This window comes from Microplitis mediator, chromosome 5, assembly GCF_029852145.1.
Source record: "Microplitis mediator isolate UGA2020A chromosome 5, iyMicMedi2.1, whole genome shotgun sequence".
In the NCBI taxonomy this organism is placed as follows: Eukaryota; Metazoa; Arthropoda; class Insecta; order Hymenoptera; family Braconidae; genus Microplitis; species Microplitis mediator.
The window spans coordinates 9,672,792-9,786,983 of NC_079973.1; the positions used below are offsets into that span (position 1 = coordinate 9,672,792).

At 29.2% G+C, this 114,192-nt stretch overlaps 11 protein-coding genes and 1 long non-coding RNA gene across 31 annotated transcripts; 5 read left to right on the forward strand and 7 right to left on the reverse strand.

Moving 5' to 3' along the window:
- Nucleotides 1-10,012: 10,012 nt before the first annotated feature.
- LOC130668415 (anamorsin homolog) lies at nt 10,013-12,857 on the reverse strand. The gene is made up of 5 exons (XM_057470706.1): nt 12,593-12,857; nt 12,142-12,458; nt 10,579-10,720; nt 10,373-10,485; nt 10,013-10,237 (listed from the first exon to the last, which is right to left on the reverse strand). Exons 1-5 carry the CDS (start codon nt 12,738-12,740, stop codon nt 10,130-10,132), a joined length of 828 nt encoding a protein of 275 aa, XP_057326689.1. The 5' UTR covers nt 12,741-12,857; the 3' UTR covers nt 10,013-10,129.
- Nucleotides 12,858-14,061: 1,204 nt separating this feature from the next.
- On the forward strand, nt 14,062-19,884 carry LOC130667421 (protein cueball). The gene is made up of 6 exons (XM_057468970.1): nt 14,062-14,249; nt 15,372-15,587; nt 15,698-16,499; nt 17,521-17,838; nt 17,951-18,233; nt 18,557-19,884. Exons 1-6 carry the CDS (start codon nt 14,168-14,170, stop codon nt 18,626-18,628), a joined length of 1,773 nt encoding a protein of 590 aa, XP_057324953.1. The 5' UTR covers nt 14,062-14,167; the 3' UTR covers nt 18,629-19,884.
- Nucleotides 19,885-19,969: 85 nt separating this feature from the next.
- Nucleotides 19,970-21,950, reverse strand: LOC130667423 (cytochrome b-c1 complex subunit Rieske, mitochondrial). The gene is made up of 4 exons (XM_057468972.1): nt 21,602-21,950; nt 21,274-21,426; nt 21,001-21,178; nt 19,970-20,470 (listed from the first exon to the last, which is right to left on the reverse strand). Exons 1-4 carry the CDS (start codon nt 21,807-21,809, stop codon nt 20,185-20,187), a joined length of 825 nt encoding a protein of 274 aa, XP_057324955.1. The 5' UTR covers nt 21,810-21,950; the 3' UTR covers nt 19,970-20,184.
- A 446-nt stretch (nt 21,951-22,396) lies between these two features.
- On the reverse strand, nt 22,397-25,506 carry LOC130667422 (tRNA pseudouridine synthase Pus10). Its single transcript, XM_057468971.1, has 7 exons — nt 25,134-25,506; nt 24,413-24,526; nt 24,025-24,338; nt 23,576-23,781; nt 23,393-23,518; nt 23,127-23,319; nt 22,397-22,925 (listed from the first exon to the last, which is right to left on the reverse strand). Exons 1-7 carry the CDS (start codon nt 25,275-25,277, stop codon nt 22,475-22,477), a joined length of 1,548 nt encoding a protein of 515 aa, XP_057324954.1. The 5' UTR covers nt 25,278-25,506; the 3' UTR covers nt 22,397-22,474.
- A 419-nt stretch (nt 25,507-25,925) lies between these two features.
- LOC130667424 (coiled-coil domain-containing protein 43-like) lies at nt 25,926-29,774 on the forward strand. Of its 10 annotated transcripts, none has more exons than XM_057468974.1 (5): nt 25,926-26,275; nt 27,154-27,339; nt 27,397-27,459; nt 27,528-27,913; nt 28,816-29,774. In XM_057468974.1, exons 2-5 carry the CDS (start codon nt 27,169-27,171, stop codon nt 28,886-28,888), a joined length of 693 nt encoding a protein of 230 aa, XP_057324957.1. In that variant the 5' UTR covers nt 25,926-26,275; nt 27,154-27,168; the 3' UTR covers nt 28,889-29,774. The 10 variants fall into 10 exon arrangements, with proteins under 10 accessions (XP_057324957.1, XP_057324962.1, XP_057324963.1 ...); XM_057468979.1 differs by having other exon boundaries at nt 27,531-27,913; XM_057468980.1 differs by having other exon boundaries at nt 25,927-26,275; nt 27,421-27,459; nt 28,816-29,732.
- An 8,524-nt stretch (nt 29,775-38,298) lies between these two features.
- On the forward strand, nt 38,299-52,642 carry LOC130668060 (homeobox protein LOX2-like). Its single transcript, XM_057470065.1, has 2 exons — nt 38,299-39,706; nt 50,796-52,642. Exons 1-2 carry the CDS (start codon nt 38,812-38,814, stop codon nt 51,269-51,271), a joined length of 1,371 nt encoding a protein of 456 aa, XP_057326048.1. The 5' UTR covers nt 38,299-38,811; the 3' UTR covers nt 51,272-52,642.
- Nucleotides 52,643-53,062: 420 nt separating this feature from the next.
- Nucleotides 53,063-57,855, reverse strand: LOC130668061 (TNF receptor-associated factor 6-A). Of its 2 annotated transcripts, none has more exons than XM_057470066.1 (5): nt 56,993-57,855; nt 55,632-55,762; nt 54,996-55,305; nt 54,467-54,609; nt 53,063-53,731 (listed from the first exon to the last, which is right to left on the reverse strand). In XM_057470066.1, the coding sequence occupies exons 2-5, from the start codon at nt 55,736-55,738 to the stop codon at nt 53,152-53,154; spliced, it is 1,140 nt and encodes a 379-aa protein (XP_057326049.1). In that variant the 5' UTR covers nt 55,739-55,762; nt 56,993-57,855; the 3' UTR covers nt 53,063-53,151. The 2 variants fall into 2 exon arrangements, with proteins under 2 accessions (XP_057326049.1, XP_057326050.1); XM_057470067.1 differs by lacking the exon at nt 56,993-57,855 and adding an exon at nt 56,680-56,885.
- Nucleotides 57,856-57,873: 18 nt separating this feature from the next.
- LOC130668059 (patj homolog) lies at nt 57,874-81,153 on the forward strand. 6 transcript variants are annotated; one of them, XM_057470059.1, is made up of 16 exons: nt 57,874-57,995; nt 58,081-58,214; nt 60,073-60,452; nt 61,236-61,351; nt 64,002-64,144; nt 64,622-64,860; nt 65,118-65,252; nt 66,628-66,786; nt 68,202-68,375; nt 68,644-68,866; nt 69,285-69,586; nt 76,508-76,729; nt 76,821-76,994; nt 79,126-79,287; nt 80,189-80,422; nt 80,708-81,153. In XM_057470059.1, exons 2-16 carry the CDS (start codon nt 58,163-58,165, stop codon nt 81,125-81,127), a joined length of 3,135 nt encoding a protein of 1,044 aa, XP_057326042.1. In that variant the 5' UTR covers nt 57,874-57,995; nt 58,081-58,162; the 3' UTR covers nt 81,128-81,153. The 6 variants fall into 6 exon arrangements, with proteins under 6 accessions (XP_057326042.1, XP_057326044.1, XP_057326043.1 ...); XM_057470061.1 differs by having other exon boundaries at nt 57,875-57,995; nt 58,081-58,250; XM_057470060.1 differs by having other exon boundaries at nt 57,899-58,250.
- LOC130668063 (uncharacterized) lies at nt 77,618-78,637 on the reverse strand. The gene is made up of 4 exons (XM_057470072.1): nt 78,380-78,637; nt 78,163-78,296; nt 77,913-78,086; nt 77,618-77,840 (listed from the first exon to the last, which is right to left on the reverse strand). The coding sequence occupies exons 1-4, from the start codon at nt 78,488-78,490 to the stop codon at nt 77,708-77,710; spliced, it is 552 nt and encodes a 183-aa protein (XP_057326055.1). The 5' UTR covers nt 78,491-78,637; the 3' UTR covers nt 77,618-77,707.
- A 372-nt stretch (nt 81,154-81,525) lies between the features above and the next one.
- LOC130668062 (UDP-glucose 4-epimerase-like) lies at nt 81,526-84,038 on the reverse strand. Of its 4 annotated transcripts, XM_057470068.1 has the most exons (7): nt 83,914-84,038; nt 83,627-83,834; nt 82,853-83,103; nt 82,666-82,779; nt 82,350-82,526; nt 82,101-82,281; nt 81,526-82,040 (listed from the first exon to the last, which is right to left on the reverse strand). In XM_057470068.1, exons 3-7 carry the CDS (start codon nt 83,099-83,101, stop codon nt 81,691-81,693), a joined length of 1,071 nt encoding a protein of 356 aa, XP_057326051.1. In that variant the 5' UTR covers nt 83,102-83,103; nt 83,627-83,834; nt 83,914-84,038; the 3' UTR covers nt 81,526-81,690. The 4 variants fall into 4 exon arrangements, with proteins under 4 accessions (XP_057326051.1, XP_057326054.1, XP_057326052.1 ...); XM_057470071.1 differs by lacking the exon at nt 83,627-83,834 and having other exon boundaries at nt 83,914-83,933; XM_057470069.1 differs by lacking the exon at nt 83,914-84,038 and having other exon boundaries at nt 83,627-83,907.
- Nucleotides 84,039-85,846: 1,808 nt separating this feature from the next.
- LOC130668065 (uncharacterized) lies at nt 85,847-93,334 on the forward strand. 2 transcript variants are annotated; one of them, XM_057470073.1, is made up of 8 exons: nt 85,847-86,543; nt 87,738-87,961; nt 88,108-88,252; nt 88,809-88,931; nt 89,176-89,364; nt 89,556-89,799; nt 90,049-90,093; nt 90,658-93,334. In XM_057470073.1, the coding sequence occupies exons 1-7, from the start codon at nt 86,396-86,398 to the stop codon at nt 90,086-90,088; spliced, it is 1,113 nt and encodes a 370-aa protein (XP_057326056.1). In that variant the 5' UTR covers nt 85,847-86,395; the 3' UTR covers nt 90,089-90,093; nt 90,658-93,334. The 2 variants fall into 2 exon arrangements, 1 of the variants encoding a protein (XP_057326056.1); XR_008989947.1 differs by having other exon boundaries at nt 85,853-86,543; nt 89,548-89,799; nt 90,658-93,333.
- Nucleotides 93,335-98,321: 4,987 nt separating this feature from the next.
- LOC130668066 (uncharacterized) lies at nt 98,322-101,043 on the reverse strand. Its single transcript, XR_008989948.1, has 4 exons — nt 99,703-101,043; nt 99,524-99,623; nt 99,102-99,445; nt 98,322-98,515 (listed from the first exon to the last, which is right to left on the reverse strand). It is a non-coding gene; the product is annotated as an uncharacterized LOC130668066 (long non-coding RNA).
- Between the last annotated feature and the right edge of the window lie 13,149 nt (nt 101,044-114,192).

Sequence of the window (114,192 nt, forward strand, 5' to 3'; positions counted from 1 at the left end):
AATTGTTTGGTAGATAACACGTGAACTTGCATATTATGACATACAAAAGACAATTAGTCTTGTGTTAATTTTATGGAAATGTCGCTCGGGAAACCCTTATATATCTACATCTCTTATGCATCTCTATATGCCTATAAATCAGTCAGAAGATATTGATGCAAAATTTCAAGTCAAGAGTGGTTGAAAAAAATCAATTTTTTTTTTCTTTTTTTTCTAGTATACTTACAAAAGTTTAAGAAGAATAAAAAAAACGACCTATTAAAATTTAAACCTTAATATTTACTATAGACTTCCCGATTGTAATTTTCCATTTCCCATTTAAATAACATGGGGAAAATTTTTTTTTTTTAATTTAGCGATTCTATATCTCTAAAATGGCTTATTCCACAGATAAGCCTAAGGTACATTCTTGTCGAGAATTAAATGCTATACAAAAAAAGTATCTTATCTTTTTATGATAAATCTAATTTTTTACAAAGTCATTCAAGGTCAAAATTAAATTCATGGTATATTTCAAAATTATTTGTCTTTTCTGATAAAATTTTATTCCCGTTAAATGATCTCTTACAGAGTTTTCGATATTCCAAAATACCCTTCAGCTATTTAGATTCAAATGTCAATTTTAAAAAAAAAATCAGAAACCCAATAATATGGAAAGTAAAAAATTGCAGTAAGAAAGTACTCAATATTAATACTAAGGGCTGAAATGTTAACATGAGTTTTTTTTACCCTTCTGAAACTTTTGAAAGTATGTACTTGGGAAAAAAAAAAAAAAAATTGGTCAAATTTTTCGAATCAGTCTAATCTATATACATATATGTTCCCTCGAAAAAAACTACGAAATTTCATTTAATATAAAATAATTATTGAATTATAAATCAAGTAAACCGTAAATTGTGGTCATTATGACTTGAAAATTTTGGAAGAACTAATTTGTACATGTGAGCGTGTGAATGTGAATAGGTAAAGATGTAATTATACTATAACTTAAAAAAATACTACAAATATTTGAATAATAATATTACGCATAACTTTATTAACAATTTCATTATTGATATAAATACTCTGTTTTATTTAATAATATAAAATTGATTAATTGAATTACTATTGATACACTTATAGTACAAAGTCGAGAAATATTTCATAGTTATTTCAGACGTAGATCTACATTTAAAGCTCCGTATGGAATAACTACTTAGATGAGCTAGCGTAATTACTATCAATAAACCTACAAATCATTAATGTTAACGTAAGCATATAAAGTACAAGGTATTTCTCAAATACATTAATTCAAACGGTATATATAAATGAGAATCCATAATATAATATAATATATATTACAAATATACTGTCGTAATTTAAATATTTAATTCAAATATGATTAATATGAAAAATAGTTAGAAAAAAATTAGGATTACTTGTGAAAATATTTTAAACAAAGGATTGTAAAGTGATCTATAATGATTTCATTTTAATGTGATTTAAATTTTTAATTCATTATTTTAGTATTTTTTTTTTTTTTTTTTTTTTTTTTTCTTCATTTTACGAATAATTTCTTCCATCTCACAAATAAATTCTTCACTATAAAACGTAGTTTATCGACCAGTGGACAATGAAAATCATTGAAAGGGGAGTTGAAATTAATGTCGAAGCTCTAATGAAATATACTATACGAAAATGCTCTACTATTATTATCAAAGTAAACTGCTTTGAAAAACAGGATGTTTATATGATAAGATGTACTAATATATTTCGGAATTTAGATTCATAAATATTTGGCATTCGTGTGTAATTTTTACAAACTAAATTTTTAATTTAACGAACACGTGTTTGTGCCGTACCGCTAAACGACTATCGAGGCTGCTTAATAAATTTAGTATATCATCAGAACTATCAGATATGTGTTGGATTAAGTATAATGCACAACATGTAGGCTAAATGATATCCATAGAACGCAGTATTCTTAACTTGCAGCGAATGCTTAGTGTGTGCATCAAAGACGAGTACAGAAAACATTGTGTGCTTGACTTATTATGCCTGACTTGGCCTACCTACTGTGCAATATATTAACTTTAAATAGTGCATACGTACAGAAATATATGTAAACTCTTAATGAAGTTACGTAGTTGTGTCTTTGTTCTTTCTGTGAGTAACTTATTAAAACATTGCGACAATTAGGATAACTTTATTAAAAGTTTACTGTACATAATCACATAATTATCGACTAAGATTTTTCGGGTTTAAAGTTAGAAAAATCAAAATTTATATCAAATAAATTTTTTTTGTATTTTTCGAGTGTATGTAAGCACAAAAATAACCATGATATATCATTTTACAACAGATTTGAACTAAAAGAAATTAATGGTTTACGTAGAAAATATTAAAATCATGGTATTGATATGGAAAAGAAAAATTTTTAACTTTGCAATAAGGTTTTATATAAATTTTAAATATAATTAAATTGGTTTTAATGAAATAAAGAGTCATTAGTGACATTGCTCTGAAAAAACTGTTAATAATATATATAATAAGTATCAACAAAGTAATGATTTCGAAGCATTATTTTTGTTTTATTAAATTTTTAGTTTTACACAGTTGAAAAATTTGTGTTAAATTTAACTAAAAACGCATATCCTAAATGAACCACTCAAATTTTTTTTTTAATTTTACACAATCAATTTATGTTAAGCAATAACACATGTTTTGTATTTAATATTAAACACAATGAATGTGTAACTTAAAAATTTATTTTGTGTTTTTGAAACCCGTCCGCTGCTAGTTACTTTAAATTTATTAAATGTAACTCATGCTTTTGAATTTTTTGCACAAGGATTATTTTAAAAATTATAACTGATTTTTTTTACTCTAATTTTTAAATAAATGTATTGTAAATTTAAAAATAATAATAAGATGAGATTGGAATATAAGTGAGTAAAATTAGTAAATATTTGAAATTTTTTAAGCCAGCTACACTTTAAATCTGTTAATTGGCAATTTGTAAATTCACTTTATTTAAATAACATCCTTCAGTATAAAATATTAATAATGATTATCATATTTTTACACATAAGATTTACCAAATACTTATAAACATTAATTGAATTTACATCGGTCTATGTTAAATAATTAATAACCAATAAATACACAAAATTTTCAACTGGAGACAAACGTTCAATTATAATCAATAATTTTTAATTGATAAATTTTTTATTTAGAAAAAGAATTTTATTTAGTTTAACTGTTTATAGGATATAAAAGTTAAAAAAATCTTGAAATTTTTTTATTATGCTATTTTAAATGAAAACCAGAAAATCGTGATTTGAGATCTTTAAACATTTTTATGATAAAAGCTCAAATGCACTCTAAAAAGACCAAACGGTATTTCGAGATAATCTATAGAATTTTTGAGAGCATTCTAAACGAAAAAAGTTAAAAATTCTAAAAAAATGAATGAATTTTTTTAGAAATTTTCAGTGATTCTTGTTGATCGAAAACAAATTCAAATTTCGGCAAGTAATTGCTAATAATGTTACACTCTGAGAAATTTACAGTTGCAGTAACTAAAACGTTTAGTTGAGGCGCTTAGATGGACTATGGGTGTTCAACATCGCTTATTGTTAACTGTTGGGTTACAATAACTATTCATATTCCTTTGAGTGTAGAAATCAATTCATGAAATATACACAAGATTAGTGACAATGAGATTAAAAAAAAAAATTTTCTTGACAACAGTTCCGATGTTAATGCATATACATTAGAGACTATTAATACCTTCATTTTTTAATTTTATATCTCACTCCAAAGTATGTTAACCATTGCGGAAAAAGGGGCCTTCAAAAATTTTAAAAGTCGCTTAAAGTCGTTTAAATTTCGAAAATCTTAAAATCTGCTTTTTGTTTTTATTCTATGACAAAGTTTATAATAAAAATTTGATATGCATAAATAAATTTTTAAAAAATGAGATAAACTTACAATAAGAATTATGAGATGCAATATAGAAATTAATTTAAATACATTATTAAATTAAAAAATTATCAAACTTATTTTTTATAAATTCAATTCGTTTTTTTTTTTTTTTTTATTTATTTATCATAAAAATAGTAATGCATAGTATAAAAATAAAATGTAGTTTATTTTATGATATTAAAAGTTTGGAAAATTTTTAATTTTCTCTAAATATCTTTTAAGTACGTTTACATTTTTGGAGGCTCTCTAGTTTGTTAGTAAAATATTTTGGAGTAAAGCTGGTAATTTTAAAAAATGTAGAAAATAATTGTCAACTAAGGTGTGTACGCATACATACAAATATATATAATCCAAAGAAAATTAAACCTCTCCGAAACATGTTGAATGAACTTTCTAAACTAGTTTTAATAACTTTGAGATAAATTTTAAATTTATCATCTTGAAGAGTGATTGTAGAGACGAAATATTAAGTAGGATAGCTGATATAATAAGCTAGAAAAAAACATTTATTAAATGGAAAAAAAAAAACCCATGTTATTTAAATAGGAAATTTCTTATTTTGAATTATAAAATGATACTACAATTTATTAATTGTTGAAAGAAGATTTTTTTTCACTCTGACTACATTAACTTGAGTTTATTTCATGTTCGATTTGATTTAAATTTGACATTACCAATTTATAATTTCATAACTATACCGTTAGTTTAATGGAAAAATTATTAAATCAGAGAACTTATAATATAGTATATTGACAAAGGTGGTAAAGGTCCGATAATTTACACAATATAAATCGATTTTACCGTAATATAATCTCAAACATATAGTCAACAATTCTAACAATTATGAATTGTAATTGTAGATAAATTAAACTTTTTTAAATGAGTAGAAATAATAGGTTAAATTTGTTTTATTGATACGACTAAAGTTTACTTTAAACTATTCAATTTAAACTTCAGTGGTAACGATGGGCCTTAATGCATGGTATTGATGCCAATCTTCTCTCCTGCATATGAAATGAATGTATTCGGTTTTGCAAAGATTGGTGACAAGCCTAGGAGATAATTAGAGTAAATAAAATAAAAATAATTTTTATTATTTTATATTTTTGATTATCTTCTAGACAACTTATCATGCCTTGTTGATCCGAATATTGCGGTGATAATTAATATGTTGCATTTGATTATATAATATGTATCTGAATTTTAATCATTCTCTATAAATTTAATATACGATGCATTTCACACATAATTACTCTACGATTACAATGAATTAGTCGAAAGACTAAAATTTAAAAAAATATTTAAAAAAATGTTATTGAATAAAGTAATTTTTTTTTTTTTAATTTTTAGAACTAAATTACATTTAACAATAAGTAATTGAATATAAGTAGTGCTTATTATGAATAATATAAAAAAAATTTATTATCAGTATATCACAATGTGAATGGAGATTTATGTAATCTATACAATATAAACTCCTTAGTATGATTTTGAACACATGAAGTGTATAATCTTCAAAAGAAGATGATGAAAATTATCGTCACTTGTTGTTAATGAAACCAAGTCGATTTAAAATATCGACCATAATATAGAAATAAAAAAAGAATTGTTAGTCAAAATGGAAAAAATATTAATTTGCATAAAGAATATATATATATATATGTATATATAAAAATATATATATATATATGTATATATATATAAACATACTAAGATAGTAATAAATATGTAAAGTATATATGTTCAAATATACTTAGTGGTCGTAATTAAGTCGTCGCAATGCGGGGCTTCGGTTTAAGGGACAATGACTTCACGCTCGTGATTTATAGTACAAAATCGAATAACATAAATATAATATATACTAAGTAATAATTGCAGTGCATATTAAAAAAAAAATAATAATAATAATGATAATAATAAAGATAAAACTACTTAAATTCACTTTTATAGCTGTTTATAAGCGTTTTAAAATAAAATAGCATTCAATAAGTCATCATTCCAAAAAGATGAAAACATGAATTTCATCAGTCATAGTTGATCAAAATAATATATTTACTACTACTCAACTACATTATTATAGAATGTTAAATACTTAAATATTCATAGCACTTATGTGAATGCGATAATAATGAACTTGTTGAAATTGAGAAATTCAACATTTTACTGTAAAATATATGTCAATATTTAATTGATTTATATTGGATTATCTTAGTACAAATACTACCTCACACATTATTATAATACAGGGTGTACTGAAGTCATAAAAACATATTAAAGTTCTTGTAAATAGAATTAAATAAAAGACATTTAACGAAAAGGTATCAATCAGTAATAAATAAATAAATAAATAATTAAATTTTTAAAATGAATGAAAAGTTTAAATAAAATGTAATTTAATTGCAATTAATACTTTACTAAATTAAAGTATTATAAACAATATTAAAGTCATTGTCAGTTGCGTCCATATAGATCATCTAATTCTTCAAATATATACGCTAAGTAAACCTTTTCACAATTACTTTTCTCAGGAGTAAAGAAAATCAAGTACAAATTACACTATAAAATAGCCAATAAGTCTACCTACAGTAATCAATAAATGCAATAGTCATGATTATAAGTACAAAAATAGAAAAAAAAAAAGAAAGAAAAGAAAAATATAGTTAGCGCAGAATAAGACACTACGTGGCTATTGATTATAGTAAATATTAAAGCATATACAAAGACTCAAATATAAAATAAGTTTTTACTATTTTTTGAATCTCATGTTTTTTATATCTCAATGATTAAATCACAAGCATATAATTTACGTAATTTGATTGTTTTTTTAGATTGTCGATAAAGTTTTTATTAATATTGGTGTCAATCCTGTTACATTATTTTTATTAATTTATTTGTTTTGTTGGTTAGTTAATACATACTCAGGAAATATTTATGATTTTTTGAATTTATAATTGTTATACATAAAACTATTTTTACATTTAAAAGCTTTATTTTTTTCATATAAATATTAATCATATAAATATATATTTTTTCATTAATTATTTTTTTTTATAAACGATATTTGATGAAAGCTGTCACAAAGAGTATTATGTTATATTCAAATGAATTAATAGTTAAAAATAAAAAAAGTGCATGTGTGTACTTTTGTACGCACATTACAAGTTATACTCCTTTGGCGTGGCTAAAAAAATAGTACATTAGACACCAAAGGAGGAAAGTAGGGTATTTGAACCCGCGTGTATAATTGCCTACTTGAGCCGAAGACGAGGGTTTTAAACATGCGAATTGGGATGTCCTACCTTCCTCCGTAGTGTACCTATACAATTTTTAACCCTATCTGCATCTGAAAGTTTAAATTGTTGCCTCTGTTTATGGGAAGAAAAGCGCATGCGCTGATTTTTATCATTTTTTTTCTCATAAAAGATAAGAAAGACTAATTTCCTCCTAAATAGGGCAGATATCTAAACTTTCGGCACGGGTATGGTGAAAAAATTTGATTCCGAATTGTTGACTGTTTGTTAAATTGAAGGCATTAGTTTGTTCTCATGTAACCAATAATTATTTTAAATTCAACAAGAGGCTAAAAATTTTCTTTTGTGCCGTTCGGAATATAAGGTTGAGAGGGGCAAAACGGACAGAGGGAGGAGAGAATAGGGTTCCTTCAAAATTTTATTAAAAATTGTTTTTTTTTTAATGTTTTTCAAAAATCGTAATTCGGTCGAAAAATATTAATGACTTTTGTTTTATGAGAAAAACTATTAAAAAATTTTTTTCTTTCTTTACATCCAATAATTATGTAAAATGTAAATTTTCTTCATGTAGATTTACAAATTTTTGTGTAAATTTAAGATTTAACGTTTTTGAGTTTCCGAAAACTTACTATTTCCTCAAGTAACCCGTTTTGCCCCTCCTTTCCCTAATTAAACGACAGAGTCTGGTCCTCTCCTTAGTAGTTAACTTGATACTGTGTAGGCACGACTTCCGTTATTTCTTCAAATTCTACTCACCGCGCCAAAAGAAGTATAACTTACAAAAAAAACAGTTGTCTGCTCATCGCAATACACTATAAAAAATTTTTTTTTTTAAATTTATCAATTCATAATTTGTTATGATCCTACTTTAATTTAAAAAATTTTTATTTCCTTTAAAAGGCAATTCGAATTCAGAATTTACCAATAACTTATGTTTCTATGCGCTGGACGCTTTTTTTTCATATAAATATATAACATAACATAAGTATCTGTGAAATGATGACAATTATACACTTTAGTTGTATAACATAAAAGAACTTGAATAAAAAAATATTTGTAGAGAATAAGTAAGTCCCAATATCGTCGCCCCGCTTGGTGATAAAAATATTGTATGTTTAAAAAATATTCAACACAACTATAATAAAAATACTGAGATTTAATCACACTGGCTTCTTACTGCCGTGTGAAAAATACCATTTTATTTATTATTTTTATTTCAAGTATGAGTTCGATACTCATTAATATGTTTTTATTTTAAGTTGTATTAATATTATTATTGCTACTATGTTTATTATTGTTATTCTTGCTGCTATTTTTTCACTATTTTACTATTAATGCTACTGTTACTATAATTGCTACGGCTATTAAAATATAAATTATAATTATTATAATTATAAGAACCTTCTTTAGTTTAATACTAATTATACAATTATTGTTTTGTTATTATCAACATAAATTTTAATTTTCTTAAGAATATAAAACCTATGTTATTCGACGTTTAATTAATAAATCAACAAATGTTTAAATTTTTTATGAAAACAAGTCTTGATTAAAATAGCAAATTGTAATTATTATCAAAATATCCACTAAATTTTTAACTTAAGTAGCACTGTAATAAATTATCAAGTATATGCGAATTCAGAAAAAGTAAATATTCGTTTGTTTATTATTATAAATGTTTTATTTACTGAAGCAGTTTAAAGATTTCATACAATATGATTAATTTTAAAACTCAAGACTTTTATTTTTAGTATTAATAAAATGTCAATAAACAAACAAACAAACAGAATTGAATAACTTGGTATTTTTAGCAACAAAAAAAAAGGTTTCTTAGTTTTTCTGTCAATGAAACCGAAAATTAATTATTGTTTATTCATGAATTTAAATTAAAGGAAGTAATACAGATTAATAAGAACTTTCGGAATGAAATCTATCTGGTTATTTATATTAAATTTGTCAAAACTCTTGTAATATTTAATAAAAATTGTTTACCTACTATATAATAAAAACGTTATTATTAATTAATATCATAAAGTTATCATTTTTATGTTTCTTAATTAGTTTATTTATTACTCACAACCGGATGTGCTTCACTACAATAAAGTCCACATTAAATGTGACTTTGTCATCGCTTAAGTTTTTTCCCCGCTTCTAAATCGTTTATATTCTTCTACATTGGTTCAATACGCCTGTTTTAATATTTTTCTGAAAAATGTTTCATCTCATGTGGTTTTATTTAAATAACGATATGGTCAATTATTATTTTTTTTTATATATATGCAAAAAATATCCCAGCGTGTTTAACCGTAACGTAAAATGTGCGCACTCTTCAATGTTTCCCTTGGAAACTACTTAAACTTGGATCGAAATTATTTTAAGTTTATATCGGCCAATTAACTGTAAACTTTTAGGACAATTAAATAATTGTATTCTTAATAATTGTAAAAAAATATATAATATTTTATCTATGAGACTTGTCAGTCGACGACTACCCCAAGAACATGCAAACAGGAAAAGTCTTAATAACATGATACTTATGTATTATTGAGATATGAGACTTATTATTGAGATTTTATTTTTTAGTTTCGTTCTATGATTTTTGATATCGGTAAAAGTATTTAAGTATTTAATATTCAATAATTAATTTATTTTTAATAATATTTTTCATTTCGATAGCTAGTCTTAATTGCTCAACTTTCTTCTGATCTGCCACCTTGATTACGTCTAGATCGATTACTGTCAAGTTTTTAAAATAGTTGGCGCCTAAGGATTAAATTAAGGTAAGTCAAATTTTTTAGTCTATATATATTAAAAATTTACATTTTATCTCTCGATTGATGTTTATTATAATTTTTATATTACATCGTTATAATGTTTAGCCATCAAGTAACAATACAGGGAAAATTATTTAATTATGAATTTTGTTGAGTTTCTTGAAGAAGGATTTTTTCACCTGATTTAAATGCAGGCATTCCAAGATATGGGCAACCACCGCAACGGAAGGCATCACCAAGATAGCACTACAACACAAAAAAATAACGTTATATTTAAAACAATATAAATACGTAATAATTGATTGAAAAATAAATCAAATAACTGCAGAAATTGAACGAGAAGTGGTAAGGTTGCGTAGTTACGAGGTTGGTTACACTTACATTTCCACATGATGATTTTTCATTTTTTAAGCCGATCGTAGTTTCACCTAATTCTTCAGCCAAACCACACGAACAGTCTTTACATGCTTTGCGTTTACCAGTCGTACCACATACTGAAATAATTTTAATAAATTTTAAAACTTGTTTTATTAATTCCTATTAATTTTTTTAACAAGAACATGTAGTAAAATATATATACATCATACCTCTTAAAGAATTAGAGTTTGGTTTTTTTTTATCTTGTTCGTTTAGTATATCGTCTTCATCAATTAAGTCATCATCAATATTATCTAATTTCCAAACAGCAGTTGGACTCTTAATAGATTGTAAAGCCATAGAAGATCCAATCTAATTAAAAATTAAATTGCATGAAGAAATGATATTAAATTGTCGTTTATTATCTATAAACGAATGTCGCTATAGGAAAATTTTATTTTTAAATTTTTAAAAAACTACTTTAGGCAGAAACACGCTGCTTCTGTAGTGTAAACGCGCTTGCAGTGTTTCTAGGATATATTGATAGTAGTTTTACTATGTTTTCATAGTGGAAATTCAGTGCCATTTATTGACTTGTGACACTAGAATGGCAGAAATGCACTATGAAAGCATTGTGAAACTACTATAAAATCATTGTGGGACAACTATGAAAATATCATTGAACTATGGTACAAATATTATAAAATCATCGTGGAACTACAGTGAAAATATAATTTAAATGTAATGGAAACATAGCGTAAATTTAATTACATGACTGTACAAAAGAAACTACACTTCCATTGGGTTTCAACCGCACTTTCATAGTGGTTTCACGGTATCGCTAAAACCGCAAGGTACCGCGAAAATTCGAAATAAACTCAATAGATACAAAACGTATTGTCGCTGTTTTGACTATATTTTCACGGTGTAAACTCGCTGTTTTTTTTTTAACTTCCCGCTAAGAAAATCGATGATTTTCGAAATTTCGGGAAGTTATTGTTTTCACCCCGATTTGCGAAAATCGAAATTTCATCAGATGTCGACGTTCTGAGGTCCTAGGAAGCTATCTGACTATTTTTAGAATGATGTCCGAGTGTCTGTATGTATGTATATATATATATGTGTGTGTGTGTGTGTGACCGGTCTATAACTTATCAACTAATCAACCGATTTGGATGGTTAAGGTGACAATCGAAAGAGCTTGTTGGCCATCAATTTTTCTGAAAATTTCAGACCATTTGATCAAGTAAACTCGAAAATATTAGCGAATTACAAAGAAAAAAATTTTTAACTTTCCGCTAAGAAAATCAATGATTTTTGAAAAAAATGGCATACAAAGGTATTTTCGAGTTCGAAGAGCTCGAAAATGTATCTACAAAAATGTTTTTGAGCTCCTTGAGCTCAACGAGCTTGAAAACAGCGGGAAGTTGTGGGGCCGGCCCGCAGGGTCAACCGATAGACCGATTTTTTTTTTTGTTGTGAATTTGCAATACTATAATTATACCATGTTTATATGATATTTTTACAATGTTGTACACTATAAAAAATCTACTTGATTAAGAAGAATTACTTGAGCATTTATGTCAAAGTTTTTAAGTTTGATCGTAATTAAAATAATATTTTGTTGAATACCAAAGAATATTCAAATTACGGTTCGAACTTGACTTATTTAAAATCAAAAAATTATTAAAAAGAAATCCTTGATTTTGGAGAAACTTAATTGCAAAATGATAGTTTTGAGTGCGTGCTTTGAATTTATAGATGATTTATTATTAATACGAATGATACTTAACCTCATATGATGGTTTTTCAGCTGTAACTTGACAAATTTTTAAATTTTCATTGAAATGTGATAAAAGTTTTGAAATTTTCCATTTTGAAGGTAAATCATATTGAATAGTATTATTAAGACGGAAACCACAAAGTTTCAGCTGAGTGATTTCATGGGCACATAATTTGTTGATTTCATCTTTCTGCAGTGGATTTACCAGTTTATGTATAAAAATTGAACATCCAGGCTTAAGAACTTGCAATAATCCATTATATGAATTCAGATTCGAAGCAAAGGACAGTATCAAATCAAATACTGAATTTCCATAGTCATTGAGAGCTAAACAAAAAATATATATATATATATATATAGCTATTATGATATACCTGTTAATTATGATTTAATTTTCTTGTAAATAATTATTGCCGTTAAATTTTGATGAATAAAAACATTGATTGGTTGTAAAAACGTACAATTTAATATTTCGAGAGGATGTGTAACTGTTATTTGAGTAGAGGAATTGGTAACTTGATTAATTTGTTCAATAAATTCATTTGTGTCATCAATTTTATCAGAATCAACAATAATTAAAATTTTATCTTCTGATTTAAATGAAAACATGATCACTCACTTAAAAAAAATAGCAACAAATAAAAATGTACACAACCTTCCACAATTAAGATTTATCGAAATTATTCAATTATTTATGTAGTTTATTATAGTAGTAGTAATAATACACGTAGATGATCAGCATGACTGCAAGTTGACGGAAATTTACAGTTGAACTTTGACGCTAAATTAACCGCAAAAAGTTTGCATATCATTCGTTGGCACTGTTTGTTTTTCCCCGCAACACGCAACACTTGAGAGTCTTTGCGTCTTTCCTGATACTCACTTTGATTGGACTAAAAGTCATTACCGTCGTTACCATTCAATTAAATGATGCTAACTTTTTTCTGATAGCTAGTAAAATACACATTAATGCATATAGGTATACCTATAGCGCCCTGTTGCGATGATAGCGCCAGCAATTCTAAACGAATCTTCATGAAACTTGGCACATTTATTGTATGGATAATTTCATCTCTGTCAAGTTTGTCTCAAGTTCGAAGCCTAGGCGACCAACTAGTTTATAAATGGTGGCGATTTGAAATTATTATCAAATTACGGCCGCGATTTTATTAGATAACTTTTAAAAAAAAACATTATTAGGTATAACGAACATCAAAACTCATGAAATAATCTATATTTTATTATTTTTTGAATTTTTAAAATTTTAACATACCTTCAAAGTTACATGATTGATATTGGCGTTCTGATAAAAATCACATTGTTATATCTTTGAAAATTTTCGACAAATGATTATAAAATTTTATATACCTATTCTTTAGGCATAATTATCTTGACCAAGTTTAAAAATTTTTAAAATCCATTATGTATTTTAAAAATGGTGGTGATTTAAAATTTTCAAATTAATAAAAATAACTACTACCGTGTTTTTTTTTTTTATTTTTTTAACTAAATTTTTAACTGAAACTTTTATTCTTATTATGTAAAAAAAACGTCAACACTGAGAAAAAAAAAGTATATTTTTAATTTGTGTTGTAGGATAATTATTTGAATTTTAATAAATAATAATAAATTGTACTCGCATTTTTTATACCGAACAGACTTTTTTTTAGAATAATCTATTTATTTGATTATACCCTTTTTTTTTCTAAGTTAGTTGTCGATGTTTTTAATAATGAAATTTATAATTATTCATGACAGAGAAAACAATTGTTGATGTAAATAAGAAAAAAGTTTTTTAAGTGAGGAATTTATATTGAATATGAAAAATATTGAATATCATTTCCACTTATTATTTAACATATTTTACCTTCCCTCTTATCGTCTTATCTATCACGTGCTTAGTTCAAGTTTAAATAATATTCGTTTGGTTTTGGTCAGTCTACGTCAGTCTGCGTTTATGCGTCGGAGAAGAAACATGTGGTGTTGTTGTTATAGGTTAATTTAATTACAAATTTATAAATGAAAACGAATAAATCATGTTGTTTCATGAATCAAAAGCTTTTGTATTTTCAGCTATTTTTCTATTATCAATTGATATAATCCTGTCAAAGTCATGGGGTGAGTTTTTCAATGACAAATCAGTTATTTAGAATTAGCTATCACTGTCGTGACTACCATCTACGTTATACAATTTGTCACGTACGCCACTTTTAATAAATACACTTTTTATCGTTTAATTCAATATTTCCAGTTACGTTAAATGGAAAAATTTTTAAATTTAAAAAGAAAAAAAAAGTTACTTTTTAATACTGTTAATTTAAATTTCATATGCCTAAGTATTTATAATTTTCTTATTATGTAATTGTTACCAATTTGATAAATAGTACCAGTCATTTCATTAAATATTGATACTGCTTTTAATAAAAAATAATTTAAAGATTTATTAGGAGACTTCCTCAAAACCAAATTGAAATTTATAAATTTTTCAAAGATAATTTTTTAACTTTGAAATTTTTTAAAAACTATACATAGAGTACAACAAATCTGAATTAAAATCTGTAAATTAGTTGACATATTTTCAATAAGCTAGTGGTATACATTACTATTAATTCTATAATTGATATAATGAACAAGCAAGTTTTCCGAGGGGCATGTTATTACAAAAATTATTAAGAAAAAATATATTTATATAATATTTTCATCTGACAGCCGGAAGATAAATTTCTGAATACGTAATCCCTCTCAAAACTTACCGATTTATTTTCAAAAATCCTAATTGATCAGTATTTTCTTCGATAAACTAATTTAAGTATTGTTTATTTAGTTATTTATTTTTTTTAATTTGAAAAATTTTCAATCGTCTGAAAAATTGAAAGGGGTATTGATAAAAAATGATTGAATATGGGAAATATTTAAATAAGGAAAATTTATCAGAGTTTATCATAGAAACTTTGATATGCGTTTTTTTTTTACTCCGCTGGATTTTTTTTTCTAAATATTGAAGAACATCCCTAGTGGAAATTTTTCGGGCTTTTTTCTGAAAAACTCTGAAAAAGTATTTAGAACTTTAGAACTGAGTTTTTCAGAGAAAATTCTAAAAAATTTCCACCAAGGATAGCCGTGAAAATGTTTTTTTTTTTCCTTCTAAAAAAATATTTGTATAATTAATGACTCAAATTGAATTCGATCATAAATTGTGAATGAGAATTAATAAAATTTCGTTTTTAAAAATTATATCAGATGTTGCTGTAACAATCGGTCCAGAAGTTCACTTTTTCTCTGACAATGGCACTTTATTGAGACGCATAAAAAATCGAGACTCAATGGTATTTTCTGCTATAGCTTTCGATCAAATATCTCACACGTTATTTCTTGGTGACTCAAGTAATCAAGCAGTAAAAATATTTTCAAAAAATCTACAATCTAAAGATCCTGAAATGAATATTTTATTTAATGGTAAGAAATTTTCTAATCTTTTGTGATATTATAATACTTAATACTTAAATTCAAAATGATAAATGATAAATTTATACATATAATTATAAATTTTCTTATTTAATTAATAGGTAAAAGTGATACTTCGACAGTTATGGATATGGCCTATGATCAATCATCGCAATGCCTATTTTGGACAGACAGTAGAAAACAAGTAATTTATAAAATGAATATTAATTCATTAAACGGTTCTGATTCGCCAAAGATTATTTTACGATTAAAAAATGAAAACCCTCATGGATTGTCTTTAGATATATGTCATCAACGATTATATTGGGCAAATAGCAATCAATCATATCCTAGTATATCAAGTGCAAATCTCGATGGGACAAATTATTCTATAATAATCAACAAAGATTTATATCAACCAGTCGCAGTAACTGTTGATCATTTATCTCAACAATTATATTGGATTGATGATGAAGAAGGAATTAATTTTAAAATTGAACGCAGCAATTTAGATGGTACCAGACGTGAGCTATTGATACGTGGAAATCATCAACAGCCTTTCAATATTGCTATTGATTACTCTAGGATTTACTGGTCAGATTGGGTTTATAAAGCTGTTTGGAGTATAGAAAAAAATACACAATCAGTAAAAGTTCCTAAAACATGGAAATCATTTCGTGATAACAATAAAAATGCTTATCCTACATCAATAATTACATACAATAATATTGCTGAAATTGAATGTATTACTTTACAAAGTGAAACATTATCTAATTATTCTTTATCAAATGATAACAACGAAAAATATAGTATATCGTTCGAAAGCAATCAAGTGCTTAATCAACCAATAAATAAAAACTCACAAATATGTTTGAATGGTGGACACTTAAATAATATAAGCAATACTTGTCAATGCGACTTAGGGTAATAATAAAATTCAAATTTTTCGTCTTTGGCGTATATGTTACTTTATCCGCGAACTTTAAACTTTTTGCTGTCTCAAAGCTTATTCAAAGAAATTAACAAAAATATGGAAAAACCTACATAAAAATACCAACGCTAAATTTTGATTCCTATTCAATGTCGGCATCATTAAGTTAAACGAATTTTTTCTTAAAATTTTTAAGTAGATTTGAGAGTATGTATGTGCATCTTCAGGACAGCAATCGGTTTTCGTATTTTTCATTTTATACTGATATTTAAAAAACATAATCTAAAAACCACCTGACCCTACGGACCAGTCCCAAAACTTGGAAATTTTTGAGCTCTTCGTACTCAAAAAACGGTCAGACCGATAAAACACACATTTCACTGAAAAATAATAATTTTTGTCTGACGATATCTTTGGAACGAATCAATCAACTGATTCAAGCGCTCTTGGTGGCAATCGAAAAAGCTCACCAAGACTTAGAACTGATTACATTTTGAGGCGAATCTCAGAAACCCAGAAAAAAAAAAATTTTTATTTTAATTTTTTAAATCTTGATGAGCCTTTTCGATTGCCACCGAGAACGTTCAAATCGGTTGATTTGTTCCAAAGATATCGTCGGATAAAAAAAGTTTGCATACACACACACGTATGTCCATCCGGAAATGGTCAGAATAGCTTCCTAGGACCTCAAAACCTCGACATCTGTTGAAAAATCGATTTTCGAAAATCAGACTGAAACTAATAATTTCCCTTTTTTTGAAAATTTTCAATTTTTATAGCTGAAAGTTAAAAATAATCTCGAAATTGGTGAATTAAAAAATTCTGTATTTTTAAAAACTCAAACAGTTCGAAATTACTTGAGATTCAGATTTGCAGAATCAAAAAGTTTTTGTAATTTTATTTCCTTCAACTGTTTTAAGTTAAAATATAAATTTATTATCCCAACTAACGAAAGTAGACATTTATTAATTTTATCCAGAATGGGATGTATACGTTATGTTGTTTATATTCCAGGTACAGTGGGCCATTTTGCGAAAAATCAGTTTGTGATGGATTTTGTGTTTATGGTGAATGCAACATACTTTATGATGGAAAACCAAATTGCCAATGTCATTCAACCCATCAAGGATTAAGATGTGAACAAGAAATATGTTTAAATTATTGCTTAAATGAAGGAGAATGTCGCATTGAAAATAATGAACCAATATGTTTATGTAAATATTCCCGAGGTATTAGATGTGAAGAATTACACAACGTAACGCAAATATGCAGAATTATATGTGCCAGTCCATTATATTCTGCGTACGAAGAAATGAATGATGGTTTATGTCGGTAAGTCTAGAATTTATATTCACAATATTTTTTCTCGTACATACTAATAACAATAATTCAAATTAAATAAAGATTCATTTTTATATAATCTTATCTTTTATTAAATTTATAGCTGTTCCGAAATAAATTCCACTAGCGATCTTAATGATAGGTTTATTGATGATTCTTGGACAAGAATATTAACAGTTGTGTTAATTGTAATTATTGGGATACTTTTAATTTTAATTGTAATACTAAGTTATTTTCTTAACAAATTTCGTTGTCGGCCACTTATTAAGAAACGATTTGTCATGAGTAGAAAGGGTATTACTCCATTAACATCAAGACCTCAATTATCGAGTGATCAATGTGAAATAATGATTGAGGATTGTTGCAACATGAATATTTGTGAAACTGTAAGTATCATTGTATCAACTTAAATTAATATTTATTGCGTCAAGAGTATGACGATAAGTTTTTTAGTTTTTAAATTATCGACAATACATATTATAAAAAAAAACTTGAAATGCCAGGTTATTGGTTTAGTAAGAAATCACCTCGACCAGCGGCGATACTCTTTACCTCAACTTCTCAGTAGTTAATAGTCAGTAAATTCGTGGCGGGTTGAATCAACATATATACCTATTCTCAACTTTTTTTTCAAAACTTAATGAATTTTCATCGCAATTAAATTATTATATTTAAATATATTAATTAATTTTATCTTGTTCATTTACAGCCTTGTTTCGAGCCTAAAATTAAAAATCCAGATCTGAAGGGTACGAAGATGAAAGGAAAATTTCATTGCTGACGAAAGTGTAATAATTATTGTAAAAATTCAATTATACCTCATTCAGTGATAATAGTATGTTATACACCTAGGGCAATAGAGTAAGAAATGTCTCAGATCACAATTGATCTGAGGCTTTCTTATTTACTTCCCAAGGTGTGTATACTATTTTTCTCCTTGACGGAGGCGGAAAGCGGCAACTTCGTTTTGCACAGCGGGACAAAAGTTGACGCTTTCCGCCCGGAGGTGAGAAAAATATTATTATTATTATTAGTATTATTGCTAAGTTAAATGTATTCTAAGAAATGATTGTCATGCAAAATGCTTATAATGAGAGAAAAACTGATCATTATTTCACTTAATGAAAATCATGAAAAAAAAAAAAAAAAAAAAAATCATATCATGATTAACGTACTTAAAACTTTTTATTGTTTCGCTGACAAATAAAAATAAATTTTATACATTTTGTTTAAGATGTTATGAATATTTATTAAATGTATATATTAATACATGATATTATGAAATATTTAAATAGAATCTAGAAATAATTTTAGCTGGTGTATAATATTCCCGCTGTATAAACGTTTTTAGAAACTTACTGAACGATTCGAAGTTGGATGACAAGGATTCTTTGAAATTCATACACTAATTGTGTGAAAGACGAACAAACGATTTGCACTCATTTATATGTTATTTACCATATACTTACGGCGGTTGTGTAGAAAAATTTATACACATGTATACTTAAAGTAACACACAAATTAATGTTAAAACTCTCTACGATTTAACCATTATTTTTTATACACTTAAAAATACTTTTCATTAAAATCGATCAAGCGACTGCAGACGATTGTTTCTTCAAATCTATAGTAATAATAATAATGATGATGATAATAATGATTTAATTTATTGTAAGTTTATTTGGTTATAGGATAGGTGTCATCTAATGACCATAAGACAATATACAACATCAAGTGTACAGTAATTTATATTAATTTCAGATTAACAAATTATAGATTTTAAAATAATAAAATAAAAAGAAAAGACAAAATTTAAATAATAATAATGAATATCCTGATCAGACTAAAATATATAATTATTAGTCTTATTATTTTAATTGATATAGCATGACAAATGTAAATTCACTCAACAATCAAACGACACGAAAAATAAAAAAAATAAAAAAAAAACCAAACATTACAATACTGAAGGTACATAATGTGTATAGTTGAGTCAATAAATATGGATAAATAAATGAATAAATAAATAATAATAAAGTTAGGCGGTTAGCTTATTGTGAACGATGATGTAATTATACATTAAAATTAATTTTTTCAGTAATGAAAAAAATTTTTAACTTGATAATGGGATTGAATATTTATTGATTCTAGAGATTGTACAATTGAAGATAATACACTTTAAGAGAACGTTAGTAGTAATTTCTCATTTCCGTCGTAAGTTTAATCATTGTATTATTAAAATTATAAATAATATAACTTACAATGCTGACGCATATTGAAATGCATCGCTAACATATTATACGTAAAAATTACTTTACTAAGTTAATCTATATCAATTTAACCAACAATGACTAAATCATCTTGAAACTCGTAAGATGGTACTTCCAAATTTAATGGCGCAGGTCCTTTTCTTATTCTTCCACTGGCATCATAATGGGAACCATGACACGGACAGTAGTAGCCACCAAAGTCACCAGCATTTGCGATTGGTACACATCCAAGATGTGTACAGACACCTAACACTATTAACCATTCAGACCGTTTAACTCGTTCACGATCATGCTGAGGATCTCGTAAGGTTGAAAGGTCAACTGATTCTTCTTTTTCTATTTCCTTAGCTCCTCTGTAAAAAGTTTCAATTCAATACTAAGTCATACGGATCATAAAATACTTAATTTTTAGAAATATTATTTTAATATATTCAGTTCTGATTGTATTACAGTCAGTCCCCTAAAGTTGCTCTCTCTATCCACAAAAATTCTCTAAAGTTGCTTTTTTTCTCTTATCCCTACTCTGCATGCTTACTAGGATAACTATTTTCATATTATAGATATATTTAAATAGCGTGCCAGAGTGCTAGAATCTTGTATTTCGATTAATCGTTTAAAAATTCCAATGGAAGTAAATACGAGCAAATTTAAAGAACGTACGATGACAACTTTAGGGGACTTTTACTGTAACGTGAGTCTAAATTGTTAAAAATCAGACCTACGTCAATTCTAGAAAATTTAATCAAGATCTACTACTCAAATCTACTTCTAAAGGTTCTATCCAGCAGCCGAAATAGATTCTGATAATGTTTCATATGAAACTCGAAAAAAAAAAAATAGTCCATCTTTTGGACAGTCTAATATGTATAGTTATGTATTTTACCGATGACGGATGAACAAAGGTTTTCCTCTCCATTTGAAAACCATGCTTTGTCCTTCTGGAATGTTGCTTAGTTTTACTTCGATTGTAGAAACAGCCAAAACATCCGCAGAAGCTGCCATTGAACTGACAAGACCAGTAACTATACCTTTAGCTCCATAGGCAGTAGCTAGAGTAGTACCTTTTGAGTAATTAATAAAAAAAAAAAATAATAATTAATATTGACTAATTGTTGGTAAAATACATAATTTTTATAAACAATTAATGAATAATTACCTGCTGCCACAAAATACGCAAAATTTCCTTTCTGCGGAGCATATTCGCTTGATTTAATAGTAGGATCTTTCAAAAAGTCTTTTCGATAATTATCGAAATTCGGTACTCTAATATCTGTATGAGACAAACGTTGCTGTGAAATTTGAGTTCCCACTGTAAATATTAAAATTAATCAAACATCAATTATGATCAATATTTTTGTTGGATAACCGTTCGCTAATTTGGGAATCCGCATCATAATGTATTACATAATCTCTGATTTCTGGGATTTAATAGTTAAAAAAAAAGTTTAAGTACTGTAAATTTAGTTATAACTTTAGTAACTAACCTGTCGGTCCAGAACTCAATCGGATGGGCCGAATATAACCATTTTGATAAAAACTATGAGAGGTTCTTGGAATAACGGGGAGACCCGTAGCTACTTTTTCCTTTTTCTCCTTGTTTATTGTGACAATTGGTGCTGATCCATTCGAAACAGCAGCAGTTGTTGCTTTTAGAAAAAAATTCACATTCGCGGATTTAGATATTGCGTTCATTTTTTTTTTATATTAAAAAAATACTATCTAACCAAATGATAGGTGCGTATCTTTTGAACAAAATTTCTCTACAATTAATTAACTACGTATGAACCATCGACGACAACTATATGTACACACGTACATATATATATAATTTTATCGACACAGCTCCGAATGGCAAAGAACCAAAGAACATGAGGATCATACCCGTTGACAACGATGCCATCTGTATCAAAAGCTTTGAAAATTTTTATTTATCTATTTGACGTCAACTTTCTGTCAAATTTAAAGCAATTTTTTTTCTGCAGCTACCTTCAGACAACACTTTTGTTGTCAACTTGTTTTCAAATTGACGGAAACTTTTGCTCTGTAGGAATCGCGCGATGTTTTAACCGGAACTCGTATTAATGCAGAACAGACTCTGTTGAGCTCGCTATTGGTATAATATTTATTCTATATTTTTTCAAACAAATTGGAGAATCAATCACAAAGTTATTTGGAATGAATGAAAATAGCTAGTAAATATAACTGTCGTGATGTTTTTGTTTGAAATATTTTAAGAGGGAATGGAAACTTTAATTAAATCGATCTGCTTTCATATTTTTTTTTTGCTATAATGAATTTATTATTGTAACAAATAATAAAAAAATATATATATATATAATCCAATAATGAATTATAGTTTAAGGCCAATCGATGTTGATACCAGTGACATCGAGAGCGACGATATCGATTTCAACACCGAGAAGATCACAGAGATTGGGTTTTGTTCTTCCAAAATCCCCATGTACAAACTCTTTGATGTAAGTTCCTGCTTGTGTTTTTATATCAATGATAAACAATTGTCCCATACACAAATTATGTGAATCTAAAGTCGGAAGTCTTTTTTTAATTTCATTTATTTCCGTTGGTGATAGATATCGGGCCCGCATTTCATGAACAATCCGAATACGTGATGCCAATGGTCGTCTATGTAGGACTCGAATTGGTGTTTTTTGAGTTATTTTTAAATTTTTTATTAAATTAATATCGTCGAATTTTAATGGATTTTCCGAATAATTTTTGATAATACATAATGACCTATAAAACTTTTTTTTTACATTTTCACCTTCTTTGAGTCTTTTCAAGTCCAATCTAAAACAAAAAATGGAAAGACTGCAACGTATATTTATCTGGTTCTGAGCATGACTATTGTCAGATAACTTCTAAAAGCTTCTATTAACAGTTACAAGCAGCTTATCTACTTTTTTTCTTGTCTTTTTTATAAATTTTACTACTTTTCTCAGCGTAGAGTTTTGTAATAATGTCAATAAATTAATAGATGATAAAACTTACGGCGATAGTATTCTCAAATTAGATGTAATTTTTGCAAGTTTCGATGAGCTATTTATCTTTTCAACTAAGTCTATAAACTTTTCAGGTGAAAACTTAGTGATTTTCGGATTTATCAGTTCAATTGCGAACGGCCTTCCTGTATTTATTGTTCGCACATCAATATCTTCCCGACCAGACGAAAGAAATTTACAAGCTGAAAAACATAAAAAGTAATTTTATAAATTTTAAAAACATTAACAAACAATTTTACATTAATAATAACGTACATTCAGCTTTGGTGTACTTTACTATGAGATCACAAAGTAAATCTTGTACAGATGTTTCCATTTTTTTTTCTCCATTTACGAACCATGGAGTTTGACTAAGTTTCCGAGACAATTTAATATATCGTCCTAAAATTAAAAGTCTATTTATTTAGAATATAAACTAAAAATATATTAAATACAAACCTCCAATGAAAAGGCTTTCACGAGTGCAATTTATTTGGTCAATCACCGCGGGAACCGACGGTTTTGAAGGTGGAACAGAATAACAGTCCATAAATATTTCATCTGTAATATTGCTCAAAATTTTTTCGACGGTACTTTTACTAAAACCACAGTCTTTTAGTTTTCTATTTTTCATTTTCAACGAATTAACATTGTATTTTTTTACTCTGAAATAAATATTTAACTTAGTAACAATAAAATAAACCTACGTTCAATAATTACATAATTAACTGTTAACATACACTTATAAAAAAGTGTGCTCAGTAAAATATTATTATTGAACAAATTAATCCTAAACAGATAACAGTTTTCCTGAGCTTGAGGCATTGACGTTGACTGGATGGAGATACGAAGAATGTATCAGGTAAGTAATAAAGAAAAATAAACATATTTGATTTTTCTTTACTTACAATTTTTCGCAATCAATTTCATCATTTAAATAAGTATACGAAATATTAACAGTGAAAGGAGAAGACATGAGTGAACAAGTCGTCAGCTGCTTTGAAGTCATAGTTTCAATTTTTGGTAACATTTGCATTTTCCATATTTCCTTAACACTATAGCTTTTTGAATCTGTATCATCCAATGGGCTATTTGATAATATTGATTTTTGTGCCAAATACATTAAAAGTGATTTTTCTCTTATTACTATGGATATGGGTAGATTAAGTCCACATGTGAACGTTTGCGAGTCATATCCATTCAATCGTATTGCTTCAGAAATCTAAAATAAAGATTAATCTAATAATATTAAGTTATTTAAATATAACTGAAAAAGTAAAAACAAAAAATTTTTACCTGTTCTAATGATGCATTTTGAACTTTACTCTGGAGTATTCCTAAGCAGATAATACATATTTTTGGCGTTTCCAGCGTTTCCTCAGATTCAGAGTTTTCAAAAATGTTTTTTATCTGCAGCAAACGAATGAAATAAATATATATTAAAACTGAGATAAAGCTGTACACAAAAATTTAACGGTTGCAGAAGTGGCATCGATAAATAACGTTCAATTGAACAGAGCAAGTTTGTACATAAATTATTTATTGATCTTATTAGACCTTTCAACAACTAGTTTGACGCGAGGCATTAGTTCTGATTATATTATATATAATAAATAAAATTGCTCGATGTATGACAGTAGAGTTGCCTATTATAATAACTGGGCCCAAACAGAGCGAAAATTATAAGTGCACTGTAGAAGCAACATGTTGATCGGTCATTTGAATCAAAGCAGACTTTTAACACCTTAATAATGTTCAGTGTACTCTGTTTAAATGACATAATAATTGTCCTTAAGATCTGTTTTATAAAAAATTATTAACTTGATTCTAGTAATGAACAAACGTATAGTGCCTGGTTTAGAAAATTATTAATTATTCAACCAATCGATTTCTTTGCATTTCAAGTTTTATTTCTAATTTATATTTTATTAAAACATCAACTACATCTGACAAAAGGTCAATAAATGGGTCCTTTACTTTATGTAAGTGGATAAAACAAAAAACAAATGTATTTTACCGTATCAGTATTGGTTATGAGATTTTGGAAATTGTCATTTTTTGGAATACCGCTTAACCTCAAAGAACAAAGTAAACAGCATCCCAGTGAGTTTATCGACTTAGCTCTCTCATAGTGAATACTATTAATAAATTCAAGACTCATTATTAATATTGTTACTTTTTGAACAATCGTTAATTCATAACATAAATATATAAATTGTAGCAAACACCGGCGGTATTTTTATTTTATTTTACTACAGTTTTGATATCAATCTGAAGTAACCTGAAGTCCTCTGACTAACTGAGCTTACAGTCAGGGCTGCTCAGTAAAAGTTTGCTTTGATTTAGCCATCAAATGCTGACCACAGATTTCGATCATGTTGAATTTTCAAGTTGATGACAATTTACTGTCAAAGTGGATATATCTAGGTCATCTATAGGTACAGTTGTCATTAAAGGTGTATTTGAGTATTTGACGCCTTCGTTGACGCTTGAAGCTGCCTTTGAGAGATGATCCTGAAGTTAGCAGACAATTAAAAATTTTAGGATTTTATTTTTAATGATCAAATTTGAAGAAAAAAAGAAACTGAAAAAATGCACATGTAGAAAATTAAAAAGACTAGAAGTGCAATTTTTTTTTAATATTTTTTTTTTATAATCTATCGTTTTTCAAAAATTCCAAAAATTAATAGACGTCGGCTAACTTCAGTATCATTTTGAGAGTATTTAAGAGGCTTTAAGAACTCTATCCTTTTAGCCTCTGATTATTAACCAATCCTATTTGGTTTGCCAGTCAATGTTGGTTAATTGAAATTCTTTTTCGGTTGTTTGCTTATTTATAAAAAAAAATAAGTATCGGCCTATTATTTTTTCTATCCAACTCCTTCTTTGTTAATATTTTTATTGTCATCTCTATAAAATCTTTTGCTGGTGATGGTTGATTACTTTTTTTTTTAACCGACAATTTATTCTCGTTGTAAGCGATTTTATTTTTTCGTCGTACATTTAGTGACGATGGAGTGTTTTCAACTAAAAGTATTTAAAGATAAATTTTTAACGAAAAAAAATGCGTCATTATAATTTAAAGTAATTCTATGATAAACACCATAAAAAATAAAAAAACAGCCTCATCAAGAAGTAGTGACACCTGTAATTAACTAGGTATAACACAAACGTCAATGATATATCGCTATAGCGCGTTACTGATAAAAATATTGACCATGTTTACCTACTAGACTTTCAATTAACTTTAACATGATTTTTATGTAAAATCATATATTATTTTTTAAAGTAATTGTAATAATATCATATAATTATTATGTGACATTGTCCTCTGATAAATACTTTTTAGTTTACTTTGGTTACTCTAGCTGACTGGTTCAACCAGTGATTGAAGAGGTGTTTAATTTCGGTTTTGTTTTACATTTTGCATATATATTATGCTATAACAGAGTTTATCTTGAGTTTAAAAATCTATTTTTAACTAAAAATAAAAACTTAATTGTGCGGAAAAAAAATTTGAAAAAAACCATATTTAAATCCGTTTATTTTTGGTTTGCAAACTGTAAGTAAACCGAATTAAAACTTTTTGTAAACTGAAAAATATTAAAAGCATTTACTAGCAGATGAGCTAACACGTTTTAAATTATTTTGATTTTGGTTTTGCTTCAAGCAAAGGTTAATTAGCGTTAATTTAATTTTTATAACTAGTTTATAATTATTAAAATTATAATTTTGTTTAAGTATAATTTAAAACTGGTTTATTCGCTGTATTCTTATGATATATTTCTCAATGACAAATTTTTTCATTTAATATTATTTTATTTACGGTCGAGTTTAATTTAGGTTTTATTTTTAAAAATAATTTATAATTAGTTAAATAATAGTTTAATTTAAGTTTGGTTTCATGACAGTTTTGAATCAGTTTTTTTTTCGCACATTTAAGCTATTTAATTAGGGTTTATATAAAAATTTTTTTACTCCATTAGGGTAGAATTATATCTACAATTGTATTTCTTAATTTTACATTGATTGTTCAGAGTCGAATAATTACAATGACAATGGATGTTGCAATAAATACTTTTGATAGTTGGTTATCAAAAAAATTGCAAGCATTAAATACTGATGAAGGAGTTTTTGGAGCTTACATTAGAGGAATTTTGGAAGGTGATGAAACTGAAGATGAAAAAACCGAAGCTCTTGAAAGTATATTATCTGGTATAACGGTAAGAAGTAAACAGTTGATTTATAAGTTAAAGACTATTTTGTATTTATAATTTCAGATTGCAGTAAATTATTTATTTCAGAAGGATAATTCTACATTGCATGTCGTTGAAATTGAAATTGTACACTACCGTTTTATTGTATGCACTTATTTGCTTAGGAACAGTTCTAAAAAACAGTTTTCTTGTAGCAGGAAAATATCGATACTCATGTTGCTGAAATTTTCGCGGCATGGATAAAATGGCTTCCAACACAAGACATGGTTGAAACAGTCACTCCCATAGAAGATGTTGACGTAAGATTAGCTCGAATGTTAGAATCACAAAGCATAGCAACAACTACTCAGAGAATTTATACTGCTGAGGAACGACGAGTACGTGAAGCTGTTTTGGCCCAATACAGTCAAATGTCTGTTGATGAGAAAAGTGATGATGAAGACCAAGAAAATGTTGTTATAAGTGATGATGGCCTGGAAAAAAATATGAACGCAGCTAATATTGCTCAACAAGAAAAAGACAAAAGAGAAAAAGCCAAATTAGACAGCCAAAAAAAGAAAGATAAAGACAAAGAAGATCGGTAAGATGCTATTATACTTTTCCACATTAGTTATATGTCAGAAAGAAACTTTGTATCAACACGATATCTCTTTTTCCCAAAATCCTTTACGTTTTGTCACAATTTTTTTTTTAAGTTAATCATTAAAAAATGTTAAAAGTCGAAAAACTGCGCTGAGTGTCGCATTAAATATCAAAATTGGTTAATTAGTTGAAAAGATGTCAGCGAAGAAAAATTTAAAAAATAATAATTATCCTAATGTTCTTAATTATATTTGATTTCTTGAATTTTCCGTCAAGTCAAAGCGACATAACTTTTTTTGAGCTCGAAGAGATCATCCCAATTATATGTATATAATCATTTTTTTTCACTTCAAGTATTGTATCTGGTTATATATAGTCTGATATTATTATATATAACTACATATTCAATTATATACAGTTAGGTATGATAATTTTTTCTCGAAATACTATGATTCGAAGAAAGAGAGCTGAAGGACAAACATTATACTAAAAACTGAGAAAAACTTTCGGGATTTTTGAATCGGCGTTAGTAAAATTTCAAAATTTCAAAATTTTTATTTTTTTAATAAATCATCGAAATATGGACAGTTTGAGAAAATTCGATAGAAATAAAATAATTGTTAATTAGCAAATAGACAAAAAATATTAGTATATCGTAATTATTATTATAATTAAGTATAATGATATGAGTCAAGTTAAACAAACATTCGATTCCGGTAAAGCGACACGGTTGTCTCGCGCAGACATTATAGATCCGCACATATATGTATGTTGAATGTGTGATTGGCGTAAGATACTACTATTCTTCCAATTATTTAAATCAAATTTTTTTGGCATATATATTTATATAGATTTAAAACATAGCGATGCTGCTGGAATTATTATGTACCTTATTTACAGAGAAAAACAAAAACAGCTGAAAGATGAAAAGAAAGAGAAACGTAAAACTCAGAAAGGAGAGCGACGGAGGTAACATCTGAAAAGGATTCATAATAATCTGGAAATCATATAAGCGAGCATCGCTATATATAACATCATGTGGATTTTCTTTTGTATTATAATTGTAGATATGCATTTAAAAGCTAGAGGAATTTTACAAAAAATTAGTAGGTGGACTTTTTTTTTTTATTAATGTTAACTGATCAGTGATCATCAAATATGCAAATGATGTTATTTATAATTGAACTAGAACTTTTTATCAATAACCGCGCAGGCTTTAGTTGGATCCGAACCCGGGACTTTATACACGAAAGTCTGACACTGTTAAAAATTTCGGTTGTAATTTTACAAGAAATGAGTTGAAAGCTAGTAGGCAAAACATTGAGCTCCCTGTTAAATTTATAGAAAATGTCGTATAATCTATTAGGTTCTCATACATTCTCACATCAGTTTTATGATCAAGTGCTATAGTCAAGGCCTTATAGATTCAACTATGAAAATCTTTCGTTTTTTCTTTTTAATCAAGCAGGACTATAATTCAAATTGGGTACAGTAAATATCCATAACATTTTAAGGTACTTGTCTTAGACATCCAACATTATGGTATTTGTTTTAGAATAGTACAAAATAATTATAGAAATATCACTAAATATTTTTCGAGACTTAGTTTATCATTTTTGCATTGAAAGTATTCTGATTTTACAATATAAATTTTATTTAATCATTTTAGTGATATAAGAACAAAGTATTGTAATTCTACAAACAATTTTAGATCAGTCTAGCTTGGAAAAATACAGTACTTTTATTGAATCTTACATAGCATTATGATTTTTAATTTTTGCGAGCAATTTCACAATACAATATTATAGTTTTATAAACAATTTCTGATCATGCTAATGAGGAAAATTACAATTATTGTAAATCTTATATATATATACAAATTATAATTAGTGTACTGATGTTAATAGAAATTTTGTCTGTAATTATGGAACACTTTTAATTTGTTTTATTATTATTCGTGGCCATGTTGAATGTTTGTGTACCCTAAAGAACAATTTTTAATAAATAAATGGAAAAATAAATAAATAAATAAATAAATAGATAAATAAATTTTACCCTACCTATAAGGATCGAATCTAGACTATTTACTCGTGATTTATTACGGCCTACACGATGAGCATGAGACCGAGAAATGTTTTCATCAACTATCAACAGAAGGTAATAATTGATAATTGAACTTCTCAGTCGTCATCGAACAAATGCCGATGGAAAATTTTACAGAGATAAAAATTGGATAATCTGGATTATATTTCAGCAGTGAAAAAGTGGGAAGAAAAAAAATGTAATAATAGTAATAATTCTTATTAATAATATTTTATATTGTCTAATGAATTTCACTGCTTTGATGGAGGTTAAAAATTTTTTAAATTCCGTTCGAGGAATATACTTTTTACTCTGACAGTAGTATGGCATTTTTTTTATAAATATTAAATAGATAATGAATTTTTCATATCTCACTTATCAATATTTCTAATCATTATTCGTAAATAGAAATATTTAAAAATTTATTTTAACTTGATACTTTAACGATTCTACATATTCTATAAAAATTATTATTTATTTATTGATTATAATGATTTATTGGTTTTAATAAAATCTAAACTTTGAAATAATTATATTTGCGTTGACGTTCAGATCTAAATAGATCTAGATTATTATCTTGAGGTAATGTTTTTATGAAAATTCTATGGCTAATGAATTCAAACTTTCCAATTAAGAATTTTCAATATATATGCATATTATATTTAAATCTCAATTTCTTTCCGTATCTTTAGATTTTCTCCTGATACTTTTTTCATCGATATAATTACAATATAGGAGATAAAATTTTAAAAAATTAGCTGTGATTTTTTCATTCATTGTAATGGTCGTATTTATTTGCATGTCAAGTTGATATCTTTTCACAAAAAAAAAAAATTTTAATAAAGGCAAAATACAATAGGCTGTGCGAGACTGGTACGATAATTATGACAGGATTGTTATGAGGTTCGTCAGACAACTCACTTATAAAGTGCGTCTATAAACATATGTGGGACCCAGTACGAACTGGTACTAACACTAACATGTGCAGTGGTGGATTTGTTGTTAACTTTTTATTGTTTTTATTTATGTTATAGCTATAACGTCATTTTTTGACATTTTTTCGTATACTATTAAGGGACCGGAATTTGCATTTTGGCCCGTTTTGGCCCCTTTTTAAGGCCTATAGCTCTTTGACTAAGACTCCACGGCTTCTTTCAATTGCTGTTATCATTTTCTTTTGTCGGGGGTCGCCCTGAACGCGCCTGAGCAGTTGTCGCCTTATAACTTGATATTTTGATATTTTTTTTTAAGATTTTGCCGCTGAAATCAGCATTTTGGCGCATTTTCGAGGCCTACAGCTCTCCTATTAAGACTCCATGGTTTCTTTTTATTGCTCTTATCATTTTTCAAGCGCAGGGGATCGTATTCGACGCACCTGAGCAGTTGTCGCCTTATAACTTGATTTTTATTATTTCTTCTTACGACTGAATTGCCGGAAATAGTTGCCTGCTTTCAAGTGAGATGATATTTTTATAATGAATATTATGTGCTTTTTGTAACCGATCGATTACTTAATTACGGTATAAATTCATTTGTTACCGTAAGCTTATCATGTTTGTTACTCTTAAGAAATTGTTCGTTATCCCGTTTTTGTTATGAGGACGAAACTCTTTTTTTCTGTGTATGGTTGCGAGTATAGTTGGAGCAGTTGGAGTATACTTTTAGAATTATACCAAAAACATACTGATATCATACTCAAATACCAGGTATATTTTAGGTATTTTTTCGTTATAACCGAATTTCCTAGGGTTGTATCTAAATAATGTTATAAAAATATGAGCATTATAACCTCAGAAATATTATAATGAATTCTGATAGACAGTTTTGATGGATTAGTCTACTACTCATCCTCTGTTTCGTGCGTATTTCGTATTTCACGACTATGCATTAATATGGACATGGAAGTGTCCACACATATAATATGTGTTATTGCCACTGAGGAAAAAGCTTTTTTGTCATGTATTTTTTTTATACAAAAATATTAAAACTCTTTCGAGAGTTTAAATACACTGTAAAAAATCACCAGGGTAAGTCCAAGCGGTGTAGGTGTTAAAATTATCGGTGTTAAATTTACCTCCGAAAGCGGTGTGAAAATAACACCGCCACCGGTGTAAATATTCTGTACCGGTGTGAAAATAACGCCGCCACCGGTGTAAATATTTTAGACCGGTGTTAAAATAACGCCGCCGCCAGTGTAGATATTCTTTACCGGTGTTAAAATATTTTATTTTGTCAATATTTTTACTTACTCGATCACTATACTAGTTGATAAATGATATTTTTTATTAATTTTCATAAAGAACTGATTTTTTTTGTGTTTTATAATCTGTAAAGTTAATACTCCAAGCGGACGCAATCTACCCTCCTTTCACACCGGCAATACCTCGCTTTTACACCGGTGTATTACTCCTCGTACACCGGTGTAATTTCATTTTTACACCGGGCGGAGTTAAAACGAGTCCATTTTTAACACCGCTCTTTTTACAGTGTAGATAAATTAGCAGAACAAAGTCATAGCTTGTGGAAATTCTAACTGAAAGAATTATTAAGTTTGTAAAAAAATGTAACTACAAACTTGTACAACATTTGTACAGATCTTTAAACAAAAATGTATTACCGAGCATGGTTGCTGGTCCCAGTACAGTTTCTCTTTTGTCACCGAGACATGTTGCTCACTTGATGTATTTTTCCCTAGGGAAAACCTTCTCGTTACGGATGAGAATTCTGAAGCGAAGTGAAATACAATACAATGTATAATAACCATATTGTTGTAACTTATATGTTCGTCGTTCTCAATGTTTACTGTACACGGCGAATTTCCAGTAGTTTCACTGCCAAATTTTATAGAAGAATTCACATTTAAACATAGCAACTTAAAAAAATTATTTAATTCATGTTCAAAAATAAAAATTTTGTTCAATTGCTCTGTTTTGATGGTTGTTACTGTACACAGAAAAAAATGATTTCTTGGCGCAAGAAAAATTTTTCATTAAGAAATGGAAGCAAAAATTTTCTATAGAATTAATTTCTTGGCCCAAATACGTGAGTGATCGGGTACTATCTCTTATCTTATATCTTACAAAAAAAAATTCAGCTCTAAACTAAAAATATTTTGTCAATGAATACCGCAAAAAAATCAGTTAAACACTTAAACCAAACTCCAAAATTGATTTCATAGAGAAGTTATTATGGATGAAATACATCATCATTATATCTTACAATACAGTTACACATTAAAATTTTCACAGTTTAAAAAATCACTGCTGCAAAAAAACCTAATATTAAAAAGACAAGTCTTCAGTGCGAGTCATATATTTCGGTGCGAAGAATAACTCGACAAAATCTAAAAAAGGTCCACGCGGATAATCCTTAAAAAAAAAAAATTTAATTTGTTAGATTGACACTTATGTGTATATATTTAAAAATGGTTTGGTAGTATCTTTCATCTACTGTCAAAACATCAAAATGCATAAGACGAGTCAATTTTTTTGAAATTTTTATTTTCCTTAGTATTGCTTATATTAAAAATCCACTAGGGATTTGATTCAGTCTTATTTTGTCTTTAATTCTATTGGAAAGCTATCTTTAAGATAGATTCTAAGAAAAATTTTTCTACTAGTATTTGTATTGTGATGCGCTGGCAAACTGTAAGCCACAGAGTAAGAAGGCGGGAATGTATTGTTCATCGAACAAACAAGTTTAAGTAAAAGTAACTTGTTCTACACGATCAATGGACAACAGTAGTAGAAATATCTATTTTTCCAAAGGTTTCAACTTTTGAAAAGATGTATATACGACGTTTAGATACTCGAGCAATACTCTTGTCATTGAAGATAACACAAAAATTTTTAAAAATGCAACTATATCGAATAACTTTACATAGAAAACATTTCCTTTCAAAAATTACCTGACAATTTGAAGTATTTCAGAGAATATCTGATGGAATAATATCAAATGCAAGAGTGATATATATTTTGTGAACTTTTAGAAAATTCGTAATCGATGTAGAGGAGGGAGGGGGGGGGGGGCAAAGGGGGTAAGGCAGGCAAAACGGGGTACCCTCAAAATTTCATAAAAAAAAAATTTTTTTTGCCTTCTTACCCATCAATGATGTGAAATGTAATTTTTTTTAATGCATATTACATATAAAAGATTTAATTTAATGAAATTTGATCAACTTTCAGAATTTTTTTTTTCTATAAATAAAAATTTTATTTTTTAACGGCAGCTAAAAATTTTGTCTATTTATTTATTTTATTTATTTATTTATTTTCAATCGTAAGGTTTGACCTCTTTCGATCATATACAAAATAATTATTACATGTAGTGAAAAGCTTAAATTTATAATTTGTAATCTATAGTTTATAACTTATAACACATAACCAGACTCATCTCAAAACTCAGACTCAATTCAAATCACTCCAACAGACTTTTAACAGTTCCATACTCATAAATATTATTATCCATAGTTCATTCGATTCTTCTAAGTCGATTAAATAATTAAAGCATCTTTGACGAAATAAATCTAGTGATTCTGATGACGTAATCTCAAATGGAAATGAGTTCCAAAAAGTACAACCTACTACAATAAAAGACTTTTGATAGCAAGCTGTATGTGCAAAAGGGACCTGAGGTGTATCCGTTCGCAATGGATTTCTACGTGAAATTACATTAGATCTAAGTTTTAGTTGATGATTAAATAAACTGAGTCTCCCAAGACACAACACTTTATAAAACTCACATGCAATGAGGTATAATCTTCGATTCCGTAACTTTAGCCATCCTAAATTACGCCTGTGCTGTGATAGATGTTCATCGCGTTTAAGACGCAAAATAAATCTAACACAATTATTTAACGACACTAAAAGTGATCTTTCAAGATCATAAGTTAAATTAGTAAACACACACGCACGGTAATCGTATATCGGAAGGATCAGACTGACTATATAAGTCTACGCTTTAAATCTAAATTTATTTACCTTGAATATTATTAAAAACACAAAGATTTAGCGTATTTTAATTCTCGAAAACTAAATATTTCCTTAAGTACCCCCTTTTGCCCCCCCCCTTCCCTAATCGTAATCAACATTATTTTATAATCTCATAAAAGCATTAATTGTCAAATATCGTAATAAATATTATAGTTACGTGTGGTAGAGCTTACTCCAAGATGGTGTTGATGACATCTCCTTACTCCAACTTGTAGTTGCATACATAATAACTACAGCTGCTGTTGTATTACAACCACAACTTTTTTTTTGTGGAAATAATTCTCTGTAAGTCACAGAACTTGAAAGGTGAACTTGAGTAAAAAAAGACATAAAATTACTTGAAATTCTGAATTTATTTACTTTATATAAAAAATTAATGTAACACTTTTGTAGAAATGCACGAAATTTACAATTCAAAGTAGACAAAATCAACTCTTTATGTGCTGAAGACGATTTTTTTTTTTTTTATTCACGTTTACCTTGCAAACTCTGTATCTTGAGAATTATTGGTCATATACATTTGACTCTAATAATAAGAATTTTTTTGTAGTAAAAATTTCATATCCTACAAAAGCTAATTTTTTTTTTCTAAAAAATTTTTATAAATACCAAAAAATTTATCTCAAAACCTTGAGATCTGTTCGAAACTGTTTGAAAGTCGGTATATGATAATATACGGTAATTTTTAGATCTTAAATTTCTAAATTTACGTTAAATCTAATCCATATTTCGGAAGCCGAATGTCTTTTTTTAAAATTTCACCTTTTGAAAATACTTTTCGAAAAATTCAACATTCCTTTTTAACTTTCCTTTTCGACACGCCTTTCAGTTTATTTTATTTTATTTTTTTGATTGATTCATTTTTCTTTTCATTTTCCTATCTTGATATCTATTTTATTTCATGTTCAGTTGTGTCCACTTCTTATAGTTCTTTCAGTTCGAATACCAATCAAGAGCTTTTCGTATAAATGATCGATGACTCTATTGTAGTATTGGCAGAAATGCATGAGGACTTCCCCTACGTTCTGTGATTGTATAGGTGTATGATATAGGACCGAAATAAGGGAAAAGCGTAGTATGAAAAAAAAACCACAATTACTTTTGATATCGATTCCGACATTATTAAAACTTATCGAAAATGATCGATCCGCGACATGACATGGTATGACAAAAATATCTTGAGTCAACTATTGAATAGAATTAACATATTCATTGATCGTATTTAATGCATCAAAATATATCGCAAAAAGAAATCCTTACAATTTATACTCTGTATTTTCTAAATAATACTCTTTAAACATGAATTACAGTGAAAATAAGTTAATATTCACTAATTCCAAGTGCAAATCGAACCACTAATTTCAAAAAGTGGTTCGATTGGCATAATCAGGATCAGTAAATATTCAATTATTTCACTTATTCATGTCTAGAGAGTCATTTCAAATTTTTTTTTTTATTTTTCTCCAGATAATGCATATCGTTTAACGACAAAAATTCTCGAAATTGAAAGGGAAAAAAATTTTATCTCTCAAACGCGAATGAAAAATTGAGTAAGCCCTTGGTGTATCCGAAATACGGTAACTTACTGAAATCTACTATATATCACTCTAAAACCAAGTGTGTTACAAGTGTATTATTTTAACATACATTAAATGAGTTCCATGTTTATAAGACCATAAGTAAACCTATAATTTTTTAACTTCCCGCTAAGAAAATCGACGATTTTCCAAAAATTCGAGAAGTTATTGGTTTCACCCCGATTTTCAAAAACCGGGTTTTCATCATATGTCGACATTTGAAGGTGCTAGGATGCTATTCTGACATTTTCAGAGCGATGTCTGTATGTATGTATGTATGTGTGTGTGTGTGTGTGTGTGTGTGTGTGTGTGTGTGTGTTTTTGATGAATGGACCGATTTAGATAGTTCTTGCGGCATTCGAAAAGTATCTTCTGAACTTATATTTTCAAAAAAAATTTAGACCATTTAGTCAAATAAACTCTGAGATATTTAAGTAATACGAAAAAAAAAAAAAATTTTTTTCGTTTTTTTTGGATATTGTGAAAACTGTTGGATCGATCAATTCCAAAATCTAATTAGCTCTAGAACTCGATAAAAGCTTTCGATTGCCACCAAAAACGCCTCAATCAGATAATCCGTTTAAAAGATATCGTCGACGAAAGAAACAGTAGAAAACGGTTTTTTGCAAATATCGTCGAAACGACTAAACCAATCATTCCCAAAATTTTATCAGCTCTAGACCTCAATAAAACGCGCCGATTGCCACCTCAACCGTCTTAATCGGATAATCCGTTCGAGAGATACCGTCGACGAAAGAATGAAAAAAAAATAGTTTTTTCTTCGTTTTTCGTGAATATTTCGGAAACTATCAAATCTATTGATTCAAAAATCTAATCAGCTCTAGAAATCGATAAAAGCATCCAATTGCTGCCAAGAACGTCCCAATCAGATAATCCGTTCGAGAGATATCGTCGACGGAATAATAAATGTAAAATCTATATCTACTTTTTCCATTGAATAACATCATAATTACTAAACAGAATTACTCAAAACTAATATGTTCTTCTTTATATAAGTCATTGGAAGTGACTGCATAAAAATCGTCATGTTTGCTCATATCACAATATACTTACACGATATAGATACAACGTATCACGTAAATACTTATTTTTGAGCTAATTATTGAACATAATTGTAAATAAATATACAAAAAACGCTCATTCATTCATTATTTTGGATTCTAAATTTTTAAACTTTAACATAAACCGTAACCTTTTTGAGCTTGAAAAGCTCATAAAAAAGGGAAGCAAAGGTATAGTCGAGCTCGAAAATGTATTTATACTAATGTTCTCGAGCTCTTATAGAGCTCGAAAACAGCGGGAAGTTTAGGGGTTGGCCTGCAGGGTCAACCGATGCCCAGATTTTTTCATATAATTTGCGTTTGCCGTTTTGCTGTTATGTGGCAAGTGTGTTAATTTTGACTTGACACTTGGTTTTAGAGTGACTAGGCTTCAGTACTTGTATCCATGATTCATAAAATTATTTAGTCTAATTTCTTATAATCTGAATAATAAAAATTACTTTTCGTAAAAGTATTTATTGTCAAGTGAATTACAGTCACCCATTTTTTTGTAATTTTTCTACGTTTTGACAGATGTTTCTATTGCCTGAAACAGCTTTAAAAAATTATTTTTTCCGTATGTTACTAACGTTATACGATAAAGTGTCAACTAAAGAATGGAAGATAAAAAGAAATGAAATTATTATGAACGTACGATCCATCACGCGCACATTGAATGGAGACACATGCAGTTTTTTTCATTGGTTGTTGACGCCCACTTATGATCACGTGGTAGTGACCAAGACACGCCTTATTTCGTTGATTTACACAGGAGAATGAGGGCCTTACCCTGGAGTGCGATAAAAAAGGATATAGTGTTCGTCAAGAAGTAAGAGAAAGATGAAAAAAGGGGATTCATGGCGAAAAGGTGTTCTTTGAATGTCCGTCCTCTCCAGTGTTCTCACCTGCGCCAGGCTACAGTATACGTCAAGAACTGACGCCGAACGGTCATGATAAGTTGTTTTTGTTCTCATCGATACTCTGATCCGTGATGAATAAACGTTTGTATTTTTATTGGTGATACAGCGATATAAAATATTAAAAATGTGAACTAAAAGTGATAATTATTTTTAAAAATTCTATCATCAAATGATACACTGTGTAACTTACAACTTTAAGAAGACGTTCATGATCTTTGAAAAAGTCAGTAGAAAAAAAAAATAATATTAATGTCATTATTCAAATATGAGGATGATGAGGATGGATTTAGGTATGTACGGGACTTACAATAGCAAGCCCGATTCCTATTATAGTTTTCAAAATACTATTCATCTTCTATCAACTCCAGATGATAACGTTCGGATAGTAGAGCCTCCAGAATCCGCAAGTCAACATAATTATTTACAATCGACGGTTATACCATACACGTCAACGTCATCTGATGATTTTATGAATACGGAATCCATTTCAACTTCCGAAGTTTTATCTCAGATGTACTATGCATCACCATCTGGTACACAACCCGAAGAAGGTACTGCTATAATATCTTCTGAAAATGGTCTCAGTTACACTAATTTAGATTGTACTAACTACTCAAATAGTCAACATCAGCAACAAGATATGTTATATCATAATGATTCATTTCATCAAATCTGTAATCCAATCGAAAATTTTGACCAAAAAGATAGTCAACAAATTTCGTCAAAAATGTATCAGCAGACTATCACCATACAACTTCCTTTTAATACTAAGTCAGATTATGAACCATTTAATCACTCTCAATCTAGTCAATCTTATCATTTTGATAGTGGATATCAAATAAGTTCTTCAAATCCATCAAATTATGATGATCACGTTTCATCATCAGAAAATACTCTGCGATTAAGTACTCAGGTATCGACTGTGTTCAAACAAAATGAGTGTTCTGGGCAACCGATGGGGCACAACAAAGATAAAAATTCGGACCTCAAGTTATTTCGTCCAAATCACCAACATACCGAAAATAAAAATTATGATCAAGTCTTCTATCAGTATCCTAACCGAACTCAAGATCGTTTCTGTTGTAGACCACAACAACAATCAACTCACATACCAACTTATAAGTGGATGCAAGTTAAAAGAAATATTTCTAAGTCTATTGGTATGTATAGTTTATCATCTTTGAACCGAAAGTAAATGTACCGTTATAATCTGATTAGTTCGAAACGGAAAACAAATATCGTTTTTAGAGGTATATTGTGTGGTTACATTAACAATACGCCTTAACTATACACCCTTGTAGGAAATGACGACGGGTCGAGGCTTGGCCCCAATACTTACTAAATTCAAGCCTGGCCCAAGCTTGTTTGAGTTATCGGGATGATAACTTCATGTCAGGCCTGATACTCTATCCTGGCCCAATATATCAAGTACCAGTATTGTGTCGAAACTGCATCTTAATATTGTCCCAATATTGAATGTCAGTAATGTGCCAAGACTGCATTTACACGGAGAAATTATTCTCGTTTGAAGTGATATGTGGTATCATAATAAAGCCGGACCATGTTGGCCTACTAAGTTTTGATATAATCTTTGTCAATTTCACTATAGCCATAGTAATTTCCAATAGGTGGTCAACATAAGTCCGGCTTTATTATGACACCATATCATTTCAAACAAGAAAAAGTATTGGCCCAATATCGAGTACCAGTAATGTGCCAAGACTGTAGCTAAATAATAAATCACCCATATATACTTATTAAAAATAAATTGAAAAAAAAAAATAATTATATCAGTAGACATGTGCGTGATGGTAATATATGAAGGTAAATTTGGATATAGAGAAAACGAGTAAAAGCCAATGAAAATAATTTTTTTTGCATTTGCTGGGTCTCGAACCTGGTTTTTTATGGCTGCTAGACAAGTCTCTTATCCACTAGGATGCGAGGATTTATACATATAGAAGCTGGAGATTTTAATATATAGGGGAGGGTGGGGCAGAGCGGCCCCCATGGGGCAGAGCGGCCCCCCTGAAATTTTGACCAAAAAAAAAATTTTTGGTTTTTCGACTAATTACTATAAATCCGATATGTTTGCGCATTTTTACCCCTACGCAAGACATTTGGGGCAAAATGGACAAGCCCAAAATTTTGAAAAAGTGATTTTTTCATATTTTTATCGTCAAATTAAAAAAAAATTATTATAATTCCATATTTCTAGCCCTACGCATAACACCTGGGGCAAAATAGATCAGCCGAAACTTCCGAAAAAATTATTTTTTCATATTTTTCGGCCGTTTCTCTATGTAAGAGGCAAATTTGGTCACTAAAAATTTATAAAAATAAATTTTTTTTTTTAGTTGATAAATTTTTGAAATAAAGTAAAATTATAGAATTGATTTTTTTTTTTTATTAAATAACAATTAGTAATTAAGGTAATCGAGAGTGAACGATTTTTTACGCTTTAAAAAATTTTTTTCAAGTAATATAAAACCAAAAATAGTTGTCAAGAGAAAGAAATACATTCTTAATGATGAAAACAATATAAAAAAAAAAAAAACGAAAAAAATAATTTTTTTATCACATTTTGAAGGGGGGCCGCTCTGCCCCACAAAAAAAAAAAATTTTTTTTCAGAATTTTGGCAAAATGTCCATAAATTTGTTCGAAATAGGACAAAAGTAAAGTGATCTTATGGTTGAAAGCCACAAAAAATAATAATTGGCTTAGGGGGGCCGCTCTGCCCCACCCTCCCCTACATTACATGTGCATGGTATACCATTTGTTATTTAGCTATCTTATAATTATAATAAGATATGTGAAATTTTAAAATTATATAAAACCATATAATATTTACTATAGTATACTATAGAAGTTGTTTGAACTCAAACAAAAATAAAATTATTACGAACTCGAACAAATTTGATAGAAAATTGACTCGTAGGCCGAGACTAGTAAACCAAGGCTCGATAGTCGAAGATTCTCTGGTTCTTGGGCCAAGACTGGCGAACTAAAGCTCGGTAGCCCAATATTCTGCCTACACAGAAAAAACAGTTAACTTGGCTCAAGAAAAATATTGTCTTCTGAATTTTCTTTCTTTTGATTCAATAAAAATGAAACACTTGATTCAAAACCATTTAAATATAGTGGAAACCTAAACATGCAAACATGCAAATAACCTTCTCAATAAGACAATTTATAGATAAATTGAGAAAAATATAGATAGCCCGAACTGGGAATCGAACCCAGACCATATCGGTATCGCGCCGAGTGCTCTACCGGTTGAGCTATCCGGCACTATACTACACCCTGAAACCAAGTGTGTACTCGAAATTAACACACTTGCCGAATAACATTGAGACGCCATAAGCAATCTATAGATTTTTAACACACCGTGAAACTTGTTTTAAGTGACTACAAAAAACTATAGTTTTGTTTATTATGGCCTTAAACATAGAACACAGTTAATATGTGTTAAAATAATATACTTGTAACACACTTGGTTTTAGAGTGTATATTCCGTTCAATTTGATCTCGAACTTATTGAGCCACACCGTCCATCGTACGATAATACACCATTTTGGTTCAAGACAGTAAATTCTCTTGCTCCAAAAAAATTTATTTTTGAAGCGAAATTGAAAATTTCTTGGTTTAAGAAAAGAAATTCTTGGCTGAAGAAAATAAGACATCTCTCGCCAAAAAATCAAAGTTTTGAACGATAAAAAGTTTACTTGGACCAAGAAACTTTTTCTTGCCCTAGGGAAAGAATTTTCTTGCTCTAAAAAATAAACGTCTTGATTGAAAAAAAAAAAAACCCTTAGGCCAAGAAAAAATCTCTTGGCCCAAGAAAAAAATTCTCTTGCTCCGAAAAATAAATTGCTTAAGTGAAAATAAAAGTTGCTTGGGCCAAGAAAAAAAAATTTCTTGCTCCAAAAGTTTGCTTCTTTAATAAAGACTTAAATTTTTCTCAGTCAAAAATTTATTCTCTCTCCAAAAGGTTGACGTGTTGATTTTTTTTTTCTTTATCTGAAATGTATTTTTTTGTTTTTTTATTTCTAGAGAAATTATTCAAGAAAACATTAATATTAAATATTAAAGTCATGATGTATTATAGGATATACTATAGTAAAATCCAAAACGGTACTTGTCGCTCTGTCAAATGACAGAGGAGTACTCGAACGAAATCGTACTGAAATTTGGAATATAACAATTCTAGTTTATCTTTCTTACCAGGGACACTACAAATGATAGGCGCGATCTCGTGGCGAGCACCGAACTACTCCCGCTGCTGCTGCCTAGCACCGGTGACTTTCCCCTTCTCCATATCGATCTTTTCTCCCAAGAAAATTTTAATTTCCCGCTAAGAAAATCGACGATTTTCGAAAAATTCGGGAAGTTATGGTTTTCACCCCGATTTTCAAAAATCGAGTTTTCATCAAATGTCGACGTTTTGAGGTCCTAGGAAGTTATTCTGACTATTTTCAGAATGATGTCCGAGTGTGTGTGTGTGTGTGTGTGTGTGTGTGTGTGTGTGTGTGTGTGTGTGTGTGTGTGTGTGGATATGAACGCTCTAATAGTATATTACACACCTATAGAAGTAAAGTAAGAAATGTCTCAGATCACATGTAATTGTTGGCCGAGGCGAAGCCGAGGTCAACAAACATGTGATCTGAGGCTTTGTTATTTACTTCCCGAGGATGAGTGTATACTATTTTTCTGAGGTAAGAAAAGCTTTTTAACTAATGAACCGATTTGAATGGTTAACGTGGCAATCGAAAGAGCTTGTTGGCCATCAACTTTCCTGAAAATTTGAGATCATTTGATCGAGTAGACTCGAAAATATTTGCGAATAACGGAAAAAAAATTTTTTATTTAGTTTTTTATTGATTTCTCAGAAACGAGTTGAACGATCGACTTCAAAATCTAATCAGCTTTAGAACTTTATAAGCTGCGTCGAATGCGACTTCAACCATTTCAATCGGTTAATTTGTTCGAGAGATATCACTGGAGAAAGAAATGGTGAAAAACGGTTTTTTTCCAAATATCTTCGAAACAGCTGAACCGATCGATTCCAAATTTAAATCAGCTCTAGAATTCAAGAAAACGCGCCGATTGCTACCTCAGACGTCAAAATCGGTTAATTACTTCAAAAGATACATAAAATGTTATTTTTCCAGATAAATCAAAATATAATGTGCTAAAATGTGTCTGAAATCATACCAGTTCTTTCTTTTTCTAATCTCTTTCGATCATCATATAATGTCATGTGACTTGTTCTTTAGTTTTAATCATATTGTCAGCCAAAAATTGAAAAAACCCAGTTTTCAATGTTTTTCTCGGATATTCCAAATATTGTGGCTCTGACCTAAATCAAAACTCATTCAAATCTTGATTTTGATCACTGACATTGATTTCTGCCTCAATACATTTATTTCATAGAACATAATCGGAAATAAAAAATTAAAAGCCGCTTTTTCATGAATGATTTTTGATTCTTAACTTTTTAAACTCTAGCATAAAACGTACTTGTTAGAGGTTGAAAAGCTCATGAAAAAATAATTGCATGTAATAGCATTCTCGAGCCTGAAGAGCTCGAAAATATATTCACAGTAATGTTTTCAAGCTCCTTGAGCTCGAAAACAGCGGGAAGTGTTGGGACTGGTCCGCAGGGCCAACCGACGCCCAGATTTTTCTTACAAGGGTATATACTAGACTGTTTCTGTAACGAGACATATGTTATATTGCTCTGACAAAAACGACGTTAGATAATAATTATACAAGTTCGTAGTCCTGCATGTTGCAAATTTTATCACATATTTCATAATGTTTATTATATCTATGCGATATATGGTAGGTAAAACTATGAGAATCGGTTGAGTTTGCGGGCCAGCCGGTTCAATTTTTTCGATAACAATATCTCTTAAAAATTTATCCGATTTTGATGGTTAATACATATACTGCATTTCTATATATATATATATATATATATATATATACTAGGGTGGCGCAAAAAAACCGATTATTTTTTTTTTTTCGATCTCGCATGAAAATTTGTTGGTTTACGATGTTTTAAGAAGCCTCTCCAAAAATCAGCTCGATAAAAAATTTTCAAGAGGTCGCTCACGAATTTTGAAAATATCGAAAATGGTGGAAATTCGGATTTTTATTTCTAAATTTTTTTCTTTCTCGTGGCAGCAATAGTTTATATTTGTAAAATTATAACTATGCTGGAAATTTCAGCCCAAAATTTAAATATTTTAACGGCGCTCAAGAATTTTGAATATTAACATAATATGTACCTAATAGTTTGAATTAGTTTTTATATTTTTTTATAACTCAATTATTGTCATTTCACTTAAATATAACTTTTGCATAGCCAAAAATATACAAGACAGTCTTAAACAATAAAATTTGGCAAGTTTTGAATAAGCGAAAAAACCTACAGAAGCTTTATTATTAATATTTAAGGGTCGCTTAAAAACGTCCAAAAGACAGTATTCGGAAACATTCAAAATTCTTGAGCGAGGTTTAAAAATTCAAATTTTGGGCTGAAATTCTCAGCGTAGTCATGATTTCATAAATATAAACTATTGCTGCCACGAGAAAGAAAAAAATTTAGAAATAAAAATCCGAATTTCGATGATTTTTGATATTTTCAAAATTCATGAGCGACCTCTTGAAAATTTTTTATCGAGCTGATTTTTGGAGAGGCTTCTCAAAACATCGTAAACCAACAAATTTTCATCCGAGATCGAAAAAAAAAAAATAGTCAGTTTTTTTGCGCCACCCTAATATATACATACACTTATCCAAAAAATTAAAGGAACAAGAAAATTTTATAAATTTTTAGTGATTTTTGGAAGGCTGTATTTTTGTGAAAAATGATCATATCGAAAAAATGAAAAAAGCAAATTAAAGCTTGAAATCTCTTGTTTGAAGATCTTCCAGCAAAATAATTTTTTGAGCTACGGTTTTCGCGGAATCATAAGAAATAGGGTGAGACAACATTTTTCTTAATTTTTTGGCTTGGTTTTTTAGGTCTACGGGGCCGGGAAAATTTTTTTCAAAAAATCCAATTCATGGCTCGTTTAGGAAATTTATTCAGCTACAATTTGCTTTTGTTTTGTTTCTCTGTACAACAATTTGCTGCTGAGATATCAGCCTTCAAATGAAAAAGGATCCTTTTGTCTTTGATTATCGATATCTCAGTAACTAATGGTCGCACAGTAATTTAAAGGACAGTTTGAGAAACTTGAATAAATTTCCTACAAGCTCCATTTTCGATTTAAAAAAAAAAAATGTTTTTTTCATCCGTCATATCAATTTGAAAAACCCACAAAAAATGGCAAGTTTTCTTCCTTAAATTGTGTGATCATCTTCAAAGTGAAAAAATTATTTTTTTCGGATTTTCTTTCATTTTTGCGTTAGTTATTCAGTAAATGTAAGGTAAAGAGAAAAAAAATTAAAAATTTCCGAAAAACGACCCCCCCCCCCGAGTAAAACGTAAGAAAAAAAAAAGAAAGAAAATTCTTGTTTTATCTCGTTTTTCGGAAATTTTTTAGAATGTTGAAGTAATTCAATAAGATTCTTTACACTTCGGAAATCCATTGAAAGCTTGGGAAACGGAGATAGTAGAAGACACTGGTTATAAACCTACAGTTAATGAACCAGAGTTTTTTCTTAATGACGAATGAACTACTGATGGAGAAAATTTTTAAGCCACGAAAACAAGTTACGGTTCGTTTCATATATTAGTAAAGTGGAAAGTAAAATGGCCAGTATATGATGGCAATTAAAAACCGTTGGAGACATCAAATAACTCAGGGTGAAACGTATAGAAAAATAGTAGCTAGAATTTGTGCTTACACACTGGAAAATTTTAAAGCTGCTATAGATGCAAATATGATTGTATTTGACACTGATTTATAAAAATGGGCTTTGCAAGCTAAAAATTTAATTGGAATTCGAAGATGTTTATTTTTAAGCATCTAAAAAGCGGCGAGTAACATTCACAATAGCTCATCGTATAGTATCCAGAAAAAATCTGACCAAAGTGAATTTCAACTAGAAATGCATTCAGAATGTTCTTTAGCAGTAAAAAGGTGAATAACAGGTTGAATTGCTGGTAAAATTGATTTCATCAACAACCCACAGTCATGCTGTACAACCAAGTATATCTGCAGATCGCGGACTCTTATTTTTCCACTTTTTTGGTCTAGGAAGAGCCAAGAGGAAAATTTTGTCCATTAGTTGAATCAACCCTTTTCAGCACAGGCAAAATATGTGTAATCGCATCTAAAACTGAAAAGCTCACTTCAGGTACATAAAGTATAATACTATTCTACAAAATGTTATAGTATTGAATATTGTTATAAACATTATTTATACTTCTGTTATTCAGATCACCTTAAAACTTGGCTAAAGCACATAGTTTTTCCGAATGTTGATCTCGAAAGTTTATTGTTGATCGATTCATGGACTGGACATTGTCTAGCTGCTATAAGTGCTGCTGTCAAATCCTCTGATAAGGATGTGGAAGTGATGATTATATCGAAAGAAACAACTAAAAATTTTCAACCATTTGATGTTTCGGATTCCGAAGATGGAAGAATTTTGTGTAACACTCTTTTCTAACAGTGTTACTATGATGAGTTGTGATTTAAATTTACACTCAAGAAATAATATTATCAAATTACGGTCACTTACTCATAATCAACTGTCTATTCCAAGATTGTGATGGTAATCTTTTTAAATACTCTTGGTTGAAAAGTGCTTACACGAATAAGCCACACGAATTCGACAACCCTGTCAGTTGTGCTTTCGGGAATCAATATGTAAATCCAGAACGCAATAATATCGCGATAATCTGTTGTTCTTAGTGTGAAAGTCTTTATGTCTAAAATCTTTGTTTGATCAGCATTATAAATGTAGCACTTTTATAATAAATATAAGATTAATTAATGTTCTCATAATATACATTATGATAAGAAATTTCTAAATAAAGTCTGAAAAATAAATTGAACAAGGTTATTAAAATTTATTTTATCTTCCACCTGATGACAACGAATAGTATATTTGATATTTTTATTGATATATACATATATACACTAGCCGTCGCCTACAGCTTCGCTTGCGTATAGATTATGTGATATTTTGATTGTTGTTGAAAATTTCAATGAACCCCTCTCGGAGTTGATTTTCAGAAAAATACCAGTAATGGTGAATTCTCGTAAACGTATAAGGAGCGTTTGCCATTTCTGACCCCCCCCCCCCCCTTCCTTCTGTAAAAGAATAGTGATTATAGTCGAGAATAAAAGAATCAAGAAAATCAAGTACTACTTTTGAATTAATTTAAAGTCATAGAATAAATCACCAAATATTTTTGAGCTTAATAAAAAATGAAGGAGCTTTTTTAAACTCATAAAAATAACTATATATTGTTTCTCTATGTAAAATAAAAAAAAATGTTTTCGGAGGTGCGTGCGAAGGCAACGGTTATCTGACGAGGGGATCTCCAAGCACGTTGCGTGTTCAGATTCAAGCGAGCAATTGGATTTACCACCGACTGACCAGTACAATTTTTTTACTTTCTTCATTTTTCAGTAGTTAAAATTTTTAAAATAACTTAAAGTTAAATAAATATTGACTGAATTTATTAAAATTATCTCGAGACAGTAAATGAGAATAAGAATTAGGGATGCTAAATTATTGAAACCACTAATTTCCTAGGAACTATGCGCCTCAAGCAGATCTTTACACTTGTATACTTTTTACACTTTGTTATCATAAGTTCTCATTACTTTGTGTATTATCCTTATTTTCATTCCTATATTATTATTGATTACTGCAAAGTATTTGCTACACTGTATATAGTTCCTGTAAAATATCTTATATATATTCATTATCCTTGTTTACATCTATATTAAGATAATAATTTTAATAGAATAGTAAAGACGACTACGATATTGTTTTCAGAAAAGTGAAGGTAAAGCGGCCGCGGTTATAAGATACAATAAATAGTAAAAGTACGTGTATCGTGTGGTAAATGCAGGCATTGATTCTAGGAGAAAAATTGAGATGTTTGCATATTTAAATTTTACTCCGCGTGATAAATATCGAAGAGATAATCAGTTTTTACTCAAGATATAAATGTCCATATTAGAATGGCTCAAAAAAACTGTCAATTTTTTTTTCGAGCTTCACGTGAAAATTTAATGGCTCAACATGTTTTTTATATTACCTACATTAAAACTGAAAGTTGAGGAAACTATTGAAAAATTCGATAAATTTATTTTCAAAAATAACAAGACGACATTTAAAGATCAATATTTCAATATGTTCCTCTAAAACCTGCGTAGAAAAGATTGGAGTGAAAAACCAAAGATTTTGAAAAAAAATTTTTAATTTTAGAGCAACCTCTAGAAAATTTTTGATTAAGTTATTATGAAAGTTGAAGAGGCTCTTGAAATTTTTCAAACTAACATTTTTTCATGTAAAGCTTCAAAATAAGAAGAAAGTTAAAAAAAAATTTTGCCACTAATATATATATAATTTCTTTTATAAAATAAGATAAAACTCAAATCGTATTACATAGCGCAAATATTATTCGTATGTCAATAAATATGATAACTAGACCTATGACGTAACGGTGTATTTATATATGTTTAGGATAGTTAAAATAGAGAAATTCAACCATATAATATTACAATAGAAATGCGTAGGTAAACATAAGATTAAATCGACAGTTAAAATCCGAAAAAAACATTGATGATGATGTTCATTACAAACACCGATTATTTTCGATCCATTTTGATTTCTAAATACGAAATTTTCGGAAATAAGCAATATAGTACTTTTATTGAAATTTAGTCATATGAAAAAATTACTTATGATAATTAATTTTACTTTTTAAATGTGGACTCAAAAGCATTTTTTAAGTTATAGATGATCCATCCACTTTGTCGCTTAACGAAATATTGATAGTAAGATTATTGAACCTAAAAATGACCTTTTAAGGTGGTCAAGTGAAGGGGTCCATTTTACACCTGAAAAATTGTTTTTCCGTTGAAAATAAAAAAAAATTCGTGCCTTAAAATTTGATAGTATCATCTCGCCTACTATATGTTTCAGTCTATTTGAGATATCTGGTGTTTGAGTATATATTTAATTAAAGAACAATCAAATAAACACTTGGACAGATAAAGCGAATGTTATAATAATATTATAGAAGCTATCATTTGAACGTAATACTGATTATAAAATGTAATCAATACAGTGAATGAAATAATACTATCGAAACTTTAGAACACAAAAAACATCCATTGATGAGATAGTAATTTTTGGTTGTAGTTTTCATATAGAAATCAATCAATCACAAAAGATGTATAAAATAAAATAAAATAAGATCATATATTGATATGTTACGGGTTAATTTCAATCTAGTATGAGCAATTAGGAGTTTTAAAATTACAATATTGCAGGACATTTTCAACTGTTGATTGTCTATACATTTCGGATAACTTATAATAATAAAATTGTTATAATTTAATTCATAGAACAAGTTATACGCAATGGTTATCGTACCTTACATGACATATGAGAAACTATCAAGATAAAGAGCATCAGGTTCTTTTGGCCCGTCAACATTTTAATTGACTTCACATATCACTGTTAACATCGGCTCATGAATTTCGATTGGCGTCATGCTGTCGGTTTTACTTTTTCATTTTTTAAAGATAATAATGAATATATTAAATATAAATTGGAAACTTTACAATAAGTTTTAGACGTAAAATATCTGCGATATTTCATATAACTTTTACATGTTTTTTTTTTTTTGGGGTCTTTTGTAATGAAAAGATTTTTTTATCGTTCAAATTAACTGTATTTATTTTAACTACTATAGTTAATGTGGATATTTAAAATTGTCACGTGAGAGAGAATTAGCACAATTAGATTAAATATCGATGAAAAATTTCACATTGGTTAAGGAGATACCTGTAGTAATTCATATCCAACAAAAATCAGGTTTCCTTTTCCATCAATTAAGTAAGTCAAGATGACATGAACTAAATGGTAGAACTATTCTAGAAACTAATTGGATGAAAATATTAGTATCATCTATACATTAATAACCGTTTTTGTTTCATTATGCTAATTATTAAAGACTAGTTCCCAGAACTTATGCTTTAGCAATAATAAAAATACTTGTTTAATTTATATCATTGAACTTGTCGTTTTTATTTCTGTTCCAGCTTCAAAAAGTAATCAAAATAAAGCTGAACTTGGACATGTTGAAACTTCTAGTGCAGCTTTTATATCTATTTATACTTCACCATCGTCCACTCCTAGAAATTGTTTAAATGCACCACTTAATGGGTTATTAACTAATTTCAATAATACTGGACGTACAAATTTTACAAACAAACAGTTAACTGAATTAGAAAAAGAATTTCATTTTAACAAGTACCTGACAAGAGCTCGAAGGATTGAGATTGCATCAGCTTTGCAACTCAATGAAACACAAGTTAAAATTTGGTTTCAAAATCGACGGATGAAGCAAAAAAAAAGAATTAAAGAAGGACTTATACATAGTGATAATCTCAATGTAAATTCAACTATAAATTCACAGTTTGGCGGTGCACGGAGTAATACTAACTCACCTATCGAATTAGAGGGACTTGAAAATACTGGGCCTTCTACATCTCAAGAGTTGAATAAAAATGTCTGAAATTTTTGAACTCTAGTGTCTCAGGAATAAAATTGTGAACAAGCATAATAATTTGACGTATGGCCCTTATGAGACGATAGTCAATAAGGAAAAAAAATTAATTTCTGTATTATCTTTTTGTGTTCCATAGTAATAAAATTAAAAAGAAACCTTTTAAAATATCTGTATATCTAGATTCACTTCTCATAAAAGGTTTGAATTGATCATTAATTTTAAGTCCATTATTTACAATATTTATTTTATTTATTAAAAAGACATTATGAGAAGAATGATTTTTATTGATTTGATTTACTCGTTACTTATTTCATGATCCTCCATGGTAAAGTTTTGTTCATCACCAGTGATCATCCCTTACACAGTTAACTCTTTCGCGTAATTGTGACATAAAAGTGACGTCACGCAGTACCACACTTTATGGTACGAAGCGAATTGTACGTGCGAGTCATGTGTGAATCGTTATTTTACAGTTCTTTACGTTAAAAGTTTGATGTAACTTATATACCGAATATGCGTCATCATGATCTTCATTTGAATATGACTTATAAGCAGTGATGTAATGACGACGTAAAGTTGTTCAAGGAACAGTGACGCCGGTACATTTACGCCATCAAGTAAAACTGACATCGTAATTTTGTAGTCAATAACTTATGTATAATAGAATTTAAGGACGTGTGCTGTAAATATTGCATACAATCATATGTAAGATTATTAATACTACAGAACTGTATTATAATTTATTATAGTTGAGTCCGCAAAAGAATGTAATTTTTTTCCCCACCATTTTTCTACAATTATCGTTACTGCGCATGTGCCCTAGTGTAAATATATGTCCTTCAAAGAAGCCAAGGAGCGGGAGGAAAGAGCATTCTTTTGCGGAAACAATACTGGTGGATTACTAGGCTCGAACCTGGATCCTTCCGATTATAAATCCTTGCTGCTATCTACTACGCTGACCCACGTAAATGATCGTGTATGAATAAATAGTATAATTATTGATAAGTTTTATATAGGCGGGAAAATGAAAAATGACATGCATAAGCTGATAGTAGAAACTTTGAGAGGAAAACCGGCAGTAGAAAATAGGATTAAGGGCTATATAATAAGCGATAAGAAAAGGAGAGTTACGAGAGTGGTGGTGTTAGAAACGTGTAAACACATAATGGATGAATGGGACAACTGTGATTTTCAAATTAAGGAGTTATACCAAAGCATTGTAAAATATGTAGTAAACAAATTGCAAATATTCTGTAAGAACATGCAATTAAATAAAATTATTATTATTATACTAAACTTATTACTTGCAACTGAAAATTTATAATGCATTACAAAAATAAATTTTATTGCTCCCCGTCACCTTGGTTACGGCCATAATTTTTTTAAATATATACTTAATAAAGTATAATTATGAAATTAGTAAATAAAAATTACTAAAAAATGTAATAGTTTAGATAATCGCAGGTATAAATTATGAAATTCAAAAGTATTTGTATTCGAGAATTTCGAATTACTTGAAATAATTTCAAATCATAATTTTTTAAATTTAAAAATTGAGAGTTTCGAATCTTTGTATAACGTTGAATGATAATTGTATGATTCAATACAATTTCCAAGTACTTGATTATTTCAAGTAACTTTAAATCATGTTTCTCTATTATTAGAGATAGTTTTTAATCGAGGTTTATATTAAAAAAAAAAGTAATATATATATGAAAAAATTATTTTTTTATTATTGAAACAAATATCAATAGATTATCATTAATAAATAACGAATGTAAAGAATTATAAACATAAAATTTCTTAAGATTATTTTTCTTTTTAGACATTGAAATACTGAAGCATTAAGAGAAATGAGATATTTAAGATAATATATTATTTTGAAATTATTTATTTTTTGCTATTTCTATTCTGAATACTAAAGAATTGTTGTGAAAAAAATTTGATAATTCATTAATGGGAACAAATTCTGTATAGCCAAAGCTTCTTTTATTCAATTCCTCAGTTGGTTTTTTGAATGCTTCTAAATTAGGTTTTGTACAAGTTTCTTCACGGATAGATTTTTTCGAATCTAACGGATGAACGAGAATAAATGATATCGTTCCCTCAAATGGCCAATCCAAAAAATCATTATTATCAGATTGCATCATATGTATAACAATCGATAGGAATTCCGAGTTTTTTGATGAAATATTAACGCGAGCGCATATTTTATATCCATTCGGATGAGTGTAAAACTCTGAACTGTAAAACATTTTCAAAGGCGTTGATTGCATCTCTTTTAGTTTTTCTTGGAATAAATTTATCTTCCAAATGAATATTCCATGACGATTATTTGAAGAAATTTCTTGTTCTTTCATATTTATTACTTCCTGTAATGATGTGATAACAGCCGACTGATTCTTAATCGTGATGTTTAGTTCTTGATTTGATTGTTCCAATGTAACTATCCTCTCATAAAGATTTCTGAAAATTCATTCACTAAGTTAATCTATGCGAAGTTATAAAAAAAAATTAAGTTTTCATTAGAGATAATTAAAAATTCATTGCAGGAAAGTATTTGATTATATCGTTTTAAAGTTATACATATCTAACACAACACATAAACAACGAAGAAAAAAAAAAAAAAAAAAAAATGAATTGATTTTTCAATTTTCCGTAATCAAAGAAACATCATGTATTTACTGTCTATTTAAATTTTTTATAATAATGTTCAAAATAAACGCCATAAAATGTGTAACATCGGCCTAAAAAAATTTTTCATTGAAAACTAACAGTTTTTCATTGGTTGGATGCAGCGTTTAATTTTTCTCAAAAGACTTATACATCCCCTTCCCCCCCGATATACAACAATGATAGGCGTGTTATATCCCTACTCTGTACTCCTAGTTATTGAAATGTACAAAATAGGTTACCAATGAAAAATTGATAGAATTATTGACTACATAGAATAAGAAAAAGCGCAGTGAAAAGCAATTGACATTGTAAAAATGGTGATCCATAGAATTAAGATTACAATTTAACGGTTAATATTTACTGGCAGGTAATGATTATCTTTACGAAAAATATAGTAGTTTTACAACTATAAATTTTTAAACAAATTTAAATCTTAACTCTATAGTTTCACTTTCTGTCAAGTATAAAAATAAAAATTGACTTATGGTTCTTTGTTAAACTATTAAGGAAAGCTGTTTATATTACTTGGTTAATCTTTTCCAGTCTTTTATATTTTCACAATCAAGGTTGCCATTATTAGAATAGCTATTGAGAGGAGTTGACCCGATAAAAGTATCATTGGTTTCTTCTGTTTTCATTTTAATTGAGGAAAGTCTATCTTCAATTTTCTAGAACAAAAAACAATATTTTTTTTTTTTTTATTAGATTAAATTGTTTTTCAGTATTCTAGGCATTCAGTTTAAGACATTTATATAAATAAAATTATTTGAATTGAAAGTTAACTTAGTTAAACATAACTTGTTTATTTAATTTTTTGTCAACAGTAGTTTCACAGATCTACACTTTGATAAATTTTAAGTTACAGTAATTGAAACACCTTAACTCAAGTGTAGTTCAGTGAGGTTTTTTAATGGATGTTTAACATAGCATATGAACTGTATAGTTACTGTAATAATTCATATTTCTCCAAGTGCGCGTAGATTACTAATATTGATTTAACAAATGAAGTATTATATCATGTAATTCAAAATTCAGACTTGAAGTAATAACTTACTGATAAGCAATTATTGTTATCTTCATCAACTTGCGTGTTACAGGAGTCTTTTTCTTCGAAATTTTCAACACATTCATTGACTACAGTAGAATTTCCCACTATTCCATTACTTTTAAAATTTTTTTTATGAATGCAGTTTATCACATGTGACTGCATCGATAATGGAGACAATTTCATATCACATCCGAAATTCTCGTAAAGGCAATTTATTTGTTGTTGAGATATTTCTCTGCTTGTATAATGATCCCTAAAGATGTCTTTATTTTCTTCCAAAACTTGACTATCGATAGGACATCGAGCTCCTTCTCGTCTGTGAAAATTATTTTTTATATTTCATGTAATGGTTTGAATTGTAATTTATATTTCATGTAATTTATATTTTATGTAATTTATATTTCATGTAATGTTTTGAATTTGATCGCGCAGTATTTTGAAAATATATTGTTAAAATTTGATACAATAGAAAAATTTAACTTATTCAAAGCTTTTATATAAGCTTAAAGTTGTTATCGAAATCAATACAAATAATATAAAGCTTGTAAAAACAATGATAAGTTTAAAAAGTAAAATGAAATATATTTAAACGAAACATTCTATGCATTTTAGTATATGAGTTAAATATAATTTTAAACTTACTTCAACCAATTATGTATACAATTATAGCAAAACTTATGGCCACATGAAGTAAGAACTGGATCCTGGAGCCATGACAAGCAAATTGGACACTCGAATCGTGGTTTCATATTCTTATCCTTAATTTATTGACTCTAAACAAGCATGGTTAGTATCATTAATAATGATACTCTAAAATTAACTGTGGAGTAGAAATTAACACACTTGCTAAATAACATTGAAACGCTATAAGCAGTCAATAGATATTTAACACACCGTGAAATGTGCTTCAAGTGACTACAAAAAACTATAGTTTTGATGTGTATTAAAATAATACACTCGGTTTTGGCGTCAAATTTTCAAATAATCTCATTGATTTAGTATTAAAAATATTTTTATCAATTGGCTTCGCCTCGGCCAACAATTACATGTGATCTGGAGATATTTCTTACTTTACTGCCCTAGGTGTAGGGGAGGGAGGGGCAAAAGGGGGTACTTAAGAAAATTCCAAGTTCTCGAGGACTCAAATACGCAAAATGTTTTTTTTTTTAATGATATTCATAGTAAATAGAAGAAATTTTGAGTTACCGTTGAAAAAAAAAATTTTTCATTTTTGCGGGCAAAGTGGGGTACCCCCTAAAAAAGGTAAAAAAAAAAAATTTTTGGATTTTAAACGAATTTGATTAAGTTGAATCTTTTTTAAAGTAATTTACATGAAGAAAAATTATATTTTAAATGTTTATGGAATACAAAAGAAGAAACAAAATTTTTAATAGTTTTTATCATAAAACAAACGTCATTAATATTTTTCAACTGACGATTGATTTTTGAAAAAGTTTACCAAAAAAAATTCAAAGTAACGCTTAATTATATTTACAGAAGTGATTTTGGAATGTTTAAAAACCATTTAAAACATAAAATTTTTTTTTATCAAATACCCCGTTTTGCCCCCCCCCCTTCCCCTATAATATACTATTTTTTAATTTTTTTTGAAATATCTCAAAAACGACTACATAAATAAGTTCCAAAATCTGATCAGCTCTAGAAATCAATAAAATGCGTCGATTGCTACCTTAACCGTCTCAATTGGTCAACTCGTTTGAGAGATATCGTTGGAGAGAAAATGGTAAAATACGTTTTTTTTTTCGAAAACAACGGCATACGAAAGTATGTTCGAGCTCGAAAATGTATTTACAACAATACTTTCGAGCTCAAGGAGCTCGAAAATCGCGGCAAGTATTGGGGCTGGCCCGCAGGGTCAACCGAAAGACTGATTTGTTCTTTCATTGTAATAACTATCCAATTATTTATCAATCACTTTGTTTTACAGCGATAACCACAAAAATATTTAATTACATTATATTTTTTGTTATTGATGCAATTACCTGATTGAGTTCAGATTGTTGAATCGCACAATAGATTTTTTTTTATTTTTTTTCCATGTAACAGGCCTACTTCTGAAATCACTGGAATGTTTGCCAAACACTGTAATCTGTTATTTTGTTTATGTTTAATTAAATCCTCATAATTATCATTTTACGTCGTTTTGGGGATCTATCCGCCATCTCTGAGTCAACCACTACATTATTTTGTAAAATCTTCTTTATCCCATTCCATGTAAACTCCTGACAGCCACTTTCACTGAAAAGTGAAAATTTACTGAAAGCTACTGCCGAAATTTTACGTAAGCTTGACGTCAATAAAATATTTTGTGTTGTGTACTTAGTTGGTGCCAACTTTTTATCAAATTTAAATAAAAGCAGTTTTTCTCTTCCGCTACTTTCAGGAATCACTTTTTGTCAATTCTTCTTCCAAATGTGATAGCAGATTGACGCCAACTTGTGGTCCAATTTGTACTCAAATAATAGTCAAACGTCAGAAAATCTCATAGTTGGTAGCAGCTTTTCCTTCAAGTTGAAGGAAATTTTCCGTCAATTTTAACTACGAACGAAATTCAGATTGCCAGGGTTCGCTCAGAAAAAAAAATACGGATCAATAGAAAGTTGACCGGAAATGTTGCTCTTCAGAATACCGGGCGTAGATTTCGGATAAATTAATATCTAAATTGACGTCAGCTTGCAGACAAAGTGGCTACTCGACAGTGGATTTTCTTTATTAATATGTGGTAGTCGCGCGCTAAGTAAAAGTTTTTTTAAATTTTATTTCCATCGCAGTAATATTTGAATTTTGAATGCTCTCTGGTGGCAAATTGCATGAAACTCTGTCCAAAAAGTCAGAAGGTTTTCTCTCTGAAAAAGTCATACCCCCTGAGGTTACTAGAGTAGGGAGGTTGGGTCAACATAAATCACTAACACTAACTAAGTGACTAACAACTAACACTAATTACTATCCAAATCCAAATGTTAAGTGTCCTACCCCAAGTATTGAGTAAGATTGTATTTGTGTCGTATCGAATAGTTGTTTAAATTGTTATACTCGTGGTTTATAACTATTGTTATGCTTGCTGTTTAAGGTTCCAGTTCACAGAAAGTATTATACTAAAACTCAGTCAAAAAATCATAATCTTATGTAATTACTAAGGTTTGATATTTTTTATGATCGATAAGACAGGACAAGACTATTCGTACCCAGGCGTGTACGCACCGTGTAAATAAAATTTAGATAATATATCATAAATGCAGGGTATCTATAAAATTATCTTAAAGTTTTTTTTTTTTACATATGGAATTATTTTTAGATGATTCAACATGTTTTCTTTAATTCACAGTATTATTTTTTATGCTAATATTAATATTGATTAATTTACCAGCAGAGGAATATTTTTTGGTTGATAAGATTTTAAAGAAAAAAATTACATTAGAAATTGAAAGTATATCTAAAATTTTTTTTTAAAGTTTGTTTCTTTTCAATAAACAAGTAAAATACTTAGAAAAAACAAATTTTTAATTGTTTCTCAATTACTAAAAAATCGTTTTCTGCACAATCTAAAAATTATTGTATTATTCTATCGAGAAGTAACTTGTTTATTAAAACAATAAAATCTTTTAATGACTTTTACTTTCAGTATCATTCAAAATTATATTAATTTAATAATTTATAAATAAGTTACAATTACCCAGACAGCATCCAACCTAAATTAGAATTACTTGTTATTCCCTGATTAAGCAAAATTATTTGAAATGATTTAAAACAATTTGAATCGACTAATATATAGATATACACTTGCCATGGAGTAAATAATTTTTCTTTTTCAAAATATTTTATAATGACCTTTTAGAAAACATCATTTTTAAGAACTTGAAATTGAGAGTTCTTGAAGACACTATGAATAAGACGTCAGTGTTTTGACACCTCGATGTATTTTTAATAATTTCTAAATCAAGTTAAAATTAAGATCTCAAAATAAATGCGTCAGTTTCGTGACATTTTGAATTATTTATTTTTCTAAATTTATTTAGATGTCAGACGTACGAACTCTTTGAGAGATCAGTGATAGGTAGATAGATAAAAATGTTTTAAAAACATCTTCATCTGCTTTCCTATCACTAATCTCTATACTAACTGGATAACTGATGCATACGAAGAAAATTTTAAGTAATGCCCCCGGGATGTATATTGTAACTAGCGCGAGTGATTGTGTTGTCTGCGAACTAAAGTGAACCCAAGTGCGCGGGCGCTACTGAAGAGATAGTAAATGTTGATAGAAAATTCGTTCTCACAAATAATTGTTTTTTACTTTGTAAAAATTCAAGTCAATAACTAAGACAAAAAAAATGTGGAAAACTGTTGACCCTGTGGACCAGCCTCAAAACTTATTACTATTTCCGAGCTCCTTGAGCTAAAAACAATATTGTAAATAAATTTTTGAGCTCGAGAAAAGTTATGTCTTGCCTTGACCTACGAAAATTCAACAAATATAAAATATCTAGAAATATTAAGATAATTGTTATTTTTAAAACTTTTGATGAATTAAATCGGTTCGTAGAGATTATTTAAACTGACCACGACTCGGGTTTTTGATTTGGCGTTCACTGAGAACAACTCCGCTTTGCGTTCAAGGCAAGCATTATGTCATAAAATGTAAAGAAATACAGAATGTTTACACGAAAATTCATTTTAGCCATATCTCCGCTAAAAATCATCGAAGAGAAGAAAAAAAAATTTGAAACCCCAAGATTATAGTCTTAAGATCTTGGAGTTTAAAATTTTAATTATTAGTGGGTTCCTAGTAATCATAAGTATAAGTTTCCCTTTAGACTAAAATTTTTCTACGTCGTTATTCATTGAAATCATATAAATTATAATTAGATTTAGGTATTTGGTGACTATTATTTCTTTATTTACAAATTAATTATCGCAAAAATAAAAACTGAAACGTATATTCCATCATAACAAATTTTATGAAATAATGAGTATTAAAAAAATAATAATAATTTAAAAATTGTTAAAATGAATTTCAATTACTCGATTTAGTGATTAATAAATACCTTAATTGTTTCTATAGATATTTCAACAGCACTTCATGTTTTGAGGCATATCAGTGATCAAGTTAAAAATTTAAACAGTGTTCTATTGCATAAAAATATTATCAGTGACATTGAATTACTGATTTCACTGATTGAAGATCCAGTATTCCATGATATTGTTGTGATTTTTGATTCGTTAAACGATTTGAACAGTCAATTCCAACAGCATCCATCAATCTTACCTGCTGACTTTATCATCAATTCAAATGGTCAGTTAGAAGTATCGATTTCTAATTTAACAAAAACACCTGTCAATGACATTAGATGTCAAGAAATCTACCAAGAAAACAGTGAAGTAGATGATCAACGGGTTCCAGTAGTTCCTCCAGGCGATATTGATGGAGTGATTACTATTGAGGTGAATTTTTATAATTTTTTACTGACAAGGAAGGTATCTCAGGTGATCAGCCCTAATTTTGCTGTGGCTAAAATACGTTATTCTTCATTAAATTCTACGAGAGGAAAATTTTTTTTACAGCGGAAAAATATCTGCGGGGTAAAACGGGTTTTCGCAATGAACTATCTTGAGGGGTAGTTTTTAAGTTCCACACATTTACAGTCAGTGAGTATATGAAACAAAAACTACTCCTCAAATTGGTTAATTGGGAGGTCCTGCTTCACCCCACAGATATGTTTTTCCACAAGAAAAAAAATATGTCCCTCGTAGAATTTAACGTAAAATAACGTATTTTAGCCACAGCAAAATCAAGGCTGATCACCTGGGATATTTTCTTTGTTAGTATTTATATCAAGGGCTCAATTTTTGTCAAGTATTTTTTTAACTTCCCCGTCAAATTTTCATCAAATGTCGATGTTTTGAGGTCCAAGAAAGCTATTCTGACTATCTTCACAATCATGTCCAAGTCCTTGTGTGTATAAATTTATGTATTTAAGTGCGTGTATGCGCGAATGTCGTTTGTGAATGCATGAGATATTGTTGGAAAAAAAATTGTCACAAAAGTTATTTATTATCGCAGTGCAAAGCAAGACATACCTCTTCGAGCTCGAAAACCCTGATGCATTAAAGAGTATTTTTGATCTCGAAGAGCTCATAAATATATTTACAATAATGTTTTCGAGCTCCTCGAGCTTGAGTTACTTTATAAAATTTTAAATCTTATAGATTTTTATTTTTTTGTAGTTTCATCAACCTGAAGAAAGTAGCCTTGATACTAAAGTCGTTGGACCGGCTTACAATGGAAATAAAGATTTTCTCGTTTTTCTTCAAGAAACTCAACCTAGTGAAATATCAGCATGGTAAGAAACAATTTCGCAATTCAAAATTTTTTAAGAAAATTTGTGATTTTTCGACAATAAGATTCTTGGGAGGAACATGATTGTTGTACGTTTAAAAATTAATATTATTATGTACGCTTCAATCTCACGACATTGATTTGGTTCTTGAGAAACATCATAAAGTATAAAAATCCTCATGCAGGATCACGTGGGCGGATTTTTCCCGGGTATAAAAGTTTTCTATCATTGAATTAACGTACTCAGATTTATAATATTGCTAAGCATAGTTTTTTTTTCTTTATAAAAATAATTGTGATTTTAAAAAAATTTTCACTTTCCAATTTGATACCTAGACAATTCTCCTTCCGTTTTCTGGGGTTCAGGGGAAACAATTTTTTATGTAACCTGCAGATCTCTTTCAGCATTCAGATTAAAATTGAATGGATGACACGCGACAGTGAATCGATCCACCGCATTTTGAAATATTACAGGTGCAGCAACCGGTTCTTTGCTGATATCTTTTATGTTTAATGATGACATTTTTATTATTTTGGAAATTATTAGTACTTTGAAAACGTTGTTGTAACCTGTTACGACAACGCGAATATTCAATCATGAGAGTACATTATAGTCTATTTTTTTTAACAAAATTTTTTTATTGTTTTTGGGAAATATCCTGTTTTATTTTTTTTTAAATATTTCTCTTCGTTTTAAAATTTTTCGAGCTTAAAAGCTCGAAAATAGCGACATGTTTTAGGGCTGGGCCTGCAGGGTCAGGCGGTTTTCAAATTTTTTTCATTGTTTTTTTTTTATAATCCGTGAGAATAATAGTAAAAAGTGACCTTCATTTGCAGTGTACTTGTTTCCATGATAACACTGTAACTTTATAACGCATGCCCACACAAGATTGAGGTTTAGCGACTCGAAATAAAGTTCAGTTTTAAGCGTAATATCGAGTAAGCTTATTTCTAATACGACGTAGTCAGTAACTATAAAAACTGTCATGAGTTCACTTTGCGGAAAAATAAATTTACGCTTCGAGAAATTGTGTCGTTTTTCGATTTTTTACTCAATACCATTGTGATGTTAACATTATTTCGGAGTTCATGGACAAAAGCTTGCAAGATGAGAATAATTAAAAACATTCCTAATGCTTGATTTATTGTAATCATACTCATTTTGTGTACTAAGTGTATTTTATCGTTTTTATGACCATGTATGAAATTTGTGATTCTTCATAAATTAAAAATTATAAAAATTGATAAAAAAAAATGAGTTCACATGTCAACAAATTTTATTTTTACAAAACCTCTAGCTTAATATTTCAAACAAAAAGATTCAATCTGTTTTGTCACGAAAAAAATTATTTGCTTTTGATAAAGAGAAAATAACATTGACTTAGAGGTAAAAAACAAAAGATCATTTGATATCAATCTATTTGCACTTTTAATAAATTAAACGATTACAAAAAAGGTTTACTGTAAATATACGAAAAAAATTAATTAAAATTAAAATTTACATGGATTTCCATTACTTTTAAAATTTCAAATACCAAAATGCGAAATTTTTACGATTTTTATACAATAGACTTACAGACTTGAAATTTGAAGTAAATATTAGCTACGATACGAGAAAATCTATGGCGGCAATGTTTTTTAAGAAATCGATTTTTATTCGGGTTCGCGTGAGTGTTAAAAATAGAAATTTTTTAATTAAAATACATACAGTTATAACTTATAAAGAATATCAGCCAAAACACGAAAAAATTCGAAGGGTTAATTTAAAAAAAAAAATCGTATCTTATAGAGATTAACGAGGGCGCCAAAGACGGTAAATTTTTTTTTTTTATAAAATCGACTCTTACGGGGCTAACAGGGTTGACATAAATAGACTTTTACTCTATACCTATTTTACACGACTAATTACAACTTTCTTTCCATTAAGTGGGACGGAAGAATAAAAATATTTACGAATACGTTCGAAAAGTTACTACTGGGATTTTGACATGAATAATTGAAATAAAATGACGGGTAACAGCAAGTATATGCATATATGAATCTGTAGGCTCTTTTTACATTCGATTAATTCATCGAATTTTGCTTTAAATATTTTTCTGACCCTCAAATCTTAATTTTACCAAATTTACAATAATATTATCTGTCTCTCTGTCCGTATATTATCTTATATCTCAAGAATAGCTTGACCGATTTTGATAAAATCTAGGATACCGTATAAACATGCGATTGCGCAAACGATAGACTATATTTCATGTCGATTAATCATGTGGTAATGTTATTCTTTTACGTGATATTTTTTTATTCATCCAACCGATAATCATAAAATTTCGTGTAATAATAAAAAATTGTAATTTTAGCTTTACGTTATAAAAATGTATAATTTAAAAAAAACACACACATACAAACCTCTCTAAAAATGTCAGAATAGTTTTCTAGGATCCCAAAACGTCTGCAACTTGCAATTTTTCATGTTGTACATAAATAAACTTTTTTCCTGATAATATTTTTTGGAATTTCTCGACAGAGTAAAATCTATTATGGCTGAGTTTTTTAAAATTCGTGGCATCAAACTTTTCTATTGATATATATCCATAAGAAATCTACTTAAAGACAATTTATATACTTTTGATATTTACGTTATGATTATATTGCAGTAAGGAGCAGATGAGAGAAGCTGATCGGATTTTACCAGATGATGTTCAACTATTGGATTCAAATATTTTTCATAATCAAGCAATATCAGCTCAACCGAAAGTAAGAGGCAATACAGAATCGAATATCGATTGTTATACTCCAGGTAAATTTATTATTTTATTTATTTCTTAATGCTTTCTGTTCAGATTTATCTCAACTAAATTAAATAAGCTAAATTTATACCAAACCAGGTGTACTTCGGCATGTGCGTAGGTCGTCAGTTTTATCTATAACTCAGATGGACCGGCTGACCTCCTCATTGCTGATATTTTATTGCCATTAAACTTGTAGCTATACAACAATTAAAATTAAAAGTTTACCTTGTATCATCCGCTGATAAAATTTATCATTCTCAACCCACTTTATTTTTCTCACTACGGCTCTTATACCATTAAATCGAGAGCTCTAAAATATTAATTTCACCCATAGTAAATTACTGTAATCCCAGTGATCATGATAAATTATCCATTATATATATTCTTACATAAACCACCACGCTTAGGGACTAGAATGACAACTTACGCTCTTACAAAAGATCGCAATTAATGAATTTTTATAACGTTTTATAATTATGTTCTAGATGTTGAATGTTCTATCCGTGTGGATGAAATATCTGAAGCTTCTACTGCTGTAATTGGCGATAATGAATTATTATTATGCCGTGAACATCTTGAAAGCAGTGGAATATCTGAAAATGACTGGTCGTATTCATCTTCAGTGAATTTAAATGCGAGCAAAAAAACTGCACCACCATTAGATGTAATCGACAAGAGTCCATCAGTTTTTGTTGAACCTTCAAAAGCCGTCTCGGATATGGTAGTAAGTTTCAAAAATATAAATTTAATTAATTATAAGAAAAATATCACACTTTTTTTTTTTTTTATAAGCAACGACAAATCCTGTAAATTCTGAATTGAAAATAATTTATTCAGATCGATCATATTAAGATAAACAGCATTTCTTCCGCTAAAAAAAAATATAAATTGCGAATATTCTTGGAAAAATTTGTGTTTTAATTAAAATTTTTCATTATCATCAGTTAGCCGTGCTAATGTAAATCGACTGTATTTTTTCAGTTAAATACCGAGTGGGCACAGGTTGAAGTTGTGAATCTGGTGAACGATGGCACTGGTCTTGGGTTCGGTATCATTGGAGGAAAAAGTACCGGAGTTGTTGTCAAAACAATTCTTCCAGGAGGTGTGGCTGATCGCGTACGTATTCATTACAAACATTTTACAGTATTTAATAACTTGCTTTGTCTGTTGGGTCCACTAAGACCACTACTACCACGTTCAGGTTCTGGGCCTTTCTGAGTTAACATCGTTAGAAAATTTTTTTTATGCAAAGTTACTTACTTTTATAATCAATACATCTCACACAGAACTTCGTCGACTTAATTATTCCACCGACTGTTCATACTTTCTTCCTCACCGCAATCATTTGTAAAATCAGCTGCATATTAGAAACAATAGCGCCTTTCATATCTCTTTTATTGTAATGCATGGGTGTGGTGCATCCCTACAGAGAATTTCTCTACATTATAAAATCTCACAAAGTTTTTCCCTACACGAGTCAACTCTACAGACAAATTTTTACATCGCAACAACTCTACAAACGATTATTTTCACATCGATCCATCTCTACATGAGAACATCTCTCATATTGAAAATTTCTACAGCGATAATTTTTACTAGGCGCTAAGTTCAAACAGTAGAATTTTTGTTATGACATTTTATTAATAAAGTAGGTTAATTATACAAAAGAAAGAATAAATAAAATTATTTAAATAATACAAAAGTGATGACTTATCCCCACAACAAATTTAGAAAATCAAGGGATTACTGATGTTAAACTGGTGGTCTGATGTCAACTTTTCATATCAATTTATTATTTAATCAGTATTAATACTTGTTGTTGTCTTCATATTTTTATTTTTAATAAAATATTAATTGATCTCCACTAATAATTTACTATAAGGAAAAAAAATTACGGGTACGGTTTTCATAATTTTATGAGATTTTTTTCTTATACCGTTATAGAAGCTACATCCATAATTTATGGGAGCAGTTCGTATAATTATGGGAATGCCACCCTTAATATTAATACTATCGGAATCATTCCTATAATACACAGGGTTCAATCCTTTTTATTTAAATTTCATTTATTCTTTCTTTCAATAAAATATCATAACAAAAATTCTACTGTTTGAACTTAGCGCCTAGTAGAAATGATCGCTGTAGAGATTTTCAATATGAGAGATGTTCTCATGTAGAGATGGGTCGATGTGAAAACAATCGTTTGTAGAGTTGTTGCGATGTAAAATTTTGTCTATAGAGTTGACTCGTGTAGGGAAAAACTTTGTGAGATTTTATAATGTAGAGAAATTCTCTGTAGGGATGCACCACACCCGTAATGCATTGCTTCTTAAGTTAAAACATAATTTTTATAAACAAGACACTTGTCAAGATGCATTGAATTTGAAAGTTAATCTGCTATTTTGTAATGACTATTTATTAATTGATGTTATTAATTCTACAGCAGATCTTACAACAAAATTTGATTTTATTCATTTTCGAAAAATTATAGGACAATCGACTACAAAGTGGCGATCACATTCTGCAGATAGGAGATGTCAACTTACGGGGAATGGGAAGTGAGCAGGTGGCTGCAGTATTACGGCAATCAGGGACACACGTGAGGCTTGTCGTTGCCCGGCCAATTGAACCTACATCTCCAGATTATCAGGTCTTGAAAAATTAACAATTTACTTTAATAGTTTTTTAGTACTAAAGAATTATTTCATGTTTTGTTATTGATTCCTACAGAATCAAATTGAGTAAAAAAAAAAAAATATTCAAGTTTATATTGAGAAATTAATTTCTATTTGTCTTTCTGATATCTGCTGTTTATAGAGATAAAGAAATCGTTTAAATTTCTTGAGATTTGTGATAACTTTGTAAAGAGGCTGTAATTCAATAAAAAATATTAAAATAGTGATAAAAAAAAATTTTAAGCAAAAAATTCTTCTTTTTCCATATTTAATTTAAAAATGTTGTTTGCTTTGTTATAACTAAAAAATCATACTAATAATTGCAAAAGAAATTTTCTGAAACGTTTTCATATTTCCAAAATAACCCATGGACTCAGATAGATCTTTTTAAATGATTGGATTTTTTTATTGACCTTGAAATCTCAAATTTGAAAGTTTGGCAGTAGACGGGAAATATCTTTTGATATCATTGTGAAATAATTTCTAACTTTATTCTATCATATCATTTTAATCTACTGCTTAGATTCATTAGCTCACAACACATAGTTGGCTGTCTTAGAGCCTGACCCAGGTTCAAACGTTCAAATCAGTCGTGCCAGTTATGGGATCCCCTAATGCCTCTTTCGGTTCATCAATTCTCCGAGAGAGGCCCACGGTAAGTATTATAAGCATTACAAGCAGCAGCTCAGATGTGATCAAGTGATGAAACGTAATAGGAATTCCGGGTACATAAGGGCAAGTAAACGTTGACACGAATACTTAAGATCTAGTTACCATCTAGAATAAATTGTTAGAGTGGGACTAAGGACACTCAGCAAGGCCCTCACTGTACTCCATTGTTCACTGCGTATCATGAAATTGGGTCTAATTTCGAGTCTAGTCAAATAATTCACAGTGTTAATGTTTAGTTTTAATTTAAAATTGACTATAAAAGTTTTTTTACTTTTGTTCGAAATGATTTAATCTTTCAAATATGTTTTTCCATCGATCAATCATACGTACCTCATAGATTAAAGTGTAGGATAACATATTTAAATTTGAGTAGAATTAACCGCGCCTTGCACTGTTCCCTAAAAAGTTCGAAATACTGTGCGCAGCTACGAAAAATTCCACTTATCACTATAGTCTTATATATGAAGCGGTCGAAAGCAGGTGGGTAAGTAATAAATTGAAAACACTCTAGTGGGTGAAACAGCAAAAGATAACGCAATAACAACGGCCAGACACCCAAAGATATTAAACCTGATTTTTTAAATTAATATAAAAATTCTTGAAATATAACATTTCTCATTAAAAAATAGTTATTGAAACTTTATGAAAAATTGTGATTAAAGTTAAAAATAAATAATTTTTCAGCTACTAGAAGGTTTTTTTATTGTTATGATTACAGGCATTGGAAAGTCATGCTCCAATCGTCCCAACGAAAGTACTTGGAGATCCTGAAGAGTTGAATCGCCATTTACTCCGTAACGTCCCAGAAACGTATAATATTCACTGCATTCAAAAACAATTAGGAAGTGGCAACAAGCATATCATCGAGCAAGAATCAGATTTTGAATCTCATGTGAGTATCTTGAATAAAAGACTTGTGAAGAATCAAAACTAAAATTAAATAGTTTAATGTAAGTTATCTTACCTAATTCTCTACTGGTAATTAAACCTGTAAATATTATTTGGAAACCGAATGATCACTTGAATTCTTCTTCCGAAATCCAGACTTTCAAAGCAAATTCTGTTAAAAAATAAATCCATCTGAACATTTAAATGTCAATGTGATATACTTGATATCCAGATATCCAGATATACTATATGTAAATATTAAATTATTACAGGCCAGACCAGGACTTATTATGGAAGTTGTTCGGAATCCGTTGCCTATCGAAGCTATTCCTTTTATTTCATCAGCAACATTAGAGGAACCTACAGGCCACCTACAAGCTTGTGAAAGTATAATTGAAAAAAATTCACTTCCCGAAACGGAGCGCTTCAACGTCGAGTTAAAAAAAGACATCTGTGGACTCGGAATAACGATTGCTGGTTATGTGTGTGAAAAAGGTAATGATACTAAATGCTAATAAAATTTAATAAAACAGAGAGCTTCATTAAAATCATCTCACTCTATGATAAAAATATTTTATTTCTGAAAGATAATTGTTTTTAGTTAATTCTTTATAACTTACGAGGGATTTAAGTAACAATAAATAATGTTAATTAATCCTTACCGGGACCCTTTGAAATTATTACAGGAATTCTATACGATTCTTACAGAACTCGTATAAAATCTTTACAGAAATCCTATAGTATCTTCACAGGACTCATAAAATATTTACAGGAATTCTGTAAGTTCCTTAAGTATAAAAATCGTTAAGACTGTCCAGTATATTTTTGGTTATGCAAATCGCCCATTAGAAAATTTTTTATCGAGTTGATTTTTTATAAGGTTCTTAAAATATGGTAATGCACTTTTTTCCAGAGGAATTATCAGGTATATTTGTCAAGAGCATAAGCAAAGGAAGTGCCGCGGAATTAAGCAATAAAATTCAAATCAACGACCGCATAGTAAAAGTTAATAACTATTCGCTACAAGGATACTCTAATCATGAGGCTGTCGAAGTTTTGAGAAATACAGGGAACACAGTTCATTTGTGCATCGAAAGATATCTCAGAGGGCCTAAATATGAACAGCTGCAACAAGCCATAGCTGCTAGTGAAATCAAACTACCTCAAATTTATTCTCCATCTATAACAAGTTTACCGAGTTTCTCTTTTAGCACGGTAAGATTTATTGCAACACATATGCATATATTATACAATATATGCATACTTATTTGATTTACTTGCGCAAAATATATGCGCATCTATGTTACATTTGTTTGTATAGATATATATTTTTATACAGGCTACGTAAAATAAGAATATGAAAAAATGATATAAACTCTCGTGTTAATGCAACAAGAGTTTGGACACCTATCTGTGTCTTTAGAAAATTTAATTCTCTCATAGAAACGTTTCTAAAGTAACAATAAACTTCTTGAACTAACAAATTGTTACTTTCAGGCTTAGGATAAATAATTTTTCTTTGGAAAAAAAAATTTTTCTAGTACACAGCTAGTTTTTTAAACTAGCAATCAATTTGAAAAATACTATTTATTTGTCTGAAATTATGAAATTATCTCATTGGGATTAAGTATCAAAATAAAACTGAAATGTTACTATTTGCATTCAAAATAGATAACAATTCCGACAAATGTGCGTAATTAAAATGAATAGAATTTTTTTCTTTTTCAGTTTGAAAATTTTTAAATAAAATTTTCGTCACTTAAACGTAAAAATAAGGTTTGTGTTAATAAGAACTTTCTCTTCTCTTTCTTCTCAAGGTAACAAAATCTCGATCTAAAGAAATTGTTTTACTTGAGTTTTTATAACTTTCAGATAAAATACGAAATTCTGTAGCGATACAACTTGTATATTAAAATACTAATTTTTAACTTCCTACTAAGAAAATTAAAAATTTTGAGATCATAGAAAGATATTCTGACTCATTTCAAGGTGATACCGAGTGTATGTATGTACATATGTAAATAATCTATAACTTTTTAACATATTGACCGATTTAGATCTTCGACGCGGTATTCGAAACGGTTTATCAGTTTCTAGATTCTGTGAATTATACTGAATCGGTACATCACATTTTGAGTTATTCTCAAAATTAAATTTAAAAAAAATGATTGATTTGCAACCTGACAGACCTCTTTTGCTACCACGATGTTCATGTATCTGTTGCCAAACAGAATTTACTTCCTTTAAATTGCGGTTTTTTAAGATTTTAGTGAAAATCTTATAGATCGCATTCAGACAAGTGATAGGCCTGTAGTTCTTTGGGTCAGACAATTCACCCTTCTTAGGGATGAGCACAGTTCATTCTTTCACAAACCAGCTAGGAATTGGTTAGTTTCCTCTGATAAAAGCAGTGAAAATTCGTTGCAAGATGACGCTCCCATCCACTACTATTATTATTTCTTTTTATCGTTTTCATTCATTAATCCATTAAACTAAACTAACATATTTAACGACATATGTATTAAGGCGAACATAACAAAACCATAGTAAGAGTAATAAATATAAATTGTATTTACTCTACTTTGACGCGGACTTACTTTTTTTCCTCCCGAAAATTTTAAATTTCCAGAGTTGATAGTTAAAAATATACTTTATCATTGAAATACTAAGAATGATTGTTTTTTTTGTCTTTATAGATCGAGAACTCAATCTAAAAACTGAAGTCATCAAACAAAATTAAAAGGTATCTATTTCACCGATTATTTCATAATTTTGTAATGGATTTTTTCTTTCTTGAAAAATTTTATTAACGATTTAAATATTTATCCTTCTTATCATTATGGTTCGATTATCATCCTTAATTAGATATACTGTTGTTTTCGATAATCTCTACAATTGGATTTAATCTGACAAAAAATTAAGTCTGTTGTTTTTCGATGTGTTTATTACTGTGGTCGTAAGCTTTAGAATTATTCGATTTCGTAAAGGTCGCAGTTTAAGCTAAATATATATTTAGATTGTTTTTTCTCATACACCGTTTACAGTACGTTCGTACGTCTACTTCTTACCAGCTAAGGAATGAAAAATTTATACTTATCCAAGTCTTCATAAATGTCAATTTCGATTCATTAACTATACCACTAAATGTAGAAAATTCTACATTACTCCTCTCTAGTGGAAAGTCTCCATCACAAATTTTCCTTTAGCTAAAGGCTCGTTTTTTCCATGCATCCTAAGTTCGCATTAATTCTTATTTCAATTCTACTGGTATTTAACTGTGCGTGCGTATGGACGCTTATCGATAATTTCACATTCGACTTTAATAGATTCGTTCTGTATTGTGATCGATCTATGAATATCTTCAAGTTACTGGGTAAACAATACCAGGCTGTATAAATGTTGAAATAACCAATGAAGAATCAGGCATCATTTCTTTTGACCTTTAACTAAATTCAGCTTTAATCATGTAGTTTTATATAAAGGACCTATTGCTGATTATTTCTACGAAAATCCTGATTTGTTGTAAGAAATATTTGGATGATATTATTTCTAGAGGATCTATAATAGTAGTATCATTGAATGCCTTAATTTAAAATATCAAGAACAAAATGTCTAATGTATCATCAACATTGACACAATAGATTTTCATTGAAGGTACGCTTGATTCTTCCGACAATGTCTCTGCTGGGGTTTCAAAAACTTGTTTCTATAAAGCACATTATAAATATTTGAAAAGTCGTCACTATTCTATTTACTGTAATGTTTGGAATGCATCCTCACATCTATGATTAATGTACCACTTCAACTCAAACAGCGCTTGCTTTATTCGCAAATGGTAATTATCGTAGGCACCACTGACACTTGTCCTTTTGTCTCTTGACGGTGTTAGCGGTACAGCTAACAGTGTTTTAGCAAACCACAACTATATAATGAAATAAATAACTAATTCACTTAGTAACATTTTCAATTAAACGTTAGTTTGTCATAAAATAACATTTAAATGAATTTCAAAATTAAAAATTTAATTGGCAATTCTATACATATAATGAGTCATTATTAATGACTGAAAAATTTATAATAAGAAAAAATCTTTTCATTGTGAATCGATTTACATTTTTTAAACTGAAAGCAGTAATAAGTAAGTCGTAGCACAAAATTAAAATATAAAATTGTACATTTGGTATGTAAGTATAGAGAACATTACTACATTAAATCTCAAATTTATGGACTTCAAAATGGCTAGCACGTGTTTATATTGTTTTCGTGAACCTCCCTAAGAGTTGATTTTCGATAAAAATTTTCCTTATTGATTTTTTCGTATCGTAGCTAATATTGATTTAAAATTTCAAGTTCGTCGGTCTTTTGTCGAAAATTCGTAAAAATTTCTATTTTTGACGCCCCTGCGAAACCCCGTAAGAGTGGATTTTTTGAAAAAAATGTATGCCATTAATTTCCTCGTATCGTAGAGATGATGATAATTTTAAGTTTCAAGTGTGTAGTCTTTTAGTTACAAAACTTGAAAATTTTCATTGGTGACGCCTCCGCAAATCCCCATAAAAGTCCAAAGAGAGCTAAAAATAAATTGTTGCCACACCAACTATTGATATGAACTAATCGTTAGAGGGATATGGTAATTCAGTCAAAAATCCATTTTGAATACAAGTTTCAGTCTGTGTCATGAGAGGAATTAAAATGCCAAATTTAAAGTAAATACAATCTATAGTTTTGGAGATCTCGTGATAAGTAAGTGAGTGATTTAGTAGTATTTCGCTAATTTGTATATAGATTTAATAGAGTATAGGTAATAAAGGTTCTCCTACCCATGCTTCAACAAGCATTTGGATCTACAAATACTCACCATCAAGAAAGTATTTACTTCAACTGTTGTTTTGTAATCATCAGAATTGTATTTTAGGCATTATGATAGCATCTATAAAAATCAGAAAGAAGGTTCTTTCTGATGATGTGCAGCAAATCGTTAATTCATTAATTTTCGTTTGTTTGATTAACATTTAAGAAAATTAAAAAAAAAAGTGATCCTCAAAAAAACATTTTTTAAACAACTGACTTCAAATATTGATTGTATTCTCGGCTTTCTAATGCATATGTTTCATATCATTATAGTAAATTAGTTAATTTTATGCTTGTGTTACAGATTCTTCACCCGCAACAAGAACTGCAATACACTGAAAAGTAAGGTTATTAGTACAATAGAACCTATGAAGAAAGAAATCACTTCACAATCATCTAAAATTCGATACTTCAGAAACAATAAGAACATATCTCTAGTAAATTTTCAATCTGTCTTGATATGCTCTTAAAATTCAAATAAATTTTTAGTGATTTTCAAAAATCTTTAATTAGATACATTAAAACTCTTCATTTAAAAAACCTTTCACTCTAGTACTTGATTAATTTCATAAAGCTTTACCCCTTTGAGTGAAATTACAACGCCTATTTCTTTCAGCGTATCCTAATATTAAATACATTTTAATATGGTTCAACTCTGCGTAATAATTCAACTAATTATTAAAATTTTATTTTCTCTTGTCCAAAATTAACTTCGCTTACTTTACTAATAACCGTAGTTTTGCCACCTTCGAATAAACCGCGTCTAGCCGTTGCAAAATATTTCCGAGTATATTTCGCATTGGTATCTTTGCTTTACAACCAATTGCCGTTGCCGTATCGTTATGCTGAACCACCGTATAGTAACCACGTGAAATTTTTAGTCACTTACCACTCTAATTGTTTTTTGATTAATGGCGATAGAATCTTCAAGTAAGAGAGGATTAACGAGCATACAAAAAAAATATCGTACAGTTTAGATAGAGAGTAAGCTAATATAAATCGTTTATGGAAATTCTACGTCCCCTGATGGAAATATTGCTCTCTAGAAGCTCATAAAAATTTTTCCACAATTCAGAATAGAATTCCTAAAAGTTTCCTTTCTCTAAAAAATTCTGCTGACTTTAATAATTCCAAATGATTCATTGATTCTTTTGTTTTTTCAATAGTATCAATATTATTTAAAAGAATGATATAAACAAGCTGATTGTTTTTCCAAAAAAATTGTTTTTGATCTTCAACTTGGTTTGTTTGGTGATCTGATATGTCTGATTTCATTTGATAGACATAAGATTTTCGGTAGCACGGAAAACTGCTTTATGCGTAATCCTAACTAATTTTCGACCGACTGTTCTGCTCAACGGTAGAGATGAGGCCCCAGGACACCTTGTCACCAGACGTACTTGCAAAAAGGATTCCTACCACAAGTGTGGAAGCAAGCAGTCGTTTTGTAAAAGACCAAAATTGTTTCGCTGTTCACTAGCTTAGTGTTTTGTTTAGTTATTGTGACTCGCAGAGAATTGTCTGTCGTTAAAGATCTGGTTTGCAGTCTGGAAATTATTTTGTCCACTTGAGGTTTTGCAATTTTTTTTTTTTACAATGATGGCGTGGACCAACTCAGCAGCGGCATCAAAACACCTTAGAAGCTTTGACGTAAGTCTCATATCATATACCTCTATAGTTTGTCAAACGCGCGTATTAATTTTATAGAGGTTTTATTTTTTTTTCCTTCATGTATTCTAATATTAAAATTTCTTGTTTGCTTTAAATAAATAAACAAAAAGAAAATTAAATTAATGAATCTACAAAATTTAATAAGACCATCGCCCTCTTTCCTATCCATTTCTTCCTTTTCGTATTTTAATATTTTTTAAAAATGATATTCACTTGTTAGGGGATAGATGCGTCTTTGATCGGTTGTAAAAATACGTTTATAAAAAAACCCGAACTCAATATCTACAATCAAAGTGCAATACTCCAACTGTGAAATGACAATGTAATATCAAATATTGACCATATATATGCAGTGATACAATATGAAACAAGAACACAAGTTTTTGTATATGTACTTTTAGTTCGACAGAATATCATTACTAATTATTACAGATTTGGGTATGAGAAGTACATAAATGTAAGCTATTTTTCCGTACTATAGTCAGTTCTTTTATGATAAAGGAACTCATTGCGTATATCGCTTCATCAATTAAACCAATGATTTTATTTGCATAAGCAATGTAGATAAAACTATCATTTAACTGCTGTAGTATCCACTTTTAGCATCAAGGTAAGTTATCGAATTCAAGAGCCATAAAAAATCAGGTATAAGCCATGAAATTGAAACTTGATGCTTTCACAAGTTTTACGATAAAAAGAGGCGAAAGTATTTTTTTATCACAAACTGAGCAAAAACTGTACTAATACGATAGGCAGCAGCATCTCTCAAATAAAAGAAATAGAACTATTTTTGTAGTTATGAAATCATTACTTACGATACGAGAAAATCGATGGCATAAATCTTTTTTAGAAAATCAACTCTTATGAAGGTTTGCAGGAGTGTAAAAAATGAAAATTTTTACGTTTTTTAACCAATAGATCTACAGACTCGAAATTTCGAATGAATATTATCTACAATACAAGAAAATCAATGTCATGAATTTTTTTTAGAAAGTTGATTCTTATAAGGGTTTGTGAAGATGGCAAAATTGTATATTTTTACGTTTTTTAACCAGGTGACCTACAAACTCGGAATTTTAACTAAATATTGGTCATAATACGAGAAAATAAATCGTCTCAATTTTATTTTAAGAATCGATTTTATGAGGGTTTCTGAAAGTGTCAAAAATAATAATTTTTATGTTTTTTGACCAAAGACATGAGATTGACATTTGAAATGAATATTAGTTACTATACGATAAAATAAATAGTAAAAATTTTTTGATTGAAAATAAACTTTTAGAAAGCGAAAGTAAAAATTGTTGATCGTTTTGAAAATTTTCAACTCAACTTTTTTTCATCTTAGGCGCGCTTCAAAGTAACTAGTTTCATTAATTAACAACTGTTGGCCTGTGCGTTAAAAGCAAAAATTATCAAGACTTTTATTTCGGAATTCCATTACGTATCTACTCGTGAATCTTAAGCTGATACTTTTGATTCACCTTATTATGAAATGAAGATTAGGATAGAAAAATATGAAAATCAAATATTCTTATGACAACAACGTTTTTTTTTTTTTTTTTTTTTTTTTTGATAATTTTCTAACTAATGATTTATTTTTTTGCTATGTTATAGGATGGTGATACTCTAACTGAAGTCGAAACGGAAGTCAATTTATTAAATAAGATCAATAATTCGAGGCATCATAGTATTAAAGATCAATTATTAACTCTTGACGACAAGGAATTATTTGCAGAGCCTTTGTCAAGTGATCAATCTAGTGATCTAACATCACAAAAAGAAGATGCCATAAAAACTAAATGGAATAGAATCGTTGGATCAGATGTGGAAATTATCGTATGTTGAAATCATTGTTATTTACTTTTACAAATGTACAATATTATATAAGCTAGCAAACGTTTAATAACTTAGCAATGTTATTTTACAGGTAGCACAAATAACAAAGTTTGCAGAAGGTAGTGGTCTTGGAATAAGTTTAGAAGGTACAGTTGACGTCGAGAATGGGGAAGAAGTACGGCCACACCATTACATTAGGTCAATACTTCCAGAAGGTCCTGTAGGTGACAGTGGAATCCTTCGACCTGGAGATGAACTTTTAGAGGTAACTCAGAAATAATTATCATTACCATTTCGCAGTAATTAACAAAAAATCGCATTTTTGTTAACAATATCGCCATTGATACGTGATTTTTTTTAGAAATTGATAATTATTAAGACGAATTTAACATCAAGACCTGATGAAAACTCGAGTTTCGAAAATCGGATCGAAATCAATAACTTTTTTTTTTTTTAATTTTCAGTTTTCATAGCCGGAACCCGATGAAACAAGATTTTATACAATTATATATAGACTGTATATAATTATATATAGACTATATATAAATTGGATAGAAAAAATGGCCCGATCCAATTGTATACAATTTGTATAGAAATTGTATACAATTCTATATAATTATATACAATTCTATATATTGCAATTGTATAGAATTGTATATAATTATATAGAATTGTATACAATTTGTATATAATTATATAGACTTGTCTACATTTTGAATATAATTGTATACAATTTTTATACAGTTGTATACAATTGGATCGGGCCATTTTTTGTATATAATTTTATACAATTGTATAAAATCTTTTTTCATCGGGGAGTTGAAAAATTTTTCATTCTAGATTTATTAAAAAAAACTGAGTGCTCAAAATAATTATTTTTAATATCAATTATTTTTTACTTCACCAAAATTATTTATTAAAATTCAACATCATAAGTAAAAATGACGTTTAGACACAAAATTACAAAATAAAAATAATTTAAATGCAATCTTGGTTTTCTCTGATTACATGCGATAATTTAAGACCATAGCGAGCGTATACTTCTCCCGCTACTTTCAGAACATCAAAAGTTGGGTTTCTCTCTCGTGTAAATATCATCGGGGTTTCAGTACTGAAATATAATTATTTTCAATCAGCTCAGAAATAAAATCTTTAAATTTATTTTACACTTTTGTAAACTCACTGCGTAGTTCCGTTATTCACACAAGTCCAAGCTACTATGTACTTATCATAATCAACGCCAATATAATTGCATTCTCGACGGATACTTCCCAGAATTGGTACATGGTGATTGAAACTTACCCTATTATTGGTAATCAAAGACACCTCACCTATAATTTCCAACATCTTGTTGTTTCTAATATACGAAATATTAAAAAATAATTTACATAAATAAAATATTAAAAAATAATAAGCTGAAATAATGAAATTACTTGGTCGAAATGCTAGTAGAAACAATTGTTGATATACCCTCATTGTTAGGTGAAGACCAATATTGTTGCCCACACTTTTGTGCCTTGTCCCAGTAATGATCGCCCTCTCCATACCTGATCCATAATCCACTCATCTAATAAAAATTAAGTTATTGTATATTGTCTATACTCAAAATCAAATTTATAAGTTTAGAATAACTTTGGTTAAAATACATACTCGGTTCAAATCAAGTGGTTTTTCAGCATTCACATCAGGGCAAGAACCATTTCCCACATAGTCAGCAAAAGCTCCAGCAATTATGCAAAAATGAATAAAAACACGCAACATTTTGCTATAGACTAGTTCCTCTATGATTATACACAATCCCTTTTTGTCAACTGATTTAGCTAATACTGATGTTAGATTTTTTTCCGCAACATATATACATATGTGGTCATTAATGCCTAGTATATATAGTAGTACTAAGTTTATAAGTTAAATATACCAGGCATTGATTATCACACCTGTACATATTGTGCAAAATAAAAATATGAGATAAGATTAAAATAAAAATATTTTGATTAATAATTTTGTAAAAAAAATATTTTCCTCATTCGATAAGAAATGTCAAGGATAAATTATTTTCAATTTTGTTTAACATAATTACATTTTTTCAATTTATTGTGATGGTTGAAAAACAACTTCCACTTATTAAGTGAGGGTTGGGGTTATTATTAAATACACAACTTTGATGAATTATGTTTCTTATTCACACTTGATTTACGCGTCATTCAGTAAGAATAGACCGAAGGTGTTTCAAATTAATTTTTATAGAACTCGCTAGAGCAATTCCAGAAACCAACAAACAGATAACCGTCCATTTTAAAAAAGATTACATACAATCAAATTCTTAATTCAAATTCATTAGTTCGTTAGATTTTTTTAAAATTCGTTTATTTTAAGCCCAATTGTCTTGATTACAGGTTAATGGACACCATTTATTCGGAACCAATCATACAGAAGTTGTATCAATTTTGAAAGAATTGCCTTTACATGTAAAGATGGTTTGTGGGCGAAAAGGATCAGCGCAAACACCGTTATGTCCCATTAACGTAGCTCAAGATCAAGTAGCTTTTCAAACAAGGGTAAATATTCTCATGTTGAACTAAATACATTCAAGAAATCAAAATTACTAAAAATATTACTAGCCCCTGTTCAAAATAAGTTCTTTAGATAGATTACAAATGAGTTATTAATCAGATCTGACTACAAGGTTTTTTTAAATATTAAAAAAATTGTACAATACGGTCATAGTTGGTATTTTTTGTTAATGATATTTTTCAAATTAGTAGTAGTATTTACTAAATTAAAAAAAAAAGTGATTTAGATAAATTTTTGAAACTGTTCAAGTGGTTTTATTCACGGTTTCCATTCATTTTTCTCTTTGAAATCCATATTGGAATCTTTTGCGACCTCCGAGGTATACTATAATATTGCCAAGTTCTGTTCTTAAGTCAATTTCCCAACTTATGCTCTCTCCTTGTTCAACCAAAGAGTTTACTCTTAATCTAGTTCTAAAGGGAAAACGATAAGGCTGCAGTAAGTTCTAGGAAGGAAAGAATCTATTATGATTTATGATAATTGGTAAACAAGTGAATTACCATAAAGGTAAGTAAGGGATACTTTGAGCTCTATTTCTAATTACAACGTTCGTGAGTACAAAATGACCAAGCAATTGAAGATAAGAGAATTCCGATGCGTAAAAGCCCAACTGAAATAATAAATATAGATGGGGATAAAACACTTTTTCAATTCTTTTTACTCTTAGATTGCAATCTCCACTCGTCGCTATATTTTCTATCACTGCCAAAAAAAGAACTCCCTAATCATTAATTCACTCGAAGCACCGAGCGTTTAACGAACATTAATATGAACGAGCTAATTATAGATCTGAATTTATATAATAATTCGATCAGAACCTCGTAAAAATTAAACTGCCTGTGTACCATAGGTTCTCACTCTCTTCTGTTGATAATTCTGTTACAGAGTATTCTTGCTAGTTCACGACAGCGACTTGTACCATTGTCTGATCGTCTTATCAAAGCTAAATCAGAAGGGTCATTGACAAGTATTACTTCTATAGTTGACTACAGTGTAACTAAAATAAAATCCCGTTCATTGGAATTTTTAACCGGATTGGCAACGTGGAATACGCAACCTCAAATTGTTGAACTCATCAAAGGAGAAAAAGGCTTAGGGTTTTCAGTTTTAGACTATCAGGTATCTATTATATATTATTAATAAAGGGATTGGGACAGACCCCATAAAAAAAGTCAAATATGTCTAGTGGTGAAGCTCCTCGCGGGGTTGGGGTGTAGAGAATCCTACTAAGGATAAGTTTTTTTAATGTTTTGAAAAAATTATTACTCGATTTTAATTAATTATAAGTATTGTAAGATATAAAATAGAAACACTGGTTTTAAGAAATAATCAAGTGTTACGTTGCCAAGCATAGAGATGACAAGAAATTTATGTAAATATATGTATTTTTTTGTTTTTTTTCAGGATCCAAGGAATCAAGATGAAACTGTTATTATAGTACGCTCATTAGTACCTGGAGGTGTAGCGCAAACAAATGGACAACTGATACCTGGGGATCGTATATTATTTGTAAATAACGTACTTTTAATGAATGCAACATTAGACAAAGCAGTGAAAGTGTTAAAAGAAGCACCGAAAGGAAAAGTTCAGCTAGGCATCGCAAAACCATCACGCATACCAGATTGTTACTTTTATATCAGCAGTTCGGGAACTTACACGACTGATATCGAACACAAAAAATTTTGTAGTGTCCTTAACAAAAAACTGAAAAAATACTATTACATAAATAATAATCAAACAAATCCTTCTCAATCATTAATCCATGTCACAGTATTCGATAATGTAAATGATTTTCAAAACCTTGTTGATTCAAATACAATATAAGATTACTATAAACAGAATAAAACATATTATTATCTTATTTTTCAAATCTTTCAGGTATTTTGTTACAATTTAAATACGTTTTTTAATTATTTTATCATATTTATCATGTTTATCATATTTATCATATTTATCATTAATTTTGTTTCGGGCAATACCGAGTTCCCGCGTCCCTGCGCTCAAGTCGGACGTGACTAGTCAGGTAAATTTTGTATCTCTTGCTTCACTTTGAACCACTCGAGCAAGAATGAAAATGGTAAATGTGGAATATTAGCAGCTTTTAAATAAAGTTATAGTGCTAAGAATAAATAAATCAATAAGGATATAAATATAAAAGAAAGTAGTGAAGTATTGGAAAATTGAAAGAAATCCAGGTAAATAAGAAAATTAACTTATACTGGCCACCATTTAATTTCCTTAATAACTTATTCAATATATTTATTAAACCATATCTTTGTAGTAAGTATTAAATGCCTCTTGAAAGAATATATATCACAATATTAATTATAAATTATTCTCATGAATAACAATCAAAATTTTACGTCTATTAAAAAATTAAATGTGATTTATGGTTTTATTTGATTTGAACGATAGCCATCTGGATTCATCGATTGCCACCTCCAAAAATCCTGACACATTTGTTCTAAGCTATATTTTGTTGTCCATCCAAGTTCAACTTTAGCTGCTTCGGCGTCTGCATACATTGATATGATATCTCCGTCTCTCCGGCCACATATGACAAAGGGAATATTTGTACTTGTGACTTTTTCAAATGTTTTTACTAGTTCTAAAACAGAGACACCTTTACCAGTCCCCAAGTTGTAGAATTTCAGCCGTAAATGTTCTTTTTTTAATTTCGTTATAGCTGCGAGGTGACCAGTAGCTAAATCCATTACGTGAATATAATCACGAATTCCTAAAAACAATTATTTAAATTTAGTCTTCTCATTGATCATAGTTTTCTACTTTTTCTTACCTGTTCCATCTTTTGTAAAATAATCCCCACCAAATATTTTCAGTACTGGCTTATGTTTCAGTGCAACTTGTGCGATAAAAGGCATCAAATTTGTATAAGGCTTTGTAGGATCTTCACCAATTATTCCACTTGGGTGAGCTCCAACTGGATTAAAGTACCTCAGCGATATGATATTCCAAGTCTATAAAGAGTGTAAAATTTATAATGCATTATTCTTTCTATCATTACCCACAAAATTATGATTCATACTTTTTCTGCTCGAGATATATCTTTCAACATTTCTTCAATAAAATATTTTGTCCGCCCATAAACGTTTGTAATATTTCCAGTTGCATGGGCTTCTGTAATTGGTAGATGATTTGGCTCTCCATAAACGGTACATGAGCTTGAAAAAACCAATTGGAAGCATTGTGCTGATTTCATTACCTAAAACCATCGTAGAAAAATTTTAAAGCTGTCGCACACATCAACATAAATTTTATGAGAGATGTATAATTTCCGGAGTGAAAACGGGATATAGCCGCAGTATCGCTGCAACTTGACTGACAATTCGAATATTTCTTACCTCAAGTAAATTAATCGCACCAATAATATTATTTCGATAATAGTGGAGTGGAATTTGCATCGATTCTCCTACTGCTTTTATTGCTGCGAAATGAATCACACAATCGATCTTATGCTGCAACAAAAACATTTGTCACTAATCATTTATATAAAATATAATCAGAAAATTAAAGGAAATGAAAAGTTACCTTGCTGAATATTTGTCCTAATTTATCTCGGTCAGTAAGATCACAATTGTAGAAATGTATTTTTTTCTTAGTTATTTCTTCGACTCTTTGAAGTGCTATTGACTCTCCCATTCTACTAGATACACTGTTTGAAAAATTATCGATTGCGACAACTTGATAATTATTTTCTAATAATTCAACGATACAATGACTGGCGATGTAGCCTGCACCCCCAGTTACAAACACGGTTCCTCCTGGATCTATCATCATTTCTGAAATTTTATCAAATATTAATCATTACGGAGTAGAAACTGATAGAATCGTAAAATAGTAAAGAGTTAAAAGCGACGTTAGCAGTAGATACTTCTGTGGAAATGAAACCGAAACTATTAAAAATGTATAATTGATACTACTATTTTCTATTAGTATCTAGGACTGGGATAAAGTACAAGAAACTGTAAACATTAGTTGAGATTACTATACTCTTATACTCATCTCTTCATAATATAACCACTGCCTTACACTTTTCTCTCAGTGATATAATAAATTAAATTTTTTTTTCCTTCTCAGCTATCATCTTATAAGGGCCACGTGCCCGATTCTGTTGTTTAATGAAAATTACATTAAATAATACTGTAAAGTAGGAAAGTATATGTTCATGCGCACACAAATACAGGGAAATAAAAGTAACACATTTCAAAATTCTTGTATTAAGAGACAAGAATTGGGAATATTAAATTTTTTGACCCGGTGATTTTTACTTTTCTCTCAGAATAAAAAGGTTTATACGTTTACCGTGGATTTTATTGAAGATCTATAACGGTACTGTCAGTTTCTCAAGGTTAAATTCCTTCGAACAAGTTGTTGAGTCTTAAATTTATAATTTTACGATTTCAGACTCGAAACTTAATTTCCGATTACGCAAAACTCATATCACTCATAACAATTGACTCCAAAACTTGATTAAGTTTTTTTATATTTAAATATCACATGAATCGATAAACTACAACAGATAATTAAAAACGAGACAAAATCGTAAAATAAATTGTATAGATATTTGAAAATCAAAAATGCATATTTACTTTTATTCACAAAAAAAAAAAGCAAAACTAATAACTTTGAAAAAATTTTCGGTTTATTATTTCAGGTTAAAAAAATGACCAAACTGATAGATTCCTCGGATATCTTCAACGATACTCAACAAATAACGGTAAAACTTTCATTTGAATTCTGTGTATCCCCACTTTTTGTAAGATCATCAACGCGCACCTTTTTCGAATATCAATCCTATTATAACTATCAACTTTTAAAATATTCTCAGATAAACAAATTTTTAACGTAAAAGTTCTTGGTATTAATTTCCTTATGATAAAATACCGAGTTAGAATATAAATATTACATGCATAATTACATAGTTTAGACCATCCATAAACTACTACTATTGAGTTTAACAAACAATTAGTTTTTAATTATAACTTATAACGATCATTTTATGGGAAAATCACTATTCTACATTAAAAGACGAGTATCGAAAATATGATACCGTTATGTTTACAGAACAAAAACTTCTCAGGTATGTAGAATACCATCTTCTGCATCGAAAAATACATTGTTGCAGATAAGGAGAACTCTAAGATCCTCGGCAAGAGAATTAAAGTCTTCGCAAACGGGGTGGATTCATAATTTTGACTTCTTTGTCATAACAAAGAAATATTGAAAATTAACTTCCAAGGATCGTAAAATATGATCCCCTGCATTGAAAAAATAATGCAGCATGTAAAAAGATTTTCAGAATCCTCGACTATTTAGTCTGAATAAAAACAAACTAAAATTAAATCTATAGCAAAAATGTCTCAGGTACACTGTAAAAAATCACCGGGGTAAGTCCAAACGGTGTAGGTGTTAAATTTACCCCCTACAGCGGTGTGAAAATAACGCCGCCACCGGTGTAAATATTCTGTACCGGTGTTAAAAAAAAATCTCCGGTGTTAAAATAACGCCGCTGCCGGTGTAAATATTCTAGACCGGTGTGAAAATAACGCCGCCACCGGTGTAAATATTCTGTACCGGTGTTAAAATAACGCTGCCCCCGGTGTAAATATTCTGTACCGGTGTTAAAATAACGCTGCCCCCGGTGTAAATATTCTAAACCGGTGTTAAAATATTTTACTTTGTGAATATTTTTACTTACTCGATCACTATACTTGTTAAAAAATGATATTCTGTATTAATTTTCATAAAGAACTGACATTTTTCGTGTTTTATAATCTTTAAAGTTAATACTCCAAGCGGACGCAATTTACCCTGCTTTTACACTGGTTCCCCGGTTTTACACCGGTTTTACTCCGGTTTTACACCGGTTTTACTCCGCTTTTACTCCGGTTACTCCGCTTTAACACCGGTGTATTACTCCTCCTACACCGGTGTAATTTCATTTTTACACCGGGCGGAGTTAAAACGAGTCCATTTTTAACACCGCTCTTTTTACAGTGTAAGAGTCTGATCTTCTGCATCTTAAAAAATATTGTTGCAAATAAGGAGAGCTTTAGGATCATTGGCAAGAGAGTACACGCCTAGTTTTGATAACTGAATTGGCTATTAAACTGCATCATTATGTTTCGATAAATTTTTTATCATTATTATAATATTGTTCATAAATTTGCCGCGCTTACTTTTAGCGATTATTTATTGAATGCATAATAAAAAAATTACTCGTATTTTTGCAGACAAATGGCATTTTTTTGTGAATTTAATCAGTATTTAATTTACTAAAGTTAGAAAATAGATGATATGAGTATCTTTGAGCAACCGATTCAGGAAAGTTTCAAATCTTATGGTTTTTTTGTCAATTTGTTTGAATTGTTAATGTTTACAAAATATTAATGATTGTCTATAGTATAAATTTTTGTCATATATATATGATGATATTAAACTGCGCAAGTCTAGAAGTTAAGGCTTTCCAAGAGCTTTTGTGATAAACTAATCTTCTGTTGTATAGCGTATTTAAATGAGAGAGGTGGAAGTTTGTGGATCGATAAATGCACGCAGCTGCTAGTGGTTGTTGCGATAACTCAGCTGGATACGATAAATTGTGTGTGTTAGTCATTCATAGAATACTTATATCGTGTAATTTTGCTTCCTTTTAAAATTCATACAAATATTATACTTTAAAATGAGTTGTATTATTAAATTAATTGAAGAGAAATGAGTCAAAATGAAACTCAATTTTTATCTGTGTAACATATCAAATTTTAATGATACGCCATAAGTGATCAGTATTGAATTCAGGGCAAGGAAAAGTTCAGAAATTTTCGTGTGTTCCAAAACCAACTAGTTTTTAAATTCATCAATGAAAACCTAATCCTTTGCATTAAAACAATGCCTTGATTTAAATAAATATTCGTAACATAGGACCAGTAGTCGAATCACGAACAATGACGGTGATAATATAGCGGAGTTATGATTAAATAAATTAGGATGATTTGTAGTTAAAGTCGATTTTTTATCTTTCGACACTGAAGTGCAAAACGATAAATAAAAAATAGCAACATAATTAAATAAACTATGTTTGACATATCAGTGACGAAACTATCTTCTATAGGAACATGTAAAATATTGCATTCTTCAAAAGTGATAACTTTTATGATATTCATAGTTTTCTATATTTGTTGGATATTACCGTGGGAAGTTGCCGGAGAACATGGAAAGCAATGTAAGTGTTAATACAGTATTTGTTAATCATCAACATTTATGACGAGTTATTATCGGCCATTTTTCTGTAGCTTACTTTTTTACATAGATTTTTAGGTGATGGAAAAAGGTGAAGAAAATTAAAGCTTTGGTGTAAGTTTAAAATCAATTAAAACTTTCGAGGAAATTATTTGCTATTTGCAAGCAACCATTTTTTACAGTTATTCGTTTGAGGAAAAAAGATAATCAAAATATTTTCCAGTAGCTATGAATATAAGAAAATTAACTTTTCTTTCATTTTTTCACATAAATATTTTTTAAAAAGTTTCAATCGATTTTTTTATTAAAAGCGACACTTATTATTATATCGACATTTTTTGGGTATGGTCGAAATTATGTATGTGTGCGTGTGTGTGTGGAGGACAAAAAAATTTTGACAGTTAATTAATGAATGTCATAGAGTCAATTGATGACCAGTCATTTCCAATGCTCACCCTATTGTACAGGGGCCGTTTCCTGATTTTGGGCATACAGGCTCTGCGATACCCCTACTTCTTTCCACGGCGACACCCTTAGTCAAAAAATATAATTAAGTGACCAAAGGTGGATGTTAATCGGAAGTGAGTTCAATGAACTCACCCCATTGGCGTGGTGTCTAACCATCGCTATCACAAGTCCAAACTTCTGTGGGCCTAACATTTCCTTTATCTCAAAAAATAGAGACCTTGGATGAAGTAGGCTTGAGGTCTGCCCGTGGCACTAGTTCCCTTTATTGGTTAACAGGCGACTTCGAGATAAAATGGTAAGACGCGGCCTCGCCTTATTAACCCAAAAAGGGTCATTTTCAGTTATTATCACTCAAGTTGCAAACAAGCTATTGTCCACTTCTTCCGTCCTTGGTTATTTTCTACTCTTCAAACTTAAACTCTTCGATTTTATGAAACAAATGAAATATACTTTACGACTATTCAGCAAGTTTATAGTTTTTATTTCAATAGCATTCCAAATTTATAAAAAAAAGTATAAACTCGTTTTTTAAATAAAAAAATAGTATATTATGACAAAGCAAATGATAAAAATTAGCGCATGCGTCATTCTTCCCACAAAAAGAGGCAGAAATTTAAACTTTAAGCTTCTGAGTTTCATTCGATTTGAATTATATGTTCGATGGAGCATGATTTGTTTGTCTCGAGATAACAAGTTTTATTAATTACAGATAAACTTGGCGTCATTTGCAAAAATCATTTCTTACGAGATTTATACCGAAAAATCGATGGTGCCGTACTAACATCGCAAAATGAACACAATTTGAATTGTGCGATCACATTTCAGACCCACAGTATTCTTCAACGATTCATGTTAAGGTTTGACAAACTTCAACTCGATTGCAACGACCATCTCTTTATATACGATGGCGCCCATGCTGTCAGCAATTTTAAGGTACAATTCAAACTATTTTGTACACATCATATATATACATATTGAAACAATGCATCACTTTTGAATCATCCTATTTATAGAACGATTGTGAAAATTTGATGTGAAATTTTAATCATAATATTTACTAATTTTCTTTTAATTACTAGGCGGATCTGTCGTGTAGGAACACGCACATAAGCGTCGGTGCTATTTATACGCGCACAAATTTCGTTACATTAAAATATGTTACTGATGCTTGGGGTACAGATACGAATGGATTTCGACTAGTCATCACAGCAGTTAAAGATCCGAGTGAGTATCAAATATTCATTAATCAAAAAGATCGCGGATTTAACATTTCAGGCGTTTAAAAGTGGATTTCTATAAAAATAGTATAACTTTTAACCGACATGACTTGATAATCGTTGATCAAATTGATTTCGAGCATCTGAGTTATTTTGTAGAGCATAAAATTCTACAGAAAACGTTTGAGATTTCAAATTTTTCCTCTATGTCAAATAGAGCTGCATGAAAAAAAACTAGGAATTTTTTGTATTTTCATCTAGGGGAAATTTCTATGTTCTTATAGTAAAAATCCCTCTGTCAATATAGGAAAAATTCCTATAATAATATAATAATTGATTTATATGATATTCAGTTAAAAATTTCCTTATTAGCTCATATGAGCCTAGTCCATAAATTTTGGATACGAGTCATTTTCGTAACCCAATGAAGAGTATTCTTCAAAGGATAGAAAAATTAACTTATCGGGTTAAGCTTAAGTTGTTTGAGGAACTTTGTTCGAGTCGATTAAATCACGTGTAAGTGTTAAGGTAACTACCGATTTATACGGTACTCTATGTTTCAGAGCACACTTGTAAGGATTTTCGATGCTCTATGAATGAATTTTGTATTGACGAAGATCTTGTTTGCGATGGTGTTAATCACTGCGGTGATGAATCTGATGAAGCTCCTTCAGCCCTCTGTACCGGTAAGTAGATTATTTCGTTTAATTATATCCATATAGATTATCACTGTTCCATCATTTTTAAAAGTTATTAATCTAACTTATGAATATTTCAACTACCATTGACATTGAGAGACTAAAAAAAATTTAATCTCGATAAAACTTTTTGTGACAGTACCTTTGAATTCGTGAAATGGCATTAATTAAGCGGTGTAACTGAAACAATACAATATATTTAGATTTTGATTAAAATTTTTTGTTCTTTCAGATACAAAAACTGCGACGATCCTTGGAATCGAAAAAACGTGGTTCGCAGCTGTTCTAGTTATCGTCATAATCATCTTATTGTGTATTATCAGTGGGGCAACATTTTACTATTGTCGAAAACGAACTGATGTACCAAGACATCTACATAATACGCTCACCGTAAGAGCTCATACTCCAGTTAACTTCCCATGTGAGTTACAACCATTTATACATTATTCCACTCTTATTATTTAGGTATAATCAACTAAAACCTTTTTTTGACTATCCAAAAAAGTTGTTGTATCAATAAAAATAATTAAAACAAAAGTTCACGCAATTTGATACGTAACTTTAATAAAATGTGACAAGACTGATGTCTTTTACGATGTTCTAGTGCAACAGATGTACGGATCAAACGGGGTAAACAATGGAGTGCCGGTGAATATGACGGAAATAAAGGAGCCGATAAAAATTCTCGATCCCATGATCAACTTCAACCATGTAGGAACGGGAATCGGATTAACGGGTGTAACGACTCTACCACGGTCGGGAAACTGGCTACACCCTGCAGGCCTCATGCTCGGGCGCAGCGAAGTTCGGGTTCGTCTCTATTGCCAGGCAAAGTAAAAATTCACGGATCAGACAGGTTTGTTTATTCTAAATTCCTTTTAAAATTTTCCCCAACAAAATTTTTTTGCTGCTGATAGTGTGCTAATTTTATGAGCGTCCAAAAACTTTACACCTTTTTTTGAGCAATTGACTTTACATTTTGGCTGCCAGGTGGCATTTGTTCAATTTTATATACTCAATAAATTTGATAGCACTGATTTGAATATCAATAAGTAAAATAAAATTATGAAATTGATTACTGATAGATAAATCATTTGGTTTTCAGTGACATTTCATCTAGCCAACGAGAAGAATGGTTCGTGTAACTAAGGTAAGATGATTATGGTTCTGACTTTACAGGAAGTAATTTTCGTTATTCAATAAAATGACTGTGACAAACTGAAAATTTATCATTTTCAATTAATTAATTAATAAAGTCCAAGTTGGGACTCATTGAGGGGTCAAATAATATCTAATTATTTTAATCTTCAAGTACCCAATAACGAAAATTATATATATTACAGTCGAATTCTGTTAACTCAGTTAGATTACGGAGAAGCGGAAATTTCCTGGAAGTTCCGACTCTAAAAAGTAAATTACATCGCATGCGCTCGTATATCTACGTTAATAATGCACATAAATATACAAAGACACATACAAACGTGTAGCATCGGGTGGGAGACAGCGTATAGCTCGTAGTGGGGTCAAGATTAAGGGGAAGTTCCGAGTTAATGGGATTCGACTGTATTCTAAATTTCAAAATTTATAACAACTTCAACAAAATTTTAATAAAGCGTCCGAAAGTTCCCTTATTGGGCCAAAGTCATTCGGGTTGATTGTAACCACAAAGCAAATAGTTTTGTTTTAAAAATGATTTTTTTTTTCTGATCAACAGAGACAGATCCTACCTAAGCTTGCAGGGTGGACGAAGGAACGGATGTGCCCTCACCGTCCTTTTGGATAATCGATACAAGTTCTACTTAAGATGCCGAAGAACGATTGTTGGTGATCATCAGCGTCATTGACATAGAAATAGATCATTATAATCCACAAAATGAATACTAGTTTCTCTGAATGGAAAATTTGACTGTTTTACTTACAATAATTATCTAGTGTGATAAATATATTAATCGATAATGCATCAATTTTCACCAAACATACTATAGCAAACATAAATCGTTATATCATATATAAATATATACATCTACAGGCTGTGTCAAAAGTACCAACCCGACTGTTAAGAATAGATTGAGGAAAAATTCCAAGACGAAACCTTCTTTACTGGTTTTTGGAAGGAAGAACGAGTAGAGTAGGGAAAGAAACCACCAATAAAAATCAACGGCGCGCACACTTAGCTGTCATTCAGTGGTTCTCGCAGCGATTAATGCAATTAATCTCCTTCTCTACTCTACAATCTCTTACTAAAGATCACTCCTGATTGGTTAATTTTATCAATTAATAACTAATAACCTGTTCATCTGGTCAAAAAATGGTACAAGTCTTTTGGTTTTGGAATTTCATCCTCAATTAACTTCTAATGTTTGGGCTAGTATTTTTGGCACATCCTGTATACATATGTATGTACCCATTTTAGTGCATTTTTTTCACAAATATGTTTTTTTTTCTCAGTCTGTATAAAAGTTTATTTGTCGACGATACAGAAAATCATTTTTTCCGAATTTGGGCTGTTTATTCAAATTTTAAAAGGTCGAAATTTATATCCAAAGTTTTCCTGCTTCAAAAACATTACAACAACGTTACTTTTTAAAATATTTTTACTCAGCCGTTATTTTAATTACCAACTTTTTAAAAGGCTCAGTCTTTGAGCTTCTCTTAGAAATTGTTATAAACGTCATAGCTTAATTTTCTGAAGGTGTCAAAGTTATGAGATATCTAACATTAAGACTTGAAATTTTGACTAAAAAATCATGATTGTTAGTCGTTATTATTTAAACTATTGACTTATACGAATGAATATCATCAAGACTCTACTAGGAATACTTAAAATTTAATACATATCTAAGTTTTATATGTTATAACTTATAACAAATACAAGACTGCTTTAGTGAGCATTAAATTTCTACTATCGATTCATAATCGTCTATATAATAAATATAAGGTAAAATTTACACTTTTTCAGCTAAATTTTATAATATTTATATATTACATATCCAATGGCTATTAATTAAAAAAATATAGACATCTGCGACCCGTCGTTGACTATCGGCACTTTAATCAATACATTAAATCGACAAATTACATCAACATATCACCCTACATTAATATAACTGACAAATTAAGTACAAAAAATAGTAAAATTTCCATAAAGTCAACGTTCCTGTCCAGGACTATCGCATAAATTCAACACATTTTTTTTATCTCCACCACATTGATAGTCATCTCTTATGTGCACAGGTCTGCGCAGTAGTATGCGTAATGTCCGAAAAACTATTAAATGATCACCTAAATGTAAGTTTTAAACACCCATTATCTAAGTTAGGATTTATGTGTACATGATATTATAGGTGCACTTTGAGAATTTTGAATTTTTTACCTCTAAGATTCTTTTTTATTGCCCGCGCGGAAAATTGTAGTGCGAGGAAGGACTTCTAACTCTATGAAGAAAATCTTGTTAAGTTTAGAGAGAAAGCAATTTTATGGAGATTCACATTATGGAGATTCTACAGAATTTTATTTGTGACAGAAGTTTGGCTAAAATTGGATAATGGTCAAAATCTCCAAGAATAAGGGTTTGAAAAAATAAATAAAGCAGTTGGAATTATTGAAAAGTCTTATGTCTTTCTTAAAAAGTATTGAGTGCAGTGCAAAATTTGTGCTGCTATTTTTTGTCGTTGAAGTCGATAGCTCAAATATCAATAGCCAACAATCATAATTTTTTACAAATTGAAATTTTTCAAGTATGAAGCATTAGAACATTGAAACCTCTGTAAAATAGGCTCAGGACAAGTTGATTACTCAAAAAATGGCAGAGTAGGTATTTTATTTTTAAAAGTGCTGTTATAATCCTTTTTGAATGGAAAAACAGCAAATAAATTGCGACCTCTTGAAATTAAAATTAAGCTTAAATTTAAAGAAGACTATTCTTTATCGTCTGCAGCGAAATATTCATATAGACTAAAAATAAATAAAAAAATTCGCAAAACATAAGCATCCTAAATATATATATTTCTATATATATATATAAAGTGATGATTAAGTATTGGAATATGAACAGTTGAGTGCATATAATCGTCCATATGACTATAAACGATTGCATTTTTATCGACTATTTTTGACTATATCTTCATAAAAGAAACAAACATTTTAACAGATAATTTTTATGAGTGTAAGACAGAAAATATACACCTTAATCATACGGACTTGAAATTTAAAATAAAGTTTAAAGAGTATTTTATACTTGTTTACTAAACATTCAAATGTATCCAAATATTGTTAAATTAAAATTATACATTGTCAAATAAAACCTTACTAGAATACGTATGCAATGATACATTGATTTTGCAGAAAATGTAACAATAATTTGTTAAAATATAAAACAGTATTGTCTTAATATCTTATTATTCTTAAAAAAGACATAAAACTGAATATGAATTTTCATCTTCAAAACAGTAAATATGTTATTTATGTTTTTAGTATTAATGTTCATTGACGACAGCTATAGATATTCATCATTGGTTCATAAAATTGGTAAGGTAAAGGTGAGTTGAATAGTAATTCATGCGACTGTAGCAATTGTTACACATAAACCGCGATTTAAGTGAAGATAAATGACAGCTTGTGCTGTAGCAGTATACTTCCCAGTAACGCAAAGTGACGAATACCCATTCTAATTTCCATTGATACCATATTCCATTTTTTTACCCTTGAAACTGCTTCAATCGAGGAAATTACAGCCTGCGCCACCTTTCAATAACTTGAAATCGCAGAAAATTACTGAGCTTTGATGATCAATACGAAAATTAGAGAGGTCAATACCATTACAACTTTTCCCAAACAAGTAAGTTGTCTATTCCGATGTCCCATCTCTAATACAAAAGGAAAAGGTGGCAGAAAAAATAAAAATTCTTCTTATGTAAAGAGGAAAATATTTACTTTATTAAGATAGGAGATTGCAATTTTCATTTTTTCAGTGTGTAGAACAACAATATGAAAAATCAATCGAGAAATTAATTAATGAAAATATAACATAATACCTCTGTACATGGAGAATTGTACATCGATAAAGGTAATAAGAAAAATTTACTGTCTTCAGTTGTAAAAAGTTTTCTCTTCTATTACAATGGTCCTATTTAAATAAAACACGTAACGTCATATAGTACGATACGGCAAATGACAAATACTAAAAAAAATATAAAAACTTAATGATAGAAAAATATAAATTTGTACGAATATACTTATTGGTAATCATTAGTAATTATATAGGGAAGGGTAGCAAATGTACCCCTTAAGAGAAAAAGCATATCACGCGAGTTTTTTTTTCAATGGTACTATTATTTTTTGCTTTCTGAATACGTCCTCAGTACTGATATGTCCCTGATTGAGCAACCTAATTTGAAATAATTCAAACACGATCTGAAACAATTCAAAGTTGGCAAAATTGCCTATATATAGATATACACTTTAGCATGAATTGAATTATTCCAAATGAGATTTCTGAATCAGGGATAGTACGTACTAATATAACGCACCTATAAGAGATGAAAACTGAAAAGAAACTTAAATTTTATTTTATACGAGATAAAGGGGTCTAGACGGATACAATTTAAAAAAAAAAACTTATTTTGTTACAAAAATTTTATGCTGGCTTTACTGCCTGAGCTTTTCACACTGTTAGGAAAAAAAAAATGAAAGGCCCAAGATACCCCAAATTTATTGTTGGTTAGCAAACTTTTTATGGGGCCTATTTAGTCTCAAAAGGTCCACATTGCCTTGTGACAACTGTGTCACTTTTTTAACTTCCCGCTAAGAAAATCGATGTTTTTTGAAAAATTTGGGAAGTTATTGTTTTCAGCCCGATTTTCAAAAATCGAGTTTTTATGAGACGTCGACGTTTTGAGGTCCTAGGAAGCTATTCTGACTATTTTCAGAATGATGTCCGAGCGTCTGTATGTATATATATATATATGTGTGTGTGTGTGTGTGTGTGTGTGTGTGTGTGTGTGTGTGTGTGTGTGTGTATGTATGTATGTATGTATGTATGTGTGTGAATGGTCTATCTTTTTAACTAATGAACCGATTTGGATGGTTAAGGCGGCATTCGAAAGAGCTTGTTGGCCATCAACTTTTCTGAAAATTATACATTCGATTGAGTAAACTCGGAAATATTGGCGAATTACAAAAAAAAATTTTCTTTAACTTTTTTATTGATTTTTCCGAAACAACTTTAATGATCGACTCCAAAATCTAATCAGCTCTAGAACTTTATAAGCCGCGTCGAATGCGACCCCAACCATCTCAATCGGTGAATTTGTTCGAGAGATATCGCGGGAGAAAGAAATGGTAAAAGACAGTTATTTGCGAATATCTTTGAAACAACTGAGCTCAAAAATTCCAAAATCTGATCAGCTCTAGAACTCAATAAAATACGTTGTTGCAATCATCAAAATCGGTTCATTTGTTCGCAAGATAATGTGGGAGAAAGAAATGCTAAAAAACGGTTTCCAAAAGTATTTTCAAGCTCGAAAATGTATTCACAATAATGTTTTCGAGCTCCTTGAGCTCAAGGAGTTCGAAAACAGTGGGAAGTTTTGGGTCTGGCCCGCAGGGTCAACCGATAAACAGATTTTTTTTACTGTTATAAAAAAAAATTAGAGGCCCATTTGGTCCAATCTCCATCTCCCCATTCATCGGTCAAAATTGATTATTACTTTGTAATTTATGCTTACCGTAGAATAAAAATTTTTGTTCAAAGCAGGTATAATACCTCTGAAAGAAATAGTAAGCGGCTTCTGGGATCGACACATCATTATAATTATCGATTTCCGTATTACGATCGGTTTATCGATCCATGACGACTCATATAATGACCACGATATTTTTTCACTCTGAAATATTGTATTTTAAACATTAATTAAACAGTACAATAGAAGTAGTTTATAGAAAGACATAGAATATATTCTAACTTACAAGCTCATATAAATCATCTGCTGGAGGAATGTATACATAAATTGCTAAACAACCATTAAAGGCAATAAATAAAAATTTTGTTGCTGCTAGAATACTTGAAGTCTATTGAAATAATAGAATTATTTTAATTACTCTAAAAAACTTGATAGAAATTATTTTTTGTAGATCCATAAATACTTACATGGACGATCTGAATACCCCCTAAGATTACTGAGAACGTTTCATGAACAAAACTTTTAAAAATAATGAAACGTACAGTTTTATCGAGTTGCTCAAAATATCTGGAGTGACAAATGTTTACATTGAAAAGAAAATTATATGCTATAATTTAAATATTTAATTTTTAATTATTGATATTACCGTATACAATCTCGATGTTGTCGTATCCAATCATTGAACTCATCAACATTGTCAACATTTTTTAATGCTAATGATAGTACTTTTAGTTTTGCTGTTACATAAGACAACAGTATAGCGATTATAATCGGAGCAACAGAGTGATGTAATACAGCTTGGAAATTAACTATAGCTTGATGAGTATAAACTAAGTAATATCCGGCAGTATATGGTTCAGTGAAAAATGGATAATGATCAGCAGAAGGTAGTAATTTTTGAGGTGTAAAAATTGGAACGCATAGATGAGCAACATACGCTATTGTACAAAATACAATCACAAATATATATATCGGCAAATGATAGTTTATTGATTTACTTAAAATCTTTTTGTCTCTGCCTTTTACTGATTTTAGGTAATCAAATATTTCTACTAATAATCCCTATAAACAAAAATGTATTACATTATTATTGAAATTGTAGAAAGGACCATAAGAACAAAATGTATGTTATACTATGTATTTTTACGTATTTTTGTTTTTGATGGCCGCAAAAAGTCATGACTTCATGGCCAAATAAATTATATTATCTATCTATTTATTATATTTTTTTTTTCAGAATTGTTTTGTTTGTTGTTTACCTGAATTTGATTCTTATTATACTTCCACATAATAAGATTGAGAAATGTTTCTGAATACACTGCTAGTGCAGTTAAAGAATGAATTGCTTCTAATGGTTGACCTTCTTGTATGCGGCTATGTAAGGTTAATATGGTAGGAATTATTACTAATGTAATATTGACTATCGACACAAACCATATTAATTCCTTTATAATTCTTATCCACAACTTTGATTCAAAAATTGGCCAAATTCCTGATACTTCGCCAAATATTTTTATCATACGTAATAGTAATTCTGGCCTCACTCTCATTTTTAACAATTAAACCTTCAACTTCAAAGGTATTTTAAAAACTAATAATATCATAGCAAAGGGTAGACATGCATTGTTTAAAGTTATAAAAATACCCAGCATTAATTCCTTAATTAAATTTTATTCTCTAAGTTTCTGATTAAACTTTCATAAGTATCTAAATAAATTATACAATGCCTGTCATTAAAATACCAACTTATCATAGTTTTTATTTAATTATTCTCCGAGACATAAATAATTCATATCTTGTATTATTTCGTGACGATCTTTTCGATTTGATAATTATAATTTTATGGTTTTTAGTTACTCCGCCCTTTAATGGTCATTAGATCAAACTTAGTTTAAAATCCATAACTATCTAATTCATGAGTATTATGATAACTACTATTATTATTTACTGAACCTTATAAATAAAACTTATACACCATAATACAATCTTTTCAATAATTTTACTTAGCTTTGCAAACAGACTGATCAACTTAAAGGAGAAATAGGTAGATAGATAGATAATATAATTTATTTGGCCAGTCATGATTTCTTGCGGCCATCAAAGCAAAACTACATACAAATACATAGTATAACATACATTTTATTCTTATTTTCCTTTCTACAATTTCAATAATACTGTTCTCAATAATCAAATTCATCAATTTACATTATAGGTATATTAAATGATAGATATAATACAGTCGATATCTAATATATATGAAACAATACTACAATATAATATATAATCATCAGTTCTTCTCTTGCTCAAGAAAATAATCAAAACACGCTTTCCTCAACTCAATAAATGTCGGTATATTAGTACAGTTATGTTGCAAAAGATCCCATACTCTAATCGCTGTGACAATGAAAGATTTGTCATATTTAACAAGACGACTATTTAGCAACAGAAAGTTATCTCCGCGAATATCACCTTGGTAAATTATGGTTCTTGTACTATATATACGAATCAAGTACAAGGATGTTACATGATAAGCAAATCAATAGGACATTGCATAAAATAAATGTTTATAGCCCTCTAATAGACGACCCAAATCAAAAAGAATGAGAATAAGAATCTGTCACATGTAATGAGGAAAATATTTACTTTTTTAGGATAGAAGATATTGCAATTTTTATTTTTTTGCAGTGCGTAGAGCAACAATATGGAAAATCAGCCTTAAACTTAATTAATGAAAGTATTACATAATACTTCTGTACATGGAGAAATGAAAATCGATACAATTAATAAGAAAAATTTACTGTCTTCAGTTGTAAAAAGTTTTCTTCTATTACAATGGTCCTATTTGAATAAAACACGTAACGTCATATAATAGGATACGGCAAATGACAGATACTAGAAAAAAATATAAAAACCTTAATTATAGAAAAGTATAAATATGAATGTACTGTACATATATTTATCGGTAATTATTAGTAATAATATAGGGGAAGTAGGGGGGAGGGGTGAATAGATCTCTCAAGAAAAAAAGCGAATCACGCGAGTTTTTCTTCACTGATTTAATGATTTTTTGATTTCCAGATACGTACTCAGTACCAATATGACTCAGCTATAAAAAATGAAAACTGAAAAAATACTTAAAATTTTTTGATACTTTAACAAAAAAAGGGGGCTAAACAGACATAATTTTCGAAACAAAAAAGCTTATTCTTTTACAACAAATCAAAACTGGCTTTACTGCCTGATCTTTTGACATTGTTATGAAAAAAAAAAAATAAAAGACCCAATCGTCCCAAATTTATGTTGATGAGTGAGATTTTTATGGCGACCTATCTTGTCTCAAGAGTTCCACGTTGCTCTGTGACACCTCTGTGTCCCCTTTTTTTTGCTAGTAAAGAAAAAAATTTGAGGGAAATTTGCCCCCACCCCTACTTCCTTTTTCATTGAAAAAATTGATTACTACTTTGTAATTTATTCTTACTGTGGAATAAAAATTTTTGTTCAAAGCAGGTATGATACCCCTGAAAGAAATAGTAAGCGGCTTCTGGGATCGACACATCATTATAATTATCGATTTCCGTATTACGATTGGTTGATCGATCCATGATGACTCATATAGTGACCATGATACTTTTTCACTCTAAAATATTATATGTTAAACATTAATTTAATGGTACAATAGAAGTAGTTTATATAAAAACATAGAGTATATGTCTAACTTACAAGCTCGGATAAATCATCTGCTGGTGGAATGTATACATAAATTGCTAAACAACCAGTAATAACAATAGATAAAAATTTAGTTGTTTCTATAAGACTTGAAGCCTATTAAAATGATAAAATTACATTAATTACTCTAAAAACTCAATAAAAATGATTTATTGTAGATCCACTAATGCTTACATGCACGATATTAATACCCGTCAAGATTACTGAAACCGTTATAATAACAAAGCTTTTAAAAATGATGAAACGTACAGTTTCATCGAGTTGCTCAAAGTATCTGTAATGACAAATGTATATATTGAAAAGAACAATGTATGCTATAATTTAAATATTCAATTTTCAATTATCGATCGTACCGTAAACAATCTCGATGCTGTTGTATCCAATCATTGAACTCATTAACATTGTCAACACTTTTCAATGCTAATGATAGTACTCTTAGTTTTGCTGTTACATAAGACAGTAGTATTGCGATTATAATTGGAGCAACAGTGTGATGTAATCCACATTGTAAATTAGCTATAGCTTGCTGAGTATAAACTAAGTAATATGTGGTTGTATATGGTTCAATAGTAAATGGATAATAAGCTACAGAAGGTAATAGTCTTAGAGGCGTAAAAATTGGAACGCATACATGAGAAACACACGCCAGTGAACAAAATACAACAACAAATATATATAAAGGCAGATGATGGTTCATTGATTTACTTAAAACATCTTTGCCTCTGCCTTTAACTGATTTTATGTAATCAAACATTTCCACTAATAATCCCTATAAATAAAAATACATCACATTTTTTTCCTGTTTAAAATTGTTTTGTTTGTTGTTTACCTGAATTTGATTCTTATTATACTTCCATATAATAAGATTGACGAATGGTTCTGAATACACCGGTAGCGCACTTAGAGAATGAAGTGCATTTAATGGTTGATTTTCGTGTATGTCTTTGTGTATACGTAATACCATAGGAACTATTATCAATGTAATATTAACTATCGACACAAACCATACTAATTCCTTTATCATTCTCATCCACAATTTTGATTCAAAAATTGGCCAAATTCCTGATACTTCGCCAAGTATTTTTATTATACGTAATAGTAATTCTGGTCTAACTCTCATTGTTAACAATTAAACCTTCAACTTCAAAGGTATTTTAAAAACTACAAATATCATAGCTAAGAGTAGACATGCATAGTTTAAAGTTATTAAAATACTCAACATTAATTCCTTAATTAAATTTTATTCTCTGATTAAACTTTTATGAGTTTCTAAATAATTCATACAATGCCTGTCATTAAAATACCAATTTATCAAAGTTTTTATTCAACTCTTCCATGACATAAATAATTCATCTCTTGTACTATTTTGTGACGATTTTTTTGATTCAATAATTATACTTTTATGGTTTATAATTACTCCACCCTTTAATGATCATTAGATCAAACTTAGTTCAAAATCCATATCTATTTAATCCATAAGTATTACGCTAAATACTATTATTATTTACTGAACCTTATAAATAAAACTTACACACTATACTACAATTTTTTCAATAATTTTACTCAACTTCGCAAAGACTGATCGACTTTGGGTAGAGATACATAAATAGATAGATAGAGAATACAATTTATTTGGCCAATCATGATTTCTTGCGGCCATCGAAGCAAAACAAATACATAGTACAATATACATTTTGTTCATTATTAGTATCTTATGTTTACGTCATGTAGAATACTACTGCAAGACTTCAGCGTTTTAACTTCAGTTCGTGCACGTTCTGTTAGACAAACTGATTTGTTAAGTTTATCGTATGCTTGGATAGCAACATTTGATAACTCGTTTATTGTTACGACAGTTAGAGTGTGGAATCAATTACTGGGGGAGATTGTTACAATTGTTGATTACAACGAATTTTCGACATGTTTTTTATAGATAATGATTATCAATGATTGTAATTACTGTACATTAAAAATTTTTTTTTAAAACTACAGTCATTTGTACTCAGCAAATTATAATTTTGATCGACTTGCTTTGAGACAACGTAACTTATTATTGTCATTGTTATTTTCATTATTATAATTTATTTGTCATAGGCGATATTATTATTATTATGAAATTTATTTTTGCGCCTCTCTATATATATTTATCATTTTGTATTCATTGTAAGGCCTTTAGGGAGCTAAGGCTTCAGGGCCTAAAAATTTTAATAAATAAATAAATATGTTTCTTTCTACAATTTCAATAATACTGTTCTCAATAATCAAATTCATCAATTTACATTATAGGTGTATCAAATAATATATAGAATACAGTATATATCTAACATATATGACACAATACTACAATATAATATATAATCATCAGTTCATCTCTTGCTCAAAAAAATAATCAAAATACGCTTTTCTAAACTCAATAAATGGCGGCATATTAGTACAGTTTAGTTGCAAAAGATCCCATACTCTAATCGCTGTGACAATGAAAGATTTGTCATATTTAACAAGATGACTATTTAGCAACAGAAAGTAATCTCCACGAATATTACCTCGGCAAATTATGGTTCTTGTACTATATATACGAATAAAGTACAAGGATGTTACATGATAAGCAAATCAATAGGACATTGCATAAAATAAATGTTTATAGCCCTCTAATAGACGACCCAAATCAAAAAGAATAAGAATAAGAATCTGTCACATGTAATGAGGAAAATATTTACTTTTTTAGGACGGAAGGTATTGCAATTTTTAATCTTTTGCAGTGCGTAGAATAACAATATGGAAAATCAGCCCTAAATTTATTAATGAAAATATTACATAATACCTCTGTACATGGAGAAATCAACATTGATACAATTAATAAGAAGAATTTACTGTCTTCAGTTGTAAAAAGTTTTCTCTTCTATTACAATGGTCCTATTTGAATAAAACACGTAACGTCATATAATAGGATACGGCAAATGACAGATACTAGAAAAAAATATAAAAACCTTAATTATAGAAAAGTATAAATATGAATGTACTGTACATATATTTATCGGTAATTATTAGTAATAATATAGGGGAAGTAGGGGGGAGGGGTGAATAGATCTCTCAAGAAAAAAAGCGAATCACGCGAGTTTTTCTTCACTGATTTAATGATTTTTTGATTTCCAGATACGTACTCAGTACCAATATGACTCAGCTATAAAAAATGAAAACTGAAAAAATACTTAAAATTTTTTGATACTTTAACAAAAAAAGGGGGCTAAACAGACATAATTTTCGAAACAAAAAAGCTTATTCTTTTACAACAAATCAAAACTGGCTTTACTGCCTGATCTTTTGACATTGTTATGAAAAAAAAAAAATAAAAGACCCAATCGTCCCAAATTTATGTTGATGAGTGAGATTTTTATGGCGACCTATCTTGTCTCAAGAGTTCCACGTTGCTCTGTGACACCTCTGTGTCCCCTTTTTTTTGCTAGTAAAGAAAAAAATTTGAGGGAAATTTGCCCCCACCCCTACTTCCTTTTTCATTGAAAAAATTGATTACTACTTTGTAATTTATTCTTACTGTGGAATAAAAATTTTTGTTCAAAGCAGGTATGATACCCCTGAAAGAAATAGTAAGCGGCTTCTGGGATCGACACATCATTATAATTATCGATTTCCGTATTACGATTGGTTGATCGATCCATGATGACTCATATAGTGACCATGATACTTTTTCACTCTAAAATATTATATGGTAAACATTAATTAAATTGTACAATAGAAGTAGCTTATATAAAAACATAGAGTATATGTCTAACTTACAAGCTCGGATAGATCATCTGCTGGTGGAATGTATACATAAACTGCTAAACAACCAGTAATAACAATAGATAAAAATTTAGTTGTTTCTATAAGACTTGAAGCCTATTAAAATGATAAAATTACATTAATTACTCTAAAAACTCAATAAAAAAGATTTATTGTCGATCCACTAATGCTTACATGCACGATCTTGATACCCGTCAAGATTATTGACACCGTTATAATAACAAAGCTTTTAAAAATAATGAAACGTACAGTTTCATCGAGTTGCTCAAAATATCTGTAATGACAAATATTACTTTGAAAAGAACAATATATGCTATAATTTAAATATTTTGTTTTTAATTATTGATCCTACCGTATACAATCTCGATGTTGTCGTATCCAATCATTGAACTCATCAACATTGTCAACATTTTTTAATGCTAGTAATAGTACTCTTAGTTTTACTGTTACATAAGACAATAGTATTGCGATTATAATTGGAGGAACGGTGTGATGTAATCCAGCTTGAAAAGTAGCTATAGCTTGCTGGGTATAAACTAAGTAATATGTGGCTGTATATGGTTCAATAGTAAATGGATAATAAGTTATAGAAGGTAAAAATTTTTGAGGCGTAAAAATTGGAACGCATAGATGAGAAACGCATGCCAGTGAACAAAATACTACCACAAATATATATAAAGGCAGATGATGGTTTATTGATTTACTTAAAACATTTTTGTCTCTGCCCTTAACTGATTTTATGTAATCAAACATTTCTACTAATAATCCCTATAACCAAAAACTATAAATTTTTTTATTTTTTTTTAAATTTTTCTATTTGTTGTTTACCTGAATTTGATTCTTATTATACTTCCATATAATAAGATTCACGAATGTTTCGGAATGCAGCGGCAGTGCACTTAGGGAACGAAGTGCATTTAATAGTTGACCTTCGTGAATGTCCTTATGTATATTCAATATCGTAGGAATTATTATCAATGCAATATTAAATATCGACACAAACCATACTAATTCCTTTATAATTCTTATCAAAAATTTTGATTCAAAAATTGGCCAAATTCCTGAGATTTCGCCAAGTATTTTTATCATACGTAATAGTAATTCTGGTCTAACTTTCATTTTTAATAATTAAACCTTTAACTTCAAGGGTATTTGAAATACTTATAATAATATTACAGCAGAGAGTAGACATGCATGCTTTAAACTTATAAATATTCAGCCTTAATTCCTTAATTAAATTTTATTCTCTAAGTTTCTGATTAAACTTTTATGAGTATCTAAATAAATCATACAATGCTTGTCATTAAATTATCAATTTATAATAGTTTTTATTTATTTCTTCACCATGACATAACTTATTCATCACTTCTATTATTTCGTGATGATCTTTTCGATTTAATAATTATACTAGTATAGTTTTTAGTTCCTCTACCCTTTAATGCCATGATCATTAGGTTAAGCTTAGTTAAAAATCCTTTAATCTTTAATTCGTAAGTATTTTGATGTTACTATAATTATTTACAGAACCCTATAAATAAAACTGTAATGGATTTACTTCAATGTATTGAAATAATGAAATTGTTATGATTTTTTTCAAGAAGATAATAGTATTTTCTCCACGGAAAAAATATAATCGGCAGCACGTTGTTTACTATCTGCACATATAATTCAACTCAATTGTAAGTGTTGTTGTGGATAAATTACACGGCATATAAAGTATAAAATAATTTCTCCAAGCCTCATGAAGATTTGAAACCCCTTACAAATTCTGAACTGCTTACAGACAGTCCTGAAAGTTTGTGATTTTGAATTTTTAATTGCTCTGAAAATACTTGCAAGATTTAAAACGAAAAACGTAAGGTGCATGCAACAGATAATTGATGCATTAATAGTTCAACTATAATAAGATTATTGCTCTGCAAATAATATGAACCGATATGTAAGTCTTCTCATTGATAGCTCCTATCTACACTTTTTACAGTTATGTACTACTGCATGCATCCTACGTTTTTAGCTGGTTCTCAATTCATATTTACTAATTTGCAGTGAAGCCCACTAGTTCATTTTTTAGAGAGGGGATACTTCATTTCATTTTCTGACCCAGAAAACTGACATTAGATTCATTTTGTCAATTTTTTGCATCTGTCTACAAACTTCTGAGCTCGTTTCTAACATTTGATACTCATTTAGTTTACGATTTGTTCTAAAGGAAATTCTTGTTGATGATTACCATCCTAAAGAAAAAATGGTTACTATCTCATTTGAGAGTTGTTACTATTTGCCTTAGATCCTCTGCAGCGGTCCCGAAATTCGAAAAAATAGAAAAAACCACTAGTCTGGTGAATTGAATGGAACTATAAAAAATCCAAAAATCGATGGATCGGTTTGAAAATTGGTAGGGACGTAGATTTTGATCTGCTGCATAAAAAAAAATTATATCCCGTTTTAAATTGCATAGGCTTCGTTAAACTCAAAGAATCACTAGTCTGGAGGCTAGCTTTATAAGTAAGAGGCATTAATTTTTCTCTGAAGTTTTATCTGTAATCGTCTTGTAATATCTGTGTACATAATTGCACAATAATCAAATAAAAGAACAATTAGGGTAGTAATAAGTTTTGTTTCAATCTCAATATTAAAAATTGTATCATATATTTTTAATTGTGCTAAAATACGCATGCTGTACTCACAAACATCTGATACCTTTTTAGATACGATTATTTAGAATTACACGCAAATATTTCATCGTTGTTGAATAATTGAGGCCAACTCCATCTTCTATAGTTTTAGGAACTGACGCATACAGATCATTACTTATCTTATACACACTTTCAAATATTACAGCATTGGACTCTGACGCATTTAATTTTAGTTCATTTTCAAAACACCATAATACAATCTTTTCAATAATTTTATTCAGTTTAGCAACACCCTGATCAACTTCAAAGATGTTACGAAATAAGTAAAGTCATCTGCATAAAATATATGCTTTTAGCCCTTTGTAATAGACGACCCGTATAAGAAAAAATAAGAATACGAATCTTTCATATGTAAAGAGGAAACTATTGACTTTATTAAAATAGAAGGTATTACAATTTTTAGTTTACAAAAGTGCGTAGAATAACAGTATGGAAAATCAGTCATAAAATTGATTCAAATATAACATGGTACCTATGTGAGTGGAGAAATGCATCTATATCGATACAGATAATAAGAAGAACTTATTGTCTTTAATTTTAAAAGGTTTTCTTTCCCATGAAAATGGTGTTATTTGAATAGAACACGTAACGTCATATAATACGACACGGCAAATGACAAATACTAGAAAAAATATAAATATAAATGTTGTTTTTTGGTAATCATTAGTAATTATATAGGGGCGGGGGGCGAATGGGCTTCTCACGATAAAAAGCGAATCACCGGAATTTTTTTCCACTGATTCTACTATTTGTTGATTCCTGAATACATATTCAGTACCAATATAACTCAGCTGTAAGAATAAATGAAAACTAAAAAAAAAACGTATTTATTTTTTGTACTAGACACAATTTTCTAAACAAAAAAAACTTATTTTGTTACGAAAATTTTTATGGGGCCTATTTGGCCTCGAAAAGCCCACGTTGCCGTGTGACATCTGTGTCGCTTTTTTTTTACTGTTCTAAAAAAAAATTAGAGGCCCATTTGGTCCGATTCCCACCTCTTCTCTCATCGGTCAAAATTGATTACTTCTTCGTAATTTATGCTCTCTTAAAAGGAATCAGTGAAAAGTGCTGCAAATCAGTGAATATTCACTGCATAAACAGTCCGAGGCATACCACATTCAATCAGTGGTATACTTGGGACTGTTTATGCAGTAAATATTCACTGATTTGCAGCACTTTTCACTGATTCATTTTAAGAGAGTGCTTACCGTAGAATAAAAATTTTTGTTCAAAGCAGGTATGATACCCCTAAAAGAAATAGTAAGCGGCTTCTGGGATCGACACATCATTATTATTATCGATTTACGTATTACGATCGGTTTATCGATCCATGACCACTCATATAGTGACCATGATACTTTTTCACTCTAAAATATTATATGTTAACGATGAATTAAATAGTACAATAGAAGTAGTTTATATAAAGACATAGAATATATTCTAACTTACAAGCTCATATAAATCATCTGCTGGAGGAATGTATAAATAAACTGCTAAACAACCAGTAATAACCATAAATAAAAATTTTGTTGTTTCTATAATACTTGAAGTCTATTGAAATTATATAAGCATTTTAATTGCTTTAAAAAAACTGAATATAAATAATTTATTGTAGATCCAATAACACTTACATGTACGATCTTAATACCTCCTAAGATTACTGACAACGTTATAATGACAAAACTTTTAAAAATAATAAAACGAACAGTTTTATCGAGTTGCTCAAAATATCTGTAATGACAAATATTACTTTGAAAAGAACAATATATGCTATAATTTAAATATTTTGTTTTTAATTATTGATCCTACCGTATACAATCTCGATGTTGTCGTATCCAATCATTGAACTCATCAACATTGCCAACATTTTTTAATGCTAGTAATAGTACTCTTAGTTTTACTGTTACATAAGACAATAGTATTGCGATTATAATTGGAGCAACAGTGTGATGTAATCCAGCTTGTAAATTAGCTATAGCTTGCTGAGTATAAACTAAGTAATATGTGGTTGTATATGGTTTAATAGTAAATGGATAATAAGTTACAGAAGGTAAAAATTTTTGAGGCGTAAAAATTGGAACGCATACATGAGCAACATACGCTATTGTACAAAATACCACCACAAATATATATAAAGGCAGATGATGGTTTATTGATTTACTTAAATCATTTTTGTCTCTCCCTTTTGCTGATTTTATGTAATCAAACATTTCCACTAATAATCTCTATAAATAAAAATATATCACATTTTTTTTTCTGTTTGTTCAAATTTTTTTGTTTGTTATTTACCTGAATTTGATTCTTATTATACTTCCATATAATAAGATTGACGAATGTTTCTGAATTCACCGGCAGTCCACTGAGAGAATGAAGTGCATTTAATAGTTGACCTTCGTGAATGTCCTTATGTATATTTAATATCGTAGGAATTATTATCAATGCAATATTAAATATCGACACAAACCATACTAATTCCTTTAAAATTCTTATCAAAAATTTTGATTCAAAAATTGGCCAAATTCCTGATATTTCGCCAAGTATTTTTATTATACGTAATAGTAATTCTGGCCTCACTCTCATTTTTAAAAATTAAACCTTCAAGTTCAAAGGTAATTTAAAAACTAATAGAATCATAGCAAAGAGTAGACATGCACAGTTTAAAGTTATAAAAATACCTGGCATTAATTCCTTAATTACATTTTATTCTCTGATTAAACTTTTATGAGGATCTAAATAAATCATACAATGCCTGTCATTAAAATACCAATTTATCATAGTTTTTATTCAATTCTTTATCAAGACATAAATAATTCATCTCTTGTATTATTTCGTGACGATCTTTTCGATTCAATAATTATACTTTCATGGTTTTTAGATACTCCGCCCTTTAATGATCATTAGATCAAACTTAGTTCAAAATCTATAACTATTTAATTCGTAAGTATTATGATAACTACTATTATTATTTACTGAACCTTATAAATAAAACTTATACACCATAATACAATCTTTTCAATAACTTTACTCAGCTTCGCAAACACACTGATCAACTTGAAGGAGAGATAGATAGATAGATAGATAATATAATTTATTTGGCCATGAAATCATGACTTCTTGTGGTCATCGAACAAAAAAAAATACAAATACATAGTATAACATACATTTTGTTCATTATTAGTATCTTATGTTCCTTTTTATAATTTCAATAATACTGCTCTCAATAATCAAATTCATCAATTTACATTATAGGTATATTAAATGATATATATAATACAGTCTATATCTAATATATATGAAACAATACTACAATATAATATATAATCATCAGTTCATCTCTTGCTCAAGAAAATAATCAAAACACGCTTTCCTCAACTCAATAAATGTCGGTATATTAGTACAGTTATGTTGCAAAAGATCCCATACTCTAATCGCTGTGACAATGAAAGATTTGTCATATTTAACAAGATGACTATTTAGCAACAGAAAGTAATCTCCACGAATATTACCTCGGCAAATTATGGTTCTTGTCCTATATATACGAATCAAGTACAAGGATGTTACATGATAAGCAAATCAATAGGACATTGCATAAAATAAATGTTTATAGCCCTCTAATAGACGACCCAAATCAAAAAGAATAAGAATAAGAATCTGTCACATGTAATGAGGAAAATATTTACTTTATTAGGATAGAAGGTATTGCAATTTTTATTTTTTTGCAGTGCGTAGAACAACAATATAGAAAACCAGCCTTAAATTAATTGATGAAAGTATTAAATAATACTTCTGTACATGGAGAAATGAAAATCGATACAATTAATAAGAAAAATTTACTGTCTTCAGTTGTAAAAAGTTTTCTCTTCTATTACAATGGTCCTATTTAAATAAAACACGTAACGTCATATAATAGGATACGGCAAATGACAAATACTAGAAAAAAATATAAAAACCTTAATTAGAGAGAAGTATAAATATGAATGTACTGTACATATATTTATCGGTAATTATTAGTAATAATATAGGGGAAGTAGGGGGGAGGGGTGAAAAGATCCCTCAAGAAAAAAAGCGAATCACGCGAGTTTATCTTCACAAATTTAATTATTTTTTGATTTCCAGATACGTACTCAGTACCAATATGACTCAGCTATAAGAAATGAAAACTGCAAAAATACTTAAAATTTTTTGATATTTATACAAAAAAGGGGGCTAAACAGACATAATTTTCGAAACAAAAAAGCTTATTCTGTTACAACAAATCGAAACTGGCTTTACTGCCTGATCTTTTGACATTGTTATGAAAAAAAAAATAAAAGGCCCAATCGTCCCAAATTTATGTTGATGAGTGAGATTTTTATGGCGACCTATCTTGTCTCAAGAGTTCCACGTTGCCCTGTGACACCTCTGTGTCACCTTTTTTTTACTAGTAAAGAAAAAATTTGGAGGAAATTTGCTCCCACCCCTACTTCCTTTTTCATTGAAAAAATTGATTACTACTTTGTAATTTATTCTTACTGTGGAATAAAAATTTTTGTTCAAAGCAGGTATGATACCCCTGAAAGAAATAGTAAGCGGCTTCTGGGATCGACACATCATTATAATTATCGATTTCCGTATTACGATCGGTTTATCGATCCATGATGACTCATATAGTGACCATGATACTTTTCCACTCTAAAATATTATATGGTAAACATTAATCAAATAGTACAATAGTAGTTTATATAAAGACACGTATATTCTAACTTACAAGCTCGTATAAATCATCTGCTGGAGGAATGTATAAATAAACTGCTAAACAACCAGTAATAACCATAAATAAAAATTTTGTTGTTTCTATAATACTTGAAGTCTATTGAAATTATATAATTATTTTAATTACTCTAAAAAAACTCAATATAAATGTTTGATTGTAGATCTAATAACACTTACATGTACGATCTTAATACCCCCTAAGATTACTGACACCGATATATTAACAAAGCTCTTAAATATAATGAAACGTACAGTTTTATCGAGTTGCTCAAAATATCTGTAATGACAAATGGTTACATTGAAAAGAACAATATATGCTATAATTTAAATGTTTAATTTTCAATTATTGATCCTACCGTATACAATCTCGATGTTGTCGTATCCAATCATTGAACTCATCAACATTGACAACACTTTTCAATGCTAATGATAGTACTTTTAGTTTTGCTGTTACATAAGACAGTAGTATTGCGATTATAATTGGAGCAACAGTGTGATGTAATCCACATTGTAAATTAGCTATAGCTTGCTGAGTATAAACTAAGTAATATGTGGTTGTATATGGTTCAATAGTAAATGGATAATAAGCTATAGAAGGTAAAAATTTTTGAGGGGTAAAAATTGGAACGCATACATGAGAAACACACGCTATTGTACAAAATACCACCACAAATATATATAAAGGCAAATGATGGTTAAGTGATTTACTTAAAATATTTTTGTCTCTGCCTTTAACTGATTTTATGTAATCGAACATTTCCACTAATAATCCCTATAAATAAAAATATATCACATTTTTTTTTCTGTTTAAAATTTTTTTGTTTGTCATTTACCTGAATTTGATTCTTATTATACTTCCATATAATAAGATTGACGAATGGTTCTGAATACACTGCTAGTGCAATTAGAGGATGAACTGCATCCAATGGTTGACCTTCGTGTATATTTTTGTGTGTACGTAATACCATAGGAACTATTATCAATGTAATATTAACTATCGACACAAACCATACTAATTCTTTTATAATTCTTATCCACACTTGTGAGTCAAAAATTGGCCAAATTCCGGATATTTCGCCAAGTATTTTCATTGTACGTAACAGTAACTCTGGTTTAACTCTCATTTTTAACAAACCTTCAACTTCAAAGGTAATTCAAAAACTAATAATCACAGAAAGTAGCCATACACACCTAAGAGTTATAAAAATACGTACGATTAATTCTTCAATTAAATTTTATTTGTATCTAAATAATTCAAACAATGCTTATCGTTAAAATATCAATTTATTATAGTTTTTATTTTTTTTTTCACTAAGACATAAATAATTCATATCTTGTATTATTTCGTGACGATCCTTTCGATTCCATAATTATACTTTTATGGTTTTTTTGTTACTCTGCCCTTTAATGCCATGATCATTAGGTTAAACTTAGTTCAAAATCCATGAATATTTAATTCATGAGTATTTTGATGATACTATCAATATTTACTGAACCTTATAAATAAAACTTTATACGCATTTACGTCAGTCTATTGAAGTAATGAGATTTTATCATTTTTTTTTTCAGAAGACAACAGTCTTCTTCTCCACGGACAAAAAATAATCAGTAGCAGACACCGATATAAATATAAGAAATGTATGTCATACAGAGAAAAAATGATGAGATCTAACTATATACGATTATACATAAACGGTTAGACATATAAGTATTTTAAAATATAAAAATTTTTCGATTCTCATAGATTGAAAAATTTCCTTTCATTGTATCAAGTCAGAAATGACATTTTGAGTCATTTATATAATGATAATTCACTAAGGATTTTCGGGTTTATTTATTAAAATTGATTTTTTATTTTATTTATTTATTAAAATTTTAGGCCCTGAAGCCTTAGGTTCGTATTCTGTATTATAAGTATTAAACTTTGCCGACTTTATTCTTTAACTTAGAAAATTTTTTTTTCATGTTAATCAATAAAGACTATTATCAGACAATGTAATTATGAGGTACATAAATCTGTGAAATTGGTAAAAAGTAGCGATCCCTGTGATTCAATCCAAACCACTTTGATAAGCAATTTCACATCAAATGTATCAAACGACATGACAAATTCTAACATTTTATAAGAAGATTTATTTAAGATTTATAATGAAATTGAATAATACCAATATTGCGTTCAAATTTGGAATATAACAGTTCTGAAATATATTTCTTACCAGGGACGCCACAAGCGGCTGGGGTCGATCTAGTGGCGAGCATCGAACTACTTCCGCTGCTTCTGCCTAGCAATGGTGACTTCTCCCTTCCCATGTATATCTTTTCCCGTGGTTTAAACATTTTTAACTTCCCGCTAAGAAAATTGTAAATTTTCAAAAATTCGGGAAGTTATTGGTTTCGGTCCGATTTACGAAGATCAAATTTCCATTAGATGTCGACGTTTTGAGGTCCTAGGAAGCTATTCTGACTAATTTCAAGATGATGTCCGAGTGTATGTATGTATGTAAATACCTGTATCTTTTGAACGGATGAACCGATTTTGAACTTTAAGGTGTCATTCGACGCGGCTTATCAATATCTTGAAGCTGTGAGAAATTGATCGGTAGGGCTCGTTCAGAGATCTTCCCAAAATAAATTTTTCTCAAAAATTATTTTTTTGGATAACTTTTAATGTGCTCGATGGATTGATTCCAAAATCGACTGGGCTCTAAAGCTTCATAAGCCGCGTCGAATGCCACCTCAACCATCAAAATCAGTTCATTCGTTCGAGAGAAATCGTTGTCGAAAGAATTAAAAAAAAAGTATTTTCGAGCTCGGAGAGCTCGAAAATGTACTCACAATAATGTTTTCGAGGTTCTTGAGCTCGAAAACAGCGGTGAGTTTTAGGGCTGGCCCGCAGGGTCAACTGATAGACCGATTTTTTTTCTTGGTTGGAGTAAAAAATTCTTGCATTATAACGATATTAATTCCTTAAAATTATATTTTTGTCAAACATAAAAATGCAATATTGCTACAGAAAACTAACACATCTAAAAATGAAATATAATCAAAATTCTGATTTTTTTTGTCTTTTGCGGCAGCGATAATTTCTATACAGTCATAGAAGACTATCTGTAATATCAATACTATGCTAAAAATCCAACCTTGAATTATATATTTCTGAATGTCGCTCTTGAATTTTGAATATGAATTCATGATATGTAACTATTAATTATGGTCAAAAAATATATATTTCTGTACTAATAATAGTAGATTAAGTAATGTCAGTTCCTTCTATAATTATAATGTGAATAATTTAAAAAAGACATGATATTTTTTTATGTATTATTTATTTAACGTAAAGTTAGACGTTACAACTTTGGTATAAAAACATAAAATAGTGGCACTGGTTATATAGTAAACATGAATAATAAATTTTCGCAGCCACAATAAAATAAACAATGGGAATTAATTATTACATTAATTTATGTATGAATCAATTGTCGATAATATGTATACAAATATATAAGACATACGAGACGAGACTGCGACCTATAACAATAAAATTTATTATTTAAAATACGCATGAAACGTACTTGTGTATAAAAAGATCAC

Bases quoted from the DNA above. Each gene is read 5' to 3' on its own strand.
- LOC130668415 (XM_057470706.1), bottom strand. From the start codon at position 12,740: ATGTTTTCATTTAAATCAGAAGATAAAATTTTAATTATTGTTGATTCT. The intron at 10,721-12,141 runs GTTAAGTATCAT...ATTTTTAATTAG, and splicing joins CTGAAAAACCATCATATGAG to ATTGGATCTTCTATGGCTTT. The intron at 10,486-10,578 runs GTATGATGTATA...AAATTATTTCAG, and splicing joins AAACTCTAATTCTTTAAGAG to TATGTGGTACGACTGGTAAA.
- LOC130667421 (XM_057468970.1), top strand. From the start codon at position 14,168: ATGTTGTTTCATGAATCAAAAGCTTTTGTATTTTCAGCTATTTTTCTA. The intron at 15,588-15,697 runs GTAAGAAATTTT...TTTAATTAATAG, and splicing joins AATGAATATTTTATTTAATG to GTAAAAGTGATACTTCGACA. The intron at 18,234-18,556 runs GTAAGTATCATT...GTTCATTTACAG, and splicing joins ACATGAATATTTGTGAAACT to CCTTGTTTCGAGCCTAAAAT.
- LOC130667423 (XM_057468972.1), bottom strand. From the start codon at position 21,809: ATGAACGCAATATCTAAATCCGCGAATGTGAATTTTTTTCTAAAAGCA. The intron at 21,427-21,601 runs GTTAGTTACTAA...TAATATTTACAG, and splicing joins ATTGAGTTCTGGACCGACAG to TGGGAACTCAAATTTCACAG. The intron at 21,179-21,273 runs GTAATTATTCAT...ATTACTCAAAAG, and splicing joins TGCGTATTTTGTGGCAGCAG to GTACTACTCTAGCTACTGCC.
- LOC130667422 (XM_057468971.1), bottom strand. From the start codon at position 25,277: ATGAGTCTTGAATTTATTAATAGTATTCACTATGAGAGAGCTAAGTCG. The intron at 24,527-25,133 runs GTAAAATACATT...CGTTTGCTGCAG, and splicing joins TCATAACCAATACTGATACG to ATAAAAAACATTTTTGAAAA. The intron at 23,782-24,024 runs GTAAGTAAAGAA...TATTTATTTCAG, and splicing joins GAAATTGATTGCGAAAAATT to AGTAAAAAAATACAATGTTA.
- LOC130667424 (XM_057468974.1), top strand. From the start codon at position 27,169: ATGACAATGGATGTTGCAATAAATACTTTTGATAGTTGGTTATCAAAA. The intron at 27,460-27,527 runs GTACACTACCGT...GTTTTCTTGTAG, and splicing joins ATGTCGTTGAAATTGAAATT to CAGGAAAATATCGATACTCA. The intron at 27,914-28,815 runs GTAAGATGCTAT...CCTTATTTACAG, and splicing joins GATAAAGACAAAGAAGATCG to AGAAAAACAAAAACAGCTGA.
- LOC130668060 (XM_057470065.1), top strand. From the start codon at position 38,812: ATGAGGATGATGAGGATGGATTTAGGTATGTACGGGACTTACAATAGC. The intron at 39,707-50,795 runs GTATGTATAGTT...TTTCTGTTCCAG, and splicing joins AAATATTTCTAAGTCTATTG to CTTCAAAAAGTAATCAAAAT.
- LOC130668061 (XM_057470066.1), bottom strand. From the start codon at position 55,738: ATGAAACCACGATTCGAGTGTCCAATTTGCTTGTCATGGCTCCAGGAT. The intron at 55,306-55,631 runs GTAAGTTTAAAA...TAATTTTCACAG, and splicing joins TGTATACATAATTGGTTGAA to ACGAGAAGGAGCTCGATGTC. The intron at 53,732-54,466 runs GTAATATAAACA...ATGAATTTTCAG, and splicing joins GACTGGAAAAGATTAACCAA to AAATCTTTATGAGAGGATAG.
- LOC130668059 (XM_057470058.1), top strand. From the start codon at position 58,347: ATGCTAATATTAATATTGATTAATTTACCAGCAGAGGAATATTTTTTG. The intron at 66,787-68,201 runs GTCTTGAAAAAT...TTATGATTACAG, and splicing joins CTACATCTCCAGATTATCAG to GCATTGGAAAGTCATGCTCC. The intron at 76,730-76,820 runs GTATGTTGAAAT...GTTATTTTACAG, and splicing joins GATCAGATGTGGAAATTATC to GTAGCACAAATAACAAAGTT.
- LOC130668063 (XM_057470072.1), bottom strand. From the start codon at position 78,490: ATGTTGCGTGTTTTTATTCATTTTTGCATAATTGCTGGAGCTTTTGCT. The intron at 78,297-78,379 runs GTATGTATTTTA...AATTTTTATTAG, and splicing joins AACCACTTGATTTGAACCGA to ATGAGTGGATTATGGATCAG. The intron at 77,841-77,912 runs GTGAGTTTACAA...ATTATATTTCAG, and splicing joins GTGAATAACGGAACTACGCA to TACTGAAACCCCGATGATAT.
- LOC130668062 (XM_057470068.1), bottom strand. From the start codon at position 83,101: ATGATGATAGATCCAGGAGGAACCGTGTTTGTAACTGGGGGTGCAGGC. The intron at 82,527-82,665 runs GTAAGAAATATT...CGATGGTTTTAG, and splicing joins GTGCGATTAATTTACTTGAG to GTAATGAAATCAGCACAATG. The intron at 82,282-82,349 runs GTATGAATCATA...CACTCTTTATAG, and splicing joins ATATATCTCGAGCAGAAAAA to ACTTGGAATATCATATCGCT.
- LOC130668065 (XM_057470073.1), top strand. From the start codon at position 86,396: ATGTTTGACATATCAGTGACGAAACTATCTTCTATAGGAACATGTAAA. The intron at 86,544-87,737 runs GTAAGTGTTAAT...TATTAATTACAG, and splicing joins CGGAGAACATGGAAAGCAAT to ATAAACTTGGCGTCATTTGC. The intron at 89,365-89,555 runs GTGAGTTACAAC...CTAGTGCAACAG, and splicing joins TACTCCAGTTAACTTCCCAT to ATGTACGGATCAAACGGGGT.